Source organism: Eucyclogobius newberryi, unplaced genomic scaffold (assembly GCF_026437365.1).
Source record: "Eucyclogobius newberryi isolate DKJ021-1_F unplaced genomic scaffold, fEucNew1.0.hap1 SCAF_2, whole genome shotgun sequence".
Taxonomy (NCBI): Eukaryota; Metazoa; Chordata; class Actinopteri; order Gobiiformes; family Gobiidae; genus Eucyclogobius; species Eucyclogobius newberryi.
The window spans coordinates 42,395,748-42,537,147 of record NW_027315834.1 but is presented as its reverse complement, the minus strand read 5'-3'; the positions used below and the strand labels follow the sequence as shown (position 1 = coordinate 42,537,147).

At 40.9% G+C, this 141,400-nt stretch overlaps 11 protein-coding genes across 18 annotated transcripts in view; 8 read left to right on the top strand and 3 right to left on the bottom strand.

Annotated features, from left to right (window-relative positions):
- The first annotated feature begins 10,002 nt into the window (after nt 1-10,002).
- On the top strand, nt 10,003-12,188 carry oaz1b (ornithine decarboxylase antizyme 1b). The gene is given in 6 exon segments (XM_072453072.1): nt 10,003-10,204; nt 10,962-11,013; nt 11,015-11,101; nt 11,397-11,569; nt 11,672-11,757; nt 11,851-12,188. Coding segments are annotated over 6 exon segments (654 nt in total). The 5' UTR covers nt 10,003-10,079; the 3' UTR covers nt 11,982-12,188.
- A 1,738-nt stretch (nt 12,189-13,926) lies between these two features.
- LOC140366874 (E3 ubiquitin-protein ligase UHRF2-like) lies at nt 13,927-30,851 on the bottom strand. 2 transcript variants are annotated; one of them, XM_072453070.1, is made up of 16 exons: nt 30,535-30,851; nt 23,356-23,658; nt 22,890-23,152; nt 21,239-21,457; nt 20,523-20,632; nt 20,270-20,456; nt 20,048-20,171; nt 19,185-19,292; nt 19,008-19,112; nt 18,112-18,218; nt 16,929-17,091; nt 16,397-16,534; nt 16,068-16,305; nt 15,837-15,985; nt 15,651-15,749; nt 13,927-15,580 (listed from the first exon to the last, which is right to left on the bottom strand). In XM_072453070.1, the coding sequence occupies exons 1-16, from the start codon at nt 30,685-30,687 to the stop codon at nt 15,434-15,436; spliced, it is 2,613 nt and encodes an 870-aa protein (XP_072309171.1). In that variant the 5' UTR covers nt 30,688-30,851; the 3' UTR covers nt 13,927-15,433. The 2 variants fall into 2 exon arrangements, with proteins under 2 accessions (XP_072309171.1, XP_072309172.1); XM_072453071.1 differs by having other exon boundaries at nt 16,071-16,305.
- A 2,828-nt stretch (nt 30,852-33,679) lies between these two features.
- Nucleotides 33,680-37,135, top strand: LOC140366868 (uncharacterized bromodomain-containing protein 10). 2 transcript variants are annotated; one of them, XR_011928087.1, is made up of 5 exons: nt 33,680-33,772; nt 34,122-34,773; nt 35,019-35,213; nt 35,332-36,981; nt 37,052-37,135. XR_011928087.1 is itself a non-coding variant. In XM_072453061.1 (4 exons), the coding sequence occupies exons 2-4, from the start codon at nt 34,133-34,135 to the stop codon at nt 36,866-36,868; spliced, it is 2,373 nt and encodes a 790-aa protein (XP_072309162.1). In that variant the 5' UTR covers nt 33,680-33,772; nt 34,122-34,132; the 3' UTR covers nt 36,869-37,128. The 2 variants fall into 2 exon arrangements, 1 of the variants encoding a protein (XP_072309162.1); XM_072453061.1 differs by having other exon boundaries at nt 35,332-37,128.
- A 5,918-nt stretch (nt 37,136-43,053) lies between these two features.
- mlana (melan-A) lies at nt 43,054-45,978 on the bottom strand. The gene is made up of 5 exons (XM_072453069.1): nt 45,821-45,978; nt 44,476-44,569; nt 44,301-44,397; nt 44,112-44,216; nt 43,054-43,186 (listed from the first exon to the last, which is right to left on the bottom strand). Exons 2-5 carry the CDS (start codon nt 44,562-44,564, stop codon nt 43,118-43,120), a joined length of 360 nt encoding a protein of 119 aa, XP_072309170.1. The 5' UTR covers nt 44,565-44,569; nt 45,821-45,978; the 3' UTR covers nt 43,054-43,117.
- A 6,205-nt stretch (nt 45,979-52,183) lies between these two features.
- LOC140366866 (nipped-B-like protein B) lies at nt 52,184-67,579 on the top strand. 3 transcript variants are annotated; one of them, XM_072453057.1, is made up of 47 exons: nt 52,184-52,302; nt 53,763-53,906; nt 54,000-54,165; nt 54,239-54,339; nt 54,670-54,778; nt 54,857-55,005; nt 55,149-55,273; nt 55,357-55,447; nt 55,523-56,008; nt 56,082-57,899; nt 57,970-58,077; nt 58,165-58,305; nt 58,391-58,462; nt 58,542-58,631; nt 58,729-58,832; nt 58,907-58,993; nt 59,099-59,330; nt 59,456-59,607; nt 59,725-59,805; nt 59,928-60,028; nt 60,104-60,230; nt 60,299-60,381; nt 60,449-60,581; nt 60,652-60,795; nt 60,881-60,967; nt 61,051-61,262; nt 61,358-61,460; nt 61,863-61,961; nt 62,037-62,183; nt 62,497-62,631; nt 62,726-62,824; nt 62,899-62,952; nt 63,019-63,127; nt 63,208-63,338; nt 63,414-63,554; nt 63,623-63,716; nt 63,800-63,954; nt 64,032-64,122; nt 64,209-64,382; nt 64,739-64,929; nt 65,007-65,114; nt 65,194-65,394; nt 65,467-65,613; nt 65,678-66,042; nt 66,114-66,288; nt 66,417-66,605; nt 66,686-67,579. In XM_072453057.1, exons 2-47 carry the CDS (start codon nt 53,843-53,845, stop codon nt 67,046-67,048), a joined length of 8,334 nt encoding a protein of 2,777 aa, XP_072309158.1. In that variant the 5' UTR covers nt 52,184-52,302; nt 53,763-53,842; the 3' UTR covers nt 67,049-67,579. The 3 variants fall into 3 exon arrangements, with proteins under 3 accessions (XP_072309158.1, XP_072309156.1, XP_072309157.1); XM_072453055.1 differs by having other exon boundaries at nt 54,239-54,369; XM_072453056.1 differs by lacking the exon at nt 52,184-52,302 and adding an exon at nt 52,353-52,503 and having other exon boundaries at nt 54,239-54,369.
- Nucleotides 67,580-67,722: 143 nt separating this feature from the next.
- nup155 (nucleoporin 155) lies at nt 67,723-79,272 on the top strand. Its single transcript, XM_072453053.1, has 35 exons — nt 67,723-67,814; nt 68,019-68,180; nt 68,294-68,431; nt 68,564-68,660; nt 68,761-68,831; nt 68,907-68,999; nt 69,829-70,092; nt 70,173-70,246; nt 70,313-70,404; nt 70,617-70,714; nt 71,035-71,202; nt 71,283-71,383; nt 71,447-71,617; nt 71,696-71,806; nt 71,875-71,969; nt 72,044-72,129; nt 72,205-72,346; nt 72,439-72,505; nt 72,582-72,679; nt 72,794-72,915; nt 72,997-73,130; nt 73,204-73,395; nt 74,294-74,432; nt 74,511-74,646; nt 74,725-74,878; nt 74,959-75,063; nt 75,171-75,325; nt 75,428-75,557; nt 75,626-75,739; nt 77,805-77,925; nt 78,008-78,118; nt 78,236-78,372; nt 78,469-78,575; nt 78,664-78,837; nt 79,169-79,272. Exons 2-34 carry the CDS (start codon nt 68,042-68,044, stop codon nt 78,800-78,802), a joined length of 4,101 nt encoding a protein of 1,366 aa, XP_072309154.1. The 5' UTR covers nt 67,723-67,814; nt 68,019-68,041; the 3' UTR covers nt 78,803-78,837; nt 79,169-79,272.
- A 909-nt stretch (nt 79,273-80,181) lies between these two features.
- Nucleotides 80,182-81,305, bottom strand: ora5 (olfactory receptor class A related 5). The gene has a single exon (XM_072453052.1). It carries the CDS (start codon nt 81,200-81,202, stop codon nt 80,189-80,191), a length of 1,014 nt encoding a protein of 337 aa, XP_072309153.1. The 5' UTR covers nt 81,203-81,305; the 3' UTR covers nt 80,182-80,188.
- Nucleotides 81,306-83,270: 1,965 nt separating this feature from the next.
- Nucleotides 83,271-95,844, top strand: zdhhc8a (zDHHC palmitoyltransferase 8a). The gene is made up of 10 exons (XM_072453051.1): nt 83,271-83,658; nt 88,363-88,484; nt 88,561-88,718; nt 89,592-89,764; nt 89,853-89,955; nt 91,268-91,359; nt 91,429-91,558; nt 91,670-91,787; nt 91,866-91,978; nt 94,203-95,844. Exons 1-10 carry the CDS (start codon nt 83,552-83,554, stop codon nt 95,439-95,441), a joined length of 2,355 nt encoding a protein of 784 aa, XP_072309152.1. The 5' UTR covers nt 83,271-83,551; the 3' UTR covers nt 95,442-95,844.
- Nucleotides 95,845-115,351: 19,507 nt separating this feature from the next.
- Nucleotides 115,352-134,468, top strand: arvcfa (ARVCF delta catenin family member a). 4 transcript variants are annotated; one of them, XM_072453048.1, is made up of 16 exons: nt 115,352-115,625; nt 119,589-119,768; nt 120,994-121,583; nt 123,320-123,798; nt 124,325-124,508; nt 124,579-124,696; nt 125,003-125,162; nt 125,582-125,599; nt 125,739-125,810; nt 126,647-126,774; nt 127,695-127,845; nt 128,411-128,603; nt 129,593-129,704; nt 130,581-130,668; nt 131,618-131,694; nt 133,713-134,468. In XM_072453048.1, the coding sequence occupies exons 1-16, from the start codon at nt 115,605-115,607 to the stop codon at nt 133,803-133,805; spliced, it is 2,664 nt and encodes an 887-aa protein (XP_072309149.1). In that variant the 5' UTR covers nt 115,352-115,604; the 3' UTR covers nt 133,806-134,468. The 4 variants fall into 4 exon arrangements, with proteins under 4 accessions (XP_072309149.1, XP_072309148.1, XP_072309150.1 ...); XM_072453047.1 differs by having other exon boundaries at nt 115,353-115,625; nt 119,583-119,768; XM_072453049.1 differs by lacking the exon at nt 125,582-125,599 and having other exon boundaries at nt 115,353-115,625; nt 119,583-119,768.
- A 716-nt stretch (nt 134,469-135,184) lies between these two features.
- LOC140367517 (bone morphogenetic protein 10-like) lies at nt 135,185-137,017 on the top strand. Its single transcript, XM_072454033.1, has 2 exons — nt 135,185-135,656; nt 135,772-137,017. Exons 1-2 carry the CDS (start codon nt 135,329-135,331, stop codon nt 136,788-136,790), a joined length of 1,347 nt encoding a protein of 448 aa, XP_072310134.1. The 5' UTR covers nt 135,185-135,328; the 3' UTR covers nt 136,791-137,017.
- Nucleotides 137,018-139,066: 2,049 nt separating this feature from the next.
- smad4a (SMAD family member 4a) overlaps nt 139,067-141,400 on the top strand; it is a 5,029-nt gene continuing 2,695 nt past the window's right edge. Inside the window, exons 1-8 of the mRNA XM_072453066.1 lie at nt 139,067-139,220; nt 140,034-140,328; nt 140,419-140,593; nt 140,680-140,709; nt 140,792-140,995; nt 141,081-141,188; nt 141,267-141,317; nt 141,392-141,400. The exon at nt 141,392-141,400 is cut by the window's right edge and continues 175 nt beyond it. Of these exons, the coding sequence (XP_072309167.1) occupies nt 140,089-140,328; nt 140,419-140,593; nt 140,680-140,709; nt 140,792-140,995; nt 141,081-141,188; nt 141,267-141,317; nt 141,392-141,400 (817 nt within the window). The 5' untranslated portion in view covers nt 139,067-139,220; nt 140,034-140,088. The remainder of the gene's footprint in view (nt 139,221-140,033; nt 140,329-140,418; nt 140,594-140,679; nt 140,710-140,791; nt 140,996-141,080; nt 141,189-141,266; nt 141,318-141,391) is intronic.

The window sequence follows — 141,400 nt, the reverse complement described above, 5'->3', positions numbered from 1 at the left end:
CGAAACCACAAGGCCAACCCGGCCTTTTCTCTATCATAAGCCTCACAGCAAATCAGCACATGCTCGACAGTCTCCGGCACCCGACAGTGACCACACAGACCGGTCGGATGTTTGCCTATCCTACTCAGTGACCAATTGAGTCCAGTATGGCCAATCCTCATGCGGGCGAAGGCCCTTTCCTCCCACGCGTTCCTGCCCATAGACCCGCAAGGACCCACACTACCCTGTATGTGATAGAGATGCCGTCCAGTAACACAGTGTCTCCAAAATGTGAGGAGACCTTGCTCAACACCCGGTCTGGAGAGACGGGAGATGGCGGAGGAGAGTGGATCGGGGATGGAAGACGTTCTGGACGGCGTGGAGGAGCAGCCTTTTCTGCCTGCACGTGCCCGGAAACGTAAAAAGTCCCTTAGCTCGTCCGAGGGTTCTGGGAATGAGCAGCAGGATGAGGCTGAAGCTATTGATATCCGGAGTGAGAGCAGAGACTGTAAGGTGATCATAAAGCTTGCACAGGATAGTGCATCCTTTAAGGAGTGGAATTCAGTGGCATTGTCAAAGAGCCTAACTGTAGCTGTGGGAGTGATCAAGAGTGCGAGTGTCCTTAGAGATGGCTCGCTGCTGGTCGTGTGCAAGGACGCGGCTCAGCAATGGAAGGCGATTGGAACTAAACGTCTGGGTGGAAAGGACATTCTTGTGTCTGATGCTGAAAGAAACACGGTCAGAGGAGTTATCGTAGGTGTCCCTACGGCGACGTCTGTGGATGAAGTTAAGGAGAATTTGACTGGAGCTACGGTGGTGGACGCTAGGCGGTTGAAGGTGACCCGGTCTGGGGTAAGATGTGACAGCTTGTCGGTAATGGTAACACTTGAAGGGAGGTGCCTGCCTAGTAAGGTGTTCATTGGGTACATGTGCTATAGCGTCAGGCCATATGTTCCGCCGCCCCTGCGTTGCTTTAAGTGCCAGCGCTTTGGGCATATTGCAGCGGTCTGTAGAGGGAGGCAAAGATGTGGTAAATGTGCAGGAGATCATGAGTATGGGAAGTGTGACGTGGGTGCAAAACTGAAGTGCTGTAACTGTGGGGAAGAACATAGCTCTGCCTACGGGGGATGCAGGTTTAGCAAAAGAGCTGCTGAGGTGCAGAAAATAAAGGTCTCTCAAGGTATATCCTATGCAGATGCAGTCAAGAAAGTTTCAAGTAACGAGTTTAGAGTAAATACAGAGAGAGGAGCCAGCGCTGCTCCCAGCCAGGGCGAAATGAGAAAGGCCAGCGTGGCTACCAAGAAGTGTGAAGGTTTCAAGAGTGGAGGTCCCAAGTGTGCAGGTTCCAGAATTAATGAGAATACCCTGGTTGTGGATAGAGAGGATTTTGTACTCTTTATGGTGGATGTTGTAAACTGTGCTGCTCAGACTCAAAGCAGAACTGAAAGGATCAGGATCATTGCTAAAGCTGCAGGGAGATTCCTTGGAACAAAGGAGCTTGATTGGGCAGATATAGAAAACAGGCTAAAGGCGCTAAATGGGAGTCGGAGTGATGGGGTTCTGCTTGTGGGGAGTCAGAGTGATCAGAGTGACGAGATGGGGGTGGGGGTGGTCTCCTGTCCTCGCCCAGTCTCGTAGACGCACGGCTACCAAGCAGCGACATCAGTGGGCATATTAAAGCCTATAGAATGAAGCCTGAAGAATAAAGCTGTACGGTGGAAGCACCGAACGTCAAAGAAGGAGAGGAAGATGAAGAAGAGTCTCCCTGGAATAAAGCCGGTTGTTGTTGTTGTTGTTGTTGTTGTTGTTGTTGTTTTATGGCGGTTGGCATCCAATTGTTGCATTACCGCCAGACTTTATTCCTCAGACTTTTCATGGACTTTTCATGGGCTTTGTAACACCAAAGCAATGGAAGGAGTACTTTTACGGACTACAACAGAGTCTGAGGACTACGACAAAGTCTGAGGAATAAAGTCTGGCGGTAATGCAACACTTGGATGCCAACCGCCATAAAACAACAACAACAACAACAACAATAAAGTCTGGCGGTAATGCAACACTTGGATGCCAACCGCCATAAAACAACACCAACAACAACAACAACAACAACAACAACAACAACTATTCTAGTCACAAAGACATATCATGACCTCATGGGCTTTGTAACACCAAAGCAATGGAAGGAGTTCTTTTACGGACTACGACAGTCTGAGGACTACGAAAAGTCTGAGGAATAAAGTCTGGCGGTAATGCAACAGTTGGATGCCAACCGCCATAAAACAACAACAACAACATCACTTTGGAATTCCTAGGCCCATGAAGTCAAAGCGCGTTAGGACATCCTCTTGCTCCTCATCCTCGGCTCAGTCTCCAACACCCCCCACCTCTATAAACGTTTACCCAGCCCTGTGCTACATAAGTAAGCAACCACAGCCTGACACAAACCCTGTGACTGGATCGCCAGAACGTTCCGCAGATTGAACTCCCGCCCATTATTTCGAAACCACAAGGCCAACCCGGCCCTTTCTCTATCATAAGCCTCACAGCAAATCAGCACATGCTCGACAGTCTCCGGCACCCGACAATGACCACACAGACCGGTCGGATGTTTGCCTATCCTACTCAGTGACCAATTGAGTCCAGTATGGCCAATCCTCATGCGGGCGAAGGCCCTTTCCTCCCACGCGTTCCTGCCCATAGACCCGCAAGGACCCACACTACCCTGTATGTGATAGAGATGCCGTCCAGTAACACAGTGTCTCCAAAATTCCTGCCAAAGGCCAACCACATGACTCTTGATAACGAGCCATTTCGTTACCATCCACCCCCACATGCGCAGGGACCCAAATGAAGGAAACCCTCACATCCTTCCTGGACAGGGAGAGCATCAGACAGAAGATGCCATTCAACACATCCTGTCTGCAATCCGATTTCCCAGATTTAATGCTTTGCAATGCAGAAAGGCTGTCAGAGGCCACCACAATGCCGCAACACTGCAAAGCAGATTCCGCCCATTCCAATGCCAACCGTATCGCTATGAGTTCCGACGTGAAAACAGAAAGGCGATCTGTCAACCTCTTCTTGACCGCCAGCCCCAGGTCAGGCACAAAATAAGCAGCGCCAGTACGCCCACTCTCAGGATCCCTAGACCCGTCGGTATAAATAAACACATCACCTGAGTGCTTATCGATGAGCGCTTGAACGGCAAACTGCGGTGCCCTCCCAGCGACTCCTCCAAGCCCGCCATGCAAGCCAACATCAACAGGAGCCGGGACAAACTTCCACGGAGCTATAGCAGACAAAGCCACCGACGGGCTCACACGCAGATCACCAACCCCCGCAAGCCGCGCCTTTGCATTTCCTACCAGGCTAAAAACCATACCGCCAGCCTCATTCTGCCCCCCATCAACCCTGAGAAAGTCCCTCACCGGGTGAGAGCTCGTATGACCTTGCACATTCACCCAGTAAGCCAACAGAAGTTCTAGCCTCCGGAGCCGTAACGGCAATTCCCCCAACTCAACCTGCAGCGCCAAGACAGGGGAGGTCCTAAAAGCCCTACAGCAGATGCGCAAGGCCTGGGCTTGCTCCACATCAAGCTTCTTTAAGTTAGTCTCAGCCGCAGACATGTAGGCTATACAGCCATAATCAATAGCCGCCCTCATGACGGCCCGATAAATACCCAGGAGCGACCTTCTGCTGGCCCCCCAGTCCTGGCCGGATAGACAACGAAGCAAGTTATTCACCCTTTTGCATTTACCACTGACCTCATCAATGTGCTGACGCCAACTAAGCCTCTCGTCAAAGGTGACCCCCAAGAACCTCACCTCCCTGACCTGTTCGAGCACCTGCCCATGCAGTCGAAGGGAGACGTCCCTATGCCCATTGAAGAAACAGATCACTTGAGACTTCCGTACGGACAGTTTAAACCCCCACTTCAGGGTCCACTGCTCCACCTGCTGTATTGCCCTTTGCAGTTTCGCCTCGTAAAACCGGAGATTCCTCCCTCTCACCCATAGAGCGCCATCATCAGCATAAAGGCTCCTCCCAACAGACCCATCCACGTCGTCAAAGATGTCCTTAATCATAACATTGAACAAGATAGGGCTACACACACTCCCCTGCGGGATCCCATTCTCTACCTCATAGACCCCAGAGTAAGCAGCGCCCACTCTGGTTTGGATACGCCGGCCAGACAGAAAGCTCCGGACCCAGTTAAACAGATTACCCTTCACACCACACTTCCGCAGCTTAATGAGGAGCCCATCCTTCCAAACCATATCGTACGCCTTCTCCACATCAAAGAGAACCGCAATAACCTTTTCTTTCTGAGCCCTGGCCAGCTGGATATCAGATTCCAAACACAACACGGAATCCATGGTGTTCCTGCCCCTACGGAAACCACTCCAAAGCAATGGAAGGAGTACTTTTACGGACTACGACAGAGTCTGAGGACAAAGCACTGGAAGTCAAGGCACTGGAAGAAGAACTTTTAGGACTACGACAAAGTCTAAGGAATAAAGTCTGGCGGTAATGCAACACTCGGATGTCAACCGCCATAAAACAACAACAACAACAACAACCACTCTGGTGCGCGGGAAGCAAACCCTGACTCTCCAAGAAGTAATCCAACCGCTCGGTAACCATGCGCTCCATCGTTTTCCCGAGCTGCGACGTCAAGGCAATCGGCCTATAACTTGAAGGGTCAGACGCTGGCCTACCCGGCTTCAGAACCGGCACCACCGTAGACTGTTTCCACGCAGATGGAACACAACCTGAATCCCAAACACGGTTGAAAAGACCCAGGACTAGCCCAAGCGTGTCATCAGTCAAATGAGAGAGCATGTCATAGCACACCTCATCTTTACCCGGGGCTGTCTGTTTCGCCTTAGAAAGTGCTCTCCTTAGCTCAAACAAACTAAACGGAAGGTCAAGGTCATCTTGAGTCGAAGGCTGGTGCCCAATCAGCTCAGAATTCTGGGCCAAAGTACTCTCCCTGTAGTGCCTTTCCGCAGGTGAAAGATTGTCAGAGCTGTGCACCGACACAAAGGTGCTGGCCAACAGTTCAGCTTTGTCAACGTCGCTGACTGCTTCAACACCATTCTGTATTAGGACCGGGGTCCCATGACGGCGCTCAACCCCATGCATCCGCTTAATCATCCCCCAAACATCCCCGAGACGCGTTTCTCTCCCAATTTTGGAACAATACCGCCTCCAATAGGCACTTTTGGCTGTTCTTACAGTTTTCCGCACAACAGCGCGGGCCCTCTTGTAGTCAATGAGGGCACCCTCAGTGTGGGTAACCCTTAGCCGGCGAAACGCCGCATTTCTCGCCCTAACAGCATAACCACATGCTTCATTCCACCACGGCACCCGCTTCCTACGTCCATTACCACCACTCTTAGGAATCGTGCCTACCGCTGACTGCGTGATGAGCGAGACAATTGCACTATTGAGATCATCCACCTGAGTCAATCCTCCTTCCTGCAGAACCCTAGAACCATCATCAGCTTTCCTCCGGAAAGCCCCCCAGTTTGCCCTTGCCAACTGCCACCTCTGGATCCTCGTCCCCCTGACCACACAGCTCCCAAAGCCAATCTCGGTGCGGACTAGATAGTGATCGCTACCAAAAGAAAGATTACCAAGAACCTCCCAACTACAAACACCAGCTAACTCCTTGGACACAAGCGTAAGATCTATTGCACTTTCCGTACCGGTCCCCATATCATAGCGGGTCCCACTCCCATCATTCAGACAAACCAACTCCCTTTGATTGATAAAACCCTCTACCACCTGCCCATACCTATCGGTACCACTACCGCCCCACAAAGCGCAATGCATATTAAAATCCCCACACCACACAGCCTTTCCCCGAACATCCTTACCGATACTATGTAAGGACTCTAACGTTAACTCACCACACGGATTATAAAGGTTAACCACAGTAACAGCTTCACCACCCAGCCAGACCCTCACCGCCAGAGCCTCCGGCGCTTTACTCACGCTGACAACAACGTAATTTAGGTAATCTCGGACAAACACAGCCACACCTCCGCCTCTACCCTGCTCCCTATCATTCCTAACACACACATACCCTTGTATCCCAAAACCCCACCTAGGTCGTAACCAAGTCTCCTGCACGCACATAACGTGAGGCTTGTTCAACAAGGTAGAGACAAAATGCTTAAATTCCTGGCCATTAGCACGAAGACTACGCGCATTCCATTGCAAGACAACCACCGCCATTATGAGCCCCCGGAACCTGACGGCGCATCGGGAGCCCCCCCACTCCCACTACCAGAATGGGGCAGGGTGCCTTCCCGCAGCGCATCCTCTATCTCCGTCCACTCGGGACCCCCAGCTCCAAAGTACTTCCCTGCAGCCTTAGCGATGATCCTAGTCTTTTCGGATCTCTTCTTGGTTTGACCAGTACAGTTAATCACTTCCACCATAAAGAGGAAGAAATCTTTCCTCTTCACAACCAGTACATCCTCCGCACCCACAGGGCCTCTGCTCGTGGAAGCCACACTCACAGGAATCCCAGTGGGGACCTCCCCCTGGCCGCGGGCAACGCTGCCCCCTCCCCTGTCGCCTAGGTCACCAGCAGCACTGGCAGCCCGCACTGCATCCACCTTCACCTGACTACCAGACACCTTCTTGACCGCATCCGCGTAGGATATGCCTTGAGAGGCTCTAACTTTTTGCACCTCAGTAGCCCTCTTGCTGAACACGCATCCCCCGTAGGCAGAGCTATGCTCTCCCCCACAGTTACAGCACTTGAAATTATGAGTGCCGCAGGGCTGAGCAAAAATAGTGCACATCATAGTTAGAGGTTCAAAAAGAGATTTACATGTCAGAATCAGAATCAGAATTGTCAATGAACATAACTCACAAACATAAGAACTTTTCTTGGTGATTCGGTGCAACATAAAACAACGAACCATAAATAAGTCAAAAGAGAAAGAATTTAAATCTGCTATGGGATAAAAATAACAATAAGCTATAAGAATGAAAACAAAAATGTGTACACAAATTTACAGTTGAGTTTACATATGTAGTGCAGAAAGTGAACAGTGCAGTGGGTGATTAAATTATGATTCAAGTGTATTTGTGCATGTACATCCTCATTTTATGCAGAACTAGGGAAGGATATTTATCTGAAATAATTGGAAGCTGCGGTAACAACTCACGTGTCCTGTGTCCAGTAAACAGATTAACAACCCCCCAGCTCAGCTACTGTTAGAACTAATTTCCACATCTAAGTGTAAGGCTTTTGAATTATTTTTATCGACAAGAGACAAGGGTTTAATACCGGTAATAAACTTAAAATCACCTAGAGACTTAGATCTGACTATCTTTGCACCTATAACTGACAAAACTGTCCAGATCATTACCTTTCTGAGTTCATCTACATGCTCATCTAAAGCAATTTCTTAAGACCACTCACTCACATAGTTAACATGTCAATTAAATCTGGAACATGGGCCTTGAAAACTGAGGTCATATAGCTTCTCCTAAAGAAGAGCAGTCTTGATGCCGCAATGCTGAGTAATTATCGGCCCATCTCTAATCTGCCTTTTTTGGGCAAAGGTTGGTTATCAACAGCTTATTGACTTCCTCGTAATAAATAACTCATTCAATGTGTGGGGTGCCCCAAGGGTCAGTCCTGGGACCCCTTCTGTTCAACCTCTACATGCTGCCGTTAGGTCACTTAATACGCAGTGAAAATGTGTCCTATCACAATTATGCAGACGACACTCAGATCTATGTTTCACTGTCAGCAGGTGAATATGGACCAGTGGATTCACTCTGTCACCGCATCCAACAGATCAGTGTGTGGATGCAAAACAACCTACTCCAGCTACAAGATTGAAATCATTGTCTTCGGCCCACAGAAACAAAAACATGTTAACAGTCACCTCCAGTCTCACTCTAAACCCTACAAATCAAGTTAGAAATCTGGGAATAATAATGGACTTTAATAGCCACAATAAAAAAATAGTAAAAATCAGCAGCTTTTCACCATCTGAAAAAAACATAGCTAAAATCAAAAGTATAGTGTCTAAATCAGACTTGGAAAGACTTATATCCATGTGTTTGTCTCCAGTAGATTAGACTACTGTAACGGCCTGCTCACTGGCCTCTCCAAACGAGCTGTAAAACAGCTGCAGTACATCCAGAACGCTGCTGCTCGGGTCCTGACTAGAACCAGGAAGTACCATCACATTAGTCCTGTTCTCAGGTCTCTGCACTGGCTTCAGGCTCAGAGAATAAACTTCAAAGCAGCTCTGCTTGTGTACAAGTCTCTCCATGGCCTAGCACCAAAGTAAATCTCTGACATACTTGAACCATCTCCGTCTCTGAGGAGCTCAGGGACCGGCCTCCTGCTGGTGCCCAGAGTCAGGCTCAGGACTAAACATGGAGATTCAGCATTTCAGCCTTGCCTCTGTCAGCAGCAGATACAAATCAAGCATGAGCCACAAGTTACTTCATTAATAGGCCTATGCCAAATTTGTGAATCTTCCATAAAGTTATATAGTCCTTCATCTGAAAATATGGCATCGTGAAATTGGGGTTTTGGTGATGTCATATTCCCGGGTGAGGGACAATAGCAAGTTTTGTCTATTGATGATATTCTCATAAAAAATAAATATTCAAAAAGAAAAATCTTAAAATGTTGATGATCATTTCTATGCTATTAGTGAAAAGACATATAGTCTATTCACTCATAGCCAAAAACAAAAATCAGCATTTCTGATTTCTGTTCATTTCAATAGACATGTTTTAGCTTTTAAGATTTACAGTAGATTCCAAAGACAACCAGTAAGATAATTTGAGTTTTATAATAATTTGAGTATTATGATTTTTATGCAGATAATATGGTGTTTTACAGTTGCTCAGCCTCACTGGAACAGGAGTCTTTACAGTACGCTTTTTCCGTGGTGCAGTCTGGATTAAATTTCTTGAAGTTAGTGCTGAATTCAGATAAAACTAAAGCGATGGTATTTTCTCATGGACGTGCGTCAATAAGTCAACAAGGGGTATCCTCCAAATAAAGACCTCTCAGGAAAATTATAAATATCTTGGTTTCATTTTAGACCAAGATCATATACAAAAATAGTCTCATACATTGAAGGTAAAACTTTGATAATTTTATCGTAACAAAGCCTGTTTTATCCTGGAAGCTAGAAAACGTCTAGTGTCAGCCACTTGTGTGTGACCTCGATGCCAGGGCTGGGTGGTCTTCTTTGGGTGCCAGGAGGTTCACGCAGCCTGTCGGTGCCCCATGTAAGGACTAACTAGGCCTAGGGGAAGAGAGTGATAAATAAATATAAATAAAATTGTGTAATCTCTATATATGTATATATATATATATATATATATATATATATATATATATACACATATATACATATATAAGGAGTAAAGTCTGAGTTACTCAGTATATATATATAACAAAATGAACTAAATGAAACATTTTAAAGACTTTTACTGTTGTTTTTAATGTTACATAAAATAAGCTACCAGCCTGTGAGTTTAAGCTGGTACTTTTCCATCATTGGCTGTAACTTTTTATGCGAAAATAAACCCCGGCATTGTTTAATGTGTGGCAGTTGGTTTACGCAATTTCATACACAGTTGTTTACACCACACAATTGAATCATGTCATTATTTCAGACAATATTTAGATTTTATTGGATATTAGCTTCTGTAATGTAGCAGCTCCTAGCGTCACGCGGTAGCGTCACAATGGTTACAATAGATAAAGCAAGGCATTTCCGCTGTTACTTCGAAATAAAACTATGGCCCGATAAAAAAACATCTTAGTTGCGTTGAATGAATTTCCAAAACGACAACTGGTCATATTCAGAGAGTAAATTAAATGTTAATAGTTTAAAAAAGACAAGTATGTATCATTAAATAAGGGCATTTTATGATTCGTTTACATTTATTTTGAAATTGAATCAGAGTGTGCGCCAAAAGTCTTCTGCGTGTCACTTCTGTCTTTAAAGATGAGTGTGTGTTTTTTTACCCTCGTCGTCACTGCGCAGCTGAGCAAAAGCAGAGACAAGTCCGATCCTGGTGTCTCTACCCGAGGCCGGATGGTAAAATCCAACCTCCAGCGAATCCTAAATAGTCATTGTTTTGCTCGTGAGAAAGAAGGAAAAAAACAGCCCATATCTACCATGGCCGATCTTAGTAATAATATTTGTGACATGATTGGGAAGTAAGTAAACAATTGTCAAGCTAAATGCTAACCGCTAATCTAGTGTGGGGGATGGGAGAGCGTTTCTAGAAACCTCTCGAGCGGAAGTTGTTTACAAGTTGTATTTACTTGTCATTAAAGCCGAGCGATTGGTAGAAATATCTTTTGCAATTTTTCAGGCCAGAATTGCGGTTGCGATTAGATTTGTATCTTAATAATTGGAGTCTGTTCAAAATTTACACAAGACTGAAATATGAACTGTATATCCGTGTATTTCAGAATACAAATGTTTTGTACAGATCAGATCTAAAATGGAGAGTTGTCAGCAGAATAATACGGGAAATCTTATCGGTTGTGACGGAAATAGTGACACTTGAAAATTGCAGCCATAGCACTTTGCTAATTGCGTGCCGTCAAATGGCTATTCGATTCGAAATGCGATTAGTTTAGTTGCTTTGCTCGTCATGTTGTAATTTCAGAAATATAGGTACTGTCATTCGCACTGCTACAATATATGTGCATGACTATTATTGTAGAGTTACGTCTTAATCCACTATCTTATATTTGTAAAGTTTATATCCCCGTAGAAAAGGTTTCAAGGGTTATAATGTTTTTAAAATCAGACTGTAGAGACAAACGACACTATTCTATTTAGTGGATGACAGACGGCTTGATGTTTTAACCTCATACTATACTAAACAGTTGAATATAAAACATTAATGGGTGTATTTGGTGTCCAGCAACGTGATCCTTCTGACGTCTGTTTTCTCGTCTGCAGCCTCTCCCTGCACTGTTGTAGTACCCGTGGCCCGGGGCCTCTGTGGTGCTCCTGATGCCCCTCTCCCACCCCTGAAGATCCCAGGTGGGCGAGGGAATGGCATATGGGATCACTCTCCTTCAACTCAGCCTCTCTACTCAGTAAGTACCTATGATATGATATGATATTCAGACAATATTTTAACAGGCAATAAGGATTTTGTTAATGTTCCTTTTAAATCTCTTGGTTGATCAAGTTTCACACAAACTTAAACCCCAATTTCTATGTTAGGGAGATCACACTAGACGTTATACTTATTTTTTAATACTTTTAATGATTGACGGTGCACTCTATATACAACATTTGATTATTTTTTCCAAATCAAGAATTGCAATACTAAAAAATTGTCGATACAGTTACCAGTTCTAATTGTAAGATTTGTTGCTTTTTTCCAAGGATCGAAGGTTGACTGTCACTGAGGAGCCGGCAAGGAGCGGTCGCCCAAGGATACTCCACTTTCAAAGTCAACCTATTGTTACCAAAACGATACAGTGGAATGCTGTCCTGAGCAGCAGTGCACTCTATGTAGAGATTCCTCTTGACCCTCTTCCTGAAGGCAGTAAGGAGAGGTGAGCTCACTTATATCAGAATATAGTTGGTCAAAAATCACAGGTTTTAACAGCTTGAACTATTGTATTTTTGTTTGTCTAACTACATTTTACTTTGTTTAGTTTTGCGGCTCTCCTGGAGTATGCTGAAGAACATCTGAAAGTCATTAGCGTTTTTGTCTGCTTTTACAAGAATAGAGATGATCGTGGTAAGTGCCGTTTGTCTTTCCATGAGTCTCTAAACGATAAATGCAATTATAAAGATCTGTAACATTTTGTATTGTCTGTTCCTATCCATGCAGCTAAACTTGTGCGTACCTTCAGTTTTCTCGGCTTTGAGATTGTGAAACCAGGCCATGCCCTCGTCCCCCCTCGACCTGATGTCTTTTTCATGGCCTACAACTTTGACAGGGACTCCTCGGATGAAGAGTAACTGACTGGATGTTCAATCCCAGTCACGCGCCTATTAAATTTTTCCGAATCACAACTCGTTTCAGATTACTAAATTTTTTTGTCACTTTGTGGCACTATTTCTCTGTTTGACACTTAATTCCTAGGTTGTGTTTAAGGGGAATCTTCTGTTAAACCATTTATCTTCTGTTTTATTGTAACTTAATCATTAAAGAAACATTGTTGTCAATTTTTGTCAAGGTCAAGATGAATATGAAAATGTGTACACACACATGCGCCTATATAATATTCATGATTTATTTTTTAAAAGATCAAATCGGTTGACAATTATGAATTACTTTCTCATCTTTGGGCTCACATTGCCAACATTTGATAAGGAGAAACGTGATTCTTGAAAGATTTTTTTTCTGACATTTTGTTAATTGTAGCGTCATACAGTCTTAATTTTAAGCCAAGACAATTATAGCTCTTGGCTATTAAATTAACAAAAAAAAATTCAAAATCAGTAAAAGTCTTTGATAATTTTGTACAAAAGGCCCCGTGGCTCCTTTGTTTCCATGCGCTTGCAGTTAGTGGGGCGTCCAGTAGGGGGCGCTCCAGCATGTGCGTTATAGTGTGCGTTCTAACGTCACATGCATTCCTTTCCGCTGTTCAAGGCCAGCTGGAATAAAGTGGTGGTAATGTAACTCTTGGATACCAACCGCCATAAAACACCATAGAAGAAGAAGAAGACTATTTGGATGACGAGTCAGATGGCAGTCTGTGTACCATGGATGTATTATATTGTACCTGTAAGGTTCAATAAAGCTGAACGCGTCCTCTATCTCATCATTTCCACTTATCTGGATGTCCTGGCCTTAAAGTAGAGCTCTGGCCAGCACTCCTGAGCAGTGACAGTTACACACCTGAACCAGCACCTTACAGTCCACACAGTCCGGGTTAGGGAGTTATCTCTCCAACACATTTGGTGAGTGGGTCTCAAAAAAGTGCTTATTTAATATCTGGCACTGTCCAAGAATGGTTGTATTGCATTCTTTATGATATGGATAAAAAAATCATTACAAAAACAAATCATAAAAAAGGAGGGTCTGTCCAGAGTGCCCGCCGCCCCAAGTCACTGGGATAGGCTCTAATCTAAAGAAAAACAATCCATAGGAAATAAATGAATGAAAAATGTAGGTGTCGCCATTTATCTGTCTGCAACAATCAACTTATGGCCCCAAAGAGACAGAAAACAAAATCTAATTTTAACCATACACGTACAATAACGTTCTAAAACTAATTTACTATACATTTAAGGGCTTAAAAGGACATAATTCCCAAGGAAACTATAAATACATACATTTTCATTTTGGTCTGAATAAAATTGTCAACTTCAGTCCCGAACAAAAATGTAAAATGCTTAATACTTTAATAAATTTAGTCATTTTTAATGTTTATTAAAATCAGCCATTTAGTTTTTGTGGGTCCCATCTTATCTCAAGATGTGAAAAATGTTACTGAAACCTGAAAAAGTGAGTAAGTGATTTCTATTTTATTGCAAATACATTGTAAGAATGGCAATTACAAAGCTCCATTAATGAATGGGACAAATGCAGATTCTGATCTGCTATACAAAATGAAAGCAATAAAATGATACAGTATAGGCATTTATATATAGTATTTTTTGTTTGTGTGTGAATTGACTACTGGTCATTCATCTTCCATTTATGAACAGTTAGAAGTGGACAAGGACATTTTCTGTGCACGTTGCCACATAAAAAAATAACATCCTTAAATCCAAAAATTCCACCAAAAACCTACAACAAATATAAAGACATTTTTTGAATGAATGTGTGAAAATCATTAATAACTAAAATGCTGATAATTATTCCACATTTGACATATTTGATGAGGACTGAAGTTGATTTTACTGTAGTGTCTGAAATGATTATGTGTAGGTAAAGAACAATGTTCAGAATCCAAACTTTTACGGGATACAAGTTTTATGAATGACATTGTAAAATTTGAAAGATTAAAATAGGATGTTGATCTCAAAACTTCCCAAAGTGACATTGGCTGTAAATGTGCTGAACATACATAAAACAGCATAAAGACCTAGATAAGATTAAAAATATAGATGACTTTTCAAAAATGTTTGTGCAATTGAAAACACAGCACAGAAGCAAGAGTCACAAGACATCTGTAAATTGTTAGTACGGTAGGTTCACTGTAAGCAGAAGACAGATTACAATTAGTAGCTTGTCAGTCAATACAAAATTAACAAGATTTACCAGCAAAAAATATGCACATCACAGTTGTAATATAGACCAAGGCAACTGATCTAGCATATTTTGAATGAAAAAATTATAATAATGAAAATGACAATGAACAGCCCACCAATAAATTATTCCGTTTGTTTAAAATAATTCAAACAAAAGAGCTCATAGTTTATGATTGTGTAAGCACTTTGGGCAGCTATTGAAAGCGACATGTACGTGTATTAAATATGTTCTAGCCTTAAGAGCCCATCTCAATGCATTTAATGTACCATATTCTTTTGTGTGACGATTAAATTATATATAACCTCTTGGGGTTTTTTTTCCCAAAAAAAATATTATTTTAATACAATTGCACCCAGGAATTTAGGGAAGTGAAATTCTGTTTTCAATTTGAACCATCAAAATAACAAAAAAATTAGCATATTGTTAATCTTTTAGAGCTATGTACAAGTACATATTTTGCCATCTCATCCAATGGCAATAATAGCAAAAAGACGAATTAAGGAATTTTACAAACCTGTAACACTTGGGTAATAACTATAGACGTTTACAAAAGTGTAAACCGTCTATATACAGTCTATTATGCTATGGTACAAAGGAATGAAATGACCATATTTAGGAACGGTTCCTTTTGAGTGCTTTGAAACTAGAGACAACCGAATAACTAAGTGAAGTGGAGCTCCTCAATATTCCCTAAAATAATTGATTGGTAGTATAATCTAAGAGGACAGTTATTAAAAAACAATGTATTAAACATTTATGGTACACTAAATGCATTTAGGTTAGCGCGCATTTAATCTTTTTGGCAGGAAAGGTGCAAAAGTATCCCATTTGTCATTTCAATATAAAAGAGAAGTAATAAAATATTTGTTTTCACTGGTCAGATTTATTGTGGTGCTAGTTTTTGTGCGTTCCTGTTTATGTGCATTTGATGAGCAGAAGTAGAGAGCTTTAAAGTGTCCTTTGTAAATATTCAGGCTGGTGATGTTAATGGTGACTGTCCACATTAACTGAGTCACTCCTCATGAGGTTGTCTGTGTATGAATGATTGTGTACATAAATGACTTATGATTTATGTACAATTGCAGTCCGGTGAGTACTTCATATATAAGCAAAGCATTTTAGGTGAAGTGCTAAGTAACTGATCATATACAAGGGCACAAAGGGGCGCTTATGCAAGTGTTATGTACAGCCAACATTCGGCTTGATGACTTTATCGGCCTTTGCTGTAGCCAGGAAAGAATTGGTCCAAGAGAGTCTGAAGCGTCTGGTTTTGGGACATGTTATAGTCTTTCCCCAAATCATGACGACAAGCAGGACAGGTGTACACCTGCGCTCGAAACGACCGTTGCAGGCAGGCCTAGAATGAAGCACAGAGACATTCAGGTCAACATCAAAAGACTAGTGACAGCAAACAACTTATTACACACCTTACACACGTTGTGTGAGCAGACTGTGGTAATGGGCTGGAAGGCCAATTCTTGACAGCACAAGCACATAAAGGACTGCTCCAATTTACACAGAAATGTCTGTGTAAAAAAGAGACAATTATTTGTGTGTTATTGGACATTGGGATTATTGATTACTGTAATACACCAATTTAGTAGATAACATACTGGTCCCTCTTTGAGATGCTCCATGGCTTCATCCCACAATCGCCTGTTAGCAGTGTCATCCTGAATTAACTGTTTCTGCTGCTCAGACAGTTGAAAAGCCTCTTCCATCTTCACTTGCTTTGAAGGAGGTTCTTCTGATGAAGACAAATCTAATAGAAGATAGGCATAAAAGTCATCAGAGGAAAAAAGACACAGATGGGAATAAATGAGAAAAATCTTGAGTTGTCCAACCACCATCTTCTGCCTCCTGCTCATCTCCATTGCTTTGCAATTCATCATCATCCAAACATGCAATCAGCTGTTCCTCGTCCTCTTCCTCATCATTCTCCTGTTTATCCTTGGAGGCGCGCCGTCTCCTTCCCCGGCCTCTTCCAGAAAAGCGTCTATTACTTTTCCCGCCCTGACCAGGTTTGGCAGTGGCCTCTTTCTTTGTTTTGTTAGCCATAGCTTCCAAGTATCCTGATGGAAACTGTTCAAAAGTACAAAGTAAATCAATGTTTGTATAATGCACAGTATAAAAGAAGGGATAACAATAAATACATAAAATATTTAGATCTAACCTGCACTATAAGGCCTAGTTTCTTGGTTCTCTCAAGACCTTCTGGTGTCCATGGGGCTGGCTCCTGGTCATCACGTCTCAACAGGTACCGCCACACAAGATAACCACACTTTCCAACTTCAGGCCAGTATTTTACCACCTAGTTACAGAAGTCAAAGTATTAGTCCATGTGGTACAGTGTATGCCGTGTTCTCAGATCAGCGGTTATCCCTCAGAATAAAGCAGCTTTGGGTAGGAAGTGCTATTCACAATTCCCTTGTAAAATGTGTTGAATATAGAATATTCTTAACGAAAAGCCTAAATGTTGGTGACAAATCCTCACTATCCAAAGACAGCATTGCATTGAGGCGCTGCTTTTTCTGTGCGTGAGTAAGGAAGTGGGTCTTTGTCATTGACAGAGCACTACTTTCAGATATACAGTGGAAGTTACAGCTGCACTGTGTTTTCCTCAGTTTGGGGTCAGGTTTGGTCTGATGGTCCCTTGATCCCAGTAATATCTGTCACAAACCCTTGTTCAATAGAAAATGACTTACCTTATAAATGCCATCATATCGGTTGCCTTCTTCAGGAGCATACTGACTGATACGTCGACCCTTTGAGCTGCGAATAACTCTCACTGGCTTTCCAGCTCGCCAGTTCTTGGACTCTGCCCCAACTTTGTCATTCAAAGGGGCATCACAGTTTGAAGCCAGAGCCCTATACACAAATAAATTAAGTTTGCACTCCTACTTACTATACACTTCCATACATGCACTTTTTGTTAAAAATTGAATTAGACATTAACAACCACATCAGTTAATTGCACAATATGCTGCCCCTCTCTCATCATCTTTCACAGAGAGTCTCACGCGACAGTCTCAGTCTTAAGGTTAAATGTAACTTCACTCTCGTTCCGGTGGTCTCTCTGCTGTTATAGGGTTACAAAATATCAAACTATATTTTTCTCTACAACATCAAATAGTATAATAATAATAAACTATTTGAGTATCAAGGATGGTTTTATTATTTTACTAAGCACATTAGGAATTGTGTGTCTTGATAAACAATTGTGTAATGACTGATGCAGTAACTATCTTTTCATGTGAATTACTTTTAACGTTTTCTAACAAAATGGATTGATATTGATTCATGGGAACCATAAGAGCATGAATTCAGTCATGATTCAGACAAGAAGGCATCAATCCACCTTCGCCTTGGAACAATTGGGGAAGTCTTTCACATGAAAATGCTCAGCGCCTTAATTAGCGCACGCACGCACGCACGCACGCACATACACACACCTATGTATTAAGTATGTCAAAATTATAATAAAGTGATTATATTTACTATTTTGTAAGTTGTAAGATACAACAATTAACTATTGTGACAACAACTAAACCTCTATCAAATAAACAAACAAACTACATTTTAAAAACGTAAAGCTAAATATAATGTTCCTTTTTATGTCCCTTTAATTGTACTTATCATTCAGAAATACTACATACATACTACTGACTTCTGATGACCTGTCGCAAATCCCATTTAATAAACTTATACAAATGGTCTGTTAATGCTGCACACATTATAAATAGTAAAAATAATTATTAAAACTAAGCTTGTACTGCACATTTTAAATGGTTGGATCAAATACAGACAATATACACGTTTTCTTGGCGCCACCTGGAGTTCAATATATTAAAAATACATTAATATATAATATATATTAAACACACAAACCTGTTCATATGTGTAAGAGTCTGGTCAAAACAATGCTCCCCAATCCGCTTGTTTCCAGACAGGTCCCGCCCGCCGCTGCCTGTGTATGTGAACTCATCTCCCCGGTCCTATGACAAGAGAAGAGTGGGACCTCCATGATTTTACTACAGTACAACAAATGTTTGCATGTTGCATTGTGTAAACAACATTGTAAAGGAAATGGGTGGTCTTAATGGTCCACATTAAATATCATTAATTAAAATAAATGTTTCCACAACAAACTGTAGTTGGTGTTGTCACTTTACCTTCTTAATTTCAGTTTGAAAGGTATAATTTTTCAACATATTGCTTTTGTTTTTCCATGTTCATTTGTTTCGTTAAAGGCGGTATGGACGATTTTTCGGCGATTTGAGAACGCAGGCGGAAATGCACATGCCACTCCCCCATGCGGACTGATACAACACACACATGCGTTTGTTTATTAGCGCAACGGAGCGCATCGCATCTCTCGTCTCCCGTAGATTTCTGTCCACTTCTGCATCAGCTCGAACTGTCTTTCTCCGTCTTCATTTTGCCCCGTACACTGAGGGAACTATATTATGATAGATCCATGCGCTTAGGCACGCGGAAACGTGGGCACGAACCGCACGCGGCTGCAGGTGAGCAGTAGGTGCGTTTTATGATTGATACGTGGCAGGACAAATGATTTATCCACGCCACGAGGAAATATGATAAAAAATTTGCTGAAAAAAATCGTCCATACCACCTTTAATACTCATGACAAGTGTAAACGCTCAATAATTGCAACACTCCTTGAATGTCTCGACATCCCAAATAATAATACATGTGACCATATGTTATATTTGGGGCTATGTTATTTGGGGCTACAGCTGAAGAAGTAAGAATGAAACACTCACCACTTCATCTTCAAAGCCACCAGCCAGTACCAATGAGTAGGCCCCGTCGTGGCTGCGCCCATGAATACCACCAACATGAGGCCTGTGAACACCTGCTTCGCTTACCTGACAAATCATAACATGTTTTAATTTATGTATATTTTTCACAAAGACTTATAGAGCTCAAAATCAACAGACCTGTACTCTGAATTTCCATGTTGTCCCAACAGGGACGCCAGGAACAGGTCCATAGTGAGTTCGCGGAACAATCGTACACTCCTTAGTCCGACCCACACAAGCCATCCCCTTAGATACAAAACAAACAAGATTTGAATATAGCCGGGGTCCCCTGACAGCTTCTTTTACTAAAGAAAATGCCAGAGAGCTGTTAGCGGTCACAAGAGATTTTGTTGATATTATGTGAAACATAAACTATTATCCGTTTAAGTGCACATTTACATTTGGTAATAGGCATGGGCTGGATCAAATTTGAATTTAGTCATATGAACAATTCCTAAATTGGGAGTTGATTGGAAAGGGAAGGAGAACTACACAAGTAAATATGTAGTGAAAAATATTGGTTGCACTAAAATGTAACTAATCACATTTGCAAAATGTGTATCTGGTTATGGATTACATAGTTTTACTGTGTTTAATCTCACACAAGTTGATGTAGAACTTGGTAAATTGATTTTAACAGTCCAAGGAGAATATAATAAGACACTTTTCACTTTAAATACATGAATAATTTACATAATTGTGCAACTACAAAAACTCCAGAAGGATGCACTATTCTGTATCATTTACATGAATTGCTGTCTGACTCCCATAGCAAAGCTTACGCTCTATGTGGCCCAAACACGAGCTGCAGTGTTTTAAAAGAGTAGCTGTTTCATATTGGCATATCCAGAGGACCAGAGGTTGTAATTATTCCACTTATGCCATATGCATATGCCATTGTTCGTCTTTTGCACAATGAAAGCAACGTTACTTTACAACAGAGCACCAAAAGACGACTCCGTCAGGTTTGTATTGCCATAACTTTATGTGATGAATCTCACCTTTCCCCAGTCCCTTTGACTTTCTGTAGTTGCTGAAGGCATCTTGGCCCTCTTCTTGCTGGCCTTCAGCTTTTCCCCTGCTTTTATAACCTCATTTGTGTCATTCTTACAAGTGGGGCAGTACCTAGCACATAAAATACACACAAATCAAGACACGTCTGAAAAGTTAAAAGAACATAAATGCAAAAACAACCCCATTGTTCTCCCTTAATTCTCTCTTACCAGTCCTCGTCATCAGGGATGGTGGACAATGGTGGGTTTAAACAGTAGATATGAAAGGCCATGTTGCACTCATCACACAGTAGCTGCATGTGGGCATCCTGCTTCCCACCACACACGCAGCAGGAGCAGAAGCGACACTCTGCATCAGGATCAGCTTTGCAGTGCTTACACTCGGGTCCACTCTTACCTTAAGTAAGAGTAAAAATATAAAGACACAATATCCAATCAAGCATTGCAGCAGAATTTAACCTACGTTTGAATTGTCCATCTGCAGCTGAAAGTGCACGGGCGCCCGGTTTCTCCATTTGGTAGATTTCATCCAGGAAATGAATCTTGCAGTCCTCAACAACATCTCCCGGACCTCTGACAAACCCCCCAAAAAGAATAGAAGGGGGTGAAACGGTTTATTGAATCAATCAAAATGAAGGTTTATCAAGTAATTAATCTGGGCTTGACTATGAATGTTTGGGCCAGACTGGGTCATTGTCTGCCATATGCCAACGTTAAAGTGGAACTTAACACCTAAACTCCACCCTCAACCACAGTTCAAACAGAACTGCTAAAATGGGTAGTGCCCGAATGACATTGGGGGACAATATAAAAAGAAATCTGAACCTGACGACTAAAGGGGGATTGGGGATGGAAGAAGGGCGGGGTCTGAACATATGAAACTCCAAACTCTGTCCCTGCAGAGGAACAGTAGACAATGATATATAAATGCCATTTACATGGTAGTGTTTGGTCCCACTTTAACACATTGGTAATAGTGCATTTTACTGACCAAATTAGACACATTTTTATTGAACATTTTGATGAATAAATAAAACAAAAAAATCAAGAAAATATAATTCAGTGTGAACTTCATCAATCTTGTGAGAAAATATTAAATATTTAGTTTTTATGCAACATTTAAAATAGATGTTACATATACATATATTTAATTAAACACTGAATTAGGTAGGTCTTCACCCAATAAGGATCTTGACTCTTAGTTCCTTGTTTGTTCGAGATGCTTGGTTGAGAGTCTGAATCTCAGCGTCAAACCAGAAGCCCCTCTCCTCCGGAGTCTCCATGTTGTAGTTGGCCATCACAGTCATGCCTTCTTGAAGCTGATCCCATCGCAGTAAAGTCCGAGCACGAGGTCGCACATTGTATGGCTGCATTTCAACCACACCATTTTCAGGATAGCTTGGAGTAGGAAAAATAAATGTAAAAAGTTTAGTTGTCAATATAATGAGCAAAATATTGTATCCATGTGAAATTGAATATCTATATCTCACAAAATGCTTTATATGTAAAGTGGTTATACAATAATAAATAATGCAGAAGACAATTAAAACAAAGCAACAAGACGTAATATAAAGCCACACCATATTGCGATTTAGTTTTGAGACCAAAATGTCTGCTTAAGGCAATAAGATCACTATTGTTTGATCAGCCTTACAAACAAGTCAATTTCAACAAAGATAATACCAATCCCCAGGGATCACAAACGTTTGTGCCTCTGCTGAGGCAGACTGCTAAACTGAGGCACAACACCATGGAAAAAGATAATAATCATCACAAAGCCTGATCTTTTTTAATGTTGTAGGTACTAAATACCAAATACAATGTGTTTTTACATTGTGTTCTATGGGACAAATCCTCTCTGCAAAGTCCTCAAAGTGAACACAAAAGAAATCTGATACAAAGTTGCGTGGGTGGTCATGAATGTTATGTCAGTTTCAGTTAAATGCTCTCATTGTGGATGGAGACGGAATAGACCAAAGATATGTTTGGTCTATTCCAGAAAAAGTTTCAAATACAAGGATGAATATGATGATATTTGTGAGTTCACAAACTCTTGAGAATTCATCTGGTCGGGCTCGTGCTGTTAGGTTTGAGCCAGGAGCTGTGGCGGACCAATCACAGTGCAGCATTGTGGTTTGGGCGAATGTCAAAGGGATGAACCAAAACAAACACGGCGATGTACATGTACTTTGGCCTATTTTAGAGGATTTAATACCTATGTTGTTTTTGAAAAGCTTGCACCAAGAAGCGCGTTGTGTATTTGTGGACAGGGAAGAAGTATGTGCTTTTCTCTGACTGGATTCAGCAACTTGTTTGATTTCTCGGCTTGTTCTGTTGTTTTGATGCTTTGACCCTTCGGATTCAAATATTCGTCATGCCACTCCACCTTTTCCCAGCGTTTTTAATGAGATTTTTGATATTATGTGTACGTCTCAAATCACGGTGAAACACGAGAGCCAGGTTTCATAAGGATATGAAGATTTAGAAATCTGACCCATTTTGAATTTCACGGATTCAGACACTGGGCCTACCGCAAAACAGCAATGTCCAAATGGTAGCATGCTTGCAGCAATAAACAAAAACATTAGGAAGAAAACAAAAGCTCTAGTGCATATAGAGCTACATCCCAAATTGCAGCATCAGGTTTGCAAAGTTCTAGAGCTCCACTCACCATCAATTATCAAGATGGTCAGGACTGCAAATAGAAATTCAATTCATAAGAGGATGCATCTATATTTTTTATGTCCCTTTTTAGATTTGTCAGGCTAAAATTATAACAGTAATAAGCAGATATGATCACAAACAGTGGATTTGATGGTTAGTCACTTACTCCTCATATTTAATGTGGTAAATGACATCCTGTCTGATCTCTGTGGCTTGTGAGTCCGTCTGTGAGGCAGTGGCTCCATTGCTCTCTGTGTTCAAACCATTGTTATTCCTGTTAGAGTCAGTAGTCTCAGCCTCCAGTTTTCCATTAGTCCTTTTTGAGGGCCGGCCTATCTTTGCTTTGGCAGGAGCAAGTGTCACATTTTCAATACAAGCTTCAAACCAAGCGCCGATGCTTACATCTCTGCAGTCCACCAGTTCATTAATCTAAAAAACAAAATTGAAAGAAAATGTAGTTTTAGCCAAGTGGTCACAATCAAACTTTAATTTCAACTGTCTACTAGAATTCAATATATAAATACTGTATATAATATCATTATATTACTATCAGTTTAGTTTATTTATTGCTTTTTATTATACAACATACAACCAAAAACTTCTTTTCCTCATCGTACAGCCATCGCGCTCACCTTATAACATCCAATCCCTGCGTTAATGAGCATGCAGCGACTAGAAGAGGGTGGCTGTAGGTCCTCTGCCGAATTGGATTTAAATCCATTTTTGGTACTTCCTTGATCACTCGTGTTTGGTTTGTCTTCACTGTAATTGTCCTTACAGGATGTCAGAGCAATGGCACTGGCAGAGGCTGTGATGTCATCCAGAGAGTCCTTGACATCAGGGCTGTCTGCAGAATCAGACTGTGCACGAATAAGGAGCTGGACAATGTCATTTAGACCAACGTTGTAGTCAAACAAAGTCTGACCATCTTCCATCTGTAAGCAAGAGTGAAATGTATTACTGCACGTCAGAGACTTCTTTCTTTATCCATCAATGGAGAGAGCAACGGGTCATAGTGGAGGGCGTCTGCATCAGGAAAACACTCAATGGGAAGAACATTCAACAGGAAATGCAACTACTTTCCTGGCAAACTGCTAGGAACTGCTAAGTACAACTAATTCAAATTTTAGTCTGAAAACACGTTGACATGGTGGCGATAACACAGAAAAGCAAACAGATTGTTCTGTTCATGTTACTATACAGCAGGTGGTGCTAGCGTCACTTGTGGCGCAGTTACTGTTAGCATTGTTGGATAGCAATATATATTTATAACATTTGGGCAGTTGAACAACTTGATTAATCTCTAAGTCTTCACATGTGTATTTGGTACAATATGGACCATAACGACCACCTTTAATCTTTGTTGATGCGCCAATAAAATGTATTATTGCCGTCTGCTACAGAGGTGTTGCGACCTTCCTAAATTGTGATGCTTTCCAGTCGTACTCGGAGGTCATAACTCTGACCTCAGAGATGTTTTCTGTGTTCCAGCGGTCAAAATACTAAAAGAAAACATGAAAAACTATGAGCAATACATTCCAGTTTATGGACAATTACAACTCAAAACAAACGATAAAAACCAAGAAGGTACTCAAATCAACCACAATATGGATCTATCAAGTTAATTTATTAGCCCGGACAATTTTATTGCAAGTCATAAATCAACATGAATGAGAATTTCTGCATTCACCTTTTGTTTAGCTCTGTGTAACGTTAGCAACAGTAGCCTAACAATGCATTTATAACTGCAGTGGCTCAGTGGTGGCGCACCAACAGGTTCACAAACAGACGCTGAACGGTAGAGAAACTAAAGAGAAAATATCACGAGTACCTATCAATATTTTAACTGTCGGATGTTAAACTTTAACCGGACGTAATCCATGTTGGAATGTCCAACTCGGAGTTCTGAAATGTTGCCTGACTTTCCATGTAGGACTTCGAAGATGTGAGGGTGCTCCAGTGTGAATTTACAAGTAGGAACTTCCAACCTCCGAGGACGACTGGTACGCAGCATCGGTGTTCCCTTTGAGGCAGACAAAATCTATACACAAAATTCGAACCAGCAAGGAACACTTTTTACAGCTGAATCATTGATTTCAGAAAATAAAAAAAAAGGTGTCATCACATATTTTTATTTGTAAAATAACTTTCCACCCATGTTGGTTGCCAACCAGGAAGTAAAATTATACACTTCACCAAAATGGTAAAATTATGGAAATTAGGCAAGATTTCTAATAAAATCTCCAATGTAAATATGTTAATGTGATCAGGCTTTTAGATACCCGTATTTTGGACGGGGTATTTTAAAACGTGGACGACCATTTTATCAATAAATCTTAATAAAAAGGGAATATTACAGTGTTCTCGCTGTGGGGTTTTGGCCGGCGGGCCCCCGCCATGCTGAAAAGATAACGCCAAGTATTAAGATGACCATGCGGCTGAAAAAACATCCGCCAGGTTGAAAAACAAAGATCATGTTTTTTATTCAAGTAACATACAACGCTGTCATATAGTTAAGAAACCTGCACTCAATAATGTAGACGATTTCCATTCTGGTCCCAAATGTTTATTTGGCACCTGTTCACCAGATCACCGTCCGAGCGCGGTAGTGTAACTTTTCTGCTCGCACCGCCTACGGCGCTCGATAATATGGAAAGCCAATATGATCACACTCCGCCACTTAGGAGCGGCGTATGGCGTAAATTAAGAGAACGCCAAGTGCCGTCTGGCGTAAATTACGGTGCTCGTTTACGGCGCAAGGCATAACGTCAGACGGCGCACACCGTTAAAAGCGCAGCTTTATTTTGTTAAAGCGTCGGAAAATATGCCACGATACGCCGCCCCTAAGTGGCGGAGTGTGATCATATTGGCTTTCCATTACGATCGCAAGCGCACAATTTTTAAGTACTTTTTATTAGTCCGGAGAATGCCGAAGCTACTCGTTTTTTCGCCTAGTCGGCCCCCGTACAAAATTATTTGGACGTGTGTTTTCAAATCCTATCTAAAAGCCTGAATGTGATTATGTTATGCTTTAGTGAAAAGGTTTATAACCTGGCATACATATGCAGAGGGGTTTTGGCATGGTGGGCCGCCATGCTCAAAATACCGGCAGGTATTAAAGGTTGAATGAACAATTTTTTTCGGCCCAAATCTGAGTCTTATTTCCTCGTGGCGTGGACTGCCGATTAGTCCTGCCACGTGTCAATCATGAAACGCACCTACTGCTCACCTGCAGCCGCGTGCGGCTCGTTCCTACGTTTCCGCGTGTCTAAGCGCATTGATCTATCATAATGTAGTTCCCTCAGTGTACGGGATAAAATGAAGACGGAGAAAGACTGTTCGAGCTGACGCAGAAGAAGACGGAAATCTACGGGAGACGAGAGATGCGATCCGTCGCGCTAATAAACAAACGCCCCTGTGGTTGTATCAGTCCACACGGGGGAGTGCCATGCGCACTTCCGCCTGCGTTCTCAAATTGTCCATTGCGCCTTTAAGATAACCGTGCTCACGGTGCCTTTCGCTCGCACCAGTACGGTCGCCGCAGAGGTGATTTAGATCACGCTCGGCCGTGCGGTCGAGATCACCGTGCGGGCGCGACTGCTCGGCCGTGCGGTTGAGCGCCGCGGCACCCGCATGGCCACACCCCATGGTTCTTTCCATTGTTAAGATACTTATATAACCTGCCTATATTGCTAGTCTAAATTTTTGTGCAGCACGGTTGTCCCACCGCCGTCCTCCAACCTCAGCCCAGCAAGAACACTGATATGTATGACCGTCAACAGATATTTGGTGGCTCAGGGCAAGAAACCTCACATGGGCCCCCCTCTAATAGAAATGGTGTTTAATTCTGGGCCCCTGAGACCTTGGAGCCTGGGGAAATGTACCCTTTTGTCCTCCCCGGTCTACTCCCCTGTAAATATTTTCATATTAATTAGCAAAATTTTAAAAAGCACAAGGTACAAAGTGGTAACTATTAACTATCAACTTCTTCTGAGAAATTACACTTCATTGTGACTGAGTCCACCTGTCACTCACCAGCTGAATGAGGAGTCTGTTTGAGCAGGATGCTGCACTTGAAAAGAGAAGCATCATGATATGACCATAACATAAAACAAGCAGATAGTTACAGGGTTTGGATACCAATTTGATTTTTAGAGTTCTCTTTTCCAGCACTTATCCCTCAAAGAAGCACAAACAAATTACTGACTGAAAAGGGTGAATTAAAATAATTATAATACTTGATACAAAACAATCTAGCTTGGCGAAATAAATTACTGGGTTACTATGACAACCCCCCCTACCCATATACTACCGAAACATCATCAATGCAACCCATCCAGGCTGCAAGATGCCGGCTTTCTCTGTGACGCAACATGAGCCCGCAACCATTTTATGCACATAACACATCTACAGCAGTCTCTCTTACAACTGCTGCCCTCCAACCTTTTGTACTGCCGATCCAAGCATGGCCACCACTCACACTTCTCTAATTTGTTATTTGACAGCGGGAAACAGAGCGGTGGAAGCTGTAACGGCGGTAGAAAATGTGCCGTAAACACAGCCATGGTGTGGAAATTACACTCACCTGTGCAAATGTGACACTTTGTGTGTCTCTGTCTAGTAATATAGGCAGTTATATCAGTAACGTAACAATGATATAAGAATTAGGTGTTGTAAATCGTTAACAAGATGTCAATTCAACAAGTCAGCGACCTGCACTGTGTTTCAGCTTCAGTCCTCATGCTGCGACCTAGATATCACAACTGAATTTGATTATAAATACCTAATGTTGTGGCCCTTGGACTGCTGATTGTTCACCATATAGTTCTGTGCTCTTTATTACACTGTAATTGAAACACTTAACATTGCCAGAAGCATTTTTTTCCCCATGTGGGACAATAAAGGAATATCTTATCTTATTTAGTGATTGTGCTGCATTTCTATGGTGCTATGGCCTTTTGGTCATTTTTGTCTTGATTCTATTTCTTGACAGAGGTTTTTCAAGCAGAATGATGTGATGTTTCTGCTTAAATGCTGGTACAGAGTTGGCATAACATTCTTCTTTTTTATTTTTAAACTAAAAGGTTAAGTACATTTTAGCGTGCAAGTGCCTATATAATGACATGTGAATGATATGTAAATGTGCAAAGTGGACATAAGAGACAAGGCGATTAAAAAGCCAACCAGAACACCTAAAAACTATTTCAAAAGCAGGATGTGATTAAATGAACATGCTTCTCTCACAGAAGCCAAAAGCACATCACGCCAGAGGAAGAAATTAGACGCCATTTTGAAAAGGAATTTGTCTTACTCCTAATCTCCACTCTACGGGTGAACGCACCATTATGTGCAGGGCACCAGTTCCTCAGTTTGTCACATATTTTGTTAAACGCGTTATCACACATGGAAATCCCCCAAACAGTGCCTCTGCGCTCACTCATATGCCAAAGAGATAAAAAGGATACATATAGGAGGAACATCGGAGCCAAGCAACTGCCTCGAGGGTCAAATGGAACACAATTTGACTGCAAGTTTAGAATATAATACTGTGTGAAATCAACCAAAAACAATGGGGTGGGGGAAGGGGGGGTGAGGCGTTATCCCATCCACTCCTATTGGTCAGCTTCTGTCATGCACCGAGTGAGTAGTGAAGATATATACCTGTGCAACCTACCTCCAACACCCTGCCCTGCTATGGGAGGCTCAGCTTGAAACTTGTTTTGAGATCAGCCCTCTGCCTCTCCATTCAGCAGTTCAGCTCGTGCAGCTCCATATTTGCAGTCTAATTTTCTTTCAGGTTCTTATTTCCACCATCACCAGTGTCTAGGCTCCTGGAGGAAGATTCCTATCCTGCTCTGCACCTCCTCCTGGCCTAAGCGCCAAACCTATATCCCATCATTCGTAGTTGTATTTTATTAAATATCTTCCAACGCATATCGTCTTCATTTGAGTCTCTAAAGATTCAAGCGTTCTTTTAAAAGGCAATATAAATACTTGTACATTATGATTAAATTGAACAAGCGGTAGAAAATGGATGGATGGATAAAACCATGGTCTAGGATCTAAATAAATTGTGCAATTATATTGCCCACTCTTTGATTGAAATGTTCCACATTCTTTTGCTGCATGATTTAAAAAAAGCATTACTAGGTTTATTAAAAGGTGGTATGGACGATTTTTTTCAGCATTTTTTTTTTTATCATACTTCCTCGTGGCGTGGATAAATCATTTGTCCTGCCACGTATCAATCATAAAACGCACCTACCGCTCACCTGCAGCCGTGTGCTGTTCGTCCCCACGTTTCCGCGTGCCTAAGCGCATGGATCTATCATAATATAGTTCCCTCAGTGTACGGGGCAAAATGAAGACGGAGAAAGACAGTTCGAGCTGACGCAGAAGTGGACAGAAATCTACGGGAGACGAGCGATGCGATGCGATCCGTCGCGCAAATAAACAAACGCACGTGTGTGTTGTATCAGTCCACACGGGGGAGTGCGCATGCGCACTTCTGCCTGCGTTCTCAAATCATCCATACCGCCTTTAATCATGGAATGACGATAACATTTGGATCAGGTTTTGGTACTTTTTATCTTCTAATCATGTTTCAATCAACTGATTTATTGAGATCACGCTCACTGTATCCTGCTTTATCTGCTAGTACAACTCTATTAGTCAACAAGTCAAATTATTTCTGTTGATTTGAGATTTCATAAATATACATTTTAAGAATTTTTTATTGAACAATGATGCGGTCTTTTAGAATGGGTTCCTAGAATGTGATTCAGTCCAGATAATGACGCTCAAAATTTGATTACCTTATATTATTGTTCTTCACATTCACAATTATTCCGATTAATCCCAGCAGCTCTACCTCCAAGGCAATAGGAGTATGCACTATGCAGCCATCATTTTGGGGTAAAAGGTGCCCAATCATTACACTGTCACAAAGAATTGCTCTCTGTGATGTGGCTAAAATGACTGACCTGTTAATTTTAATTGCTATAGTATGAAAACACATTCATTTAAATATGTTAAATTAACTGATAATTAAGTGCACATGGGTAATGTTATTTTGTGGGTAACACATTTATTAATCCAATTACCTTGCAGTTAATAGCTGCTCTCTTAATGAAATCTGTAATAGTGTAGTTGTACTTTTGCCAGTTGCTTACCCACATGCTTTTCGGCCACAACACGTGTACGTGAAGAATAATATGTGGCTTTCAAATGCACAGATTATAATCTTAACGGTAGTCTGAGCCTATGTAGCACATGTGTTAAGGTGGTAGGCGTAATGGACCAGATATCTTTCCCACTTTCACAATTACAAATGCTCGAGGCACGTGGAGTTCAAATTCAAAAATGGGCCACATAACGTCGTTGTTACAGGCTGAAATATAACCCAGCTAAAGCTACTGTGGAACATATTTTCAGTTAGCAAGAAGGTGGGCCAAAAAACCTTGTAATTTGTCGAATGTGAGGATGAATCGTTACAATGCTGTTGATGTTGTCCTGCACGCATGATGTAAACAAATGTATGACGCAGTAACTTGTTGCACAGCGTGTATGCTATGCTGATGCTTATGAATATAAAACGGTTCTTCAATGATCTATTCAAATGATAGTGCCATTTCTGGAGGACTCCCGGGACTTGCGCAAGAACGATTAGAGAATTCCTTTGAAAACAGGAAGCTCGCATGGGTCAGACTGTGGAACAGCAGACCGCTCGCTCGCACACTCCCTGTGGTCCAAAACTGTCAAAGGAACCAACTGCACAGTTGGCATGAAGAATTAAAAACAGCATATCCTACCTGCTTCCCTCTGTAGAACAGACGCTGTTGGTCGGGGGATACATTGAAGATATCTTGAATTTTTAACCGTAACAACTCAATTTTGGTCAATCGAGATAGATCCTCTACAGTTCGCGTCTCCTTCCCGTCTATTGTACGAACCTGGATCCACATACTTGCGCAACTTTAGCTCAAAAAGTAATATCGGAGCAGTTATAAATTGCACGTAATAGATGGTCTCCAGTGGTGCAGGAAAACACACAAATATTCACAGGTCCATTTCGCTTTCTCTGCAGAGCTGCTTCACGTCTCACATGAGGTCGCGGCGCCAAGCAAGTCTCGCGATACTTCACTTAAAGCCATAATTTGGGCGCTGTAATCATGGCTGTAACTCCATCATCATAATCCATAATTCTGTCTCAATAGCCCACCCGGGCACTGTATTCTGAAAGAAATAACGCGTTAAGACAGTAAATGCATCAACATAAATATTAGAATACTACATTAAGCAGGCCTAAATGTGTGTATCACAGAGACGGATATGGCCTTTTGTTGCGTCGGTGTGGTCCTGGGGAACTAGAGAAAATGCACTCAAACGCGCGCACAAATAGACAAAGCTACTCGGGAACTGGGTCAAAAGCTTCAACACTTGATGTCACTTGCTGTGAAGATGGGACAAAGTCTGCAGATTTGTCAATGTACGTTTATCATTTGAGCTCTTTGACTAAACGTTACATTTAGTGTTGCCATCGTCCATATCATTAGAGCAACTGGACACTGGTGTTTACAGACATAACGTTAGAGTAAAAATAAGGCTAAGGTGTTTTCTCCGGAAAATTGTACTTAGTTCTCCTGTTTTTATTTGACTAATCATTATTTGGTTTGGTGGGATAGTGCCTTTGTTAAATATTCATTATAGTTTACATCCGTGAAGTTGCAGTTTGTGAAGACATTTTAAGGGTTACGGTTTGAGACAATCTACACACAACTGACATTGAGACGTTAAAGGTGGAATGGACGATTTTTTTCAGCAAATTTTGTATCATATTTCCTTGTGGCGTGGATAAATCATTTGTCCTGCCACGTATCAATCATAAAACGCACCTACCGCGCACCTGCAGCCGCGTCAGGTTCGTCCCCACGTTTCCGCGTGCCTAAGCGCATTGATCTATCATAATATAGTTCCCTCAGTGTACGGGGCAAAATGAAGACGGAGAAAGACAGTTCGAGCTGACGCAGAAGTGGACAGAAATCTACGGGAGACGAGAGATGCGATGCGATCCGTTGCGCTAATAAACAAAGGCACGTGTGTGTTGTTTCAGTCCGCATGGGGGAGTGCGCATGCGCACTTCCGCCTGCGTTCTCAAATCGACGAAAAATTGTCCATTGCGCCTTTAAATGATCATTCAACAAAATAAAGGTGTTATGTGGGAATGCTGCGTTCCAGTTGTCCTCGGAGGCTGGATTTTCTGACTTTCACATAGCACTGGAAGACTCTCACATCTCGGAATTCCTACTTGGAAACTCGGGCAACATTTCAGAACCCTGAGTTTATCCGAGTTAGCCAAGCCAACGTGGCAAATATTGATTGTACTGTTGTTTTTCTCTTAAGTTGCTCTCTATTGCCCCCTGCTGTCTGTGAAGCTGCTGTTGAGCCTCTGTAGTTAGAAAAGCTTTTTGTTGTGCTAATGTTGCTAACGTCTACGCGGCACAACAAACATGGTCCTGAAGATGTTACAGGTGAGAAATCTTTTGCTTTGTAACTTTTTTTGGCCCAGCCCACAGTACAACATGCAACTTTCCTCCTCAAGATGGCAGTAGCAACGAGTTAAACAATATGGTTGCCAGGTAACAGTTGTGGAATTACCTCAGTAGATCACTCCACCTATGTCATATTTGCTGCTCACGTAGATATCCATGTGCGGCTCATGATCAAGTTTGCAAAAATGTTCATACCGGAGACAAACAGGCAACATGTTTATTAAATCCCAAATATAATCACGTGATCTACCTTTTAGTGGAATCTGTCATCTGATCTGCCATATGTGCTTTTTAGGTAAAATGTACAGCGGATACTTTTTAATGAACTATATAGAGGAGGTATCTGCACTCTGTACTACTCAATTACATTTTAACTGGACTGAAAAATATAACTTTTTTTAATAGTTTTAGGAGTTATTTTAGCTTGGTTTCGAGTTCAAGTCCCAGTTTGAGCAAACAAAAATATACACATAAAATGTACTAGAAATTAAATTAATTATTTTGAACCAAAGAAAATGGATGGATGGAAACCAGAACAAATCTTTATCAAAATCACTTTAGCTCTTTAACAGTTCTCAAAATCTATATGAAATACATAGGCATACTTTGCAGTACATTTTCACACTGATTGCCTACTTCAATATTTTTGTGCTTTTAAATACAGTAACAAAATTGAGTACTTCTTCTATCACTGGAAAAAGGCTCATATTAGCGTATTCTGTCACAGTCTGACAAAGTTAAATCCTTAATCACTTTCATTCTTTAACAGATTATATCATTTCTGTAGCTCTCTCTCTCCTTCTTCCTCTGAAGATTGTCCTTGTATTGTCCGAAGTGCCATGACGCCATCTTGTGGTGGCTCATTCAAATAAACAGTACAGTTTATGTTGTTGCCTATCTAATTTGTGATTATCTTATTGTCAGTGATGCCCAGTGATTCTTCTAAAGTCTTGACTTTCTTAACTTAACAGAACAGAAACTAAAGGGAAAAACTGCAATGCAAAGAAAGACAAACAGGAGACAGCGAAAAGGTTAGAAAGAAAAGGGGAAAAATAAAGTCACCCATTTCGAGACGTCACGTCTGGAGTGCGCAGGCTTGAAAAGAGGACTCTGAATAATGGCTGTAGGTTTTTACCCTCAGTGTTTAGGAAGCAGTGCTTGGCACTAAATAAAAATAAGTCTTAAATTTGCAACCGTTTATGTAGCTGTATTGAAGCTAAGTGTCTAGTAGACTGTATTGTTAGCCGCTCATTCACTGTGTTCTATTGTATCTTCTCTGGCATCATCCTTGTCGAGATGAGATGTCTGCATACGATTTTGTCTGCTGTATTTGGACTTCTTGCTGCCACATTCTCTCCGCCATGGCGATGGTCGCAGGCCCAGACCACAACATGCATGTCAGACCACACAATGGCAGGCTAAACCCTGGGCTAACCCGACGCTAAGCTAGCGGAAGAGAAGTGGTGTCAGTCTAAACTCCGGGCGACAACAAGGTCTGGTAGGCTACAGTTTTAACAGAAGCTCTTCCTCTCGCCACCAGGAGATAGCTTATATTTGCGTCTTTAAATCTGGTTTACAAGAGCTAAATACAACTTTGCTGCGTTTTGATGGTCTGCAAAAACTAAAACCCAACTTAAAAATAGCAGATATTTAATTTATCCAACAGGTTTTATCTACATCTTTCATTATTGTGGAGTAGCCCGCCCAAACTTGATATTTATACCCATTATATTTGTCATCCTCATAATGGGTACTCAGGATATGAATAGGCATACAGTATGTAGTAAAAACATACTATTGCTTGACACGGGATAATGCAACTGATTGAAACTTTTTTGCTTCTTCAGGTGCCTGAGACATGGAGCAAAAGCCAGTGACAAATGAAATATCATCTGAAATTACACACCAGGCTCGAGGGCAAGCCCTGGATACCTCAAATCCCAAATGGACAACAAGTATATTATTGCCTGAAGAATGCTCTAATGGGAGTTCTGGAGTTGAGACTTTACACTGTCATGAGGACAGTGGAGGTGTTTTTACTGAGGAGGATCACTTTGCCATCAGCAATGATGGCATGTCAGAGTTAAGTGACATCTCACTGCCAGAGGTCTGTATATCGTCAAACACAAAGCTTGTAAAAGAAGAAATGAACTATGAGGTCCAGCAAGCCTATAGAATATTCAGTGAATTCCTCACGGAAAAACACAAAGTCATAACCAGCGCATTCTTGCATCCAATAATAAATGAGGATCAGGAAACCCAATATGGCTTTGGAGGGGTTCGTAGCAGATGTCCGGTTAATGTCAGGCAGTCCATGTGCTTACGCAGGATGGAAGAAAAGTTTGTTCATCAGGAATATGACACCATAACGGAGTTTGTTGCTGACTTCAGGCTAATGTTGGAGAACTGTTATCGCTACCGTGGAGTAGACCATTGGCTGTCGAAACAGGCACAGAAATTGGAAATAATGCTAGAGCAGAAGTTAACGCTTCTTTCCAGGTCAGTGATAATTTATTGTATTATAATATTGTTTACCCACGTACCAAAATTACATTACAAAATCAACATCTTTTGATATCTGTATCTATAAATACAGTCCAACTCCCTTTATCGTTCAGTACAGTGTTGAACGCAAATAAAAATAAAATTATATAATCAAATAATGCTATATTTTTCAGAAAATATGAAACTATGTTTAATGTTCTGATTTATATTGAGGAAATTATACTATATCTAATGCTCAGGAAATTGCGTGAAAAAACAAGTCTCGCCGTGACATCAAAAGGACAGTTTGGTGTCGGAGAGGAACAAGCTTCCCCATCTTCCACCAGGAGAAGATCAACTCGGAGTATAAAAACATTGTCAGTTGGTGGACATGAGTCTATCATGGTACAAACTCTGCGAGCAGAAGCCCAACAAAGGGCCAGGGAAGAGAAAAGGTGCGTAATAATTTCTGCAAATACTGGTGTGTATTATTATGCTCACTAGTATACTGTGTATACTAGTGAGTTTAATCTAGCAAAAGTAGAAAATGTATTTATTTTTCCCTCTTCACAGACAGCGTGAACTTGAGAAGAAAGAGGCAGAAGAAATCTCAGCCAAAGAGATCGATGAGTGGGAGCAGAACTTGTTATCTCAGGCTTCCCCTCACAATGTGGAGACTCTTTGGGAACTGCCAGCGATAGGACACTTCCTCTGTTTGGCTCAGACTGCTCTTAATCTCCCGGAGATAGTCTTTTTTGAGCTAGAGCGGTGTCTCCTGATGCCTCGCTGCAGCATTCTCCTGTCCAAAATTATGTCTTCCTTGCTCTGTCCACCACAGAGGAGGTCTTCGGCGCAACGTTGCCCAGTTTTGCCATACAGACGCTGGGAGTCTGAGCTCAGGCAAATAGTTAAGGGCTGGTATCAATCTGTTGGTTCATCCAATGATCAGTCAGCTCGGGCTGACCTGCTCGGTCTCTGCCACCAGTTTTTTACTGTCCTTGGGGAAAGTAGTCCTTTAGAGGCAAAGGCCTTTCACATGTTGCCCTTTTACCAGCGTGTATGGCTTCTAAAGGGCTTGTGTGACCATGTGTATGAAACACAGAAGAATGTACAAATAGCTGTTCTGGCCCAGCCCATTCATGAATGTAGGGAGTCCATTTTGGGTTATGATAGCAAAGAGAATGCATATATACACTTTCCACACTTTTGTGGCGCAGATCTGAGGATTTACTGTCAAAGTCCTTGTACACCCCCAAACATTCCCTTTCCTTCTGTTTTGGTGAAAAAGATTGAAATATTACACAAAATGGAGAAAGAGAGGCCTACAGACAAAAACACTTGTCAAGTTTACAGGAGTAATTTTAATGAGAAAACGGCTAAAGCTGATATGTACACAAATTGTGAGTTAGGAAGTACTGATGGAGAAGATGTGGACAGATGCCATTCTTGGATAAGAAAACCAAGGGAGGACATTCAAAGATCAGATGATGATGAATGTAGTCATGAATCTAAAGTTGAGCCACATACTTCACCAATTAAAAGACCTAGTAGGAAACATATTTTAATAGAGGAAACATCAGATCAGGAGTTTGATCTTAAATCTAAAAGACTCAAACATGATAGTTTGTGTCCATTACACAGAATTGAAACGATACACAAACGCTGCCTAAGTAATGAGGAGCATTGCTATACAGGAAGATCACCTGCAGGCTCAGTTACTGGGTTCCCATTTGAAAACCTAAGGATTGCAACAGGGAGTGTTGTACCAAGAGAAGACCAAAGACCATATTATCTAAACAAAATCACTCATGTTAAGCTTGAGCAGTGTCAATGCTGCTGCCGCTGCTCAGAACTTGAGGCACAATTGTCCTCTGAACATGCTGACACTTCTTGTGAGGAGAGAATGAATGACAAAATCCTGACTAAGAAAAAAAAGTGGGAAAAAAAGAAGGGAAGAGAACAGATGCCAAACATAAAACTTGGGCTGAAGCGGTCACATCCCGTAGATAAGAGGCTTCCTTGTGCCAAAACTCCCAAGCCTTCAGTGCCAAACCAGCGCACTGCTAGCAAGAGGAAAGTCGCGAAGAGAAAAGTAAAAGAAGGTAAGTAAAGCATTTCAAACAATTCAGTTATAATTATTTCATAGTGAAACATTATTTGTTGACAGGTAATACTCTCACTAAGAAAAAAAAAAAAGAACCACATGCTGGACCATCTTTTAAGGTAAACAATTATCAAATGATAATACAAATATCCACATTTATCTAACACTTTATTTTATGTTTATTTGTAGTTGATATGCACCAACATTGATGATTTGCGAGAGTTAATTAATAAGACGGAGGAAGAGCTTGATGTTCTAGAGAGAAAGAAAATGGTACTTTTTTCTATACAATCATGGCATTATTGCTTAATTTGTTTAAAGAAATAATAATAAAATCACTGATTTTAATATCATATGCAGAGTCAGTTGTATTGGAGAAGAGAAGGAGTCAAAGATCTTCACTGCACATTGGTCAGATTATTGAATGAGCTTACTCCCTGGGAACCTAAACTAATCAAAGCCTATCAAAGAAATAGGTATAAAATAATGTAATTTACAGCCCTATTGCTCAAACGGACATCTAATATCCAATGGTTGTGTCATGATCTGTTATTTAATTTAGGCTACGTTTAAAGAAGGAATTTGAGGACTTCAGAAGTCATCCAGAATTTAGAAACTTTGTACGTGAGAATTCCATTTCATCATCATCAGCGACATCCTCATCATCGGGTGATGAAGAAGGAGAACTGGGGTTTGATCAATGCCGTCAATCAGCACATGAAGATTCAGAGCACATCCTTCCCCGGGTACTTGGAGGTAATTCATTTAAGCTCTTAATGTTAATGAAAATGTGAACTAGTTTGACAATTTACTTCCTGGTTGGACATGGGCATCAAATGTGACATGCTTATAGTTAATTCAAAAACAGTTACATAGCATACTAAACAAGAGCCAAAAAATAGTTATCATTATCAATACTCCTGCATTTTGTTAGATCCATGTTTAAATGAGCTGACGAAAATGGGTTCCTTGCAAGCAAATTGTTCTTGCATTTTGGATGTACTTTTGTATATTGATACAGGGAACACATCCATTAATTTTAATGTAAAAGAGCTGCTTTATCACCTGCTGTTCAACATCTACAAGAGCAGCAAATGGAGACTTTAGGATATTTATTGTGTCAGCTCCAGACACAAAGAGATGAAGTAGTTTAACGGCCCAAATTTGTATAAATATCCAAGAATTCTGATGATGGGTGCAGGCTAAATGCTACTACTCTGCTAGTGCCGCCGGCTGTATTTTATACAGAACAATCCATTTACTATTCTGAGGTTACTCCTTGTTAACAACCTCCCTTATGGCTCAGTTGTACCTTGACTTGAAATGAGTTGTGCTTAAAATGCACACAAATTGCTTGGAAACATCTTTTAATAATCCCATTTAATAAACTTGAGTTTTCCCCCACTCCAGACCACGTCCCCTCCCGTGACTCGTTGTCGACTGTATCTGTAGATGAGAGGGATTTCTTTTTGAAGCAATACATTTCACTCTCTTTTTCGCCATTTCTTGACTCTAAACTTATATGGATATTTACCTCTGGTACTATCCAAAAAGTAATAATGATGATGAAAACCTTCATATGCACTTTAAGGCAATAGTGTACCTTCAGGTTGAAAACCCTCTGTACAGTATATCACCACTGAATCTGGGTACCTTAGCTATAGCAGCTTAGACCAGGGGTGGGCAAACTGCGGCCCGCGATGTGGCCCGTTTGTTTTTATAATCCGGCCTGCCAAACATGGCAAGTAATATTTAAAAAAAGATTTGCCCTTAGGCATCTGTCTGCACTTGTATCCTTAATAAATATGACGTGCCGGGAATTAAATAATAGATTCAAATAGCCTATTATTTGACAGAAAAGTTATATTTTATTTGATATTTAAATTTTTTTTAATACATTTTTTTTCACACCAATGATCGCGGGCCGGCCATCCGGCGCCCGTCGGGACCTGCTCACGCGGGCCCCCGGCGGGTTGCCCGCTACTTGCCTGGATTCAAATATGGCCCTCGGAGGAAAATAATTGCCCACCCCTGGCTTAGACATTCATTCTGCTTTCTGGCAATTGGCTTGAGAACCAAAACACACATTGTACAGGTACTTTATGGTGTGAGGGAGAAATAGTAAGAGCCAATATTTTATTTGAGCATGTTGACCACATATATGTATCGGGATACAAATTATTTTTTATAAGGCATTTTACACATATTATATTTTTTAAATCTCTTTTTGGCCCACCTGAGCCAACATTAAATATTTGAAGATCTCTAGTTGAATTACCATGTTTTTAAGACTGAATGTTTTCACTTTTTTCAGGATCTGTAAAGGATTTGTCCACTGAGCTGTCTGCAGATATTCCTGTTACTCACATAAGTTACAATCTTCAAAAAAGATCCCTGTCTACTACAAGTGTCAATTTGGATCACTCCCTTATAAATACATGTAAATCTGAAGAAAATCATCAAAGCGGGAAATCCGGTAATTCATACTCTGTGCAATCGCAAACCATTCCATTGTTAAAACCCAACTTCCTCCATACTGGAAGTCGACAACCCAAAAGCTACACACCTATCCCAACCCTACTGGCCAAAAGTGTTGGGAACAAAGTGACTCTAATGAAACAGCCAGCTGATCATCTAGAAATCGACAGTATTAATGGAGACGGTAAAGGAACTGTGGTCTCCACTGGCGACATAAATCTGTTAAAGTTGAACAGATCATCCAGTCCTCCACAGAATTTGCCGCAAAAACATGATGCGTTTCATACTGTTCATAAAGAATCGAATCATCTGGTCGGCGGCTCCAACTCTAAACTGAGATGTGAGGAAATAAAACCCCAGCAAGTGTGCACGTCCACCAATGTGACTGGTTTTACCATTCCTGTTCAGCAAGTGCCTCCCTCAAAAAATACTGGCCTGAGGGAGACTAGTTTATGTTCTAGTAATATTCTCCATTCCCTCAGGTCACAACCGAGTGTAATTAATAGCGATGGTCAAACTAGCACACCTCAGTGCACACTTAATAACATCACTTCTGCTCCTTCAAATCTTTCAAAGTCTACAGACTCTAAACAAGAACTTAAGACTGTGTGTATCAGAGAATCACAGTCAATTCTTGTTACAACTAGAGGAGGGAACACCGGGATTGTCCTAGTACAAAGGTCTTCTGATCACACTGGTGGGGCTTCCAAAAGTCCAATCATTACCATTTCACCCCAATTCCAAGCCTTTCTTGTTTCCAAAACTTCCCCTGTTTATTCTTCCAACACTTCTCAGTGTGACAAAATATCAACAGCAACTACTGGCTCAGCAGTCCAATCAGGGGCTGAAACACCCAGCATCAGTCAAGAAGTGAACAAGTATTTAAGTACTACAATGTGTCAAGGACTCACAAGTGGCTATACATCAACATCAAATCCTGGCAAACAGATATCTGCAGTGTCTTGTCCTCTAGCTGTGGTGAAAAATGTCAATCCATCTCTCAATAGCGTTATTACATCCCCAAGTCTGACAGCAGCAGACCTCATCAGCAAGCCTCGTCTCAATCAGACAAAGCAAGATAATGGATCACATATTTCAAAGTTAATTTTAATCAGTCCCTCTTCTCCTCATGATGTCAATGTTTCTTGTACCAAAACGCGTTCTACTTCGGTCAAGCACACTGCAAATTCATCTTTGATTTCTATACAAAGAAACAATACTGTCCAGAAGCAGGCTACAACCACAGGAGCCATACAACAAGTGATGGAAACTTCATCTGCTCCATCCAAACTTAGTATCCACACGAGCTCTGTCAACTCTGTCTCGATTGCCAAGAACAAGGGAGTTTTTGTAACCTCAGGTGTGTATCTTTATTTATTTCCTTTTGATTTGACATTGTACATTTTTGGTATGAAATAATACTAAAGCAAACCTCGGTTCATGGTGTTTTCTTATTTCTAATTCTACAGGAACATCTACAGATCCTATCCAGTTCCCGTGTCTGATTACCACCACCATTCCACAGAACACAGGATCTACTACCACATGCCGTGATACAGAACAAATGGTAACCACTACAACTCAAACTGTCTTCGCAAATTCAAATGTAATCTCAGTTGTTCCTGCTCCTACAACATTGCTTTCGAGCTTGAAGCACCTTGGCATTTCTTCCATAACGAGGAATTCTCAACCAAGAAATGTAACATGTCCTAGCACCAAGTCTTTGTCAGCAGAAAATCTTCAGAAAAAGCATGGGTTTTCAAACATAATGTGGTCCAGCAACTTAGAAGTTCAACCGGCAACATCACAAAGTACCATAAATCCAATATCTACTCTGGGCCTAAAACACATGTCTCTAAATAAAGCATCTATATCAAATGCAAGTGAGCATGTTGACAAAAACTCTTTATTGCCACTACTTTCTTTCACAAGACCTCAAGATGCAGTGCAACGGTCGACTACTACATCATCAGCAACTTCTCCTACAGGCTCAGTCCAACAGCAAGTGGTTATCAACACTTCAACACATCTAGCAGGCGGTACGCGTATTGTCCTAAATAATGCTCACTTTGTAGTCCCACCCCAAGGTTTATGTCCAGGCAGCCATGTTATTGTAATTTCAGGTCATGCACAAAAAGTGCCTATTACAAGTGTTAGAACGGAAGCAACTGTACCATTTCAGGAGGTGAACAAAGACCCCGTTTTCCTGCAGCCCTCAACTAGGCTGCCTGGTGTGCCAGCTATCGGATCTCCTTCTGTAGCATGCTCATCAGCTGTTGGTTGCACAGTACAAGCTACAATTCCCATAAGCTTAGTACCCAGACCAAATGGCCTAAACAACATGCTAGTTAATAAAATTGACTCAGTAGCAAACACTGTAAGACCTAAGGCCTCAGTCGTGTCCACTTCTCCAAATATAGTGCCTCTGGTTTCCACCGTGTTGGGTAATGCATCTACTACCACCGCAGCTTCAGTAGGTCTCGTTTTACCTCGTGAGTCACCACCAATATTGTCGTCTAATGTCTTAATCCAACCTATTAAAGCTGATCCTGCACAACTGCTAAACTTAGCAGCCATTTCGTCCTCACAAGGCTTGATGTCTCCCACTCAGATGTTAAAAGGTCTTTCTGAAAAATCACTAGCTGCAGCAGTACCATCTCAGCATCCCACCATGAGAGTGGCATCCATTTACAGTTCTACATCAACAGCATTACTGCACATGGGACTCGGCAGCGTGTCATTTCAAAAGCAGGAGCATCCAGTCTCAACAACTGCATTGTCAACTCAAAGTGCCCCTCCAGTTATGAGCCCTGGGACGCAGACACTGCCATGTTCTGGGGGGCAGAATCCAGACCACCGTCAAACAGCAGCACATGCAACACTGCAGCTCACTCACTCCCTTACAGAGAAAGTACCACCCATTTTCCTGGCATTGTGACCAATCCTGCAATGGAAAAGCACTTACAACAGACTTCATTCTTGGAGATACAAAACTGTGTAAAGTCAAAGCTACTTCTGAGCCCTGATGGTGCAGTTCTGAGTACAGTTCAGTGCAAGGTCAAGCCCACTTTGCCAGAAACACGAGGTGGACTCTTAATTCCCACTACTGCACTTCAGGCAGAGGATTTGCTCTTACAACCTTCACACGTGAATTTGAAATTTGACAATTAAATGAATTGTGCTGTTGCACCTTATTCTTACCAGGAGTGCCATCTTTAGCTTATTCTGCCTTAGTTTAAACTTTTCTGCTTTGATTTTTTATTGATCAACAAAATACAATGTAAAACAGTTTATTGTCAAAAGTGAACAGTAGAAGACTGAAAACATTGTGTTTTTACTGTGTTTTGTGTAGCTTTTGAAATGGAATGGGCTGCATTTGTTCTAAGGCCACAATTTCAGTACTTTTTTAATCAGCACAAACCACACTACACATAATCGTAGTTCCTTTGTAGATTCCTTTGTAGGACATTTTAATGAATCATTTCCCTCTATCTACTGTTAGACACTCATTTTGTAATGTACTACATTGAAATTAAATGTTTTCTCTAGTTTATTTTATTACATTTATTTAAGGAATATTTGTTACATTTTCATTGGAGAAATGTGGAATGGAAATGTGCATGAAAATAAAACACTGTCACCAAAAGTGGAATAGTTCTTTTCCCTAAGGGAAATTTATGAATAACATAAAATGAAGTCTGTTGAATGAAGGGTAATAGTTTTGACAACTAAAAGATGTAGTCTTTTGAAAACGAATGCCCTTAAGCAAGAAGTCCTTCAAGGGGAGTATGGAGGAGGCAGAGTTCCAGAGGAGATCTTTTCATAAGCAGGAGGAGCATTTGGAACCTAGAGAAAAGTGAGAAACATGTTTGTGTTACTCCACCTAGCTGAATAAAAGTGTAAAATATTGTTTGTAGACAATATGCCTGGGAACTGTACAATAGTCAGTAATCAGATTTAGCCACATAACGTGACAATTGTCAAATACTGGCATGAATGTTTAGTAGAACTGTTTGTTGGAATAGAATTTTACTCCAAAACAAAATCCTCCGAGACTAGTGTTGACACAATACTAAAATGTCAGAATAATGCACATTGACAACACATCTCACATTCAACACAAAATAAACTTAATAGTTTATTTAATATTACCATGTGGTCTTCTAGCAGTGTTTATAAAGGGGCAGATACCTTTCTAATCATATTCAGGAAAATAATATGTGTCTAGACTAAACTTAAAGCCATAACTATAAAACCCTGTGTTATTTAATTTGCCTGGGTGACGAGGGAATTGAATTGACATGTTACAATTATAGAATGTTATCTAAAGAAAGGAATGGGTAAATATTAAGATGATTAAGTGCTGGCCTCCAGCGCTTTGCTCACAGTCACAATAACCTCTTTCTTTTATTACATAATTCTTGACAGTGGGTACATTTACACGTTCAGAAGAAAAAAATGATGATTAGAATAATCAGATAAATTTGTTGTGCGTTTATATGCACAAAAGAAATGTAGACAAAGTATCGGTATGTGAACAACCTGAAATAAATTTGATTACTCCCATCTGTTGACTGTTTACATCACATTTCGGTAATCTTATAACTCCAGAAATCAGATAATGATAATTTTTTTGTTGTGCATGTAAATGTAGCCAGTGTTGTGCTGCCTGAATCCTGCACTGAAAAGCTGCCCACTGAAGTGCATAGTCAATAATACAACAATAATACAATGAATGGAATTTAAATAAAGATATGGAACCAGATCTCACCGCGTTTCTGAAGCTGCCAAAGTCGGTCAGAGCCATCTTGTTTTCTCCTGATGTTCCTGGTTCTGCGTACGCTCTTGTAAAACCTGGTGATCCTGATCCTGTGCTCTGTTGTTAGAAGTTTATTGACAGACATATTTATATAGAGTAAAGCATAAAGTAATACAATTTAAGAAATAAATGTAATCTTACTCTAAGTAGTTTGTAACCACTCCTCTTTTTAAAGTACCAGCATCCCAGAATAAGAAGAGCGGCCAGAATGATCACGAGCAGAGTAATGCATACAGCCCTGCGAAGACAATGTAATAGCACAATAAGAAAATGAGAAATACAGACGCATTCATTAAGATGCTTGAAAGGGACACACTCCTCAGCTCTGACAAATCCTCCCCTGCCACTGGCAAAATAGATGTTGAAATCTCCACGAGGCATCCCGTTGGTTCGGTTACACCTCATCAAGTCTGAGAAATAAAATCCAGATCATTATTCCACTTTTACCATATTCACAATTGAATTAAGTGAAATAGGGTCCAATAAATGTTAAGATAATATAAAGAAGATTAGGCACAGAAGTATTATTTACAGCTGTTATATGGACAGAAAATATTGCAACAGGGATTATTGACATTATGTCACAGTGTTGAATTTGAATTATAAAAAGCTGAATGACACATGTTAGTGACAGCAGCAGAAGGAAAGACCTGTGAAACGTCTCCTTCCCACAGCAAGGGTGGATCAGTCTGTCACTGAAGCTGCTCTCCAGAGCGGACAGAGTGTCCTGCAGGGGGTGAGACTCATGGTCCAGCATAGATGTGTTTAGCCCCTTAGACCCTTCTGTCCCCCAGCTCTAGAGTCCAGAGCTGACTCTGGCTCTTCCTGTTCAGTGCGTCTGTGTTATGAGTCCAGTCCAGTTTGTGGTTCAGATGAACACTCAGGTACTTGTATGAGTCCACTCTCTCAATGTCCCTTCCCTGGATGTGAGGGGGCAGCAGAGTGGTGTCTGCGGAAGTCCACCACAATCTCCATCACCATCTTCCCTGCGTTGATGAGGAGTCCTGCGCCAGTCCTCTATACTCCGCATCGTCCGTGATGACACTGATGATGGCAGAGTGGTCAGAGAACTTCTGCAGGACACAGCTGTCCATGTGGTTTCTGAGGTCTGCAGTGTAGAGGGTGAAGAGAAAGGGTGCGAGGACAGTGCCCTGGGGCACCCCCACACTGCAGGTCCTGGTATCAGACACACAGTCCCGGGCTCTCACAAACTGGGGTCGGTCTGTGAGATTGTCCAGGATCCACTCTGCCAGGTCATACTCCACACCAGCCGTCTCCAGCTTGTCCCTCACAGGCACTTTTGGCCTTTTTTCACCACCACATACAATGTTAAATATTAATCTGGATTAAACCAGGACTAAAGTAGATCCCTATAGGCTAAATCATTACACTCGCTAGGCCTATATAAAACCAATAATAGATTATGATAAGATGACTTTTATATGACAGGCCTAATTCAATTAGTATAATTTGTTTAGAGTAGATCAGATGGTTGCTGGGTTGTCAGGTCAATTGTATACAATAATTATCTGGCACCTGCTGCTGTGTTTAAAAAAACAATATCAAAATCGCCCCCTATAATTTTTAAAGGGCATTCCACACAGTTGTAAAATCCTGCCACACAGAGCTTTAAGATTGAACAAAACTGAAGAACTACTTACCAAGCAGAACAATAATTCAGTTGCAGAGATCCTCTTGCTTTGAACGTTTCTGTAGAAAAGACCAGGTCCGGGGAGCACTGTGGTCCACGCACTGTTCAAATATCTTTCCTCGGTATCTGAAGAATGGGCAAAAACTCCTCATGACCGTCACGGGTTGGGGCTCATGGTTAAACCCATTGAAGCAGCGTAATTAGCGTGAAGCCCCGGGGCCTTGAACCGAGCACCGCAGTCCACTCGTGGGTCTGCGGGAGTCAGCTGCTTCAGTCTTTACATGAAGTGAGACTTAAACATGATGAACAGGCTTTTGGCCCCTCACCTGGTTCTTCAGAGGGCAATAGAGGCTCAAATCAGTTGTGTCAATTCGATTATTTTCCATGGGGAGAAACTGGAGTGAATTGAGACACTTTATTTTACAAAACAATTGAAAATCTGATGATAAAATAAAACACTCTTGGTCTAATATGTTCCTCAACTGTTTGTATTAAAACTATTCTGAGAAATTGGCGCTTTAAATTTTTTTCTTTTTTGGCTCGATTTACCCCTGGAGCGTTTGGTTGAGCGACGCCTTGGGGTAAGTTTGAACACAAATAAGGCTCTTGTGAACTCGGACACCCCAAAGAACAAGTCAAACGGAAGTGCAAATGTTTTTTAAAAATATGTTTTTGGGAATAACATGTACCAAAACTGTTATGTTTAATGAAATAGCTTATCAACATTGGGCAAACAAATTGGCTGTTTTCCAGTTTTCTTTGATTTCCCCATGGACTAATGATGTTGTTTCCTTAAGCTAAACATCCTTCTGCTCATATGCACTTTTCTGTAGCACAGACTAATTCTATTTTTGGGGATTTTTTTTTTGTGTGTGGGTGTTTTTCGTAAATAGTAAAAACAGTGGTTGAGCTATATTTTGAATAAAATAAAAAGTCTTGCAATGGATCAGCTTTGAATCAAATCCTCTTTAAGCTTGCGGGCTAAACCCAGCTTTCTCCTTGGATGGTCAGTCGGGTTGGTTGTCTAATTGCGTTGTAATTGTTTCCACAGTGGACACACAGGGTGGGCTCATCTTGCCTGATAAACCATCTGATTAACTCTCTACTCTCTATGTTTTTGTTTTGGCAAAAGCTCCTCAACAGCATCATGTTGTAGTAATCTGTTGATATAAATGTAGAGGATTCAACATGGATGAATTTCATACCTCATTAATACATTCCAGTTATTGCTCACATTCAGAGAGGTCTAACACATGTATTGATTGGCATGTCATGTATTTTAAAACGTCATGTTTTTTGTTTTTTTTGTCACTATAAGTTTCAAGATTTATTTAATTGTCTGATATCTATAGCGTGACAACCAGTCGAATCTTCTACAAAATAATCAAATATGTTGAGTGAAGGCCTGAAAGGTTGTTTTTCAGTGAGTCCACTAGAGGGAACCCTAGTCTTCTAGTGTGATGTTGTGGCACCAGCTACAGTTGTATGTCTGTGTTTAAGTACTGCCTAGAAAACTACTACTGTGTGGGATTTTATGTTCTGCAATTATTATTATTATTGTCTAAATGTGTGACACCGAACCAACCAAGTCAACAACCAAATCAAGCAAACGGAAAAGGCAAATTAGCAATGCATGAGGGACGAATGATTGAAATAAAACTGTGGTCACTGTATAAATGTGCAGTGTTTGTTTTCACCCATAGCAGAGTGGGCGTGTATCCTCTGTCTACCAAAGTAGTCTGATCTGCATATGTTTCATTCACACACTTGAAATTGTACTGTATATCTGTGACAATGTGTCCATTTGAACAGTGGCTTTAGATGGTTTGACTGCAAGAGAGATTGAAATAATGGGTTCAATAGTTTAGGTTTAATGTAGTCTATTATCTACATCAGCCTAGCAGAAAAATGCAAGCGACGTGGTGGCTTTTAATGATTTCAAATGATCTTCTGGACTGGAAAGTTCTCCTCCAGACCTGAGCTTGATAGTTGTGGGTTTCAGCTTCTTGTTTACAGGTAATATTGGGGGACTTCTGCTCATTCAAAAGATATCATAGTTATTTTCAAATTGTTAATTATTTCTACGGGCTGGTGCTAGATTTTTATCACTACAAAACTATGTTTTCATGTTTTATGTTTAGTTATTTTCTCTCTCTCTCTCTCTTTAATTACACTTTTGTCTTTGCTAGGTTTTTAGATAAAATAATGCTTTAGGTAAAGAACTTTTTATTTTCTTGATAGCCCTCGTGCTGTCTTCGGATCTGGATATCCCCCCTCCCTTCACAACATTAGCTCTCCATAGTCTATGGTTGTGTACTGTTGTAGTCTATGGTTGTGTACTGTTGTAGTCTATGGTTGTGTACTGTTGTGGTCTATGGTTGTGTACTGTTGTAGTCTATGGTTGTGTACTGTTGTAGTCTATGGTTGTGTACTGTTGTAGTCTATGGTTGTGTACTGTTGTAGTCTATGGTTGTGTACTGTTGTAGTCTATGGTTGTGTACTGTTGTAGTCTATAACAGTACACAACTATAGACTACAACACTTGTGTACTCTTGTAGTCTATGGTTGTGTACTGTTGTAGTCTATGGTTGTGTACTGTTGTAGTCTATGGTTGTGTACTGTTGTGGTCTATGGTTGTGTACTGTTGTAGTCTATGGTTGTGTACTGTTGTAGTCTATGGTTGTGTACTGTTGTAGTCTATGGTTGTGTACTGTTGTAGTCTATAACAGTACACAACTATAGACTACAACACTTGTGTACTCTTGTAGTCTATGGTTGTGTACTGTTGTAGTCTATGGTTGTGTACTGTTGTAGTCTATGGTTGTGTACTGTTGTAGTCTATGGTTGTGTACTGTTGTGGTCTATGGTTGTGTACTGTTGTAGTCTATGGTTGTGTACTGTTGTAGTCTATGGTTGTGTACTGTTGTAGTCTATGGTTGTGTACTGTTGTAGTCTATGGTTGTGTACTGTTGTAGTCTATAACAGTACACAACTATAGACTACAACACTTGTGTACTCTTGTAGTCTATGGTTGTGTACTGTTGTAGTCTATGGTTGTGTACTGTTGTAGTCTATGGTTGTGTACTGTTGTGGTCTATGGTTGTGTACTGTTGTAGTCTATGGTTGTGTACTGTTGTAGTCTATGGTTGTGTACTGTTGTAGTCTATGGTTGTGTACTGTTGTAGTCTATGGTTGTGTACTGTTGTAGTCTATGGTTGTGTACTGTTGTAGTCTATAACAGTACACAACTATAGACTACAACACTTGTGTACTCTTGTAGTCTATGGTTGTGTACTGTTGTAGTCTATGGTTGTGTACTGTTGTAGTCTATGGTTGTGTACTGTTGTAGTCTATGGTTGTGTACTGTTGTAGTCTGTGGTTGTGTACTGTTGTAGTGTTGTAGTCTATGGTTGTGTACTGTTGTGGTCTATGGTTGTGTACTGTTGTAGTCTATGGTTGTGTACTGTTGTAGTCTATGGTTGTGTACTGTTGTAGTCTATGGTTGTGTACTGTTGTGGTCTATGGTTGTGTACTGTTGTAGTCTATGGTTGTGTACTGTTGTAGTCTATGGTTGTGTGCTGTTGTAGTCTATGGTTGTGTACTGTTGTAGTCTATGTTTGTGTACTAGTCTATGGTTGTGTACTGTTGTAGTCTATGGTTGTGTACTGTTGTAGTCTATGGTTGTGTACTGTTGTAGTCTATGGTTGTGTACTAGTCTATGGTTGTGTACTGTTGTGGTCTATGGTTGTGTACTGTTGTAGTCTGTGGTTGTGTACTGTTGTAGTCTATGGTTGTGTGTTGTTGTAGTCTATGGTTGTGTACTGTTGTGGTCTATGGTTGTGTTCTGTTGTAGTCTATGGTTGTGTACTGTTGTGGTCTATGGTTGTGTACTGTTGTAGTCTATGTTTGTGCACTGTTGTAGACTATGTTTGTGTTCTAGTCTATGGTTGTGTACTGTTGTAGTCTATGGTTGTGTACTGTTGTAGTCTATGATTGTGTACTGTTGTAGTCTATGGTTGTGTACTGTTGTAGTCTATGTTTGTGTACTAGTCTATGGTTGTGTACTGTTGTAGTCTATGATTGTGTACTGTTGTAGTCTATGGTTGTGTACTGTTGTAGTCTATGGTTGTGTACTGTTGTAGTCTATGGTTGTGTACTGTTGTAGTCTATGGTTGTGTACTGTTGTAGTCTATGTTTGTGTACTAGTCTATGGTTGTGTACTGTTGTAGTCTATGGTTGTGTACTGTTGTAGTCTATGATTGTGTACTGTTGTAGTCTATGGTTGTGTACTGTTGTAGTCTATGTTTGTGTACTAGTCTATGGTTGTGTACTGTTGTAGTCTATGGTTGTGTACTGTTGTAGTCTATGGTTGTCTACTGTTGTAGTCTACTGTTGTAGTCTATGGTTGTGTACTGTTGTAGTCTATGGTTGTGTACTACTCTATGGTTGTGTACTGTTGTAGTCTATGGTTGTGTACTATTGTAGTCTATGGTTGTGTACTGTTGTAGTCTGTGGTTGTGTACTGTTGTAGTCTATGGTTGTGTACTGTTGTAGTCTATGGTTGTGTACTGTTGTAGTCTATGGTTGTGTACTGTTGTAGTCTATGGTTGTGTACTGTTGTAGTCTGTGGTTGTGTACCGTTGTAGTCTATGTTTGTGTACTAGTCTATCGTTGTGTACTGTTATAGTCTATGGTTGTGTACTGTTGTGGTCTATGGTTGTGTACTGTTGTAGTCTATGGTTGTGTACTGTTGTAGTCTATGGTTGTGTACTGTTGTGGTCTATGGTTGTGTACTGTTGTAGTCTGTGGTTGTGTACTGTTGTAGTCTGTGGTTGTGTACTGTTGTAGTCTATGGTTGTGTACTACTCTATGGTTGTGTACTGTTGTAGTCTATGGTTGTGTACTACTCTATGGTTGTGTACTGTTGTAGTCTATGGTTGTGTACTGTTGTAGTCTGTGGTTGTGTACTGTTGTAGTCTATGGTTGTGTACTAGTCTATGGTTGTGTACTAGTCTATCGTTGTGTACTGTTATAGTCTATGGTTGTGTACTGTTGTAGTCTATGGTTGTGTACTGTTGTAGTCTATGGTTGTGTACTGTTGTAGTCTATGGTTGTGTACTGTTGTGGTCTATGGTTGTGTACTGTTGTAGTCTGTGGTTGTGTACTGTTGTAGTCTGTGGTTGTGTACTGTTGTAGTCTATGGTTGTGTACTACTCTATGGTTGTGTACTGTTGTAGTCTATGGTTGTGTACTACTCTATGGTTGTGTACTGTTGTAGTCTATGGTTGTGTACTGTTGTAGTCTATGGTTGTGTACTGTTGTGGTCTATGGTTGTGTACTGTTGTAGTCTATGGTTGTGTACTGTTGTAGTCTATGGTTGTGTACTGTTGTGGTCTATGGTTGTGTACTGTTGTAGTCTATGTTTGTGTACTGTTGTAGTCTATGGTTGTGTACTGTTGTGGTCTATGGTTGTGTACTGTTGTAGTCTGTGGTTGTGTACTATTGTAGTCTATGGTTGTGTACTGTTGTAGTCTGTGGTTGTGTACTGTTGTAGTCTATGGTTGTGTACTGTTGTAGTCTATGGTTGTGTACTGTTGTAGTCTATGGTTGTGTACTGTTGTGGTCTATGGTTGTGTACTGTTGTAGTCTGTGGTTGTGTACTGTTGTAGTCTATGGTTGTGTACTGTTGCAGTCTGTGGTTGTGTACTGTTGCAGTCTATGGTTGTGTACTGTTGTGGTCTATGGTTGTGTACTGTTGTAGTCTGTGGTTGTGTACTGTTGTAGTCTGTGGTTGTGTACTGTTGTAGTCTATGGTTGTGTACTGTTGTAGTCTATGTTTGTGTACTGTTGTAGTCTGTGGTTGTGTACTGTTGTAGTCTGTGGTTGTGTACTGATGTAGTCTATGGTTGTGTACTGTTGTGGTCTATGGTTGTGTACTGTTGTAGTCAATGGTTGTGTACTGTTGTAGTCTGTGGTTGTGTACTGTTGTAGTCTATGGTTGTGTACTGTTGTAGTCTATGGTTGTGTACTGTTGTGGTCTATGGTTGTGTACTGTTGTAGTCTATGGTTGTGTACTGTTGTGGTCTATGGTTGTGTACTGTTGTAGTCTGTGGTTGTGTACTGATGTAGTCTATGGTTGTGTACTGTTGTAGTCTGTGGTTGTGTACTGTTGTAGTCTATGGTTGTGTACTGTTGTAGTCTATGGTTGTGTACTGTTGTGGTCTGTGGTTGTGTACTGTTGTAGTCTGTGGTTGTGTACTGTTGTAGTCTGTGGTTGTGTACTGTTGTAGTCTGTGGTTGTGTACTGTTGTAGTCTATGGTTGTGTACTAGTCTATGGTTGTGTACTAGTCTTATGGTTGTGTACTAGTCTATGGTTGTGTACTGTGGACGGGGGGACGCAGAGGGAGCTCTTCTTTTCCAGCTGCCATCCTACTCCTGCTCCTCCCCCTCTCCTCCTCCAGAGCCACTTCTCTTTCTCATCACATCCCGAGGTAAATAACACACATTCAACAATAACAATCGCTTTTTGTCCCTATCGTTTTCACCGAGACCTTTGCCTGTTTTGTCCCGGACATCACCTCGCACTTGCCGACCAGCCAGAGCTTAGCCCGAGCGATAGTAATCATTTGTGATGGGGTCTTTGCTTTGTACCCCTGCTTTCCTGGCGTCGGGTCGGGGTTACGCTTCCTTAGGCAAGTCCGAGGTGTACTTTGTCAGATATAGATAAGGTTAGCATTGCCGTAGCCGATGTAAACTTATAATACAAGACAGTATATTACACATGTGTTTAGCAGGAGCGGTTCAGTGTGAACGATTGGCTTTGATACAGTTGCAATGATGCTAGCTAGAGCAACTTAAACCGATACCTAGCCAGTTAGCATAGCTTTATCTCCAGTTGTTGCTAGCTGGCTAACAACGAACTGATTGTGGTTTACCTTCACACTACATATTTCGCGACCTGATCGTATCGGTAAACTAGTAATACCTTAGTAATAATGTGCTATGATTGGTGCAATGCCGGGGTAATACATTCATAACCTGTCGAATTATTAATTACAGCAAGAAATACAGGAAAGACATTGATTGGGATGTTGTTGTGCTTTATTTGCCTCTGTTAGGGCTGGTTTCGTTTGTTCAGTCGTGTTATTTTGGTAACAGATCAGCTGTGACCATGGGAGTTTGTCATGAAAAGGCGATCATGATACGTGAAACTGATTTAGCCACCTTTTCAATGTAATGTTGTTGTTAATATGGCAGCAAAGCAGCGTTAGCTTCATAGTCAAGAATAATTGGTGAAGAAGGGCATATTTGAACAGAATAGTATAACAATCATTACCTTTCATAGCCATGGAATTGCATGATTTCTATATATTACAATACATATATATTATATTGCCACTTTTGTCATTATTGGAAAACGTTAATTACTTTGTGCTTTTATTATTATTAGGAAATGTGAATTACTTTGACCCCTACTATTTTCCAGGCCATGTTTTTTCTTTTTGATTTATTTTCTTTTTAGGGATGTAACAATAACCAATGTGGTGTATTGTATAGTCTCACAATAATATTGTGTGCACTCACAATTTAGTAAATTATGCATTGTTTTGTTGCAGCGCAGCTAAAGACACAGAAGGAACTACATAGACCATGATCCTTTGCTCCACTTCAGTGCAGACAACATGAATAAATAACTGTTATTAAGCACAGTTTGTATGGTAATTCATTGGAATATGACAGTAATGATTCACGTCAAAGAGTTGTCAAGGAAAAAGTATAATTTCAATTATTCTATTCTCACAATATTGCAAAAAACAGTGTACATGAAATTAATTATGCCATAAAACTGTACTGTGCAAGTTGCATATTGTTACATCCCTTCTTATAAGCAGACACAACCTTTATATTTTGCTGCTTTAAATATAGCTCATGCAAGTGTTTTGTTTTCTAGGATTTCGGAGATGTGAGGAATAGGAAGAGTGTTATTGAACAGCTTGGCTTTAGACACTGTCTCTTGACCTCATCTTCAGCATGAATGGTGATATGCCTCATGTTCCCATCACTACTCTTGCTGGAATTGCTAGTTTGACAGACTGTAAGTTACAATTAATCAATGTGGCATTTTTTAAATCTAAATAAAAATCATCAACTTGAAATAAAACTTTGTATATATTTTGTCTCCCTTTAGTGCTGAACCAGCTACCGTTGCCTTCTCCACTTCCTGCCACAACTGCTAAAGGTCTTCTGTACAGCAGTAGGATTTCCGAAGAGGTGAACAATTTGCTGGTGTGTCGGGATGAGAATTTGGTGACTCAGCTGGTCCACAGTCTTAACCAGGTCTCTACTGAACACATGTAAGTATTTTTGATGGTATCATATGTATTTGATTTCTTAAGAATATATTGATTAAAGGTATTTTTCTTGTAGTGAATTGAAGGACAATCTGGGCAATGATGAACCAGAAGGGGAAATGCCTTTGCTGCTGCAAACCTTGCTGTCGAGGAACCCCAAAATCTTCAGGGATAAAAGTATGCCTTCCCAGAACGAGGTTTGGGGTGGTAAGGAGGTTCCAAGCATGTTCAGTTGTCTATTACTGACATGAGCACGGGGATGGTTTAAAACAGATACTGATAGCATGTTTTGTGATTTTTAGCAGAGTTGAAAGTGCTTTCCTTGTATCTGTCTGAATGCAATAGATTAATCATCACCTATAAGTACAATTGAATACTTATTACAAGTACTATTGAACAATAATTAACTAAAATGTATAACATTGTTGCTGCATAAAAGGAATAGTGGGTTGACTTACATTGAAATATTTAGCTAAGTAACCTGCTTTATTTTTCGATTCTATGAAGGTGTTAGGCAACCATCTTTGATTCAGCAGTACAAAGTTACTCAGAATCAAGTTCACGGCAGTCCTGCTTCTAACTATCAGCAAACCTCTGTTCCCCCAAGTCCTTCAGGGTAAGACACCTATAATATTTAGGAATGAGATGCACATTTAGAGTTGCTTATGAAGACTTTCTCATTTATCTTTTTCAGATGTTTTACACCACAACAGTCCGGGTCCGGTGCAAGATTCCTTACCAAGCAGAACAGTCCCATATCTAGTCCCTACACCCCACAGAGTCCTGATGACTATTTGCAATATAATCCTCCTAGTTATTCTCAACACCAACAAGCGCAACATGGTGAGTTGCAACTTTTTTATCTAGCACACATCTTAACTTAACTTGGATACTTCTGATAACATTATACTAGTCATGAGTAGTTGTAAATTATACATTGTTGTTTTTGTTTTCTTGTGTTCAATACATTTTTTCTGTTTTCATAGCTGCCGGGATGAGAAGTATCCATGACGACAAGGTCTCTGGACAGCTATCAAATAACTCCAATCACAATGCACGAGTTGGTTCCAATGACAACTACATGAACATGACTCAGAGATTAGGGAATGAGGTAAGTTAGAAAACTTTGCACCTTAATCAGACCTCAGTTGATAAAGAGACTTGTATTAAAAAAAAATGTCTTGTAATCATCAGGAAAATGGCTCCTCAATGAAAGGTGCATCGTTTTCTGTAGGATCTCCAAATTCTTCATGTTCTCCTGCGGGACATGAAGAGACAACAAAACGTAACTTACAACTAAACCGATATTGTAATTGTTGACAACGCTTTCAAGTAGATTTACCTATTTCTATTTCTACAGGGTCAAGGGTCATTATACAGTCACCCAATGATCTACCAGACAAGCATCTAACGTCAGTGGAGTACAAAAAGAAACATAAAGAAAGGAACAAAGAGGAATGTGAACAAATTGACAAAAATGCTTTGTATGACATAGTAAGCTCACCAGTGAAGGACTCTTCTAGGCTAACTTTAAAATTGAGTCGAGTACGATCTTCAGACTCTGACCACTCTGGAGAAATGCCCGCTGTAGAAAATGCCAATCACGTGGATACTAGCGTAGTGAAAGATATGCCATCAAGGACAACCCAAGAGCCTTCACAGAAGTCAGAAGCTGAGGAGCAGACAAACTGTCATCCGCCTGTCCAACACAATGCAAAGGACACTGGTGTTGTTAATTCATCTGTGTGTGATGAAACTGAGACAGATGCACTTTCAGAGTCTGAGAGAGTAGAACATGAGTCATCATTTGAGAAAGAACGCTGGAATAAAGATGTTCAGGATAAAGGTGAAGACATACATTTTCTTTTTTTAAATTGCAGTGTGAACTTTGCTAACTGAATGCAATTATTTCCTTGTAGACAAACCACTGAAGAAACGAAAACAGGACTCTTATCCTCAGAAACCTGGAGTTGGGGGCATTTCGGAAGCGGGTGATGGCCAGAAGGGTAACCGTAGTAGCAAACTGACACTCAGAAAAACGGTTGCTACAAATAATGGTACGAGTCGACCTGCTTTGATGGTCAGTATTGATCTTGAGCAAGCTGGCCTAGGAAAAGTACAGCCTGTGGTGGTCTTGGAACCTCGAGAAGTTTGTGAAGATCACCTAAAACGCCTCAAATCCAAGACAGAAGAAAAGGGAAACAAAGTGGTTGAAAACCAAGCCGTCATAAAACAGCATACAGATAACTCTGGAAAGTCTGATTCTCATAAGAACAATCAGGAAATCCAGAAGGAACCTAAACAGCAAGATGTCACAAATGACAGCAGCACAGAACACAATGAGAAGGAAACACCACGTCCGAAACACAAACAAACTGTAGAATCTACTTTGAAAGAGGAAAGAAACAACAGCAGCCATGCCAAGATCCCTGATAGTCAAAAAATCAGTAACAGCACAAAAAATAATACCACCCCTGAAACGGATAAGGAAAAGAACAGACACAAGGAAAAAGACAAAGACCGAAGTAAAAGTGTGGAAAAAAATAGAGACAGTAATAAGGACAAACTCAGAAGCAGGGAACCGAGCAAGGATAAAAGAGACCAGAATACAAACGATGAGCGGAGTAAAACAAGAGAAGACAAGGAAAAGAGTCTTAACAAGGACAGGGACCGGAACAAGGGTCAACAGCAAGAAAAAGACCAAGATGTCATTAAAGACCGGATTAGAAATCAGGTTAAAGAGGTGAACACAGAAAAGAGCCAGAAAAAAGACCAAGACCCGGATAAAGACGCAAAACAGAAAAGGGTTAAAGAGTCTGACCGGGACAAAAGACAAGAGAAGGTCCAAGACTTGGAAAAAAATAAAAATCGACACAAGGACCAAGAACGAGAAAAAGCCAAAACCCAAGAAAAAATCCAGGATCCTAGTAAAAATGTGCAACACAGTAAGGATAAAGAGAGGACCAAGGAGAAAATCCAAGCAAAGGGCCAAGACCAAGAAAAAGATCAGAAGCACACTAAGGGTAAAGAGCGGATAAAGGACAAAACCCAAGCAAAGGAGCCAGATCATAAAAAAGACCGACATCGAAACAGGGACAGAGACCGAGACACTGAAAAGATTCAGGAAAAAAATAAAGAGCAAGACAAAGACAGGAGGCGCAGTAAGGATAAAGAGAAAGATCAAGAGAAAAATCGAGAAAAAGACAGAGAGCGCGGCAAAGGCTGTGGAGAAAATGAACATGAGAGAGAGGGAGAGAAGAAGCACAGACTGACGCAATATGAAGAAAACCATAATAGACAAACTGGTGACCAGCATCCAAAACTGGACCACCCGAAAACAAAGCAAGATGGAAGTAAAAAATCAACTGACCTCAATAGACGACCAAAGACAGAAAATACCTCTGCTGCTAACAAGGAAGACCGAAAGAGTGGTGGTCAGACAGATAAACAGACTTCAGAAACCAAGGCTAGTGAGTTTCCCTCATACCTCTTGGGTGGCAGTGGAACAAGTTTAAAAAACTTTGTCATTCCAAAACTGAAACGAGATGAAAGTATTAAATGTGTTGATGTGCTGATTGAACCTAAAGTGAGGCTGGAAAGAGTGTCGTTGATTAAGAATCTAGCTAAAGCAGCTAAGCCTGTAATTGTGGTTAAGAGACTCAGTATTGATGAAATAAAACATATCATTAAGGAAAGACGGAATGCCCGTTCATCCAGGGACTGGTCTTCCAAATCAGGTAAAGAATGGTACATAGATGTAACTTAAATTTAAATACCCTTGCTCAACCGCTGCTTTTGTCTTTACAGAAATGTCTTCAAAAAAGCGTAGACACAGTGCACCGGGTAAGAAACCCAAGTATGTGGTGTCTGACTCTGAAAAGTCGGAAGAAGACAGTGAAGACTCTGATGACGAGGGTAAGAATTGTATTTTGTATTATTTATGAAAATTAGTTTGCCTGTAGGTGTAAGTTGTGTTAAATATTGCTTTATTTGTTTTTTCAGTTGTGAGAAAAAAATGTAAGAAAGACTATGACAAGTCCTGGAAATTTGAGGAGAAAAGAGGCCGGTCTTCAAGTGGCCGCAATCGAGGTAGAAGTCAGACAGATTCAGATGAAAGTTCTCCACCTCCAAGCCTGACCGCTGGTAACGCTCGCTGTAGTTTATGCATTCATTTGGTTCCTAGATTTAATTGATCTTTTATTCACAAAATGTATGTTTTTTCATAAAGTTGCAAGAAAATTGAGCAAAAAAGAGAAGCATAAAAATAGAAAGTCAAGTGAGCCCAAGCAAACAGTTGAAGGTAACAAGCATTCCTTTTGTAAAATATACATTTTCTCTCTTTTTTGTAATCAATAATGGGTCTTTTTTGTTTTCAACAGAAATGATGGATTCAACCACATTCAAGAGATTTACAGCCGCACTGGATGGCATACTAGACAACCTCGAAGATGTAGATTTTACTGCCACAGGTAAAGTAAATTAAAACAAATTATATGAATTAATTGACAGCACTATTTAAAAAATAAACAAATTAACAAGAAACATTTTAACACTTTAATGCAGATGATGATGATGATGAAATACCTCAGGAACTCTTGCTTGGACAGCATCAGTTGAGTGAGCTTAGCAGTGACTCTGCTAAGATTAAAACTATGGGTATTTTCAACAAGGTAAGGGAAAGAACAGCTATTTATTTATTTAGTGTCACAGTAAAGGAGATAAATAACCTATCTTGATTTTGCAGATTCCCACTGAAAGACTAGTGAAAGTTTTGAATATTCTAGAGAAGAACATCCAGGACAGTGTCAAACTTTCAACATTAATGCATTACGTAAGTAATATAATATTATTTTTTCTGTGCAGTTGTGTTGTTAGATGTTGTCAGTCATTGTCATTGTTGTCATTGTTGTCAGTGTAATGTTATAATGTATTCTAGGATAATGATTCTATGGATGAAGAGAAACTTTGGCGGGACCTCATCATGGAGCGAGTGACCAGATCTGCTGATGCCTGTCTCACTGCCCTCAACATTATGACATCTCCACACATGCCCAAAGCAGTTTACATCGAGGACGTCATTGAGAGAGTGTTGCAGTACACCAAGTTCCACTTGCTGAATTCTCTTTACCCTCAATATGACCCACTTTATAGAGGGGATCCTCATGGAGGTCAGCATTATCTATAAATTAATACATTTTCCATACCTTGTTGAACATTGTCTTTTAACAGCATTCTGCGATAAATGCGTATGTATGTATATTTTTATTATTTTATTTTCCAATATCTAATGTAGGCGGGGTCTACAGTTCAAAATCCAAAAGAGCAAAGTGTTCCAGCTCTAAACAGAAGGTGGTAGTAAAGCTCTACAATAAAGTTTGTGATGTTGTGAGCAATATGTCAGAGCTCCTTGAGATTCAGCTCCTCACAGACACCACAATTCTTCAGGTAGGACCTCACATTTGGTTTTACCTCAAAAAAACATTTTGATGTTTGATTCTAGTGACTTTGTGTGTGGACAATAAAGGATTATCTCATCTTTATTTTACTTGATATTCTAATCAGGTGTCTACTTTGGGCATTACCCCTTTCTTTGTGGAGAATGTCAGTGAGTTGCAGTTATGTGCCATCACACTTGTGACAGCGGTATGTAATACATTCATTCATTTGATGCATTGCCTCTTCTTGACCTTGTGCCTTTTTGTATTATTTATGATACAGCCACGTCTTTCATTATGCGTTTAATTACAGTAATTCTATATTTTTAGGTCTTTTCACGTTATGAGAAACACAGACAGCTGATTCTTGAAGAGATTTTCACCTCCCTGGCAAGACTGCCTACCAGTAAACGCAGCCTCAGGAATTTTAGGTGATTCATAATTCAAAGGTCAAGTGGTTTTGTTTTCATGTAAACAATTGTTTATGAGACATAATTTACTCCCAGGTTAACCAGTGACTCGGATGGTGAATATGTTTACATCCAAATGGTCTCGGCCCTTGTCCTGCAGCTCATCCAGTGTGTGGTACAATTACCGTCTGAACAAGATGGAGAGGAAGAACACAGAAAGAAGGTACTTTATAAAATATACATTTTCTCTTACCACGTTATTATAATTTTAAAATGTATATGCTTTGATAGGTTGATAAAGATGTCCTAATCACAAACGCTTATGAAACAGCTATGAGGACTGCTCAGAATTTTCTATCAGTTTTTCTTAAAAAGTAAGTGGACTTCTATTGACACATTCTTAAAGTTTACACATTTTTAAAAAGTCTGTATTTTTCCCAGGTGTGGAAGTAAGCAGGGTGAGGAAGACTACAGACCTTTGTTTGAGAACTTTGTCCATGACTTGCTCTCCACTATTAACAGGCCTGAGTGGCCTGCAGCTGAACTGCTGCTCAGCTTACTGGGACGATTGTTGGTCAGTACCATGGTTTTAATGTTTATTCATTAAAAGACAGTGCTAACTCTCCTTGATTCCTTCACTTCAGGTTCACCAGTTTAGTAACAAGCAAACAGAAATGGCACTCAGGGTGGCATCGCTGGATTACCTTGGCACTGTGGCCTCTCGCCTTCGCAAAGATGCCGTCACAAGCAAAATGGATCAAAAAGTCATTGACCGCATCCTGAAGGAGGTAATTTCATATCAATGAATCAATGTGGAGTGTAAAGTTTTACTGTACATTAAATGATATTGACTGATTGGTTGGATTTCTGCAGACACCAGGCAGTGATGAGGTCCAGCAGCTCCAGAAGGCTTTGCTTGACTATATTGATGACAACGTGGAGACAGACACGTCTTTACTGGTACGTTTATGCCATCAAACATGGCTCAGTATGTTCTTAGTGTTTGTCTTAATGACATATTGTATTGTTATCATTTGTTACAGTTTGCAAGGAACTTTTACATTGCTCAGTGGTATAGAGACGTAACAAGTGAGGCAGAAAAGGCTGTGAAATCTCAAAACGAGAGAGATGAGGACTCAAAGTATTATTCCACGGAGGTTGAATCAACGGAGGAAATAATGCACAAAGCAGAGGCCAGGAAGAAGTTTCTCCGTAAAGTTATAAAGACGTCACCATCTTATTTTAATTCTTTAAGGTACGTGGCAAAAAAAACAACCAAAAAAACATGTGTAATATAATTACAATTTAAAATAATAGGTAATAATAGTAAGTGTGTTCTACATTTTTCAGGATGAATTCAGATGTAGTGGACTATGAAGACTGCAATCTCGTCGTCAGATATTTGGCCTCCATGAGGCCTTTTGCACAGAGTTTTGATATATATTTATCACAGGTAATTTAACACACACACACACACTGACAAACAAAGTGTATGAATACACCGGAATCAAAAAATAAATCATATTTTTACATTATATTACAGTTTCAGGTCCTAGGGCTGCAGCAACTATTCAGAACAATAACAATTGTGACTAGTTGACTATTAAAATAACTGTAAATGTATTTTGATAACCTTTATTGTTATCTGGATTGTACAGTCTTTAAAACGCGCACACACACAAATATTAAATATATTAAATTATAATGTCAAAAATATTTTTTTGTAACACTTTTTTTGTAAATATATATATGTCACAATTTTTCCACCTTACTAAAATTAGTTAGTTGCAGCACATGCTTAGTTTGTTACTTTTGAAATGAATTAACCAATTCTCGTCACTTTCCTTTCTGACAGATTTTACGGGTGTTGGGTGAGAGTGCGATAGCCGTCCGAACAAAAGCTATGAAATGTCTCTCTGAAGTAGTAGCTGCCGATCCAAGTATTTTGGGCAGAGTATGTAAACATTTTTTACAGTAATAAGATGGAGATTCTGTGTCCACAGATGTAATGTCCTTGTTTGTGCTGTAGGTGGATATGCAGCGTGGGGTCCACTGTCGCCTTATGGACAACTCCACCAGTGTTCGAGAGGCAGCAGTGGAGTTACTCGGACGCTTTGTGCTCAGTCGCCCAGAACTTATTGAGCAGTACTATGATATGCTTATTGAAAGAATATTGGTAATTATTGCTTTTCTTATTTTGTATAACTATTGGTCCCAAATATTGGACTGAATGTGGCCATAATCTGTGTGTGCCATAAAAAACGCACAGTGATTAATTTGGCCCTAAAAAGTTCACGCTGGGTTCAGAAGGTCAACAGAGGTTAATATACTTGAGCTGCACTGCCACCTGCAGACTGGCTAATGTACTGCAGTAGCAACAACAACAACAACTACAACAATTTTAACTGTGTTTTGACCCCCTACATATTATTTTTATTGTATTTCACAATCTCACTGAAGTATGTTTAACTTTATCTCCTATTGAACAGGATACAGGCATAAGTGTCCGGAAGAGGGTCATCAAAATCCTGAGGGACATTTGCCTTGAACTGCCAGACTTCCACAAGATCACTGAGATGTGTGTCAAGATGATCCGTAGAGTTAATGATGAAGAGGGCATCAAGGTTTTTATTTCATTTTATATTGTTATTAATTTTTGGGATTTCAGATTTTTCTAGCGTACTGTTGGACTAATGCAAACTCAAATGTTTTGAACAGAAACTGGTCAATGAAACGTTTCAGAAAATTTGGTTTACTCCAACACCGGGTCATGATAAAGAAGCAATGACCCGCAAGATTCTCAACATTACAGATGTGGTAAATAGATATAAAGATGCATTCCTTGTTTTTCATTCATGCTTTCCATACTAAATCATAATACTGTATTTCAGGTGTTGGCCTGTAAAGACACTGGCTATGACTGGTTTGAGCAACTTCTTCAAAATGTAAGTTTACTTTATTGTGCTCCGCTTTGTGCCGTAGCTCATGATGTAATGTGTACTTTTATATAGCTATTTAAGACGGAAGAAAATGCGTCCTACAAACCTGCCAAAAAGGCCTGTACTCAGCTGGTGGACAGTCTTGTTGAGCACATCCTGACATATGAGGAGTCTCTCGCAGGTAGATCATTTTTGTGATCATTTTGACAACAGCTTGTGGTTTCTTTGTTAATATGAAGTGTGTGTTGTTGTTGTTTTAAGAGGACAAAGGGGTGAGCTCCGGGCGCCTTGTTGCGTGCATAACGACGCTCTTCTTATTCAGCAAGATTCGACCGCAGTTAATGGTTAAACATTCCATGACAATGCAGCCATACTTGACAACGAAGTGCAATGTAAGTAATCACTGATGCTCTTATACAGTTCTGTGACGACTGTATTATCACTAAACATGATTATTGTTTGTTTAGACTCAGAATGATTTCATGCTCATTTGTAATGTGGCCAAAATCCTGGAGCTTGTGGTGCCTCTGTTGGACAGTCCCAGTGAAGCCTTCCTCACTACGCTTGAAGAAGATTTGATGAAGCTCATCATTAAATATGGCATGACGGTGAGTCTGGTTCAGTTGTCGACTCTCGTTCATCCAGATATTGTGTCTCATTTGTATGTTTGGCTCAGGTTGTCCAACACAGTGTGAGTTGTCTTGGCGCCGTTGTGAACAAAGTCACCCACAACTACAAGTTTGTCTGGGCTTGTTTCAATCGCTTCTATGGTAAGGCTTGTTTTAACAGGGAACTTTTCTTCATTAAGACACAAAAAGAGAAAAAGACACATTCATCTTGTACCTTTCTGAAGGAGCTTTGGCGAAACTGAAAACCCAACACCAGGAGGATCCCACCAGTCCTACTCTGGTTAACAACAAACCCACCCTCCTGCGCTCACTGTTCACTGTCGGGGCTCTCTGTCGACATTTTGACTTCGACCTGGAAGAGTTCAAGGGTGCCACCAAGGTAAAATGCACTGTTCTTTCACTGTTGTCTGCACCTTTCTCTGTATAGTTTCTACAGTTTTGTCTCATTTCATTCAGATTGTAATCAAAGACAAGGTTCTGGAGCTGCTGATGTACTTCACCAATCATCAAGATGAGGAAGTGCAGATTAAGGCACTCATTGGACTAGGTAGAGATTCAAACACAAGGGATGAAGACCATTTAATATGAAAATATCCATCTAAATGAATTACTGTCATGTCTTTTTATTTAAAGGCTTCCAGTTCATCATGTACCCAGAGTTGATGTTTGTGCAAGATGTGAAGGTCTTGTACAACAACGCTCTGTCCGAAGAAAGTGTTTCGGTCAGTTTAAAGATACAGGTGTTAAAGAACCTCCAGTCGTACCTTCAGGAAGAGGACTCTCGGATGCAGGAGGCTGACCGTGAATGTGCGTTTTACAAGTTTTATATCCTAAATCAACTTTAAAGAGCTTTAAACCTCGTTACATCAGTGTTTCCTCATCATTTGTTTTCTCAAAGTGGTATTTTGATTCATGCTTGATGTCTCCACCCCCTATTCCCGCCCACATCCCTGCACTTTGCTATTATAATGAAAAATTAAGACTCCGAGTGACACACAGAGGGTTCTAAAATGTCCCGTAGCCACTTTTCAAAAATAAAAGCCTGTAAATGACTATCTGCTGCTTATTACAGTGAAATGTCACTATGAAGAAACTTGAAGTCAATGGATCTGTTTATATTCCACTTCTCTAACTGTATCGTTCTGATCTTTTGGCATAACTAGGGAAGAAGACAGAGAAACAGGAGGATCTGAAGGAAATGGGGGACGTCTCCTCAGGCATGAGCAGCTCTATAATGCAGATTTACCTAAAGCAAGTGTTGGAGTCCTTCTTCCACACTCAGTCCACTGTGCGCCATTACGGCCTTAATGTGATCACACTAACTCTGGGGCAGGGGCTCATACACCCTGTGCAGGTAATTAAACCATCTCTGATGCCAAATCTTAGTCGTTTTTGTCACTCTTGCTGCTGCTGATTGATACTGTGTTTTAGTGTGTGCCATACTTGATTGCTATGGGAACAGACCCCGAGCCAACCATGAAAAACAAGGCAGACAACCAGTTGGTGGAGATCGACAAGAAATACTCAGGTTTCATCCATGTAAGTGATCTTTCAATTACTAATGGAGCTCCATGCACATATTATTACAATAAAAAACGTCTTGCCCTTTTCCCTCCAGATGAAAGCTGTCGCTGGTTTGAAGATGTCTTATCAAGTGCAACAGGCCATTGTTGAATCAAAAACTGCCGTGGTTCGAGGTTTTCGCCCTGATGACAAAGACGCGGCGCTGTGCTCTCACCTCTACACATTGGTCCGAGGAAACCGACAACACAGACGAGCTTTCCTCATATCGTTGCTCAACCTGTTCGACGACAGCTCTGTGAGTTGACTCTTGTGGAACTATTAATGTGTCCTCTCACAGTTAAAAATGATAAACGTTTGTGTCCTACAGAAAACAGAAGTCAACATGGTGCTGTTTGTAGCAGACAACTTGGCCTGCTTTCCGTACCAGACTCAAGATGAGCCATTGTTTATCATGCACCATATTGATATTACTCTATCTGTGTCTGGAAGCAATCTACTGCAGTCCTTTAAAGAGGTAACACTTTCTTTTGCAATTTAACCTGTCAAATCAGATACTCATGTGTGATTTATTTGGCCAGTCTTTACGAAAAGAGCCAATACCTCGACCAAAAAATACAAAGAAGAAGGAGAAGAAGAAAAAGAAACACAAAAAGAGAAAGTGTAACTCTGAAGATGAAGATGACAGCAGTGAAGAAAGCAGCAGCAGCAGCAGCAGCAGCAGCAGCAGCTCCAGCAGCAGTAGTGAAGAGGAGGTGGTGGTGGTGGTCCGCAAGAAAACCAAGTCTGCGGATTCAGACTCAGATTTGGACGACGAGGATGCAGTTTTGGACCGTCTGCCTGACAATCCCGGGCCTTTGCTGGACTTTGCCAGCGCCTCGCAGGGTGTTCTGCTGTTGCTGATGCTAAAACAGCATTTAAAGAATCTCTATGGCTTCTCTGACAGGTAAAAGATAAGCTTGCATTTATATTTTCAAATGGTAACTTACAGAACTTGCTTATTTTTTATCATTGCAGCAAAATCCAGAAATACTCACCAACGGAGCCGGCCAAAGTCTATGACAAGGCAGTGAACAGAAAGTCCAGGGTGCATTTTAACCCTCGCCAAACACTGGATTTCCTAAAGTCCGACCTAGCTAACACAAATCTCACCCATGAATCCAAGAAAAATATTGTGAAGCAATTCTTAGATGTAAGCATCACAAGAGTTTTGCTTTATTTCAATATGATTTATGGTATTTGTGTAATATTGTATGAATATTAAGTAATGCGCACACACACGTCAATGAAGATGCTGTAACTGATCATCTTATCTTCTAGTTCAAGTTACTGATGGAACATTTGGACCGTGAAGAGGAGGAAGAGGATGGTGAAGCTAATACCAATGCCAAAAATAAAGTAATTACTTCCCTGCTTAAAGGCCCAAAACGACAAAGCAACAACCATCATACTGAAGCAGCTCCAATAGAGACGAGTGATGAAGACAGCGAGGATGAGAGTCCTCCTGCGGTAAGCTTTATTGTTTTGTTTTTATCAATTCATAAACCCATTTTTGATGGAACTGTTAAACAAGACATTTTACTTCACAGAGGAAGCCAAAAAAAGGCGGTGATTCAGCTGAGGATTCAGGTCAGAAGAATGATAGTGTGGAGGCTATGGACATCATTGCCACTTTCTGTCCCAAATACAAAGACAGGCCACAGATTGCCAGGGTTGTTGAGAAAAACAGAACAGGCTACAGTATACACTGGATGACGGGAACTTATTCTGGGTCTTGGTCGGTTGCAAAGAAAAAGTATGGTCGCAAAAAGGTGCCTTGGGTTGACACTGTCAAAGAATCAGACATTATTTACAAGAAAATCAATTTGACAAGTGGACAAAAGCTCTCAAACAAAGTGGTACACGCGCTTCGGGCGCTTTATGCTACCAAGGATGCGTCAAAGAAAAAATGACTCCAACAATGTTAACTATGCTGTAGAGAAAATGTAAGAAGCCGTGGCAGTATGGTAACTTGGAGCTGTTGAAAACAAGACTGATGTAAATGTTAAAGATAAGAGGCATACCATAAGAAGGAAATGTTTAGGAAAACATTGTATGGGGGTTCCTTCGCTGTTGTGCAGCAACTCTGGTTTTGATTTTTACTCCCACTGTATCATAGTTTAAAACCTGTTTATATCTGAACATAATTCTGTAAAAAATAAGTGAATGTTGGAAGTTAGTGTATTCATGCTGTTCTTAATAAAGTGTTTTTGGAGTTAAAACTAGCAGACGATCTTTTATTTACAAGAGTGCAAACTATTGCCATTTTTGTTTTTTGTTTGTTTCTGGATTTATGTCATTGATTTAAAACTAAGCAGTATGTGCCAATATACGGGGGAATTTACTGTTTTTAAATGTATATTTTGATGTTATATAGAAAATGCGGAAACATTTTCCCCTGTATCTTTGAAGTCAATACTGCAATAAACCATCCCTATGCCTTTGTTATGTGTTGATTATTACGTCACTTTCATTTGTGACCGTATGGGGGCAGCACGTGCGAATGTCTAGAGAAATAAAAACAATGAAGAAGAAGCTACCCGGAAGTAGCTCTCCGGCGTTGTTGTGCGTGCGCGTGAGATTGGCGGGCAACTGAATTAAAGTTTTTACTACTTTTTTTCTTTCTGGATCGACGACAGAACTTCCCATAGACATTGTCAGCCAGCCGTCTTTCAGAGGGTATTCTACACAGAAACCATACTATGGATAGAGCTAAAGAGCCTGTTAGCATTTAGTTAGCTTGTGTTTGGACCAGAACTATTCTGCTGCCAAACCACATAGACTGAACCTCAATCCCGCTGTGTAATATGAATACTTATATTATTAATTATTTAAGAAAAAAACGTTGATTGTCTTGACATCTTATTTCATGTGTGAGTGCAGTGATAAATCAATTTATCTGAGCCATGCCGTCCAGTGTTGGAGGCTTGAGCCCCGCGGCCGCCGCAGATGCGCTGGAAAACGCCGCACGACTAATGGACAAACACCTGCAGGAGGACCGCTACTTCCCCGACCTGTGCGAGCTGCTTGGCGTGCCCGCACACAGTATGTAAACACTCTGGGAACTGACCGCGGAGAGCTATTCAGCTACTCGTAACCGTTTACATGTTTATGTATAATGAATGAAAGTTTGAAGTATTTTGTCTCCTCTGTTTCAGACATGGCCTCTCTCTCTGGAGTGTCGGACATGGATTATCCTCTGCAAGGGCAGGGTCTGCTCAGTGTGCCAAACCTGCCTGAGCTCAGTGCTGTTCGCAGGGTCCCTCTTCCCCCGGAACTGGTGGAGCAGTTCAGCCGTATCCTTTTTCTATTTATTCATATTTTAATTATGGCCGCGGCGCGGTCAAATAGCCCAGCAGTTTTAGGAGCCGTCTGTAGACACTCCCTTTGATATCATTTTGAGTTGACTGTTCTTAACTTTTCCAAAGATATGCAGTGTAACTGTATGATGGGGGTTTTTCCTGAAATGTCAAGGGCATGGCTCACTATTGATAATGACATCTTTATGTGGAATTATGAAGATGGGTAAGTGCGTTTTATTATTCACAAACACTGTTCGAAAATTAGTTGGAGAGCCAGATTTCTCTTAACCAATAGCTTAATTCAGTCTTTGACTTTTTTGCAGAGGAGATGTTGCCTATTTTGATGGCCTCATTGAAACCATATTAGCAGTGGGTTTAGTAAAACCTAAACCAGGTGTGTGTACACAGTCAATAATGAAAACACAATATCTGATGCATAATATCATGCTCTTGTTTGCTTTTCTACCAGGAATTCTGCAACCACACATTCATTATTTGTTGGTGTTGGCCACATCTGTGGATGTCGTTATTCTGGGGCTCAGTTTTCCCAAGAGCCAGGGTGGTAAGTAACGATAGTGTTAGCTGGACACAATTCTGGTCCATCATTATGACTGACAAATCTCAAAAAATCTGTCGAGCTATTTTAATCCTCAACTGGGGCTTTTTAAAAGAAAAAAAATCAATTCACTCTCTCGCTATAAAGCCATGTTATTGTGTTGCAGATGTAAAATAGGAATTTATAGAGTGACTTTTATAGACTGTTATAGAGTGATTATTAGTTCTTGTTTAAGTATTATAGAAACCCGTTTTTTCTTCTACTACTTTTTTTTTAAATTTTTTTATGGCGGTTGGTATCCCAAGTGTTACATTACCGCCAGACTTTATTCTTTAGACTTTATTCTTCAGAAGCGCACGAGTTCCAAGCCCACAAATTCTTCCGGGTGAGGGAATGTTGGTGATTGGTGACATCATCGTCGCAGCAACAACAGAATATGGCCATGGATTACGCAGTGGCTTCTTGCATTTTTTTAAAAGTCAGTGGTGGCAGCTCAGAAACAGGACTATATTCAATGATTGCGTCACTGCAGAGCATGCAGACACACTCCACTGTTCAATATTCAGCGCTTTTGTGCATTTACATTTACGTATCTGCAGTACACACTGACACGTGCACGGCATTATGTCATTTTGATATCCTATATAAAACTAAAGGCAATAGTTTGATTTTCAACCCGTTTGAGTGACGGACTGCCTGCAGAATTTTCCTTCACAGCTGAAAAAAACATCTGTTAATTTATCCTCTGCTGTCAATCCCTCGTTCATCTAAGAGTGCATATTAAAGGTTTCAAACTTGTGACTGAACTGTGGCCTGTTTTCTTTTTGATCTATAGGCCTGAATGACAGCATGTCAGGAGGAATGCAGTTGCTTCCAGACCCACTGTTTTCGATCCCCACCGATAACATCTACATCCTCTCCATCACTTCCACTGACTTGGGCCGCATCTTTATGGCAGGAAAAGATGGCTGCCTTTATGAGATTGCCTACCAAGCAGAAGCAGGGTGGCTGACGCAGCGCTGTAGAAAAATAAACCATTCAAAGAGTACACTGTCCTTTCTCGTTCCCTCAGTGCTCCAGTTCTCGTTTTCTGAAGATGGTACAAACATAAACGGCACTTTATTCCTTTTTTGAATTGTAATTGGGGGTTAAATTGTATCTTTGCTTTGTCTCCTACAGATCCTATTGTGCAGATTGCAATTGACAATTCTCGAAATGTCCTCTTCACTCGTTCTGAGAAGGGAGTTTTGCAGGCATGTTTTGCATAGTTTTTTTGATCTAAAATCATACATTTGCTTAACTGCTTCTTATTGTTTCAGGTGTATGACCTTGGTGCTGATGGCCAAGGCATGAGTCGTGTGGCAACAATGTCCCAGAATGCCATTGTGGCAGCAGCTGGTAATATTGCCAGGTATGTTTCTTCTATTTATTAGTTGTGTGTGTGTGGTGTGTAAATCCTGTTCGAGCTACAGTATGGTTTAAGGCAAGATTTGGGTTTATTCAGGTGAATGTTTGGCAATGTTCAGGCAAGGATCTGTTCTTAAGAAATAAATGTTAGTGAATAAAATTATCCTCTTGACATAGCAAGGGAACATAACATAAGTTGTTTGTTTTTGCTCACAGAACAATTGATCGCTCAGTCTTCAAGCCTATTGTTCAGATTTCTGTGATAACCAGATCGGAGTCATCAGACTGCCATCTGCTGGCGGTAACTCATGCAGGTAATTATAAACATTGTTTTCTAGATTTGCCAGGGATGAGTGATATGGCAAAAGGAATTGGTCTGCTATATTTATTTTGTTCACCTCGTATTGATCATTTTAGAGTTTTTGAATCGGTTGAATTCTTATTATAACCAATAGAATATGGCTTTTAGTAGCAGTATAAGTAGAAAGACCTGTCAATTAAATAAAGCCAAAGACTCATCGAGCTCATTCAGGCCAGTCAAAGCATTAAGAGTTGATGCGGCGGAGAGAGTTTGCCATGGTGCTGGGAGAAAACTTTTATACATTTTAAAACATATCTCATTTTGGCTTTGTAGGCGTGCGTCTATACTTCACTACGGCACCGTTTGCCCCTGCACTCCATAAACACCTTCCAGTTCGGCCTAGTTTGCTGTCTCTGGTCCACGTCCGTCTTCCACCAGGCTTTTCGGCTTCTTCAACTCTTCAGAAACCCTTGAAAGTTCACAAGGCTCTCCACAGCAAAGGTAATAACATGGTCGGCGCTTGCAAAAGTCCCTCAATTACCGATATGTCCCTCATACAATCCTTTTTTTATTTTTTGCAGGTGTTTTGCTAATGGCTGCTTCTGAAACCGAAGACAGTGACATTTTATGGTGCATCAACCACGACTCCTTTCCTTTTAAAAAGCCACTTATGGAGACTCAGGTGTGTGATTGATCTTTCTTTATTCTCTACAACTGAACACTAATATTATAATATTTATTGCAGATGATTTCTAATGTAGATGGTCATTCCTGGGCTCTCTGTGCCATAAATGACGAAAGACCGACCAAGATTTCCACTCCTTTAAACAAGGATCAAATCCCCATCACTGATGCCCCTGTGGTTGTTCAGCAGCACAATGTCTCGCCGCAAAAATTCATCCTTCTTTCAGCCAAGGTGAATCCTCCAATGCAAACGATCATTTTCCAATCATCTTAACAGTTTGGCTGATGGCAGGCTTTCTGATTTTTGTAGGGGAGTCACATTTTTCAGAAACTACGTCCTGTGGATCAGCTGCGCCACCTTCTGGTCAGCTGCGTTGGAGGAGAAAGTGAAGAGATTGAGAGATTCTTCAAGCTTCACAGGGTAAAAATTTTGCCATTCCCTGTAACAAATATAATTTGAGACATTAGTTGTAACTAAAACCTTTTCAGGAAGAACAGGCTTGTGCCACGTCCTTGATCTTGTCGTGCTCCACGGCCGCATGTGATCGAGAGGTGTCACAATGGGCAACGAGAGCTTTCTTCAGGTTAGAGCTGTTCCAATCTATTTTTGTGGACCAATATTTTATTTATAAATAACTTAAATTTCAATTGTCATAAGATATGGAGGAGAGTCGCAGATGAGGTTTCCTGCAGCCTTGACCAACGCCAGCACTGTGGGACCACTCATGAGCTCTCCAGCACCAGGTCTCAGTCTCAAAACTCATCTAATATAGACTTTACTTATTTGCAACATTATAAATGTAGAATTTGATATTTCAGGTATTATTCCCCCAGCGTTAGCCACTCCATTCACACCAATGCCATCTGCCACTGCACCAATGACTCCGATGTCTGCTGGACCAGAGGTGATTTTCTCTGGAAAACATAATGGCATCTGCGTCTATTTTGCTCGCATTCTTGGGTTGGTGATAATTGATTCTTAAAATGTTTTTGGCTAACTTATTGCAGAGGTTTAAGTAATTATGTGTTTTTGGTTTGTCCTTATTTTAACAGAAATATATGGGATGGAAGCATTGCTGTTGAGAAAATGATAAGTAAAGGAATCCAGAACGTTGTTATTGTAAGTATAATAGATTACGATTGGTGTTGTAATGGGCCTAGATGTGTTGGATTTGAATAAATTATTGCTTCTTCAGCTGGAAAGCAGTGTTAGCTCCTTTGACCTGGAGGCTGTGCTTCAGGAGCTCTATGGCCTGCGAGAATTTCTAGATAAAAACTCTCAGTTTAATCCATCCTCTCTTGATGCCGTGAGGTAAGAAGAAATGAGATCCATTGTAACTGTTTTGTTGAACTGTGAGACTCTGTAATCCTAATCAGTGAATAATTTTGAATCCAGACTTTAATCAACATCTGTTTTCCTTGTAACTTTTAGCTCCCCAGCCAATTTGCAGCAGAGGCTGCTGGGATTTATGCGACCTGATGGTGCCAACTCTCAGCAGGTTCAGCAAGAACTCCAGAGAAAATATCACAGTGAGTTACTGCTTCACACTCACCTTTTTTTTTTTATGCGCATGGATCTTTAAACATAAGATATGTCCTTTTGTATTATAGCCAAGGCTCAGCTTTATGAGAAGGTGTCGCTGCAGGGCATCCAACAGTTGGTACATCGCTCCTACCAGACATTGGCCCTGTGGAAGCTTCTGTGTGATCATCAGTTTAGCCTCATTATGTCTGAGCTGCCCAAGGTGACTGGCATTTCAGCCCCAGGTCAATCTTTGTCTGGGGTCTTTTATTCACTTTACAATTTCTGACTTCTAGGATATTCAGGAACATATGAAAGGAGTGAGTTTTAAAGATGTCGTGATCCGAGGGAAGGAGCTTCCTGGAGCCCTCATCACAGCCCTCATTAATGTCTACATCAAAGATAATGCCTCTGTGGAGGCTATTAGCACTCACCTGCGGGACATCTGCCCTCTGCTGTACGGCAGCGACGACAGCATATGCTCCAAGGTTCATTACAACATTTTAGCTCTAAATTTTATACTATGCATTTTGATTACTATTGTTATAGAAATGTTCATAATGGTGTAGAATAAGATTCAGTTGAAGTCATCTGGACTCTACTTCCATCCAAGAGTCATTCTCAATCTGCGAATTGAATCTGGGACTCGGATATTAATCCTACTGGGCCCTCCTGTTAAAGGGAGTGATTGGTTTCACTTAAAAATACCCTCTTAGTTTACTACCAGCCCTGTAATGCGCTCACATTCTATTGTAAACTGACTTTCGCTCCCTCCTCCCTGAGTACCTGATGAGCATCAGAATGCCCTGGGCGTCTCCCACTCCAGCGTTTCAAGACACTATTATTCACGACCGGAAGGTTGGACCTTAAACCTCCATGTCTATTTGAGGATGTTTTTTCTTTAACAAAGATTGCCTCTTTAACTCCTTTCAAACCATCTTTTCTCCCTGCTTAGAATCTTCACCTCACTGTCTTCGAAACAGTGATTTGTGGCTTTACAATGAAGATGCACTGCACTCTGTGGTTCTGAATTTGTATGTCTTCTGTGTTTATACAGCTTCTTGTGAAGTGGCTGTAAAGTCTCACCTGTAAGGCTCTTTACAATTTTCTTCACTGCATCGGATAGAATAAACAAAGAGGGTATTTTCAAGTGAAACCAAATCACTTTAACAGGAGGGCCCGCCCAGAGGGCAGGGCTTACTCAGAATAGGATAAATATTAGTTCCCAGACTCGATTCGCAGATTGAGAATGACTCTTAGATGGGAGTCGAAACGTCGAGATAACTACAACTGAATGTTTTTCTATAACTGAACACTCGACCCGACCTGTTCTAAATGGCATTTTCCACAGTGTAGTTCATATTTGTTGCTTGGTCTTTCTCTCAGGCAAATGAGTTGCTCCAGAGTTCAAGGCAGATCCAGAGTAAGGCAGAGAAGGAGAGAACGCTCAGGGAGTCTCTGCGGCTCTACCAGCAGATCAGCCAGCACACAGACTTGTCTTTGGTCTGCTCCCAGTACAGACAAGGTGCCCAAAACCTCTGCTGCCTTTATTTACGACGTTTGCTTTGCAGTCTCTGCTAATTCAGTTTTGTTTTGATGGCAGTTCGTTTCTATGAGGGTGTCCTGGAGTTGTGCCTCACATCTGCAGATCGGAAAGATCCACAAAGACTTGGTCCTCACTTCTACAAAAATGGGGAGCCAGAGGACGACAAAGTGGGCCAACAGGCTTTTCAGGAAAGGTAAATCGTACATGTCAGAGAATGAATGCCAAAGAGAACCATAAAATGGTCATTCCATATAATCTTTTATGTTTTTAGACTTTTATGTTACAAGTGCATCACAGATACCATGCAGGAGCTGGTGAACCAGAGCCAAGCGGCTCCACAGTCTCCAAGTGTTCCCAAGCAACCAGGACCCCCTGTCATGACCTCTGACCCCAACATGCTTAGCAATGAAGAGGCTACTGCTCATGTGAGGAACCAGGGATTTCTTTACTGAGACCGTTTGAACATGTAGCATATGTTAAACAGAATCTACCGGTTCTTTTGTAGTTTGAGCAAATGCTGGGACTGGCACAGAGGTCTCAAGATGAATTGTTCCACATTGCTCTGTACAACTGGCTAATTCAAGCTGACCTCAACGACAAGCTGCTTGAGGTACTTGGGACAGATATTTTATGTATCATTTCCATATTGCCTGAAAATGCTTTTTTTTTTGTTTATTTGTTCCATTGTCTGATACTTTAACTATTGTCTTGGTGTAGGTGAATTCTCCACACCTTGAGGAGCACCTCATGCATATGATCAAGCAGGACCAGGGTAAAGTTCACAACATGGACCTCTTATGGCGCTATTATGAAAAGAACGGCAATTTTGGCAAAGCTGCTCATGTCTTGGCCCGCCTTGCTGACATGCAAAGGTGCAGTACAATGCAACTGGAATGTAGCAACCAATTATATGGTATTCTATATTATATTCAAACCCATTTTTAATGTACCGGTACTATATGTCTTTTATGCAGTACTGAGATCTCTCTGAAACAACGCCTGGAGTACATTGCCCGAGCTATACTTTCTGCCAAGAGCGCGTCCTGCATCTCTGCCCAGGCGGCAGATGGAGAATTTCTTCATGAGCTTGAGGAGAAGATGGAGGTATGTGTGGGTAATGCACATAATGTGCTGATGTTTTCAACCGCTCATAAACAAGGCTTTTCTTGCAGCTTGTGCGTATTCAAGTTCAGATTCAAGATACCCTCATCAGACAGTACTCTCACCATCCTTCTGTGAAATCAGTCATCTCACAGTTGGACTCTGAGCTCATGGATATCACCAAGGTAACAAATAATCATAGATCTGCCAATTAAATCAATTTGCACTTGAAATAATTGAATGTGGTAGCGATAGCAGGAGCTCCCCACTGGTTTTAGAACGTTACTTGTAGCTCATCATTCCCTGCTCTGTTGTGAATGATTAATGCAATGTAAAATGCCAGCACTTCATTAGCTGAGGTGGCCAGAGAAGCCAAAATGTGTACGACTAAAGTTTCTTTAAACTATTAGGTGAGGCAAGTTTATTTGTATAGAACAATTCGTACACAAGGCAATTCAAAGTGCTTCTCACAACAGAAAAAAATATATTAAAATCTAAATTATAAAACTGATAAAGACATGAAGAATAAGAGTGCAAATAAAATAATTTCAGTCATATGGACCGCTAAACAAAATAATATTTAGCCTTGGTTTGAACATTGTCGGAGTAGAGGCCTGTCTCACATCTTCAGAAAGACTGTTAAGCTGCATAAAACTGAAACGTGAATTCCCCATGTTTAGTCCTGACTCTGGCACCAGCAGGAGGCCGGTCCATGTTTAGTCCTGACTCTGGGCACCAGCAGGAGGCCGGTCCATGTTTAGTCCTGACTCTGGCACCAGCAGGAGGCCGGTCCATGTTTAGTCCTGACTCTGGCACCAGCAGGAGGCCGGTCCATGTTTAGTCCTGACTCTGGCACCAGCAGGAGGCCGGTCCATGTTTAGTCCTGACTCTGCCACCAGCAGGAGGCCGGTCCATGTTTAGTCCTGACTCTGGCACCAGCAGGAGGCCGGTCCATGTTTAGTCCTCACTCTGGGCACCAGCAGGAGGCCGGTCCATGTTTAGTCCTGACTCTGGCACCAGCAGGAGGCCGGTCCATGTTTAGTCCTGACTCTGGGCACCAGCAGGAGGCCGGTCCATGTTTAGTCCTGACTCTGGCACCAGCAGGAGGCCGGTCCATGTTTAGTCCTGACTCTGGCACCAGCAGGAGGCCGGTCCATGTTTAGTCCTGACTCTGGCACCAGCAGGAGGCCGGTCCCTGAGGTCCTCAGAGTCCGAGATGGTTCATATGGCACTAACATGTCTGAGATGTACTTTGGTGCTAGGCCATGGAGAGACTTGTACACAAGCAGAGCTGCTTTAAAGTCTCTTCTCTGAGCCACAGGAGCCAGTGCAGAGACCTGAGAACAGGACTAATGTGATGGTACTTCCTGGTTCTAGTCAGGACTAATGTGATGGTACTTCCTGGTTCTAGTCAGGACTAATGTGATGGTACTTCCTGGTTCTAGTCAGGACCCGAGCAGCAGCGTTCTGGATGTACTGCAGCTGTTTTACAGCTCGTTTGGAGAGGCCAGTGAGCAGGCCGTTACAGTAGTCTAATCTACTGGAGACAAACGCATGGATAAATCTCTGCTAAAATCAAAAGTATAGTGTCTAAACCAGACTTGGCAGTGTGTTTTTAGATGGTGAAAAGCTGCTGCTTTGTAGGTTTTAGAGCAAGACTCTGGAGGTGACCGCTAACACATTCTTTGTTTCTGTGGGACAAAGACGATAATTTCAGCTGGATAAAGTTGTTTTGCGTGATCTGTATGATGCAGCGACAAGAGTGAATCCACTGGTCCATATTCACCTGCCGTCAGTGAAACTTGGATCTGGATTAACTGACCTAACGGCAGCATGTTGAGGTTGAACAGAAGGGGTCCCGGAATTAACCCTTGGGGCACCCCACAGATTAGGGGCATGTGGTCTGTCTGAGTTATACATTTGTTTAGTAAGTAATAAGTAGAGGAAGTATTTGTTAGTCAGTCCTCAAGTAGTTTTACTACAGTTTGTATATAAAATTCATGCAAAAATAATAATCGGCAGATTTAGACACCAAAGCAAACAAGGACCATATTACCCAAGTAGAAATAGGAATAATGGTCAAGTCTTTTTGGATTTATTGCCGACTGGTTTAAGCTGTAGGATGTGCAGCCAAAAGCTTGGATCAGTCAACAATCTTAGTGGCTAATTGACTTGTTTGAGCATGTTTGCTTATCTGGGAACACAGATGGATGTTAATAAGAGTTCATATTCTTACATTGCTGTGTGTAGCTCTATGGGGAGTTTGCTGACCACTACAAATTGTCTGAGTGCAAACTGGCCATCATTCACTGCGCGGGACACTCCGACCCCATCCTGGTCCATTCACTGTGGCAAGAAATCATGGAGAAAGGTTGGTAAATTCAACTGTGTTCACTGCACACTGTAACCACAATTATTAACCACATCTGTGACTATGTTGGGTCTCGTTTTAGAACTGTCAGATTCTGTGGTCATGAGCCCGGAAGATAGAATGAGGTCAGTCAGTTTGAAGCTGATCTCACTGGGAAGGATGTATGCTGGAACACCAAGATACTTTCCTTTAGGTGAGAACTTCTTAATGATGCTTTTTTGGGGGGAGGGGGCTTTTAGAGATTCACTATCTTAATAAATGTAAAGTGGCAAAAATGTTTCATCTATTTTCTAAATAACTGTTTTTCCAGAGTTCCTTGTGAAGTTTCTGGAGCAGGAGGTGTGTCGGCTCAACTGGGACGTCGGTTTTGTCACCTCCACAATGCAGGAAATAGGTGTGCAGCTGCCACGTCTTCTAGAAGTGTATGACCAGCTCTTCAAAACACGGGCATGTGACTTTTATTAATCTGTTTTATAGTTTGTTGGTTTTAAAAAGATTGAAGATAGCTGTACTAAATGCTTAACGCCTCTTGCATCTCCGTAGGATCCCTGTTGGCAGAGGCTGAGGAAACCTCTGCATTTGGTGGAGTGTATTCATGTCCTTCTGTGTGGCTATGTGGATGACCCAAGTAAAGTTCCGACTTATGACCGGTGAGAGCTGCTGCTGCTTGGTTCATGCAAAACAAGACGGACTTCTTTTATTATATCTAGACTACATGTTTTTGTCTTTCTTTTCCAGACGCAGGTTTACTAATGTGTGTCTTGACAATATCTGTGGCTACCTCGTGGAGTTACAATCCCTCAGCCCAAACTTGGCCCTCCAACTCATCATCATCAATTTCAAAGCTCTGCAGGCCAAGCTGGAGAAGCTCCACTGAGAGGTGACTCCTGCCCTGGCACAGCCTTTAAAGTGGTAATTTTTGCTAAATAATGCAAACCATGTAAATTTAGTCTTGAACATAATCTTCATTTCATTCATTTATTTATACAGGGAAATCCTATTGAGAGAGGTTCTTTTTCATGGGTACTCTGTTAAAACACAACACAAAATAAACAGGATACCAAAACACAAATAAAACATTTAATAATATTAACCAGTACATAAAAACACATTTATACATGCAACTTGAGATACAATTTTATATAACAAGCATCAGCACTGTGGGTAGTCCTTGACCTGTTCTTTAAAATAATAAAAAGGCATAAAATGATTTATTTTAAAAAGTATCTGTTTTATTCCACAGGGAAGGAGCAAACGAACATGTTGAAAGCCTTGTTTCCCGTCTGTGTTGAGATGGGATTGTAAAATAAAAATGTTTTCCACAATTCACTGGACATTGTTATCAAAGAAATGCACTCTTTGTCAGTGGCTATTTTTGAGATCTTTTTTTTCTCAATGCTGCTTTGTTTGCGATGTATGTTGTATGTATTTTTATGTTCTGAATTCAATAAGTTTTAGAACCCAATCCCTGTCCCTCATAAAACCTTTTTATTAAAAAAATATATACACAAAATGCAATGACCTTTTATTTATGCTTTGAAATATCAAACGTTTTTTAAAACTATTTGCAATGTGTATTCAATAAATGAAATGCTGTGACAACGTCTAGTTATTGACTGTGTTTTCATAATTGCTTTTAATTGAAATCCGTCATTGAGACTTAATTGCTTAAGGCTGTTTTTTCCTAATTGGTTATACACACTAGTTAGCAATTATGTCTAATTTAAATTGTGCTGTGTGGCACACTGCATCTGCAGGAAACTAGAGCTAAATATATAAACAGTAAAATTATTTTTTTATGAAAACCGTTCTAGATTGTTTCATGTAATGAGAGGAAATGACAAATACAAACAGATGCATGATAATGTGACAATTTGGAGGAGTCTGAACAGCTGTTTTAGAGCAATGTCACATGCAAATGACACAAACCTTGTCAACACATTCTTCCAAGCCCAAATCCCAATAACATGTCCAGTGGCTCGCACATGAGCTTAAGGCAAATCCTATAAAGACCTAGAACAATCAGTTATAGTTTATAATAAAAGTACAAACACAATTCTACATTTCATTTCAAGTGTTGGAGCCATAAATTATCATTTTGACCCTGATAATGAGCTATGCTTCTCGCGAGCCTTAATTACTGCTATTCCGTCAAAAACTGCAACAATAAACATCACTTATAATTTAGATTATTGAACAGAGGCCTATACTTTACTTCTCTGCATAACCAAAACCTGGCCTACCACTGCTGTTCGTATGCTTTTTATGGTTTGCACGAGCAGGTGAGTTTTTTCACCCCATGCAAAAAAATGTAGGGGATGATGCACGTGTACGAGGCGGCGATGTAACTGGCCACTTCCAACATGAGGGACGACGTGTGAAAGTTAGTGGTGATGCGCAAGAGCAGGTGAGTCAACCAGCAGACCAAGAAAACACTGGCCACAGCCACCACACTTTTAGCCGCCCTCACTTGGATGTTCGAGCCGGGCTTTACTGAGCTCTGAGGTGGCCTTGGAAGAACCTCTTGCTGTCGGTTTGGAGCACGTGTTTCGGAAGACGGTCTTCTTGCTTGTGTGACAGCATCAGTGTCGTTCCTCTTCACGTCACTCCTGTTTTTACTTTTATTCTCAGAGAGTTCTGCATTGTGGCTTCTGACGCGCCGCTGGTTTTGAAGGAGAGTGATGACAATCTGCACACTGATGGTCACAATCCCAGCCAGTGGAAGAGCGTTTGCCAAGGTCAAATAGATAATTTCATACGTCTGTCCCGCTACGACGTCTGGAAAGTAATCCAGACAGTCGGCCTCGCTCTCGTTGGTTCCTTCCACTTTGACAAAGAAGAAGTGCGGTATGCTGAAGGCGACTGCCACGGTCCAGCTTCCAGCCAGCAGACACGCCACCAAACGCAGACCGTCCATGCGCGCAGGACCTCCGCCCCTTTTGAGCGAACCGACCAACTTCTGGTGCCAAAAAATGCTGATGAAGAAAGTGGAAAAGATGCTGCTGGTTTCAGACAAGTCGGCACTGAAACGGAACACGCCGCAGTAAGTCTCGCCCAGGAACCAGTTGCCCGCAAAGTCGGCCATAGTGTCCGGAAGATCTACCAGATAGTTGGTGATGAGGTTGGAGATGGCCAGGTTGATGAACAGGATCTCGTTGGTGCGCAAAGCAGAGGCATTTATTGGCAGGGAGCGTATCACCAGCCAGTTGTTCCCCACGACCCCAGCAAAGAACATGAGAGCTCTGATGAGGGATTCAATCACTTTCTCCGCATCCATTGCATCCAAACGACGCAGCTGCACTGATGGTTTGAGACATTTATATCCAGCAAGCCCTGACCACTCCTCTTTGTGCGCTTCTTCCGCTGGGACACAGGGCCAAATGTGTTTAATTGTGTTATTTAGGTTTCCCTGTGTCATTGGAAAGCTCCTCCTGGTTGTATTTTTCACCTTCAGACAAGCAGCCAAAGACATGATTTAAGAAAAGATAAGATAAGATAAGATATGCCTTTATTGTCCACACATGGGGAAATTTTGGTGTTACAACGCAGGTAAATACAGGGGGAAAGGACAGATAACTTATAGAAGAACTCTTATAAACAAAAACTCTTATTAACAAAACTCCTGTAAACAGGTCCTCTCATATCTTAATAGGGAATGAAGGGCAGAAAATAAAAATAAAGATAAAATAAGATAATAAAAATAAAAATAGCTGGCATAAGACAAATAATACTAATAATAATGGTAAAGTAAACACTCTTATTTACATCAGTTGTATGCACATGAATGACACTAACTTGCGTGTGAGTATCACAGTAATTGCACATGAAAAACTTGACTAAGAGTGCAATTTATGTTCATGATTTTGCCTGAATCCAAACTCAAATCGTGTGAATGCTTCTTACACTGTGCCAATTGAGCAATATCATATTAACGAGCAGATTTTATCAATGTTTTGTGACAAATTCTTTTTGTTTCTGTGTCACAGTTTTTTTCTAAAGCAGTGGAAGATTCACAAGTTATTGTGTTACTGTTAGTTATTTTCCAAAATGCTATGTACGGTAATTTGGGGCATACAGAGGATTTTCCCTATTATTATTATTATTATTATTATTATTATTATTATTATTATTATTATTATTATTATTCCTCCAGTGTACTTCTAGCCAACCTGTTAATGTGTCATAGAAATCACAATTTCTGATTTGCAGTTTAAATGTTTTCCAAACATCTAGAACTACAAACTTACAAATATGCAGTAACGCAGCAGCTACAAAAGTCATTGGATGTGTCACAATTTCTCTAATAAGAGTAAGTAATCATAGACATAAAGAAAGTATAGCTCTAACCACATTTTTGCACAAAACATCTATGGGTTGATGTATTTGTGTGAGGATTATGTTTAGGAAAATGTTGAAGTTTATGTCATGGTTCTATGGATGTTTTTCCTTAAGTAGAAGAGTATGGCTGTCCTGTTCGCCCTGGGAATAAACAACAGCTTTCAGTGGAGCATAAATGTTTTTAAGCTTGTGCATAGTCTCCTTTAGGGCCGTAACAGGTGGTGGTTATTGATAAGAGAGTTATGGTGGCATCTCTGACCTCTGACGGGGTCGTCTTCTGTCCTGATCACCATTGGGCACAGACTCAGCACACACTCACTTGAGCTGCTCTGTTTTACCTCATCATGAATCAAGAGACTGTTTTAATGACCTTAATTGAATATCGCTTTTCATTGATTAGTAGTTGTATTTCCATAGAGGCTAAAATGTTAACATAATTTTGTCCTATAATTTTCAGAAAACAATGCCTGCAGTTGGACAACTTGTTTTTTCTATTTCTTGTAATTACATTTTACTAGAATGTCCTACACTGATTCCTAATGTTATTATTTATTAGTAATAAATCTATTGTGATCATTTTGAATCTATTGTGATCATTTATCAGAGCTACCTTACATAAAGACAGGGACAGTTATTTGAGGGGTCCGAACTGGGTCCAGTGCCACTGGTTGCCAACTTTGTACAAATTTGCATCTAAAGTCATAACCTCAATGAAACAGACTTGACAAGGCAATTAGGCTATGTGTAAATTCCCTGTGAAAGAAACGAGCAGCCAAATGTGACTTTCTGTGATGATGAGCCCAACCACCACCATCTGGCCCTCTTCTATACAGTACATGTTAATAAAGATGCACTTTTGCCTGGATCTCAATGCGACATTTGTGTTGGTGAAAAAAGTTTGATCTCTGTTTAGTAAATTAACACTCACCAACATTGTAGTAAACACACTGCATGTGAATATAATACACTGTGAATATAATACACTCATGTCTATCGTTTGCGTGTGCGCGACGCTGCAGTTACGCGCTCTGACGCGCAGCTGCGCTAGACGCGTCCTGGCCTGTGTTTGGTCCAGGATGAATGTCCGCTGCCGCTGCCGCTGCTGCTGCTGCTGCGGACACTCACGGCACAGAGAGGCTCACAGCTGCTGGCGTCACCGAGCGACCTTATTTCACAAGTCTTAACATGGTTTTCTTTTGCGCGCTGTTCAAAGAAACATGGCGCAGTCACGGGCGCATCTCTGAGCGGACACTAGTTCTCAGCTGCTGGAGACGCGCATGAGGACAACATGCCAACAACCAGTGGCGCATACTCGCTCAAACCCAGCGCCTTCATCCCGGTGTGCACCGCTGCATGTCTCCTCTTTGGATCCACGTCCCTCTTCTTTGTCTTTACGTAAGTACTCAGCATTCAAATGCAATCCAAATCAGGCTGTTAGAGTAAATAGGCTATGGCTTCTTTTATTGCAAGTTCACCTCAGACATTTACTTTGGCTTTTCTTAACCAGCTCTCCGACGTATTTAATGTATAAATCATCTGCATAATTGTAAATAAGTGAGTGAAGCCCTCGTGCCTGGATGCTGTGGGCAGAGGAGGCTCTGTTTGCCCGGCACAGTGCCCAGGGCCAGGGCACCCTGTGGACACACTTAAGCACAGATAAGGGGATAAGCCCCTTGTAATCAAAATGTATGTAGGCCTACTGTCATTATTTTAGCTGATATACACACCTGTCACATTCAGAAAGTTATTTTACACTGACTTGAGGTTAGTCACTGTATTTATTGTGCTGCTTGAACAGTAAATCCAAGTTTAAAACTTATGCCATGAATGAATGGGCTTCCTAATTCGAGTTAATGCTTCTGTTCACACAAGACTTCTCCTCATCAGCTCGGTGTAGTCTACTGAACTTTGACCTTTAGGCGTATCTGCCCTACTTTCCTGCGTATTGTACAGCCGTGCATGTTTCCACTGGAAAATGACACCAGATTGGGAGTATGGGATTAAAATCCTCTGGCCGGTGTGATGGTGATCCCCATCTGGGAAACACTGGACAAAAACCTGATTCTATGGACCATATTGTGTTACTGACTTGTAACCAGCCACAATTGTTCCATTCTGAATTTATTTCCCATTAAAATCCTCACCGTGTTTGTAGTACAATACATCGATGACATTTAAAATACATTATATTGTATAGAATTATCATTGTAATTAGAGTTTACGGTAGACAATAGTACATTAAAGCATGTTATGTTGTTTGTAGAGTATTATTAATTGTGTCAATCTTTTTACTATATATATATATATTTTTTGAATGAAAATAATACAAATTGAGTTTGAAATTGTAGTATTATGCAAACACTCCTATGTACAGTATTTTCGCTGCTTAGATTTAAAGTCTAGTCTTTAAGGAACGTTTAAAATACTCCATTAGGGAAAAGTGAAAGCAAAATCAATGACTGCTAATGTGATGGGCACAGAGGACATTACTTAATTGGGAGCTCAGTGCGAAACCAGCAGAACCAGGGCAGTGTGCATGATAAATAGGTTAACCATAAAGACATGAATTAGCTTCTTGTGGGACCAGTGGTGGAACTGGGATTGAATGACCTAAAAACTAAAACTCCAGCAAACACAAAGACTTTAACCACAAAATGTATTTGATTTGAACATGAATAAAAGACATAACTTTGTTGTGCAGACTCAGATGAATGAAGTTGTAATTTGGTCTTTCAGTGTTCATTCTGCTGTTGACACATTTGGCCTTTTGTTTCTCTGCCAGTTCCTCCCTTTGTCCTCTGACCTTTATTGTTCCATTTTGAAGAGGGAAGCGCCCAAACATTTTGGTAACCTAAGGCTGAAGAGCTCTGCAGAAATATTGTGCATCGATGAACAAGTCTTATTGTTTTTTTAACCAATTAAACTGTTTTAAATTAAAACAGGATCATTTTAATGAATACTGCATAAAATAAATATAGTTGGCATATGTTTACTTGAACTTTTGAGGGCCCCTTCTTACGTTTGTGACCTTGTATTGTAGTATTCTCTAATCTATACTGAAAAATAGACTCTGATAAACTCCATTTTTGTAAAACCATTGCATTAAAGTATAAAACATTTGCTTGAATATCAAAGCTGGAAGTGTTGCTGTATCGTGTCACCTGACCTGTGTCTGTTCCACTGACACACTGTGAGACGAGCGCTGGAGGCAGACTTCAAAGTATCATAATGTTAGATGTTGTATGTTATTTCAACTCTGCCTGGGCCTTTCATGTGTAACTAACACTTTTTAAAGTTTCTACAGTTTCTATTGACGGTAACTCAAATTCCATTGCACACTATTGCAGATGATCCTATTTAAACCAAAAAAATGAACTAACTTTTTCGTCATGTTATTCATTCATATTTGATTTATTTGCATAATTCTCACAGTGAATTGCTGAAGGTAATTGTAGGGCAATAATTTTGAACTCAGATTAGTTGCAAAGGAAATGAGTTACAAATCGCCCTGAAAATCCCAGTTTACTGCTTATTGTAAGTGATCAGCTGTAATAGTTTAAGCATGTCAGACGTTACCATGTTCAAAAGGAATTTTGACACAAATCCTCAAGGTGGATCATGTTGTCTCCTTAATCTTTTTGTAAAGATCACTGAATTATCTTGAAGTCCATGGGAAAAATCTATTCATGTTTCCATATTTGTTCGCACACAGTGAAAACTCATAACAGGCCAGTCTGTGGTGGGATGTGTTGTCTGGACTCTTTTAGTATCTAATGTGAAGATTCGCTGGGCCCTGGACTGGCAGAAATAGTCTGTAATCCAGAGTTCATAATCCAGGGATTACTGGGTTTGCATCTGGCATGGCATCATCAGGGGGGCCCCTCCCCCATGGCCTAAACCCAGTCAGGTTTAGGGATTGGAGCTCCACACGCAAAAAGAGTGACTCTTAATGGTAATAGTAGTTTTGATTTGGTCAGTTGAGGTTATGGCAGCAGGCTTTGGACATTTTCTAAATTATTTTTTTTTTAATTTCGGTCAGCAATTTCATTGGTGAAGCTTGTTTGAACATAAAGTGAAACATGACCATACTGTTTATGTAGGTTACACATGTGGCTCAATCAAACCCTGTTAATATAATCCAGGAAATCTTTTTCTCTCAGTCAGCACAACCTGATTAAACTGCCCCTCCTGCAACTCTGTGATACTAGAACATTCTTTATTAACTATGGTAGTTTTATACAAACCATACATTTATGCAGAAAGCATAGATCATTTTAAATACAATGGATGGAGAAATTATGAAATAAGGATATTGGAGCTAAAATCCATCTTTTACAAACTTTTCAACTGTATTTATTTCCCTTTTGGAATTATTTCACTTTTGAAGCTAATTTCCCTCCGCTGTCCCAAGGAGGTGACGGCCAAAAGGAAAAAAAAGAAAAAAATCAATGTAAGAATACGAGCCCACATTATTGCACAATCCACTCACTGCACTGTCCACATTCATGCACAAGGGGACGTTTGGTTTTCATTTGAGCTTTAAAAGAACTGAACAGAGGACATTATCTCAGTGTTGGCTAAAGACTGTTCCACAGATTCACACCTCGGGACAGACAACACAGGCAGACCAAAGGTCTGTGAAGTATCACTTATGGTACTTTCTGAACTATATTTACATTTAACACACTCCTTCAACCGCAATGATGAGAGTGTAAACCTTAAAAATCAGACAGAAGGTTTATCATGTTACTGATGTCCAATAAGGTAAGGTAAGGTAACTTTATTTGTACCCAAGGGTAGATTTGGTTGCAGGTAAAAAGAGTGGGCTGCTCACACACACATAGACAACATGAATGACATTGACAGAAAACGGGCAGTAACACAACAGAGACGACTAGTGCTCCAGACATAGAGACATGGATAAAAAGTATACAAACAGTTAATAGTGTCAGAATACAGCGGATAAAATACAGAGTAAAAGCTCATAGATACAAAAAATAATAAATAGATAAATAGGTTAAGAGGGATGTGCAGTCTGGCTATTTAGTATTTTAATAGCTGAGGGAACAAAACTGCCCCTGTATCTCTTCGTTTTGCACAGAGGCATTATGTATCTGCGGCCTGATGGAAGAAGCTGAAATTCAGCATTTAGTGGATGGGATCGGTCTTCTAAGATGGACCCAACGAGCCTCTGTAGCTTTCTAGTGAGGAGGGAGTTTTTGTGTTTTCCAACCATGGCTGTGATTGTGGGTTTTTAACCCTCTTTTGTAAAGATCCTCATGGTTTTAACTGAATGTTGTGGAAGATAGTGGTGGTGATGATAGTGGAGTAGTTACTAGTGGTGCCCGGTGGTGGAGTGGATATGGCCCAGCACATGTATGTCAGGCTCCACGTGCAGCCGTCCGCAGTGTCGTGAGTTTGAATCCTGACTCTGACAATCTACTGCATGTCCTCCCTTCTCTCTCAGGGAGAACCTACGGGCAACAAAAAAGTACTCAGTATTAATTTTTCACGTGTTCTTACACAAAATAAAATGTTCTACTTATTTACTGTTTTGTTAATAATCTTCAATAACTAACTACCGTTATTGTAACTATACCATTTATTACAGAATGAAATGTTGAGCATTTGACTATAAATTCATGTTTTCTACCATCATTCAATCATTATATGTAGCTTTTGGAAACGTAATTAATTCAAACCAAAGATCTTTCAAGACATCAATCTCATGTGACTTCTCACAGCTATTTAATCTATATTTCAGTGCCATTTGACCTTTGATGTTTGATTTCTTATAATTAATTATGCTTTAACAACCTTGCTCAGTGGAGAGGGCTGTCCTGGCCTTACATAAAGTCTGCTGCAGCTCCTGTGCTCCCTGTGGCTAAATCCCCTGTGTGACTAATCTTGAACAGCAAACAATCACTTTTGAGATCTTCCGCCCTTATTGCAATAAATGAGATAATAATATTCCTCTCTAGCTTTGTGTTGGAGTTGATTTGTGTTTACCAAAACCTTTAAGGATTTCTGATGAGGATAACGTTGTCATTTTAAGTCAAAGTACACGCTGAAACATGTTGTGTGTGTGTGTGTGTGTAGATGTCCGTGGCTGGCCGTGACCGTCTCCCCCGCTGTTCCACCATGCTCCGCTGTCGTCTTCCTGTTTGTGCTGGCCAATTTCACCATGGCGACTTTCATGGATGCCGGCGTGCTTCCCATAGGTACAGTATGTGCCCAAACTGTACGTCACAGTGAGTTATACATCTAAGTATTGTCATTTTGTGTGTCACGCTTTAGCTAACGAAGATGAAGACAAGGAGGAGGAGTTTCGTGCGCCGCTGTACAAAAACGTGGATGTGAACGGTGTCCAGGTCCGGATGAAGTGGTGCGGCTCATGTCATTTCTACAGACCGCCGCGGTGTTCCCACTGCAGTGTCTGTGATCACTGTGTGGAGGTCAGTGTCAAAAAGCAGGACACATGCTACTGTGTCTAAAGTCATGTTAAGTCCCTTTCATTCAGATCCACGCTCGTCTCACGGTCGAATCTGCTTCTCTCTAAACCAACAAACTCACACAAATAGCTGTGTATTGTAGTTTAATACAACTTGATTCTGTTTAAACAATGAAAAAAGTGTTGTAAAAAATTAAATCAAATGCTCTTCAAATTGCGTTTAAAAAGTAAACATTTATAACTAGTGTTTTTCCCTGTGTACTTTTTACTTTTACTTAAAGTGCATATGACAGGTGCTCATTTTTAAAATATGAATACTTAGTTTATTGGGATAGTCCCTGGTGTCGCTATTCATCACAGTTTTACATCAGTCAAAATTCCATTTGTGAAGAAAAATGGAAGTAGCGTTGAGCTATGCAACGCAATCCCTCTGTGATGTCATCAATGAGCGACGTTCATCAAAAATGCCGGGACGATTTACACACAGCTGATAGTTTAGTTTAAACAATAATTTAACAAAATAAAGGTGATACATTTTGTTATTATTTGTCAAAATCATGACTATTGTTTAATTTATTTGGATCTTGGCTCTTAAAATATGACAGCTAGGTTTATGTCACATATGCTGCTCATGTCCAACCAGGAAGTAACATTACAAACATCACCAAAATTGTCAGACCGTGGAAAAAAGACAACATTTTTAATAAAATCTTGAATCTGATCATGTTCACTAGGTTTATATGAAATGTCTAGTCCAACATGTCATATGCACGTTAAAGTAAAATTACGGCAGCAGCGCTTGAACTCACTGTACATGAACTCTTTCCACCACTGACTGCGCCTGTGTGAAGGTCGTATACATCTCTATTTTCCTCAGGACTTTGACCATCACTGTCCGTGGGTGAACAACTGCATTGGGAGGAGGAACTACCGTTACTTCTTCTTCTTTCTCTTGTCACTGACGCTTCATATGGTTGCCGTGTTGACCTTTGGCCTCATATACATCCTGAACCACACAGATGAGTTGTGGGAGCTGCACTGCGCCGTCACGTATCCTTTGTGCTCTGTCTATATACATTATTTTTTTGTACTTTTCTCACATTGCGTTACTCTGTATTTTCCTCAGCAGTGGTCACAGTTTGGCGGTGGTCAGTATTTCAGGACTGTTTCTCATTCCTGTCTTGGGACTCTCAGGTTTCCACTTGTACTTGGTGTCCAGGGGCCGCACGACCAATGAACAGGTTCGATTCAAGCCCCTCTTCACGTTCATCTTGTTTTACATTTTGAAATGGACAAATTGCTTTTTATGTACACACTCATCACTTTCTGAGAACCATAGTCTTCCCAATAGCAGGAATTTAAAACCACATAGCAACTAATCATGACTAGTCAACCATAAAAAAAATAATTCTAGTATTTTTTGATCATCCTAATTGTTATCTGGACTGTACAGACATCAAAACACATACAAAAAGACAGTTTTTATAACAAAGACGGGTATTATTAAATTTTTCTCAAAAAAGATTTAACAATTGCAGATTTTTATCAATAATATATACTGGTAGGGTTTGTAAATATTTATCTAGAAGCCTACAATCACCATATTTCAACCTTTATTTGCTTGGTAATAGATAATTATTGTATGATAAGTTGATTGATCAAAAAAATAATCAGTGACTAGCCGACTTCTGAAATAATAGTTGCAGCCCATCCCAACCATGTCATCAGTTAAACTATGATGACATAAAATTAAAATAATGAAAATAAAACATTATGGCATAATTACGACTACAATGATTTGTGGTCATATCTTTGGGACAATTTGTTTTCCGTTTGTCTCAATAAAGACAAATTAAAATGACCCTCAATATTAAATTTGATCAAATTAAGCAATACGGAGTTTTAACAATTGCCATTTAACACAAAATATAGTCAAATGTTTTTCTTCCTCAAGTCTAAACCCCTTGCTCTTACTGACAGAGACAAGGCTGCATCTGAATCTTGATCATAATGTGATCAACCGCACAGCCGTAACTGGAATTGTACTTGACGTTTTCCTCATAGAAGTTTGTGTTCCGTACAAAACATTGAAGAGAATATTTCATCTCATTTGATCATTCCTCTTTCTCTATAATTACATGTTCAAAAATAAAAAAGTATGTCGACACTTGTGACTGTAATGTTATTTAAGAGGGTCTTGTTGAGCAGCACAAATCTAACTAAATCTGTTTTTTTATGGTCAGACTGTGTGAAAACAAAGCTCATATCACAGTCTAATTTGTGTAACAGAGCTTCAGGAAGAGCCAGTTTACTTTACTTTACTTTACACCACCAATAAAGGTTGATTAAGTTCTCAAGTGAAAAACACAGATCAATTGTAATGCGATTTTCAACTTCGACAACACGCTGTACTCAGATAAACCATCGACTGTTGTCGATGACTGTTCCGTTTGTGTTTGCCTGCAGTTTTTATGAGTGTTTATAAAAGTGTGGGCAGTGGATAAATGGATAAAGTGCAGATTCATGATTGCGGTTCATTTATATCTCCCCCAGGTAACGGGCAAGTTTCAGGGCGGAGTAAATCCTTTCACCAGAGGCTGTTGTAAAAATCTGGAGTATTTGGTTTGCAGCCCCATCTCGCCACAGTAAGAATGACAACAAACGTCTGTCTTGTGCCGTGACGTGCCTCTCGCTCACACGACAATCTGTCCTAGATACACCGCAAGAGCGTTTAAGAAACCACCCTGTCCCGTTCAGCCGCCGTTCCTGCGGCCGCAGATCGACCGGCAGTTTCCCGTAAAACCCAAGGACAACGGGACGCAGAGTCGAGATGTGCTGAAAAATGTACGAGGAGGGTTGTCACATTTCCTCAACGCAATTAAGAGTTCTCCCTGCGGCTGTTTTTGTACACGCTGTAATCTCATGTCTCTGCGGCGCTGTTGTGTTTTCCACTAGTGTTCGCCATCGTCAGGAGCGGTCGAGCTGTCGGACCTAAAACAAACAAAGCCTCCACCTCCACTTCCTCCCAAACCGGAGCACGGCCTCCTCAAGAGCCATTTGGCGGCTTTAGACAGTACGGGTTATGTTCTCACGTCAATGTCTAGACGTTCGGCATTAGTGGTAATTTACTCATTTCACTGTCTGTTTTCAGAGATGGGACACCACACAAAATCCATCATCCCCGTGTCCATCCCCACTGTCCCACAGCTGCGCCCAGTTTTGGAGGCCATTTCCAGAGGATCTTCACCCCTTCCCCCGGGACAGGTAATGTAGGACCGTATTTGACTGACTTATAGGTACAGTATGTCGCCTGCGCTCTTAAATATGCTTTACGATCTTACAAACTGTTCCTTTTAATGTGCAAGCGTTTGATAAATAACAGTGAGTGAATAGTGAGTCGTTTAGTTGATTAATTGGTCTTGGTTTTATTAGTGGACAAATTATTTTATTGGGATTGTGGATTTGGGACTTGGGTTAGGGTGGAGTGAGCTAGTTTGTGATTTGTGAGTTTAGTCTGCCGTGTTACAGGTAAAATATGCAATAGCAGTATGAGTATTTGTAATTGCGATGCTTTTTTTTGCTTGTTTCAGTGCAGTTTGGGTCAGGTACAAGGTTTGTTCATAGAAATGCTTGTTAGTTTTGAGAGCTTTTTTGTTGTTGTTGAAGTGTCACTCTTAGCTTGGTTTTGCCTCTGTAAAGTTTAGATTATTTCAAAAGGATCAACCTTAATGGTGCCCCTTAATGTCAGGGGTTCCTAAACTTTTCAGACCGGGACCACCACAGCAAAATGAAAATAATACCGGTTCAAGTGCCAAAAAGTGTCAAATCAGTTGTGGTAGTCGTTTGTGTCACTGTTTTCAAGTATAAAGAAGGTTCTTCTTCTTCTTTGGTGTTTTATGGTGGTTGGTATCCAAGTGTTACATTACCGCCACCTACTGCAGTTGTACGTTTTACTAATCCACGTTCTTGGTGCTTCGCGGTGCTGCTCAAAATCATCTCGTGACCCCCATGAACAACTGCACTATGTAACATCTGGTGTAGGCTCCGCCCCCTGCTTTTCTCCATGGAGACCTTTGTTGCTTCATCTGGAATGTTCCGTCGTATGGTATTAAACTCATCTATCTCCATGGAGACAAGCAGGAGACACAACCGGGCCAAGTTACAGTTCAGGTCTGTGCTTTTGAAGATATTCATGAGCAATAACAAACACCTGCAATGGAATAATTGCAACATACATTTGTGCCATACTGTGGACCATTTCAGGCAAAGTGATCAAATCTCCATGGAAACAAGCTGGTAGTGGAACTCTCAACAGGAAAGTTATATAGTTCTTCTTTAAATATAAAAAAAAATGGATGATATCGCAATTGTTGTTTCAGGGATGTGCAAAATGAGAAAATTGTGTGTATAAATATATATAAAATAAAACTATTTAAAATTACTCCAAAAAGTGTAATGACCCTAAATAACCCTAAACAGATTAAATACTAAAAACAACTGGCCTCAATGTTTATCTGCACTGATCTGTTAAATGTTGTGTTTTCATGAATGTTGGGCTTATAATATACATGTTTAAAGATAAAGATAAAAGAAATGTATCACATGATGTAGTTTGTCCACGTATGTGTGTGGCATCGTAAAAGACCAACATTTGTGCCAGAACCATTTGGAAAATGCGCAAATTTCATTTTTGACACAAATTTGGCACTGACTCAATTTCATTTTATGGTCCATTCACATTTTGTGTAATACTTGGACTGAAAAGACATTTACAGGCATATTCTAGCCCTTTCCTGATGCATTGTTAAAATACTGCCTGGATATTGTCATTGAAACGTCACAAAGGCGCCGGTCCAGCTGGCAGCCCGGTGCAACGCTCCGCTCTTTTTTCCCACTTTTTTGACACTTATTGTGCTTTATCTTTTGTATTTTGTAAATATTTTTTCTACTTTAGTTGTACGATCGGGACACGCGCTGGAATCGCTTTAATTCAACTTCTTTCGACTTTATTCGGCTGGATTATTGAGTGTTTTTTGTCGTGTCGTTGCGATGTGCGCTAGCTCCGAGCTAGCCGCCCCGGCCCCATCGCGCCCCCCGGCCACCGCCGCTGGTGCGCGTTTATACAAAGGAGGAACTCATGAAACTGAGGGGGAAACCATCGTCTTACCCGGAGATCGTCACGTTATCCCGGCGGACATCCTAATTTTCCCCCTCCATCCCTTGTTGGGAAATGGGAGGTTTTGTCTATAGGAGTTTTTGTTTATAAGAGTTCTTCTATTAAGAGTGTTTTTTAAACTTCCTATATTCTGTTATCTGTCCTTTTCCTCTGTATCTACCTGCGTTGTATCAATGAAATTTCCCCATGTGTGGACAATAAAGGAATATCTTATCTTATCTTAAATCGTGCAAAAACATGTCAAAAACGTAATGTGTTTTTGTCAACATAGCCTATGCCTAATTTCAGCTTGTATTTTCCTCTCTCTTGTAGTTGTTGAAGATCTCCGAGCAGCAGACAAACGGCCGAAGTCCCGAGAGGTCCCGAGAAAGCCCAGTGAAAGCCGCACAGCCAGGTCACATGGCACACAGCAGCCTGCACACCAGCGCCCCGCCAGGTTCACTTCCCCTCAGCTCTCTGACTCTCAACTCACGCTCTCTCACTCTCAAACACAACAGTCGCCACAGCGGCAAATCCCAGCTGCCGGGTTTTGACCCCATGGGCTCAAACCCACATCCGGGCCTCATGTCGCCGTCAGGTCTCTACCCCAACCACAGCAGCCTCTCCTACGACAACCTGATGAAATCGCCCGACGCCCAGACGCTGGCTCAACGAGGGAACGCCACCGTGAGCTACCACCCGCACTTCATGACCCTAGCCCCCGACGGGACGCTCGTGCAGAATTTCCCGCCGCCGCACGCCTACAGCCCCGTCTTCATGGGTGTGGCGCGACAGTCTCCGCAGCCCAGAGACCCCTCGCCGTCTCTGCAGGGTCTCAGCTCCCGGGACCCCTCGCCATCGTTCGCGGGTTTCGTCCAGAGAGACTCCTCGCCATTGTTCGCGGGTTTCGTCCAGAGGGACTCCTCGCCCTCGTTTCCCGGTCTCGTGCCGAGGGACCTGGCGACTCAGAGCATCGCCACTCGAGACGTCCCCCCGCCGTCTGCGGCCGCGCGCTACGACAACTTCTCGAAAACGATCATGGCGTCCTTTCACGAGAGGCGGGACATGGAGGAGCGGGACAGGATGTTCCGGCTGCACGGCAGACCTCAGCCTCTCATCGGCGCAGAGATGGGGATTTATGACATCCCGAGTAGAAGAAGTCTCCCACCAGAAAATTTTCGACAAATGCAAGGCTCTCGCGGGCCTACGCCTCCTGCATATGGGTCCAGGGAGTTCCTTATGAGTACTGGTATCTTGGGCTACGGCGTTAGGAACTCTCCACTCTCCAGTTCTTCCACTTCATCGCTGACCCGTGGTGCTAGGACCTCCACGTCGCCTCTTCAGAGCAGCAGCAGCAGTAGCCTGCAAACCAAAGGGAGGACATCGTCTCCTTTGTTTGGACCGACTGAAAGACAGATTCAGGCACTGCCCACCGCCACAGCCACACTTCCCCCCCGCATGCCTTCCCTCTCCTCTGCCCCGTCATATGCTACATATGCCACGACTAAACGCTCCTCGCTCACATATGCCCCTGAGCATAAAGACTCCTCTTCTTCTGTAACCCTCAAATGAAAGGGCTCCATGCTTCTGGTGTGAATGAATCATCTATGCAGCGTTAATCTCAGCCCTCACAGCGTCCTAAGTCTGTGCTGACAAGTGGACATTTGGGGTTTGCATATGTAGCCGGAGAGTGACGGGCGAACGATGAATTGACTAAATAAAAACTTAGCAATATCGATGCACATATGGGCTGAGCTCAAAGGGTTTCTCAGGATGTTTTCCCTGTTACAGAGGGGTCCATGAACTATAATTCAGAAGAGCTATTCACATGAACCGTTTGTATTTGTTTTGTACTTTTGTGACATTGTTATACTTTACATAAACACATTATTTACTTTGTCTTGCTTCTGAAAAACCCTGTTTGACATTTTTTTGGAGTAGTTTATATATATAATAAAATCATTTTGTAATTTTATGTTGTCTTTTATGAATGTTGAGTCACAAAACAATCAATAGCAATTCAAGCAAGGTATTTTATTAATATTTTTATAAATAAATATTTTATACTAAGGGCAATGTATATTTTTATATGGGAGGATCAGACCCCATTTCTTTTTCTATTATTTATAAATGACGCCCTCTAGTGAGTAGATGCAGTAGTTGTTGAGCAGGGTGCTATAGAAGGAAATGCTAGTATAGTTTTGCTCTTCCACATGTATTGTATGTGTGTTTTATTTTTGTTCTAAATCATGAAATTCTTACTAAGTTTGCTTCTGAATAAAAAATAGTTGTCACTGTCCTTCCATTAACTATTCTCATCATTCATCCGCCTATTTTGACATTTAATTTTGTTTTCTATTTTGACCGTGATATTTCTAACAAAAGATGCTTGATTGCCTTAATTAAACCAAGACAAACAATCCCACACTTTTGTCAAGACCATAAATGTCACTGAGGCTTAACATTTTGAAGTGAGTTATTGTTGTATTTCTGCTTTGAGAACAAGGGAACCAGCGGTATAAAAGCTGGATAGGCCAGGATCACATAAATCTAGCCGAGATTTACTGCGTTGTTCAATAGGAGACGGGGCTTGTATAAGCTCACTGGGGTGTAAAATCAAGTTAAAAATGAGACAACAGAAGCTTTGAAGAAAAAAAGAGTCTTGTTTGTGCCACGGAGCAACAAGCTGAATAAACAACACACTTGACTGCTTTACAGAGTGGTATTCCCTGACACCATAACAAAGAATCACATTAGTCTCCTGTTGGCTTTGATGACAACAGCACTCAATTCATCTGAGAGACATTCGAAAGTGTGTTTGACCTAAAACTACAAAGGAACAAGAAAGAGAAGCAGTTTACACACTTATTTACTGTTGAAATGGCTGAGAATCATGCCTTACAAGACCTGGATCTGACACCAGCACAACAAAACGGCACATTTGTAGACTGACAGCTTTTTACCATGTTCCCTCATTATTAGTTCTCATGGAGTTGTATTTTGTGTATTTTTTGTGTATGAGCAATTCTTTTTCATCCTGCATGTGAGACTTGAGTGCTCATTAAATACGTGTTGTCATCTACCATCAACCCATTACGCTCTACTTACCGGTATTTGCGTAATTAAGAAAAAATGAGTCGTTTTAGGTCAGTAATGAGGTTTACAATGTACAAAATGTGAAATGGTGATCTACGTAATTATTTTGTTACAGTTTAATGCTAAATACCTGGAGGGACAGTTGCCACATTACGTCTCTTACATTTGCTGCATTTCACAGTCAATCGTCTGTCCAAAACGACAGTATTTTCCGGACTATAAGTCGCACAAGCCAAAAAATGCATAATAGAGAAGAAAAAAACATATATAAGTTGCACTGGTGTATGAAATGTGTGAAAATAACGAATAATATCACATATAAGTCGCTCCGGAGTATGTGTATAAGTATATAAGTATAAATATAAGTTTACGTCGCACCCCGGCCAAAACTATGAAAAAAGGTGCGACTTATAGTCCGGAAAATACAATAAGGTGAAGTAGTTGATTTCACGACAGATTCAATGTAAATTCAAACCATGCTGCCAACGCATCCACATATTTCCTCTTTTCGAATCAAAAATAAAGTATTAGTTGAGGTTTCATTATCAGCCAAATGTGAAATGTCTGTAACATGATTCACAAAAGTGCGCTATAAACAATACACGCGGTATTTAAATGTTGCATATCTTCAAAAGAGCATCCACAATTCCATCCAAACTTCGACATATTAACCCCCCTCTAAATATGTTTATATTTTTATATTTGTATCTACCTTTGTGATTTCCCCCCCGTTTTTTGTTTTTTTGATAGTTAAAAAACAACCAACCAACCAACCAAACAAACAAACAAACAAACAGGGCAGGTCCAGAGAAAAAAATAAAATAAAATGGATAAATAAGAGAAAAGTTAAGGTCCAGAATAAGAGTGCATCCACATTATTTGCAGAACTTACTTTCTCTGTTCCCCTTGTGTGATATTTGATTATAATAATAATCCTCATCATGTCAAACATCTCATATTCAGGTGTTTTCCTTCTGAATGTTGCCTGTTGCCATGGTTCCAGGATCTCCACATCCTTATTCTCATAGACGTAATAGTGAAATAAGAGCATTTATTTAATTATGGGCGTTTTATACCTTGAAAAGCATGTATCCTTCACTGGGAGCAAGTTTGCCTTTCTCCAAGGAGAACTTAGTCTAGTCTCCATGGAGATGTTGTTACTTAGTATTCTACAGTATTAAATTAAACTGATCTATCTCCAGGGGGAATGTTCCAAAGCATGGTTTTACTTTCTGTCTCCATGGAGAAAGTTATGCTTTCCATTTATCTGTGGAATCTGATACAGTATCCATGGATACTCCCCACAATAAACCATACTTTGTGGTAACCATGGATACCGCCAGCCTTCTGACCAGTTGCTGCGCTGTAATCCAGTGTATCCCAACTAGGGATTCTTGAATTGTTTCAGATTTTAAACGTGAAGTCTCATGGTATTTGAATGTAAAATTAAGTAAATGTTATATCATTGGCCATTTTTGGACATTTAGAAAATAAAAACAAGAAAATATATCAGTACTATGTGTGTATACATCGTTATTAAAGAAGTATATATTTGCCTGGTGCATGCATAAGTGGGTGAGTGTCAGACACTCACCCACTTATGGGGGTTTGGGGGTATTAACCACAAAAAACACTGCTGTACTGAAAAAGTAGGCCTGCAGAAATGGAAGCGACTGGCGTCAATCTTTTTAAGTTTTACTAACAGAAAATAAGCAAAAACATCACATTTCCAGGGTAAAAATGTCAGTTAGTTTTATTATTTCTTACAAAAGAAGGAAAACATAAGATTTCCTAGACTAAAAATATATATTTTAGCTTGACAATTTGTGGATCTGTAATAAACCTGTTTGGTCTATTGGATAATGTTGTGAATTCAACATTTCTGTAAGTATTGGTGCTGTAAAGCCCTTTTCCTTTGATCAAAAATGCCACATGTGATCACAATCTCTATTAAATACACACATGATGTAAAATACAATAGTAAATAGTCTTTAAACCAGGCTCTGCTCATTCACATGCATCTGAATGGTTTTAGACGACTTATGGGCTTCAGTTAATGCAAAACGAACACTTCCTTTGGTGCCTATTGTAGCTCACATCAGCTTATGTCACCGCTAGTTCCTCTCAGTTTTTCCAACACTCACTGAACACCTTGTGAGGCTCCATCAGCTGCACTTGCACATCATCGCTCGCTCTCTCCCCCTTGTGTCGTGCTTTTGGGGGGTCTCTCTGCTTCTTCCTCTGGCCTCATTGATATGCCTGATCATCTGAGGCATCGCTGAACTAGCTGATTGTCATTTTCAGCTGCAGTGCCACTGATGCATGCCATTTCCTCCCGGGGATCCGCCGTCGTGTGATTAAGTGTTCACTGCAGTCACACTTGACAAGGAGGCGCTGGATTAATGATGGTCCGGCTTGTTGCATTCCACTGAGGGAGACGCTTTACAATATTTACATCATTTATAAACTCGCAGTGAAGAGACATGTAACTGGGTATGTTATGTTTGATGTCGAAGCCCTTCAGTGGAGTGCAGAAGCTGTCTTTAATTTTTAATCTTGGCTTTTTCTATTTGTATGTATGTAATTGTTTATTGGGAATATGTAAATATGAATGTTAAAAGCTTGACCTTTCTCTTGTGAAGTCCAAATGCTGACCTTTGTTGGTATTTGCACATGATTATATGCACAGAGTGTGACCTGAAATACCCAGAGAAGGGATTCTTCACTGTTGCTGGTGTGAAATCTGTTTTTTTCTGACTATGTTGTGCCCGTTAGATTAAATTAGCCTCTGTTTCGGGAGACAGAGCAGAGCGGGCGTGATTGAGAATAAATGATTATTTTTATTATTAATGATGATTTCTCCATGATTATTGTTTGAATTTGACTAAAAGCGTTACCTATTTCCCCCCACACTTTTGGTGAAGTTTGGCTACTTCCTTGTTGAACATGAGAAGCCATGGTAACTTTACATCTGTTACCTAGCAACCATACTGTAAACAAGTATCAAAATCCCTATTAATTACACAATAGTTAAGATTTGAATAGTTAAGATTTAAGTATAATACCTGATAACACATCAAAAGAACACATGTTTCCAGGTGCTTAGCATTGAAATATAAGATAGGAAGGTGATTATTTTACCTTTTGTTCATTGTAAAATGCTATATTGATCTAAAACAACTTAGAAACGGGTCCATTGAGTCCTTGTCAAAACAGCAGAAGTGACATAATGACATTTCACCAGCAGCAGATTGTCATTTACATGTTTTTATTTCTGAAAAGTGTCTTTGATATTTAAAAAACCTGCATGTAACACATGTAGTCCTCATTTGTCAAATAATCACAATTAATTTCAGTGATGTGGGCGGAGATAGGAGGTAGGTAAAAACAGGAATATGTATGTATTGCAGGGCGACACATGTTTTCTCAAACATGTGGGAATCAAACAAAATACAACTTTAAGTAAACAAGGAAAAAGGCGTTAGAGGTTAATATCTCATTAATGTTGGCTCTGCACATATTTCCCCTTTAAATGATTGTTTAAACTTTATCCAGCTAGAGGCAAAAACATGAGAAAAGCCCCAGTGAGAGGCTGATGCTGTGTGAGCATTTCCTGATGTTTCTGTCCTGAAGCTGTTCAACGTGCCTTCCTCTGTGGGCGATCCATAAGCTGTTTATTATGTTGATGGAAATCTAAAGTGTGCGTATAATGAGTGTGAAAGTGATATTACTGATATTACTAATGATGCAATGGACGGACGCTTCCTTGGCTCAGTAGTAGTGAGTGACCCTATATCAAAGTCTAAATATTAGCTTGTTGTTATTTGATTGTGTAAAGGCGACTTAGTGAACCGATGCCGTGGTAACTGTCCTCGGGGTCTGGGAGACTCTTATTCTTTCTGAGGCTTCACACCACATTGTATTTCGGAGAAGATTTTAGTATTCTCCCGCCTTTTTCCTTTGACATAACTCGTCTTTTAAAATGCTTTAAGAGTCCTGTCAACGGTTACTCGACTAATTGTAGATGTGTTTTGATCATCGTTATCTGGACTAAACAGACTCTAAAACACACGCGAAAATAACCTTTTATAATAAAGACAGTGATTGCTAAGACTATATTCAGTTTGGTTAATATTCAGTATTTGTTTGGTTGAAAATGTACCGGTATTTAAAAAGTCTCAGTGTTCAAAATAAATAATTGTTTAACTAGTTTGACCAATTGAAAAATGAATCGCTGACCACTAAAATAATCGTTGGTGACAGTTCTACTGTCGACGACACTTGCACAAACTCAGCAAGGAACATGCTGTGTTTCTATGTCAGTTATTTTCCACTCACTTTATTAGATTGAATAAAGACAAAGAAAAGTAGTAGGAGTTTTATAACATTAAACGTTCCCTTATTATCCTAAACTGCACTTATTGACCTTGGAGTGCAAAAAACTTTCCAACTAGCTGATTTACACGTACATTTCTATTATATGAGTTTTACATAAAAGCAGCAAAGACATTAGAATATTTTATTTATTTACTTAAAGAAATATTTGCAAGCAGTTCATGCAACTTACTTTTATGAAGCTAACTCAGCTCATAGAACGGGCTGCGGACATAGAAATAGAATCAAATGCAACACACTAAGGCACCGTTCACACTGCAGGACTAATCAGTTTTTCTTTTGCCCAAATGTGACCTGAATCTGATTTTGTCACGACAGTGTGAACGGCCTCTTTCACAGGTCATTCAGAATCGGATTGGAATCTGAGCTTGTGCAAAGTGACGTCAGTCGGAACACACAGATCATTTATCTGACTTCTACTGCGCTGAAATACGGCACTTTTTTTGTTAATTGGAAAAAGCGAAAATGTAACATATTAGAGCCAGACAAACAGCAGCAAAGCTAGAAAGTGCAACAAAAAAGTAACATTTTGAAATTATTATTATTATTATTTTTAATTGACAGAAAGTGACAAAGATAAAACATCAACTTTTGCCTGTGTTCAAGAGCAAGAAAAGATGACAAATCCCGGTCCCGTCCCGTCCTCTTCTCCACATGCAGGTCGCCGTCAGGGCCTCTTCAAGAATCTGATGTAAATGTAATGGAGCATCAAGACCTGCAGTGTGAACACGGTCATGATATATATGACCCACATGTATGGACACCCTGCGTTTGTCTGATTTCTCACTCACATTCACACATTCCAGCAGTTTCTTACGTTTATTACAAGAAATCATGTATCGCGATGACGTGGGAAAGAAGGCTTTTCAGTAGATGACACAAACTGCAACAATCATCGGGCTTGATTTGAAAATGGACAGACTTTGGACCATTTTTTATTTATTTATTTATTTATTGTATTGCATTGGATGTTTTGTGAAACTTTTGTTTTTTGTTTGGTGTCATTTTCCATGTTCTGTGTTTTATGTGTGTAAATTTAAAATATGAAATTCTGACCAATGCATGTATTTTTGTTTCTTATAGTTAATTCAGCCTTCGGGGTTTAACATTGTAAAAACAGTTTCAAATGTTTTCAAAAGATTGTTTTATAGTGTTCCAAAACTGAATTAAAAATTAAAGTTTTTCCCCCCTTTGACAATAGTTTTCTTCAAGTACTATGTTTGTGAAGTGATAAAATAAAAATAGGAACAAGATGGCAGAGTCTATCTTTTATAAACTACATTATACATCATGTAACCTGGGCCACATGTTTGGTGAGAATGTGGTAGAAGTACTAAAATGAAATGAATGAAAGTGGTAAAATACAAACACATGATATTAATTCTAGATGATTCTGCCGTACCTTTCATCTAACACGACAACGACAAAAGCATGGAGTTTAGGTGCCTACGCTACTGTTAAGTCAGAGTTTGTGACAAAAGCTCAAGTGTAATGTGGTGGTTGAGGACTGGAGGCTCCACTTAGCAGGATGGACTGCATAATGAATGTAGTGTGGGGGTCAGTGCTCCATGCTAATGTCCCACAGTTAAAGGCAGTTCAGTGAGAATGACCGAGGCGGGAGTCCACAGACACTGACAGGAGCGAGGACGACAGGTGCATACAGAGCAGAACAGACACAATCAGACACTTCTCTGCACTCATCCTCACTGTCTTAAAGTCTGCACCGCTCATTGCTCCGAATCGCGTCCCCATATTTATATTTTGTTTCTCTTGCTAAAAGATTGTGCCTCGTTTTCCCTTAGTTTGACGAATTTGGTGAAGTTTATAATTTTACTTCCAGGTTGGACTTGGGCAGTAGATGTGGCATTCCAGGAGTTCCCTGAACACTAAAGGTCAACATTTTACAAAATAGTAATTGCTTGATAAGTATTCTTAAATGAATGTGTTTTTTGTGTGTTCTGACATAGCTGACGTAGAACAATTACCTTTTTGATCATAGCAATGTAAGTTTAATGCACTTGGCGTTTGTAGATCCAGCCATGACGCTTCGCTAGCGTCATGGCTGGATCTACCTTTACCTGTTTGAGCTGTCATATGTCGAGTCAGAACCCTGGCTCCTTCTCTGATGACAGGTGCGTGAAGTGCAGTGTAGTGGTAGTTTTTGAGGCCAGGGTTACGGAGTTAGAAGCGCGGATCCGCTGTTTAGAGGAGCTTAAGTCCAGTTATAGTTCGGTTTTAGCGTGAGGGCTACCGGACCGCGCTGCAGGGCGTAGCATTAGCATTAGCAGTAAGGCCGAGCTCAGCCCCTCAGCGTCTCCCGTGCAGCCGGGACTAGACCAGGAACAGAATAGGGACCAATTTGTGACAGTTCGGAGGGGACAAGGCGCTAAACGCCGAACCTCAGAGCGCCGTGAGCTTCACGTCTATAATAGGTTTTCTCCCCTCAGCGATCACACGCCCGCTGAACACACGAGAGAAACTCTTGTAATCGGGAGTTCTATTGTTAGAGACGTGAAGCTGCCAGCTGCTAGCGTTAGGTGTTACCCGGGGGCCAGAATGGGTGACATCGAAGGAAACCTTAGGATCTTAAAGCAGAGCAGGACCCGTTTCCGGCGAGTCGTGGTTCACGCAGGCGGTAACGACGCCCGTCGGAGACAATCAGAGGTGCTCAAAGTTCAAGTAGCCGCGGTGTGTGACCTAGCGAAGTCGATGTCGGACACTGTAATATTTTCTGGTCCCCTGCCCAATCGGATCAATGCTGAATTGTACAGCCGTCTCTCAGCATTCAACAACTGGTTATCCAGATGGTGCCCTCAAAACAACGTTGTCTTTATTGATAACTGGAGTGCGTTTTGGGGAAAGCCCGGGCTCATACGCAGGGATGGCATCCATCCGACTTCGGAGGGTACATCCCTATTAGTTCGGAATTTGACCGATAGTCTTAGTCGTGTTAAGTGACCATCTAGGGATGAGCCCCGGGCGCAGAGCAGCAGTTTAAGACGCTCCTCTGTCGCTGAACTCTCGCCCGTTCTGTCACATGTGAAGTGTTCAGATTCAAGACAGATAGAGACTGTGTGTGTCCCTCGTGTTCCTCGTACAAATAATGCCAAAAAGTCACATCTCAGAAAAAATATTTCAGGCGTCAGACCAAATAACTTAAGGAAAATAACAATCACAAATGACACAAATACACAAATGAATAAACACGTAAAATGTGGACTGCTAAACATTAGAGCAATTTCCTCCAAATCGCTCTTAGTTAATGAATTAATTAGTGACTATAACATAGATCTTCTAGCTCTAACTGAAACGTGGCTTCAAAAAGACGACTACGTCAGACTAAATGAGTCCACCCCACCCACCCATGTTAACTTTCAGACTGCCAGGAGCACAGGCCGAGGTGGTGGTGTGGCAGTGATCTCACACTCAAGCCTACTCATGAGCCCTAAAACTAACAATGCATTTCACTCATTTGAAAGCCTTATGCTGTCGATCACATGTCCAAATATGAAAAACCAAAAAGGAGTTTTGTTCATAGTTATCTACCGACCCCCTGGTCCCTTCTCAGAGTTTTTAACAGAGTTTTCTGACTTTATATCAAACTTAGTGTTAGCCTGGGATAAAATAGTTATAGTTGGAGACTTTAATATCCACGTGAACATGAGTGATGACGCTCTCAGTAATGCCTTCAGCGCCTTGTTAGACAGCATTGGTTTCACTCAGAATGTAAATAAACCGACTCACACTCACAAGAACACTCTGGATCTTGTCCTAACGTATGGAACAGAGATTAGTGACCTCATTGTCCTCCCTCAAAACCCTATATTGTCAGATCATTTCCTAATTACCTTTCAGTTTATTCTTAAAGATCATCCAGTCCCACAAAATAAAGTTATAATGAAAAGGACAATATCTGAAAAATCTATCTCAAAATTCAAAGAAATAATAGAGCCAATATTCAGTGACATGTCATGTGATCCTGCTGAGAACAGCTTTAGTCCCAGTTTAAGTGATCAATGTGTCGACTTGACCATGAATTCTCTGAAGTCTGCTCTTGACGTTGTCGCGCCGTTAAAACAGAAGGTCATTAGGCCAAAGCGCGCCTCCCCATGGTACAATCAAGAACTGCGTTCACATAAACAAAGAGTTAGAAAGTTAGAGGGATTATTTCGTCGCTCTCACACCGAAGAATCCCTAAAAGCATGGAAAAGTTGCCTGCTGTCCTATAAGCAGGCTCTGCGTAAGGCCCAAACCAGATATTATTCAAATCTAATAGAAGTCAACAAAAGTAACACTAAATTCCTTTTCAGCACTGTAGCTAGGCTAACAAACTGTCACAGTGCAGTAGAGCCCTCAATCCCAGCTACACTTAGCTCTGATGATTTCCTCCTATTTTTTAATAATAAAATAAAAACAATCAGAGATAAATTAGATGAAATTACCCCCGCTATTAGCCCTGAACTAGCCCAAGCTGTAAATCTAACGTCCCATATAAATCCACCTGTAAACCTAGAAAGGTTCACAGCTGTTGATCAAGCAGAGATAACTTCAGCCATTATGTCCTCTAAAAGCTCAACTTGTGTCCTAGACCCCATTCCAAGCAGACTCCTCAAAGACATTCTTCCCCTAATTATAGACCCTATTCTTAATATAATAAATACTTCACTCGAAAGTGGCTATGTTCCACAGTCCTTCAAACATGCAGTCATTAAACCTCTTCTGAAAAAGCCTAATCTAGATCCCGACCTATTGGTAAACTACAGACCTATTTCAAATCTTCCCTTCGTCTCTAAAATCCTTGAAAAAGTTGTAGTAAAACAGCTCTGTCGCCACCTGCAGGACAATAACTTATTTGAAGTTTTCCAGTCAGGGTTCAGAGCCCACCACAGCACTGAAACTGCACTAGTTAAAGTCACAAATGATTTGTTATTAGCCGCTGACGATGGACTGGTCTCAATCCTGGTTCTGTTGGACCTCAGCGCAGCGTTTGACACCATCGACCACAACATTCTACTGCAGAGGTTAGAATGTGATGTAGGTGTCAGAGGAACAGCCCTCAGCTGGTTTAAATCCTATCTATCTGATAGGTTCCAATTTGTTAATGTAAACCAGAGCTCCTCACCAAGCTCTAAAGTAATTTACGGTGTGCCACAGGGTTCGGTACTCGGTCCAATTCTGTTTACTCTTTATATGCTGCCATTAGGTAACATTATCAGAAAGCATGGCATTAACTTCAACTGCTATGCAGACGACACTCAGCTGTATTTATCAATGAAACCTGATCAGAGCGATCAAGTAGACAGACTTAGTACTTGTGTGAAGGAGATAAAAACCTGGATGACACTAAACTACCTGCTTCTTAACCCTGAAAAAACCGAGGTCATTGTGCTTGGCCCTAAGCATCTACGAGACGCTCTATCTGAGCAGATAGTCACACTGGACAATGTCAGTGTAGCCTCCAGTTCTACTGTAAGAAACCTTGGAGTCTTCTTTGACCAGGAGCTCTCATTTAAAGCTCATATAAATCAAGCTTGTAAAACAGCCTATTTCCATTTGCGCAACATCGCCAAAATCAGAAGAATCCTGCCTAAAAGTGATGCCGAAAAACGTATCCATGCATTTGTAACGACTAGATTAGACTACTGTAACTCCCTGCTTGCAGCGTGTCCTAAAAGCTCCATAAAAAGCTTTCAACTGGTTCAAAATGCAGCAGCAAGATTACTAACAGGAACAAAAAGAAGAGAGCACATTCAATTTGAATCAAATTCAAAATTCTACTCTTGACCTACAAAGCCATAAATGACATGGCCCCATCCTACCTCAAAGATGCTATAGAACCATATCATCCAAACAGAGCTCTTCGCTCTCAGAATGCTGGCCTTCTGGTGGTGCCAAGAGTCTCTAAAAGTACTGTAGGAGGTAGAGCGTTTAGCTACCAAGCTCCTGTGTTATGGAATCAGCTCCCGACCCATGTTAAATATGCTGACACAGTCTCTTCATTTAAGTCCAGGCTTAAAACGTTCCTCTTCGAAATCGCTTATGGTCAGAGTAGTTAGGAACAGAAACATAAACCCACAGCTTTAGCTATGCTGCCCTAGGAGTAACTATGCTGGGGGAAGTATGACAGCTTGAGCACTATCCTCTTCTTCTTCTGACTACTTATGCTATCAAACAATATTTATTTTTTGATTCCACTTGCAAACTGTTCACCGCCTTCTTTTCTTTCTCTCACTCCTGAGGACCTGTGGACCCAGATGCCCCTCCCCTGGTGAAGTGGTCCCTGCCCTGTGTGGACGGTCCCTCATCTGCCTGAAGAGTGGCTCCAGTTCGCCTCAGTCGGTCCCTCATCTGCCTGAAGAGTGGCTCCAGTTCGCCTCAGTCGGTCCCTCATCTGCCTGAAGAGTGGGTCCAGCTCGCCTCCGACGGTCCCTCATCTGCCTGAAGAGTGGGTCCAGTTCGCCTCCGACGGTCCCTCATCTGCCTGAAGAGTGGGTCCAGCTCGCCTCCGACGGTCCCTCTTCTGCCTGAAGAGTGGGTCCAGCTCGACTCAGACGGTCCCTCTTCTGCCTGAAGAGTGGGTCCAGCTCGACTCAGACGGTCCCTCTTCTGCCTGAAGAGTGGGTCCAGCTCTAGTCTCCTTGTGTCCGTCTGTGAGAGTCGGATCTCTCCTTCACTGGAACTCCTCCAGGTTTCTACGCTTTTTTCCCAAAGAGGTTTTTTTAGTAGTTTTTCCTGGCCGAGAAGGAGAGTCTAAGGACAGAGGACCCTGGGACATCGTCCCTCGCCACCACAGACATTGTCTGACTTCATCGCCACCACAGACATTGTCTGACTTCATCGCCACCACAGACATTGTCTGACTCCCTCGCCACCACAGACATTGTCTGACTCCATCGCCACCACAGACACTGTTGATTCATTTCTCCCTGTGGCCCTCAGAGGCAACTGTTGTTGTGATTTTGGGCCTTACAAAAATAAATTGATTTGATTTGATTTGATTTGGATGATGCAAAACAATTATGAACATTTACCACAGGCATGCTACTACCCCACCAAATTTAGTCAATAATCAAATTGACGGAGCTAATGTGTTGCAAAAGTTGTATATACATTGTATTTTATTTAGGGTTTGTATGCGTATTGATACTTTAAATTATTCTTGAAGGATAGACCTGCAGAAAATTCCAATGAATCCTGATCCTGTAGCTTATGCCTAATTCATTTGAGAGTAAAAAGTGCTCATCCATCACGTCTGACATCTCCGGCCCAGAGCGGGCACATGGGAGTCTTGTTTATTCAGAGTACAAAGTTTTGTGGAAGGAAACTTGATATTAAATGTGACTCGAAATAGACTTTGTATATGATTGTAGGACTCAGGTTTTTAATAAAAGAAGAAAAGGGTCACAGAAAGCTGAAATAATGTTTCGCTGTCTCTAAAGGCCAGTATTAAAGAATTGTGCAAAATCAGTCCCAGCTCGCAGGACAAATGTAGGTGTGAAGTAAACTATAAGCCAAGTGACTTCAATAGAGTAGGTGTGAGAGTGCAGGTGGCAGCGGTGCATTGTGGGAGCATAGGAAGTGGAGCAGGACACAGGAACAGCTGGGCCAGAGCGGGACAGGCACAAGCCGGGGCTAAAGTGACGTCAACAGAGCGTGGGCACAGTGTGAGTGTGGACACAAAGGCTGGGGAACATAAAGCACAAGGAATGACACTAACCTTTTGGAGCATTATGTAGAGACACGTTTCTCACGCAGAGTATAGTTTAGTGTTGGTTATGGAGAATATAGATTCTGAAAGATGTTGTGATATTTTAATGATGAAAATTGCCTTTCTCCATGACAGAAGCATATTGTATCTAGGGGAAATAATATGTAAAATTGACTTTCAAGAGCTTTTAACCATGATATTAATGTGTTCCCTCATCATTAGATGTATTTTAATTTGTTGATGCAATTTTAAGAATGCATTTTTAGCACAGAGAGGTTTTTCTTGTTGTTAAGAATGTCTGAAAACTGAAATACAACAATATAACATGCAGTATGACCAGATCCTTTCTGATATTTACTTTGCAAATGGATTTTCCAAATGCTGCACTGCAGATGGCTTCTGTGACCCAGCACTATTAAAACACTTACTGCTGGTATTTTAATGGAACTCATATTTTTCAGGAGGAGAGATAAAACAGTGGGTTAGCAACTGGCACTTTTAATCATTTTTGGAACAAATGGAACTGGCTTTAATTGTGCGTGAACAACTGAAATGATCTGACTGTTTCACGGATGTATCACTTAAATTCAGAAAGAACAGATCAAAGATTTCTCAATTATAAAATAGAAGTCTGAAAATCTGAAAAGGTATCTTCATTCTTCTTCTTTGGTGTTTGGTATCTCCATTCTCCTTTCATTTCATTTGAACCTGAAGCATATCAGATTCTATTAACTTTGAAGTACATCAAACAGAACAGAAGCCGTTTTTCACTTGCCAAACTGACGCGGCTGGCCAAAGACTATTGTGGAGAGAATCCTAAAGAGACCATTTAGACCTTGTGAATGCGTTCAGATCAATGATATCGAAGGTTCCTCTCAAACCAGAAGACATGCTAAATAAATATTATATGTTGTGGGATTCAATAATTAGAGGTTGAGTCCACAAAATAAATACTATTCCTGCTGTGTGTTCACAAATGGATCTTATTAGCTTGATAACTGGGAGGAAAAGGAGTTTTGAACATAATTCTGGTCCAGGCAGGAATAAAAGGAAATAAAAGGCATTATTACATAAATTATCCAAATAACTCCAAATATGTTTTGCAAAATCAACTTCAATTAACTTTTAACCTTGGTACAACTCAGAGATGTTGCCTGACCCGCCAGCCCCGCCCACATTCTGTTCGTATGCGTAAAGGTCTGGAATCGGAGTCAGAGCCAATGAAATTGTCGGTCATCCATTTACCGCTCCAATCCCAGGCGGAGGTTTGAACGCGTCACACTGAGATACGGAAGTAGCTTTCCACCAAAACATTCAAGATGGCGGACCCGGCTCGAGACCCGGCTCGTGACCCGGCTCGAGACCCGGCTCGTGACCCGGCTCGAGACCCGGCTCGTGACCCGGCTCGTGACCTGGCTCGTGACCGAGTGTTTACTTCTGCTCTCACTTCGGTTTGAACGATCAGGAAAGTCCGCTCTACTTGCCATGATGAACGTGCGTTAGATGCGGTTATACGAAGGGCGTCATCGCGATTCAGGAGACATTTTCTGCGTTCGGGGACGGATAACGCGGAACACGCCTTGTTGACCTGGGCTACGTAATATCCGGTTAAGCGTGTCACGTTTTTTGCGTCACTTCTGGGTTTATGTGATTGGTTCTGTCTCTGCTCTAAACTCCGCCCTAGAAATTGAACCGCAGCAGTCGAGCCCCAGAGCCATACACAGTTTTGATAAGTAGTTTACCAAACGTGTTGGGAATGGCTGGTCAGGCAATCAGAGATGTATTTCAATTGATTCCTGCCTGTTTGAGTTAATACTGTTTTGTTCTGCAACTGAGGCTTGAGGGCTCAGAAAAATCCTGTTTTCACCTACCCCCTATCCCCACCCACATCCATGCACTTAGTTGCAAATATTTGAAAAATTAAGACTCTGAGTGACACATAGGGTTCTAAAATGTCACGTAGCGGCTTTAGAAAAATAAAATCACGTAAATGACAATTAGCTGTTTGCGACGGTAAAATGCCACAATGAAGAGGCGGAGCTTATTAGTGCTGCCGTTTTGAACAGGAAGTCTATAAGATAAGATAAGGTAATACAACCATTATTTATCCCACAAGGGGAAATTCCAGAGTCGCAATGCATAGTTTAAGAACAGCAGGAGAATAGAAACATGCACAAGAAAACAAGATAAATAACTTTAAACATATATTCAGATTTAATACAATAGAGCAAAAACAACAAAAAGTGGCTATGACCCTGGTTTTGTGCAACGCAGCAAAAGGACACAGTAAGTACCACATAAATATCAGTTAAAGTGACTTAAGTGCATTATCATTTTACACAAAAGGGGCTATGGTTGTGATTATGGCCAGTAGAGGATTTGGTTGGAATAAGTGTCAAGTAAAGTGAATCGGGATTGCACCAGAGATAAATCACATTGGACGTTACTGCACATGACAAGTGGATGACACATGTAAGTGCAGTGTTTATTGTTCTAGCAGCTCATATTAAACCTCTTTAGATCAGTTCTGTGGCTTACAATGAAAAAAGTGTACAATGATAATCTACTTATGTTATAGTTCAATAAAAGCCCAATATGTCTCCTTAAACAAAATATTGGCTATTGGCATGAGGCCATATTATCTGCCCCGGGAGTTCTCACATGTGATTTTGATCGCAGTCTATGTGGCCCCGTCTGCCAATGCTGAATATGCTTGTGAAGCACTGCTCTCCTGCACTTGTAGGCTGCAAAGACAGCACCCACAGGCTTTCTTCCTCGTCTCTGGTGACTTTAACCACGCTTCTCCCTCTTCTGTTCTACCAACATACACCCAGTATGTTACCTGCCCCACCAGAGAGAATAGAACATTGGACTTGTTTTTTGCCAACACCAGAGAGGCTTATTCTTCTTCCCCCCTCCCTCCCCTGGGCAGTTCGGACCACAACCTTGAGGCCTGTATATGAACCCATCGTGCGCAGGCAGCCTGTGGTGTCCCGTGTGGTGAGGATGTGGTCTGCTGAGAGCGAGGAGGCTCTGAGGGACTGCTTCAGCACCACTGTCTGGACTGAGCTTCATGACCCACATGGGGAGGACATCAACACCATCACAGAGTGTATCACGGACTAAATCAACTTCTGTTTTGAGAACATTGTTCCCTCCCGGACGGTGCAGTGTTTTCCAAGCAACAAGCCATGGATTAACCGTGAACTGAAGGCTCTGCTGAAGGAGAAGAAGAGAGCCTTCAGGTCAGGGAAGGAGCTGAGGACTGTGCAGAAAGAGCTGAGGCGGAAGATCAGGCAGGCGGAAGCCAGCTACAAGAGAAGGATGGAGGAGCAGCTGCAGCAGAAGAACATTCAGGGAGTGTGGAGAAGCCTGAAAACCATCTCGGGCTTCATAATCCCCCCTGCCCAGACAGAGGGGGATCTACAGTGGGTGAATGATTTAAATGCTCACTTCTTGAGATTTGATCGGTCACCAGCCCCTCCCCCTGCACAGCTGCATGCTCCCTCTTCCACAGCTGGACAATGCCCTGCATCCTTTCCTCTTCATTTCTCCACTCCGGACCATCAGCTCACCACTTTGCCTGGACTCACCCATCCCCCCAGCACACAGTCCCCCTGCCAACCACTGACTGTCACAGCAGCACAGGTGAGGAGTGAGCTGAAGAGGATTAAAGTGAGGAAGGTAGCAGGACCTGATGGCATCAGCCCCAGGCTCCTTAAGTCCTGCGCAGATGAACTGTGTGGAGTTATGGAGCATGTCTTCAACATGAGCTTGAAGCTGAGGGTGGTACCACAGGTCTGGAAGACCTCCTGTCTGGTACCTGTGCCCAAGACACCGTGCGCCAAAGACCTCAACAGCTTCAGGCCGGTGGCTCTCACGTCCCACCTGATGAAGACACTGGAGCGGCTGGTCCTGGACCACCTCCGCTCCACCGTGAGCCCAGAAATGGACCCGTTGCAGTTCGCATACCGGCCTGGCATCGGAGTGGAGGACGCCGTCATCTCCCTGCTGCTGCACCGCTCTCGCAGCTCTGTGAGGATCCTGTTCTTTGATCTTTCCAGCGTCTTCAACACCATCCAGCCGCTGCTCCTGAGGGACAAGCTGGAGACGGCTGGTGTGGAGTATGACCTGGCAGAGTGGATCCTGGACTACCTCACAGACCGACCCCAGTTTGTGAGAGCACGGGACTGTGTGTCTGACACTCGGACCTGCAGTGTGGGGGCGCCCCAGGGCACTGTCCTCGCGCCCTTTCTCTTCACCCTTTACACTGCAGACTTCAGACATGACACGGACAGCTGTGTCCTGCAGAAGTTCTCTGACGACTCTGCCATGATGACGCGGAGTACAGGGGACTGGCGCAGGACTTTGTGGACTGGTGTCAGCGGAACCACCTCCTCATCAACGCGGGGAAGACCAAGGAGATGGTGGTGGACTTCCGCAGACGCCACTCTACTGCCCCCTCACCAGTGAACATCCAGGGACGGGACATTGAGAGAGTGGACTCATACAAGTACCTGGGTGTTCATCTGAACCACAAACTGGACTGGACTCATAACACAGACGCACTGTACAGGAAGAGCCAGAGTCGGCTCTACCTCCTGAGGAGACTCAGGTCTTTTGGAGTGACAGGGCCACTCCTGAAGACCTTCTACGACTCTGTGGTGGCATCAGCCCTCCTGTACGGTGTGGCCTGCTGGAGCAGCAGCATCACAGAGAGGGAGAGGAAGAGGCTGGACAGAGTCATCAAGAAGTCCAGCTCCGTCCTGGGCTGTGCTCTGGACTCGGTGCAGGAGGTGGGGGACAGAAGGGTCCTGGCTAGATTCACATCTATGCTGGACCATGAGTCTCACCCCCTGCAGGACACTCTGTCTGCTCTGGAGAGCAGCTTCAGTGAGAGACTGATCCACCCTCGCTGTGTGAAGGAAAGGTTTTGCAGGTCTTTCCTTCCTGCTGCTGTCAGACTTTATAACAAACACTGTTAGTCCTGAACACTCGCAATACTGACCTAACCATGTGCAATTCCGTCATATGTGCAATTACTGTGAAATTCATGTGCAATCCATGTGCCGTCGTGACACATATTCATGTGCAATTACTGTCGTGATCACATAAGATAAGATAAGATATTCCTTTATTGTCCCACATGGGGAAATTTCATTGGTGCAACGCAGGTAAATACAGAGGTAGATACAGAAGAACAGATCACTTATAGGAAGTCTGAAAAACACTTTCAGTAGAAGATCTCCTATAAATAAATAAAAACTCCCATAGAAAAATGAATAAATAAATACATAAATACCATTGCATGTGATCCCGACAGTAATTGCACATGAATATGTGTCACGACAGCACATAGATTGCACATGAATTTCACAGTAATTGCACATGAATTGCACATGAATTCCAAAAGCAATTGCACATATGACAGAATTGCACATGGTTAGGTCAGTATTGTGAGTGTTCAGTACTAACAGTTTTTGTTATAAAGTCTGACAGCAGCAGGAAGGAAAGACCTACGGAACCTTTCCTTCACACAGCGAGGGTGGATCAGTCTCTCACTGAAGCTGCTCTCCAGAGCGGAGAGAGTGTCCACTCTGCCAGGTCATACTCCAATGCAATGGTACTTATGTATTTATTTATTTTTATCTTTATTATTTTTCCCCTCCATCCCTTTTGTCTATGGGAGTTATCTGTTCTTTTCTTCTGTATCTACCTCTGTATCTACCTGCGTTGCATCAATGAAATTTCCCCATGTGGGACAATAAAGGAATATCTTATCTTATCTTAAAAAGACTGGGCATTAATGTGTGCGACTAAAGTTTAAGTTTTTTTTTTCCCTTTGCATCTTCACATTCTTCTAGAGAACACAACTACATCCCTGTTTCTTGTCTCTTCTTTGCTCCTGTACCTAGTTCGGGAGACGTTTTGGAATATGTGTGTGCCTGGCAGAGTGAGGGGGATTGCAGCGCTCTGCGCTTACCTCAGCCTGCTCCCCTTCACACGGCACACATGTGTTGATTCAGCACCTCTCTAATAGCGTGCACATTAACTGCAGCACAGATCACAGCAGCGGCGCGGAGGGGAGTGTGCTAATCACAGACCGACCACCGTCCATCCTCCTCCCAGCCTTCCTTCTGGGCATGATGTATGTGTGAAGAAGAGGAAAATGCATAGTCTGTACTGTTTGTATTTGGGGAGGTGATTACAAGAAGTATAGCAAGAAGAGAGAGAGAGAGAGAAGGGGAGAGAGAGAGAGAGAGAGAGAGGGGGGAGAGAGAGAGAGAGAGAGAGAGAGAGGGGGGAGAGAGACAGGAGAGAGAAAGAAGAGAAAGGGGGTGGTGGGAGTGAGAGAGGGGAGAGCAGAGGAGTGAACGTGCATAGGAGCACAGAGGAAGGATGGCTGCACATGTTTGAACTGCCTGTGATGCTCTGAGGGGAAAAACAGAGGAGAAGAAGGAGAGACGGAAGCTTGATCTCAGCGGGAGACAGCGCATTTTGTCCCTCATTTGTTGGGAAGATAAGCAAATTTGGCAATGCCTGCTGAAGTGAAGGAGGTGAGTGTGCTGTGGAATGGCTATATTTGCTTGAACTGTACCCTCCCTCTTTTCCTATCCTGCAGTTTCCCCCCCTTTCTGCGGAGAAGCATATAGACACAGTTTGTTATTCATTGTGGCTGTGTCATGATGAATGAAATGGGCATGAGTCGCCTCCTCTCTCCTCTCTCCCCCTCTCCATCTCTCCCTCTCTCTCTTTCGCTGCTGTTTCGGTGCAGTCTCCTTGTGTGTGAGCTCACAGGGACACGGTGGTGTTAACAGCTTCATCAAGTCGAAGCATGTTTAGTTCACACAGAGTCTATAAAATGTGCAGGTGTGCGTACATGAAAGGGTAAAAGGATGATCTGTGGGTGCTTTGTTAAAGGGGTTGTCCCTCCGGGGGGAGAATGCTGCACACTCTGTCAGTGTATTGCCATGATGTATCAGAGAGACGTTAAATCTGACCATGCAGCATTTAACTATTTGAGGAGCAGAGTGCAAAAGGGAGGCTCCTCAGAAATAACTTTACATATGCACAACAACGTGTTTGCATGGTATGTTTGCATGTGGTGCTTTTCTGTTGCTTTTTGGTCTAAATGAAAAGGCTCAGTTGTTCAGGGGGGATATTGGAATCCATCTGATTTGGTCGTGTCACATACTGCAGTTGCAACGCACATATTTGAACATGAAATCTTATCTTTAAATTTGTCAAGAGTGTATTAAGAGTGTTAAAAGTCAGTCTGCTTCTTGTTTCTGTGTCCTGGACGTGATGAATAGAAACAATTGGAAGGGCAACAACTGGTGTGAAAGTTTTCCAAAATCAATATATAGATTATTACTTAAAGAAGGAAGGTAATGTGCTGTGGTCACGCATAATAAAAACAAATAACAAATGACCACTGACTGCACTGGAACTATTGCAGGGCCAAATCAAACATTGTGAATTAATGTGATACTTGTATTTGCATAACTAATGTTGCAGTGCTTCAAATGTTGAGAGCTGTTCCTAGTGATTGGACCGCCCTGCTCCACAATTGCACAGAAGTTGTTCATCTGTTTTCTTCCAGTTGTCCCTTTTAGCACATCTTGGTTGAGACAGAGTGGGGCGGATGAACAGTGACAAAGTTGTGACTAATGTCTTCTGACATCACTGAGCTGATGTCATGTTTTATTAGCGCGTGGAGGCCCAACTTGCCAACGATCCCAGATTCTCCTGATAAAGACAAAACGCCTGTTTAAGCTTGATCAAGAAGCAGCGAGGGCCTTCAAGGAGATGTTGATTCAGTCACAACACAACACTTGCATGACTCTACATCAACGTTTTTCCCTTCAGCTTGATTTGGCCACGTTTGAGTCATGGCTGCATGAGTAGGGATGCCCTTGAGGATATAAAAGTAATGAAAAATATGCTTTGCTATAATTTAGTACAGTCAAGCCTGTGTGCTCTGGGGCAGGTTTAAACTTAACATGGATGCATTTTCTGCTTTTGCATCTTCTACTTCTGCATTTATTTTTATGTCAACTTAAGAATCCTCACCACCTTGAAGCACACACTGCATGCAATGATGCGATAAGTCTTCTTTTCAAAGACAGAAACACATCTCAGGTAGAAACATCAGAAATCAATACATGAATCAAGAACACAAAAGTCAAGTTGCAGTGACTATTGAGAAACACGTACAATCTTAGAGTAAAACGACTGAATTTAAGTCAAAGTTGCGAATGTCATCTTGACCTATTTGGCTGCATGTGCCCACTTACTGATGGCGCAGTGAGTTATTTAAATGAGCCTTGACTCAGAGCGGATTGGCCTTCCCCGGAGCCCGATTCAAATGGGGTACAGTGCACACATCCTTTAAATCCGCAATCAAGCTGTGCAGAGAGGACAGCATTAGCAACAGTAGACTCTCTTTGTAATAATATTGAACTGCCCACCCAACAATATCCAATCTACCTTCCCCAGAGTTGTTGTCAGTCTGTTTTATGTGACCTCTTTCATCTGCACTGACATGGTTGAAGTCTCAAGCGGGTGGGTTACAAAAAGCAGATTGGCTCAAGGTTCATCTCACTAGTGTGATTTAATGCAGGTATCGGGGCAGTTATTCTTCCTACTGCAGTGATCTATAGTGTGAAAGTACCTTTTTATTTTATTTTTTTAGCTCACTGAAGTTTTAGAACATGGCTTCATTTCAAAGCACAGCTCAGCAGATCACAGCAGAAACTGTGTATTTCAGCAACAAATGTATTGAACTCATTGTCTTGAAACTAAAATTGATTTACAACTTTGGATAAACTATTATGCTGCGTTATAGAATGTATTTATTTATTAAAGAAGTGAAGAAGAAGAAGAAGAAGAAGAAGAAGAAGAAATCATTCATCTGACAATAATAAAGTTTGTATTGTAGAACTTCAATGTACTCCGGATAAGAATGAACCAAAACAAGAGCATGCAAAATGTTTACAGTCAACATAACTTGCCACTTAATCCCAACCCAGAATGCTAAATAATTAATGCATTCTTGTAAATGAAAGCCATTTGCCGAAGAGAAGTTCAAATCCCAGTTCGGCTTGATTAACAACAGCTTGGTTTAACAAAGCAACAGCTACTGCACCATTTACAGCTCAGATAATAATATTCAGAGCAAATTTCCACACCGCGCACTCGAAGGTCACATGTCACATTATGAGACATGATGAGGGCTTTGCATATGAGGGAATTGTATGTGTTTTTAAATATATTTTAACATGATAAATACATGGGGTTTGCAGTGATTTACAGTAAAGAAATTAAATTAAACACCAAATCTTTTGCAAATTAAGCCACCACCAATTTGTGTGGATTATTAAAGATTTCCAGTCATATAATATCTGTTTTGACTGCCAGTTGTAGACCTTTAGACCATTCAGGAGAAAGATACAGAACTCATCACTGTCAATTATATTGTAAAGTAGAATGGCACTTCCTTTTGTTTGTGTATAAGTCTCTAGTTGGCATTTTGATTATTTATCAAGTATATTGCACATCAGTTCAACCCTTTGAGGTCTCAGGACATTTTTATCTTACAATTCAATTGTATTAACACAGAGACAGGAAAAAAGCCTTTCAACAACTTTGCTCCCTCCCTGTGGAACAAAACACAGAGATTTTTAAATCAAATCATGTTATGCCTTTTAATGATTTTAAAGAATTGGTATCCTGTGTTTACTTTATTTATGTGGGTACCCATGAAAAAGAAAACTTTTCTCGTTGGGTTTTCCCTGTATAAATAAATAAAATCAATTAATGACATAATTTAATTCAGAAATGAATTAATTGTTCAACCAATCACTTTTTGATCAATAAAAAATGTATTCCCTGGAAATAGCCTAATAAACACACAATTTCTGATATGTTATCATGTATAGTTTCTTAATTTTCCACAGAGAAAAAAATCTATTGAATACAATTTGCCAAATATACATTTCCTAATGTAAAACTATGGGCTAAAAAGAGGTGCTCTCATGCAGAAGCTGCACTACAGAGAAAAATCAATACATTCAGGCAGATACCTTCATTTGATAAATATCCCACAATTTCCTCTTGTTGTCAATAATAAACCTTGAAGCTATTACAAAATAGAAGAAGATAAACTGTGCTCAACATTAGGCTAATTAAATAGATGCCAAGTGGGGAATCAGTTGACAAATTCTTTAGTTATAAGGTTATAGCCTAAGACATTTTTTCTTTGCACAAATAAAATAAAATGCATTTTTAAAAAGAACAAACATGCACAGCCATTTTAGACACTGTGGCTTTATGAGCCCGCTAGATTATGTGATAATCATGCATTACAGCTGCTGAGAGTCCAGTGTCAAGTGCATCCATTTTCTCATCAGCTTTAATGTGTGGTTTTAGCCTCTAACCGTTGCATAAACAACAACATAATGCATGAGGTAGAGCTGCTATGTTCCACTGATGTAGCTCGTTGTGTTGTGCAGGAGCAGGGTTCTGAGGGTCCCCTAGTGCTGCCCTTGTCCCAGGACATGAAAGAGGGGGTCCCGGACGTCCCAGGTGCTCCAGACAACTGCGATGAACTGGACACACCCACTTCTATCGCCTCTGCTGTGACCTCCACCAACGAGAGCTCCACAGAGACTGACACCCCCCAGCAGACGGACACAGAGGTCAAGTGCTTAGGCAACTTTTCACAAATGTTTACTTTCCCCCCATATATTTACAATGATATTATTTACAGAAAGGCAATGAATTTCGGTGTATTTTGTTTATCTTTTTGGGGTATGTTTTATTATGTGTTTTGTTTAATAATGCTATATCTAATCTTTTGGGTGGTTTGGATGACAACAGGCATTTTAACTAAAGTGCCACCAAGAGATTTCAATTATAGTGCTTTAACGGCTCATTCTAATAGTCGTACATGTCAAGCCCATTTTCTGTTTTTGGCCAGTATTATGCAAAATCCAACAGGAAAAGTGTGGGCTGCCACCTGGGAGATGTTATGAGACACATAGATCAGAAAGTCAATTTCCAGCATCTCACTGCAAACAGTGGCTGGACCTCAGCTTGTTTCATCACAGGCCCATCTAGGCTCATTTTCAACTAGATGAATTCATTTTTCTTTGGCTCCAGATGCAATGTCATAATTTATCGCGGGAATGCAAAAAGCCATGGAAGTGCTGAGATAATGGTGATTGATCATTGAGAAATAAGATAAATAACATTAAGTGGTGGGCTTTATTGTGAAAATTAGAGAGAAACAGACAGCGCTGGTGACCGGAACATGTCAAGTCCCAGCAAATGTAGAACAAACAGTCCCTGCTTTGTCTGTAAATGTGCCAATCTGAAGGCATTTGATGCAGCACACTGTGGACCTTTCAAACAAACGTGATGGTTAAAGGAGACATATTATGCTTTTTTTCCCCCCAAACACTTGGCATTGAATTATCTCAAAAGAAGATAATCATTTTACATTCATTTTTTCATTGTAGAACACAATATTATGTATAGAAACAGGTCCATTGACTTCCTGTTCAAAACTGCAGAACTAATACAAGTGATCATAGTGACATTTCACCGTAACAAGCAGTGGATTGTCTTGAAAAGTGACATTTTAGAACCCTGCAGGTATCCTAAGAGTCCTAACTTTTCAAACAATTGCATCTAAGTATAAGACTGTGGGCGGGGATAGGGGGTGTGTGAAAACATACATTTTATGAGCACCCTGGCCTCATTTGTAGGACAATACAAGATTAGTCAAACTCAAAACACGTTGCGTACGCTAATGAGGAAACATTGCTGTAGTAGATTTTGCATAATATGTTCCGTTTAAAGTTTAGCACAGGCTGTGATTGGACAAAGAAGATACTAATTGTAATGTGTCACTTTTGACAGGAGTCAAAAGCAGTGGATCAAGAGGTTAAACCAGACCAGACTGACAGCCAAGCAGCTCTGAATGAAGCTGTGGAGAGCCTGCTGACGCTGGGCTCGCCTGAACTCACGTCCACACCGGTGGCTCAAGAGAACACTCCTGTCGACACGCTGGCTCCTGAGGCACACTCCACTCTCTCCGAGCCCTTCACACTGACCACAAACACCACCACCACAACTACCGCCCCACAGCCTGAGACCCAGCCAGTGCCCCCCGACACGCAGGGCCGGGTCTACGCTCTCCCAGACGGCTACAGAACCATCGGCGGAGACTTTTGTGCCGGATATGGAAGCTTGTCGAGGGCCACGCTTCACAGATACTGGCCAGCAAAGACCTTCCAGCCAGGGGCCCACTACACGCTGCCTTTTCTCAGGGACAGCTACACTCCGTCCATCCTGGGGAGTCAGACAGAAGAGGAGGGTCAGCGTGAACGTGCAGAGACGCCGTGCGAACTGAAAGACCACCCAACGAGCACTTACGCAACGCTGGGGGGAATACACCAGTTTAGGCCCATCACCACAATGGAGCTTCTCAGAGAACCCTCAAGAACCAGGTAATACCAACACTCACAGTGACAGCCTTTCTTTCACAAAATAAATCGTATTAATTTAGGAAATTAATGAAAACTTATGAATTATGTTTGATCTATATATCTTTGAGCATTTATTGATTCATGTTGCACCATGTTACTGAATTAAAAAAAAAGGCATAGATCAGTGGTTCACAAACGTTTCATACCAAGCACCACCTAAGAAAATTTTTGGCTCTTTGAGTACCCCAGATCTAAGCCCGGTCCATAACAGGATTATTATTGGTCTAAATTGGGACTAAAATAAATATACTAAATTAGGAGTATTCTATGGAACTTTTCCCGTTTGCTGCGCGTTCACACAGAGTAGGAACTAGAGACTGGGACCACACTTTTGGGACTGTTCTGTGGTAGGTACTTTCCAGTCAGACCAGGATGTTGTGGTATCACAAGAACATTTCAATTGGGAAATATGCTTAATTCATGCTTAGACAATAGAAAGTACTCCAAAATACAAATCCTAATTATTGGGCTGTAAATGAAATTCGGAATAATTGTAAGGCATTGTGTTCATTGTTTGTTTGAGCTTTTCGTGCATCACAGTTTTATAGTAGAAAAAGCTTCAGTTGTAGTCATCTGGACTCAGTTTGAAAAAATAGACGTTTCGACTCTCATCCAAGAGTCATTGTCAATAAAAGAATTTAGATCGAGAACTCCGATATTAATACTGTTCTGTGGTAAGTCCAGCCCATTGGGAGGAGCCTTCCTGAAGTAGAAAGAGTTGTTTGTTTCAACAGAAACTCCCCCCTTGTATCTTCTTTTATTAACAATGACTCTTGGATGAGAGTCGAAACGTCTATTTTTTCAAACTGAGTCCAGATGACTGCAACTGAAGCTTTTTCTACTATGGAACACGCCTGGACGAATGAGGGATTACACCGACATCACAGTTTTATATGCAGATTAACAGTGATCAACAGAAGTAAGAAGAATAAATATAATATTAACAAAAATATAATCACATTTTTGTGCGGGTAGTTATTAATTAGGGACAGGGGATAATAGGGACTTCTAACCAAGAACTTACCCTGAAGAGGATAGAATAAGAGGATAGAATAAGAGGATAGAATAAACTCCAAATTAATCAGATGTTAGAACTGCAAAGGGCTCCGTGCACCACCAGGAGCTAATTTACTTCCAGTGGCACTGTACCACAGTTTGAGAAACACTGACATAGATTTCAGACAAAATAGAACAACCAGTTATACCAACCAAGCAAGAATTTACAGTTCAATCTAAAGTTCATGCTCTCCCTTGGATTATTGTCATGATTGAAACAGATTAATGGCCATGTGTCTAATAAAGATACAAACATTTCATTTCCCAATTATTCATTGTCAGATTGTCAGACAAATACACAGTCAAAGGTGAAAGTGAAGGACGGAGCGCTCAGACAAATTCAGAGAGCCTGCTATGGCTGTGGCCATTGTCGGGTGAGTCAGTGTGGACAAAACTGAGACAGATGAACAGCAGTTAAGGAGCCGCTAGAATCAATCAGGAATGACAGCCGGCTGCAAAGTCAATAAATAAGAAGGCTTCACCTGTTACTGGCTGCCAGAAGCTTTCCCTCAGCCCATATAAAGTGACAGAACTGTTTGTACAAGATAGAAGCTAGTCACTTAAGCTGTCGAACTCGCCCATTCTTGCTCTGTTCTCAAACATTTTTCAAAGCGTCATACGTGTTGCCCGTCTCTTTGCAGGACTGGATATGACGAGGCGTTCATGGCTCAGCTGGAGGGCAACTTGAACCCCTTCCTCCAGGCCATGTGCCGGGCTCAGACCTTACAGTTTCCCCACAAACGCAGCAGCATGGTCAGCCTGGACAGCATCCGCAGAGATCCACGATGGAGGGATCCAAACTTGCAGGAGGTCATAGCAATGCTCAACCACCCCATGGACCCGGTCAAGTCCAACGCCGCGGCCTATTTGCAGCATCTGTGTTATGAGAACGACCACATCAAGCAGGAGGTGCGCCAGCTGAACGGTGTGCCGGTTCTTGTGGAGCTTCTGGACCATCCCAAACCCGAAGTGCACCGCAAAGCGTGTGGAGCTCTGCGCAATATTTCTTTTGGCAAAGACCACCAAAACAAAATGGCCATCAAGAATTGTGATGGCATCCAAGCCTTAGTTCGATTGTTAAGGAAGACCAGCAGCGTGGAGGTCAAAGAGTTAGTTACAGGTGAATTATATCTACAGATTCACTAGTTTTTCTACTTTAATTTATTGATCCTCAATATACATAGACAGAGGTTTAACGCCTGAGACTAAATATTACTTTCTCTCTACCATCCACAAGCTCTACGTTTTAATTATGTCCACTTTAGGAAAATAAACAACAACATTTCTGAGTGTAAGGCAGTTGTAAGAGTGATCATTTAATTTACTACTGTAAATGTGCTGCCATATTTCATCCATCCATACAGCTTTAATAATTGTGAGAATCTGTCAGTTTACTCAGAGAGAACACAAGTTTCTAAGAGACTAATCCCTGTCCTCTGACCTCTAATCGCCCACTCACGTAGCGCATTCATACAAAGCAAGGTGGATGAAGTGTCTTGCCTAAGGACACAATGCACTAGAGCCACGTTATTCCCACTCAAGTACAAACAAAGTCTTCTTAGTTTCCAAGGAACGACACGATTGATAAGACGGTACGGCCACAGCGATGTTTATTATATTAATATTATGTGCATTTTTAATTGCAGGAACTCTTTGGAACCTCTCCTCGCATGAACCTCTGAAGATGTCTGTCATTAACCACGGCCTTCAAACTCTGACGGATGAAATCATCATCCCTCACTCCGGCTGGAGGAGAGACTCAAGTGATCCCTCTAAAATGCAGAGTGCTGAGTGGACCACCGTTTTCAAGAACACCTCTGGATGCCTGAGGTAAGGCTGCCTCTCATGGACCAGAGAACAACACATTTAAATGCTAACGCAATAAACTGTCTGGGCACAGGAACGTGAGCTCGGACGGGGCAGAGGCTCGCCAGAGGTTGAGGGACTGCGAGGGGCTGGTGGACGCTCTGCTTCATGCCCTTCAGGCCGCTGTTCTCACCAAGGACACAGACAATAAGGTTCACATTTACAACACTCAAGGCAACGCATGTTACCCTTTAAGGACATGCAGCTTTGAATGAGAACAATAACTTTAATATGGAACACATCATAATCCCTTGAGTGTGTATGAAATATGACATTCTTGAAGGAAATCTAAATGTGTACTGAATAGTATCAATGTAAAATTTTCCATGTAACATTCTCACGCAATTATAGATCCAAGTAAGACATTGAAAAGACAGTTTTTAGCCAATTTGTAGTGTCGCCCTTTATCTGAATAATGTGTAAAGTATAATGTAACATGTTTTGTATTGTGTCTGTAGTCAGTGGAGAACTGTGTGTGCATCCTGAGAAACCTCTCCTATCACGTTCACAAAGAAATCCCTGGAGCCGAGCGTTTCCAGGAGCCACACATGATGAGATCAGTTGGTCACCCAAGGAAGAAGAGCGAGCATGACTGTTTTGGTGGAAAAAGACCCAAAGGTGGGTTTGTGATGACACCAGCACAATCCTAATGTATTCAGTTTGAACTCCTTGCCTTTGAACACGTTATTACAGTGTTACTTTGCCTTAAACTAACTAAGTTTTGTGCAGGGAATAAAACAATGCGTCAGTAGATTTTTGGGCTTGTAGCGGCTGTGGGCGCCACATTCCTCTTGTGCCTCTTGATATTTGAATATTAGGATATAGGATATAATAATACAGATTCAGGAGCAGATTATAGACTGTAGTAAGTGGAAACTCAATGTTTTTTAAATCAAAATCCACGAAATGCAAGTTTTAATTAGATGTTCAGCTAATTAAACAAACAAAGCCCAATGATTAACCCATCAGCACCAGTCTGTGTATTTCACCAATTCTAATCTCTGAAACACTCTTTTCTTTTCTGTCGTATTCATTAGAGGAGTGGTTCAATCAAGGTCAGTGTGCTTGTTGATTCTGAATATTTTAAGAATAATATTGTGTTTCTGCGCCACGTTGAATTCATTGACATTAAACACGTGTGCTGACGGTAATAAAACTGGTGTCTGTGTGCATGTTTGTATCTGTGATGTACAGGTTGGAAAAATGGCTTTATGGACAGAAAATATGGTACATTGGATTTACCTAAACGCCCTGAGCAAATGAAAGGTACATTTCAGAAGAAATGCTTGGACTCTCTACTATTAACAGCCCTTTGTACTAAACACAAGCCTCGCTGAGCTTATGTTCTTTTAATGCATGGCATTGGCATGGTCAGAAGGTTCATTTGAATTTCCTGCATTTAAATGAATTACATTGAAATCTGATGTTAAAGATGAAGTTAGATTATTTACTGATAAGTTTATTATATTGCACACTGCAATGTTATGTTTAGATGTGACCTGTTTGTTTTAATCCTAAACCTTAGTCGTGACTAAATACATGTCACACCGGGCTTGCTCTTAACAAACAACATGAATAAGACAAATAGGCCCAAACCAGACCTCTTGAAGTGATTTTCATCAGTTTCATCATATTGCAATCATAATATCAGATACGCAGTGTACACTAGTTCTAACAACATCAATGTTTTTGCACTCAAATGTCAGGTTAATGACAATGGTCATTGTTGTTGACCTGGAGAACACACGTGTGGCCTCCAGGTCAACAAAGTGCACTATGAGAAAGGCATGGCAATGACGCTTTATAGATGTGAACGCTGTAAATGCACATGCCACTGTCTGCGAAGAAGCAATACTGAGATTATGCCTCCCACGCTCCAGCCACTGAATGCAAATCAGACCAGCCATCCAGGGTCAGCTCATAGCATTTGTCAGCAATCTAATCCCCTTTTTAAGCCACAAAAAGCTATTCTGTGCAATTGTCACAATTCTCCTTCACACATTGATTAACAGAAGCCATATGCTTGTCTCATGACCTAAAAAAATAACCCATATGTGAAACTAAATCAGATGTTGAATTTTGGCCCTGGTGATGTGTTTCAGGCCTGGAGCTGCTGTACCAGCCTGACGTGGTGCGGCTTTACCTGGCTCTGCTCACCTGCAGCCACAACCACAACACTTTAGAGGCAGCGGCAGGAGCGCTGCAGAACCTTGCTGCAGGACAGTGGGCTGTAAGTACAAGGATCTAACCTTGCACTCACACAAGAGACGTTTTCCTCTGAAACTTATTGCAGCCTTCCTTTTTATACCAAGTATATTTCTTAACCAGGAGGCATAAGAATTCTGAAAATGTGTACAAATTCAGAATTCAGAATTGAACTGTAAAAAGACAGAATTTAAATGTAACATTTAAAATGATAATGTAAAAGTGTACATGTGCTATGATGACTTAAACAACTCAAAAGCACAAAGTCATTAACATTGAATGAATTTGGGGAACATTTGCTGTATTTGATGTTTAAAATGTTCTGTAAGTACATGCACATGGGCCAGATTGGTCTTTTTAATACTTTTAAGTTTACACAGATAATATAATTCCTCATTCATCCAGGAGGGGTCCATGGAGTTAGTCATCAATATTTTTACCAGTACAATAAGTACTAAAAAAAGATTTTTGGATGATTAGCTTTAAAATATGTGTTCTTTACCCCAAATTTTTTTTTTTTATTACAGGCTTGACTTTCTTTGAAATAAACTTTTACATACATAGGTTTATACACAGTCAGATGTCAGATGTTTAATTTCAAAGAGGTTGTATCCACTACATTTCAAGAGTTTCAAGTTGCATAAAACGAAGCGCTTATCTCGCACTGGCTCTCTCTGACAGCAGCGTTAATGTACTTTATAATCTTACTGCTTAGATTAAAGAACGTCCTAAAGCTGTGAAATTGAGTTGCACTCCGAAGAGCTCTTAAAACGAGTCATATATATCTAACTCGACTTATCATTTGAATGCATTGTTTTTAGATGTGAAACTGTATGAGTGTGTGTATAAAGACAAGTTTTCTCAGGGGCAAAATCTAACCGATGCTTTTGTAAAAATTGCTGACATCCTTATGTTGCCTTTGCTATTTCCTGCCGGTGCTTGCAGTGGTCCAGCTTTATCCGGGCCACAGTGAGAAAGGAGAAAGGTTTGCCTATTCTGGTGGAGCTGCTGCGTTCAGATGTGGACAAAGTGGTGCGAGCTGTGGCCATTGCTCTCCGAAACCTGGCCATGGACCGGAGAAATAAGGACCTGATTGGTTTGTACAATTCACCTCAAATACATTATCAGATGAGGCAGTTTCCCATGAGATGACAAATCTCATGGGAAATAATAAACTAGTTATGGGAGATATGCATAAACGCATTGTAATTTGATGCACCATTTAAAATGGAGATTATACTTTTAATTTGGCTGCACGTTTTCAAGATAAAAGCAGAAGGAGGCAAGTTATTACATGGTTATTTGCATAAGAAAATATACATTCATCTCAAAGTAGTAACACTTGCTGGACTTTGGGAAAAGGGGAAACATTTCCGCTTGTGTATTATGAGCGGAATATATAATATATTATAAGAGAAATATAAAAAGTAAATCCTATACCACTTACCATATTACTAAATCTTTGCTGACAGAGCATTTGCATTTTCGTGGAGATATTTATTCAGGGATTGATGTTTTAAGACTGACTAAGAAAACCCATTTGACTTGAGAGACTTGAGATGTACACAGCAATAAAGAATCAGTATAACCTTTGATTATAAATTACAATGTTTTGTCTTGAGTGACGTGTTTGCCCTGGCTGACTCACTCCTTTAATGCAGGGAATTACGCTTTAAGGGACCTGGTGGGCAATCTGCCATGTGGACAACAGCATCCAGCGAAGAATCTGGAAGGAGATACAGTTGTGTCTATTCTAAACACCATCCATGAGATCATCACGGACAGCCCTGAGAACGCCCGAGCGCTCATACAAGGACACGCCGTGCAGAGACTGGTGGCCATCTATAAGTCGAGGTACGCTGCTCTGATGTAAACATCCCACTGTGTGGCTGCTTGCGGCTCGTTACATCCCTGGCTTTATTTATGTCTATCTGGGGATGTTCGAAGGCAGACTTTAATCAAGCGGACAGTGCCGGTCAGAGCGCTCTCCTGTTGTTCATCACTGTTTCTAATGGTTTGTGTTCACTCCTTTTAGATGTTACTCTGCGTCGTGTTCTGGGTGTTGGTGCAGCACAAATGACAGGGGCTCAGTCCATTCTCAGGATTGATTGTTTAACAAAAACTGCAGCGAGCTTGAGGGGTCCAAAATGTACACCTCGACATAAAGTGCACAGCTCTCCGTGCACATTAAATTACAGTTCAAATGATAACATATTCATGGGTTTCAGGCATAATGATTCCTCCCTGATTTGAAGGATTTTGCAATAGCACAGCAATAGCTAACTTCAAATAAGAATATAATGTCTTTTAAATGCAAAAAGGTCACAAAACATTCAAATCAGGAACGAATACTTTGCCTGAAACCCATGGATAACAAACATGTAAACGAAACACACATTTTATGGCCTGTATTGTAACTGATGCCCCTGACGTATAAACAAATGCAGATCGTACCTTTTTTACAGATAAAGAAAAAACAAACCGCAGTGAGCTTGAGGGGTCCAACACGTATAGCTTAAACACAGAAATGTAAATGAGTCAAAACAGCCTGAAACGAGCAACAAGAAAATCATTTTGTTCATCATCAAATTGTTCTTTTCTTTCTTTTGGCCGGCAAGCTTTACTAGACAAAACGTTTTTAGCATGACGTGGGGATGAGAGAGAAGGAGGGACACGCAGCATTTACATATAAAGGAAAATATATTAGATAATGATTTACAAAATAATTAATAATTAATATAAAAAGCACATAAATACTGGTACATAATTAAACAATGATACCAAAATAATAGTAAGAATTCAATACAATAATGATCATGATTACTTTTAACATTTGTCCACAGCCAATCAGCGCGAGAGACCAAGGCTGCGTCTCATGTTCTGCAGACAATATGGGCTCACAAGGACCTGAGACACACTCTGACCAAAGCGGGTTGGAACAAAAGTCACTTTAAGGTATTATATTCCCTGTCCATGTACTGTACCTGAAAAGAACAAAAATAGCAAAGTTTAATCTTGTAAATAGTTGTTTTGATGGAACATGACATTGCCTTTGTGCTAAAGTGTGTCAAAGCTGTCAAGCTGTCAGTGGCAGAGGGAAGAAAAGGCCAGAAATATGTACTTTGTCAGGGAATGCGGCTCCATTGTTTTCACATTGTTTATTACCACAATAGATCCTTTACAAATGTCATATTTGCAGCTGCTGTGAAAAAAGCCATATATTCTTTAATAGTTTTAATAATATTGTTTGTTGTCACACAAAGTATAGTATAAGTTTTAAATTGACTATTTCTGATGAAGTATAATTGCATGTGAATATAATTGTTCCATAAGCTACATAAATTCAACAGCCACCACATAACGTATCATTATCAAGATAAATAAGGCAATTGACAATACATGAACTACGTGGTGTCAGTGGGTCAAAAAGGTGATCTACAGGGGCTCTACAAAGATGAGGCCAGTAATATTGATGAACAGAAGCAAGACTTGCTATATTGCTGCCAGACGATGTGGCCGCAGTCATGAAAGGACTCCGTGGCACTCATAGTGTGAAATTAAAAGTCCTTTATTAGCGTGAACTGTGACGCGTGACTAAAGCGACTTCATCAGGGCAAGGATCAAATTACCATCAGGTGGTGGTCCTGGCCCTGATGAAGACACGTTAGTGTGGAAATGAAATGCAAATCCACACATTGTCTGGAAGCAATATAGTCTTGCTTCTGTTCAGCTTTATTAACAGTGTTTAAATAATTGAACCAAAGAACATGAAGCTTATGTCATATTCAACAATTATAATATTCACATTGGCATTTTTTCTGTCACCCAAAGCCACCATCGACTGGAGCGACCAAAAAGCCCAAAGGCGGGAAACAAGGGGGCGACGACATCACTTTACCCCTCATGGACAAAAATCAAGGTCAGCTTAACCTCCATCTGCAGCAAAACACGATCATACCTGGGCCCCGAATGCAATGAGAGACACATCCTCAAGCTCGGACATCAAAAGCACATTTTTAGCACGGGACAAAGACATTAGTTCATTCAGTCCCGGGACGACACTCCACTTCTGAAGCACAGCCTTAAACCAGAGATGTGCCGTCAAGGTTATGAGCGCTGCAGACTTATTTAGCTGAGCGCTCTCTCCTGGAGGCACAAGCGGCTCATGCATCACCAGTCACATCTCATTTGGACGTTATTCTAAAAGGGCTCCCGCTCTACCCCACACACCACATCAAGCTGCTCTTAACGTTGTACTTTAAATGGACTGCCCAAATGGGGATTCTCTCTGGAGGCTCTCTCATGAATAAAGAAGAAAAGTTAAACACTCTTTGAAAAATGAATTCAGTGGGTTGTTTCCAGCTGCACTTTGTTACACGGATATATGAGAAAAGCTTTATTTGAACATCTGAATGGAGATAATCGTACACAGATGTGAGTAGAGCTCAGTTAAGTTTACCTGAATACTTTTACTCCTACTTGAGTAACATTTAGATAGAAGTAACAGTCCTTAATCTTACTTTCACCGTGGGCAAGTACAAGAGCCTTATGTTGACAATATGAAATGATTTGTGTTTCTTGCAACGCTCCTTTAGAAATGATTTTCTTCTCATTTTTGTGTTTAGTTTTTGAAAATTCCAGAACATTTGACACTTTAACATCTCGAGTAATGTTTTTGACTGAGAAATATTAACGCTTTACTTACACTGCTTGTCTGCTCTACACCTCAGATTGCACATAGTAAGTGGTGTTTTTTCCTCAAAACGCACCATGTTTGTCATTTCACGGTTTATGTCTTTTATGCACCCAGAGCTTGGTTGTGGCGCTACACGGTGTGACTGACGTGATTATTTCCCCTCCTCTCGCAGATGTGTATTCCACCTTGGAGCCAAATGACAGAGTCAGCGATGGGAAGGGGTCAGTGGTGGAGCGAGAGGCCATTCAGGTACAATCACTTCCACAGATGACGGCACACGCCTGAATCACACTCACGCTGTTCGTCGGTGCCGGATCTACAGTTCAATGTTCCCATGTTCTGGCAGAAAACGCTCCCGGCTGTTTTTAGTATCTACATCAGTCACTGCGTTCTCGTTGCACAGAGAACTCTGAGTGCACAGCCAAAGTTGACGTCAGACCACGCTTGTTCCAGTTTACATGCAGCTAAAAGAAACAAACTGGTGCGAGCGGCGGCTGAGAGACGTTCAGGGCGTCTAGTAATTCAGCACTTGCACCAAAACTTTGCAGCTATGATTGCTTATCAAACGGAGATGAAATAAATAACCACACTTTTGGTAAACACAGATAAACGACGTGGAGCGTTTTACTTTCTCCGATAGTTTTTTACTTTCATTTTAACGCAGCAGATCAAAACAATCAAGAGATGAACGGATAAATAAATAGATGGACAGATGGATGGATAAATAGATAGATGAATAGATAGATAGATAAATAGATAGATAGATGAATAGATAGGTAGATGGATAGATAAACAGATAGATGGATAAATAGATGAACATGAATTTCTGCGACAAGTTGGCCACTGTCCAGGGTGTACCCCGCCTAAGGCCCGAAGTCACTGGGATAGGCTCCAGTCACCCGCGACCCCGAAAGGGAACAAGCGGTAGAAAATGGATGGATGGATAAATAGATGGATAGATAAATAGATAGGTAGACGGATAGATAGATAAATAGATAGATAAATAGATGGATAGATAAATAGATGGATAGATAAATAGATAGATAAATAGATGGATAGATAAATAGATAGATGGATAAATAGATGGATAGACAGATAAATAGATAGATAAATAGATAGGTAGATGGATGGATAAATAGATAGATGGATAAATAGATGGATAGACAGATAGATAAATAGATGGATAGATAGATAAATAGATAGATAGATAAATAGATAGGTAGATGGATAGATAAATAGATAGATAGATAGATAGATAGATAGATAGATGGATAGATAAATAGATAAATAGACGGATAGATAAATAGATTTGAATCAGGACGTCTCAGTTGTACTTCCCGCTTTACATACCTTTTGAAAATACTGTTTAAATTGGACTCCAGTTTTCCTGGTGTAAACGCAGTGATTGTGAGTGACTAATTGTGTTATTTTAAAGTCGCGCTGTGTAACTTTCCCGGTGCAGGGTTTGCCACCTTCTTGTCTGCATGGAGATGCTATTGCTTTGCCTGGAATATTCCACAGTATGGCATTAAACTTTTCTATCCCCACGGAGAGGAGCAGGGGATGCCACCAAGATCATTTACAGGCCAGCTCTGTGGAGAGGTGATGATGTAATATGGCATTACTCTTGTAGGGATTTTTTTCCTTGTTATTTGTGCAAAAAAAACATTTCAAATTGAATACCAGTACATGCTAGATAGGTTAACTTGTTATGCCATATTTTGGAATTTTCCAGGCAAATACACAAACATCTTCATTAGGATTGGACTGTTGGATTTTAGTCATTAAGTGTATGAATTGGTTGATTTAGTCTTAGTATTAATCAACAAATTATTTTATTGGGAAGATTTTTTGGGATTGCTGCAGATAAGAGAAGCCTATTTGTGAGTTAGTTTGAGATTTGTGAGTGTATTGTGTTTTCAAGCTGCCTTTTAACAGTTAACTGGTATCTTCTGTATGAATATTTGCATTTGTGTGAATATCTGTGTCAGTGTAGTTTGGCTCAGATACAGAGTCTGATCATAGAAATACTTAATAGTTTTGCCCACTTGTAGTCGATTAATCGACGCACAGAGCATGTTTTTAGTCAATGAACAATTTCTATTGTGGACTGCAGCTCTAATCTCCATGGTGACAAGCATGTGGCAAACCGGACCACCAGAAAGGTTACACAGTAACTTAATAATGTTCATTTAAAGATGTTCAAAGTATTCATTATTAGATTCAAACATCAGTGCCTGCAAACTAATTGTACATATGTTATACAGGCGATCAATGAGAGGAAGCACTTCATCCGAGCTGGACGTCCTGCGGTGGGTCTTATGGACAACAAGCCCCCTCCGTTGGACTCGTGGGTCTAGAGACAGAACCATCCTGAACCTTGTAGAGACACTTCATCTGTGAGATACAGTGCCATTTGATCATATTGACAACAGAAATCTCTTTGTTTACCTGGGAATATGTGCCAAACCTTTATTTATTGAGATATAGACTTGAGGATTATGTCATTTAGGAAAAAACAATACAATACAATATAGGCTAAATATCCAATGGATGGTGTTACTCCAAAGAATATACATAAGATCAATTTTACATGTTCATGTTTACATGAAACTGTTAGAAATTAAATTGTTTTTCATTTGTTTTTCTCTTACGATTGAATCTAGAAGAAGATACAAAACTTTATTAGAATTAACACTTACAGAAATCTACAATTAAAACCGATTCAAAGGATTTGATGTTTAGTTTCCTTATGACAAAGCTGCCATTGGACTAGACTACGAATGCTCTTTAAAGGTTTCTTAAAGGCAAAAGTGAATGTAAATCTGTAACAAAGGACTGTTAATAATTTAAAGAAGGCATTTATATTGTAATATTTATTGTAATACCCATGTTATTAATCTGAGGCCACACATGTGTTATAGCTACTACCAGTAAGTGATCCTACATTCAAGAAAACTGCTTTGTAGCGATCCTTTTTGCATTGCTATGTTGAATGAAAATAAACATAAATTATTACTGTATTTTTTCTTGTACTTTTCTTCTCTTTGTTTTATACATAACATGGTGATCCCATCCCAATAATTTCAAACAGTTGGACTAATTCAAATATTTGAGATCAAAACTATGTTAGTAAGTAAAAGTAAAAAGTTGTTGTTGTTGTTGTTGTTGTTTTATGGCGGTTGGCATCCGAGTGTTGCATTACCGCCAGACTTTATTCCTCAGACTTTTCGTAGTCCTCAGACTCTCGTTGTCGTTTTATGGCAGTTGGCCAAAAAGTAAAAAGTGCATGGCTACCATTCACAGCTGAAAATAGAATTATCCACGTTTAAATTCAGATGGCAGATGAAGCTCCACACTGGCCTCTTGTGGAGATGCCAGGTTATCAAAATGACTTAATGAACGACATTACAAAAAGACAAAAACACAATAAATGAATACATAGAGATATAAATACATACATTAATAAAGTGGCATTTATGTGTTCATAAATGTTCATGGATGTAAATTCCAACAATTTTAGTTCTCAAATGACTGTGTAAACCTCCTTAACTACTCCATAACTCCACATGCAACCATTCTGGGACAGTTGTACTTTATATACAGTATATGTGTGGTGTCACGGTTGGTGTTATGTCCCTTGTGTGGAAAGAAAGGGGGGGGGGGGGGGGCTGAGCATGGCCTTAGAGACCTCTCCAAACATGTCAGCGCATCGAACTACCCGGCCCTGCCCTCAGAACCAAACCACAAGATCATGAAGGGCAACGCTGCTTTTACAGTGGACTTCAACCTGTTCCTTGTCATCTCATGATTCAACTGTTGGCAGGTGCCTTCGTCATCGTAACTTCTCATTTAACACAATTTGGATCTTCTGCTTTCACTAATGGCATCTTGGGTTTTCTTTGGGAATTGGTTTGTCAACTCTATCATCTTTTTATTGTTGAATGATTTGAGTTGGAGCAGCCCCCTCCGGCCTCCTGGGAACCACCACAGAGCGTCCCACAAGAGAGATGGTGAAAGAATCCCCACGTTTGTTCCTCAGGATCTACAGAGCCAGTTTCTGTCCACTCTGAACCTGACAGAGCAGAGCAGGGCCCTGGTCCCCGACCTCAAGGAGCCACCTGAATACATGATGGAACTTTATGAAAGATTTTCAAAAGAACGTGCTGAATTACCCTCTGCCAACATGGTGCGCAGTTTCAAGAATAAAGGTATGTGCTTCAGTGTTTAAAAATAAGTTATTGCATGTACTGCTGTTTTTTGTCTATTCTATATCATCTTTGTTTTAAAAAAGGGAAAATACTGAAAGGTCCTTTCTGATTTCAGATTCTTCCCTGTACAGTGACACAGCTGGTGGTGTACGGATATATCCCCTGTTGTTTAACGTCTCTATGCCTCATCATGAGCACATAAGATTAGCAGAACTGCGTTTCTTCATCCAGATCCAACATGGAGCTCACCAGGGCCCTGACTGCTTAGTGACCATTTATCATGTACGTGAATGTGTTGGATGGTCAATAGGAGAGCAACTGGACATGAGAAACAGGGATAAAGAGGAGGTGCTGGACGGAAAAGATTTGGAGGAACTGGTGACAAAGCATGTCAATGCCAGAGATAATGGCTGGGTGTCATTTGACCTGACTCATGCAGTAACACATTGGCAGAAGAGTGGCTGCGCAGACCAAAGACTGGAGGTTCATATCATAAACTTGAGACGCAAAAGAGTAGCAAAAGAAACCCTGCCAGGAATAAGGAGTAACTTAGATAGAAGTACAGAAAAGAAACACAATGCTGCTTTGATCATTTTTTCAGATAATCCGGGTCAAAAAAATGACACAAAAATGAACTCGATGATTGGACATGAGCATAACGATCTGAAAAACATGGATGAGAGTGGAACTTTGTGGGAGCCAGTGTATCACAACACTGATCATCTAAACCAACAAGAATTAGAGAAACAGTCTCTGGAGGAGCTGAGCTCTAACTTTCTCTATGACTTGCCCTCCAGAATCCGCCGCAATGTGAAGAGTGACGCATGTAAAAGGATGCCACTGTTTGTAGATTTCAAAGATATTGGCTGGGACACATGGATCATCCAACCACTGGGTTACGAGGCCTATTCGTGTAAGGGAGAGTGCTACCCACCCCTGACCTCTGAGGTCACGCCCACAAGACACGCAATGGTTCAGACTCTGCTGAGCGTCAAGAGCCCTGACAGAGTGTCGCGTGCATGCTGCGTGCCCACAAAGTTAGAGCCCATCTCCCTACTTTACCATGAAAATGGAGTAATCACTTTTAATCATAAGTATGAAGGCATGGTAGTGGCTGAATGTGGCTGCAGATAGTCTTGAGTGACCATGCAATCAATAAGACTGTGAAAATGATTTAAATGTGTCATCGGTTGCTTGGCCAGAGATATATCTGTTTCAGATGACATCACAACATACTATAGGCCAGTAATGTTTAATACAGAATATAGATAGGGCAGCTAATACATGCTGTTAAAATGCATATTCTACGTGTAATATAGTGAGTTCTTGGGCCTGGTCACTACTGGGAATCATCAGTGAATTCACTTTTTAGATATTTTGCATTAAGTAGAATCATCACAGTATAATTTGAAAATCACCAATATTTGAATGCAACATTCAGTGTTATTTAAGCATGTTTTCAAATGTTAGATATATAAGTTAGTATTTGTATATAGAGATAAGGAATGTTCATATCCTCATTGCTCACCACCTGCAGTTATATAATGAAAAAACAACATTGAACATTCTATGTTCTATATTAGTGCATAACAGTACACAAATGCAGTTCCTGCAAGCTCTTTGTTAAGATTATTTTATTTTTGTTAATATTGAATGGAATTCAAGACATTTTAAAGTTGATATTGCATGGCTTTTGAACTTAATAGAAACATGACATGTTAACAATGATGTCATACCTGCACAATGTCAGAATGATGTGTTTGCGTTCTTATTTGCACTACTATGGATACATGGTGTGGAGAGCCTGTTTTTACGTATTCACCCTCTTACTCTATGCTATTATAAGCTATTAGATACTCTTAAATTATATAATAATTTATCTGTGGTATTTTAGACACTGTCATGTTTAAATGCTATGGTATTTCCCTTGTTTGTACATAACTTTTAATATTTGGGGCTCTTCAGGTCTATTGTCACTTAACATTGCTGTGAAATATATATATTTTTTGTAATAGTGCCAGAATTGTGCTTTGACTTCACACAGAAATTTAACTAACCCAATATCAAAATTGTATAAACATACAAGGCCATCCTTGAGAGGTTTTACTTCTCTTGTTGTTGTTTTATTGTCAGGTAATACAAGCACACTGTGCTTAACAGCTCCGGGCCTCATTTCTGTCCTGCCACATGCCTGGCGGGCCACTCACAGCCGCTCAGTGCCATACTGATAAGAAGGTGTCAGAGTCTGGAGTCTTGTGGACCGTCACTCAGGATGGGACGCCACTCTAAGTGGCAGCATTTGTGAAAAGTGGTGTCAGATTCCTGGTCTCCAACACTAACTGACTCTATTGACTAGACACCATCAAGTTTCCTGATGCCCTCTGAAACACACACTTCCTTTTTCTATCACAGCATGACTCTCCTATCAAGCACCCACAACCAGAGGGGGTCTAAAACTAAGGGCATTTATTTAATATTGTATTTAAGGTCCAGTTTTTGAGGATCTTTACTTTGACTCTGACACTTGAAACATACATTGCATTTCTAAATAGGCTCAAAGTACTTATTATTTTTGTGGAAGAGTTATCTGCATCTTTTGTCCCATTTAAAGCCTTATGCATCCTCTTCAGGTTGTGGGCACAAGGTTACTGATAATTTAATACATTTATACTTTTAATTATACATGGTGGACTGAACATGATAATACTAAAATATGATTTGCATCTTGTCTTTAGAAGTAACTACTTTTGAAGATGCTAAATTACGATTAACAATAGTATTCGCAATATGTAAAATAATTCATTAAATAGCTTGCATAGCTCTACAGCAAATACTTCCGTACTACAATTTAAATAATACTTGAATTCACTACATGCATTTTTATGGAGTGATATTGACCAGGGATCAAGCAATGAGATGAAAAATGGCAAATCAACAAATATCACTGGCTATTAACAATCAAAAGAAACAAATAACAATAAAGTGTTGGCAACTTTGTGAACTGGTTGAGGCAAAGTGTCACCCTAAAATGTGCACTGCACAGCCTACAACACAATGTGGTTATGTTGACTGAATTTATGTATGCATGTATGAGATTTTATCTTTATTAAAATGCAAAATGGGATTATAGCCTACTAATATAAAATCACGACCAAAAATAAAGTATGTGTCCACCCATACCACTATGAGAGGTGGTTTCTCCTGGCATTGGTTAGTAAAACAATGTATAATTGAAATTTAAGTGGTTGTAGTGTAGGCTAACTGCTATAATACTGCTGATTTGAATATAGGTTCTGCATTAATGTTCTTAACTACAACGTTCCCTCCAATTTAGACAAATATATAAATATATATACCATTGTACTTAGATTTACATCCACTCACTGCGCATGCGCATTCGTAGCACAGTGGGTGGGTGGAGGATTCTTTTTTCTTGTTTATTTTCGTGGTTAGCTAACCGCTAACAGCTAACCTTCTGTTACCTACAGCGCCTTGCTGTCAGGCTAACACGTCTTAACCATTTTGCAATTATTATAACGGAGATAACGGAGTACGCCTTATCTGGTATGCCTCTGTGAATGTTATAACTCCACCAATTGACATCTAGTATTTTATTGACTAAACAAAGAAGCAGTTTCGAAGTTTGATTAGCGTCTTGTAGCGTTAGCCTTTAGCATCAGCGTAAGTTAGCCGCAAATCACGGCCACTCACGCTATATTGTAAAAGGATATTGCAAATATATCAATATATATTTGTTCTATCTGTGACTGGGATGCCAGAACAGACTCGACTTCGAAATTAAATCAATGCAAATATGTGTTGAAAGGTGCGCGATGATAATAAAGCTCAACTAGCGTTAGCCACACGAGCTATCATTTATTTACGGCAACACGGCCAAGGCATGTATTTACGCTATTCAAATATGAACGTTATACGAAATTGGTTTCAGGGGAAATGTAAGTGCACGTAGTGTCGTTATTTGGCGGTTATTTGCATGCTGCGTGCAAATGTAATGGCCAAGGTACGAGTCGTAAACACGCTGTGGAGTAGCTTTGTTAAATCCATGGTGCCTTGGGAGGACCACTTTGACCGGATCAGCTGAACTACACTTATTTGAGGAGGAACGGTTAAATTTGTGAGAAATATGCGCGCATGTTATTGCATGCTATACCCTGTTGACCACCAGAATATTAAGTGCTTACATGTATGCCTTTGATGTCGATGCTGTCAAATGTATGCACGCTCCTCGGGATACATGACCCATTGTTGAAAATACAACATCATCTTCATACTATAACAACCTAAAATAAAACACTCTTACTAATGTCATGCACATGAAAAGCCAGTAATAATTAAGTGTTTTACTTTGGTAATTAGGTACGACATCAAAGGATACAGCCATCTCCCTTAAGGGTGAAACCTAAGGAGCAAGATGTCAATCACAAACACTCCTACAAGCAATGACGCCTGCTTGAGCATTGTGCACAGTCTGATGTGCCATCGCCAGGGAGGAGAGAGTGAGAGCTTTGCAAAAAGAGCTATTGAAAGTCTTGTCAAGAAGCTGAAAGAAAAGAAAGATGAGCTGGATTCTCTAATCACAGCCATCACTACAAATGGGGCTCACCCTAGCAAGTGTGTTACAATACAGCGGACCTTGGATGGACGTTTACAGGTATAGGTGTCTCTGGAATTTAATATTGCAATTGTATATTTATTGTGAATGGATAATTTACAAATTTGGTTTCTTCTGTCTATGTTCTAGGTTGCTGGACGTAAAGGTTTTCCACATGTAGTTTATGCTAGACTCTGGCGATGGCCTGATCTTCACAAAAATGAATTAAAACATGTGAAGTACTGCCAGTATGCCTTTGACCTCAAATGTGACAATGTATGTGTCAACCCATACCACTATGAGAGGGTGGTTTCTCCTGGCATTGGTTAGTAAAGCAATGTATTATTTGAAATTTAAGTGGTTGATTTAATGCACAGTTTAATGGGTATAACCTTAAATTGTTTTCTGCAGATTTGTCAGGACTGACCCTGTCCAGTTCAGGTAAAAGCCCCTCCCCTCTTTTTTTAGACCATTTTTAAAACTTTTGAAATATATAGTGTTTGTTGTGAACATATTTTCACAGGTCCACTTCTGGTAAAAGATGAGTATGACTATGACAACCAGCAGTCCCACTCGAGCGCTGAAAGCCACCTGCAGACAATTCAACATCCCCCATCGAGACCTGGACCTCAGGAGACATTCAGCAGCCCTGCCCTTCTGCCGCCTTCAGAAGGCAGCAGCTCAGCTTCAACTTCTGCTTTCTCTACCATCACAGCTGGACCCTCAAGTGAGATGCACTTGCTGCCTATTACAGCATTAGATCAACATATATGTGGATATTATTAATTAGACAAATGTTTTTGCGAGTACAGATCCTACTCCCAACTGGAGCAGAAGCAGTAGCTTCACCCCAGCAGCGCCTCAGCATCAAAATGGTCATCTTCAGCACCATCCACCTATGCCTCACTTGGGCCATTATTGTAAGTTTTTGCTGATTGATATCAACTAACTTAAGTTGTCATTTTGAAAATGTAAAATATACCACTATATTCTTACAGGGTCTGTTACCAACGAAATCTCATTCCAGCCTCCCATCTCCAATCATCCTGGTGTGTATCATCCATTTGTTTTAATTTAGTGACTATATATCAGTCATGATAGTATTGATTTTTGTTTGTTACAGCTCCCGAGT

Bases quoted from the DNA above. Each gene is read 5' to 3' on its own strand.
- LOC140366874 (XM_072453070.1), bottom strand. From the start codon at position 30,687: ATGTGGATCCAGGTTCGTACAATAGACGGGAAGGAGACGCGAACTGTA. The intron at 21,458-22,889 runs GTAAGTGACTAA...TCCTACTCCAAG, and splicing joins TACCACATTAAATATGAGGA to CTATCCTGAAAATGGTGTGG. The intron at 18,219-19,007 runs GTGAGTGTTTCA...CTCTTGTCATAG, and splicing joins GTGGCTTTGAAGATGAAGTG to GACCGGGGAGATGAGTTCAC.
- LOC140366868 (XM_072453061.1), top strand. From the start codon at position 34,133: ATGGAGCAAAAGCCAGTGACAAATGAAATATCATCTGAAATTACACAC. The intron at 34,774-35,018 runs GTCAGTGATAAT...TCTAATGCTCAG, and splicing joins AAGTTAACGCTTCTTTCCAG to GAAATTGCGTGAAAAAACAA. The intron at 35,214-35,331 runs GTGCGTAATAAT...CCCTCTTCACAG, and splicing joins AGGGCCAGGGAAGAGAAAAG to ACAGCGTGAACTTGAGAAGA.
- mlana (XM_072453069.1), bottom strand. From the start codon at position 44,564: ATGAGGTGTAACCGAACCAACGGGATGCCTCGTGGAGATTTCAACATC. The intron at 44,398-44,475 runs GTGTGTCCCTTT...TTGTCTTCGCAG, and splicing joins GGATTTGTCAGAGCTGAGGA to GGCTGTATGCATTACTCTGC. The intron at 43,187-44,111 runs GTGAGATCTGGT...ACTTTTCTCTAG, and splicing joins TTGGCAGCTTCAGAAACGCG to GTTCCAAATGCTCCTCCTGC.
- LOC140366866 (XM_072453055.1), top strand. From the start codon at position 53,843: ATGAATGGTGATATGCCTCATGTTCCCATCACTACTCTTGCTGGAATT. The intron at 58,632-58,728 runs GTAAAGTAAATT...TTAATGCAGATG, and splicing joins TGTAGATTTTACTGCCACAG to ATGATGATGATGAAATACCT. The intron at 65,614-65,677 runs GTAACACTTTCT...TTATTTGGCCAG, and splicing joins TACTGCAGTCCTTTAAAGAG to TCTTTACGAAAAGAGCCAAT.
- nup155 (XM_072453053.1), top strand. From the start codon at position 68,042: ATGCCGTCCAGTGTTGGAGGCTTGAGCCCCGCGGCCGCCGCAGATGCG. The intron at 72,506-72,581 runs GTAAGTATAATA...TTGCTTCTTCAG, and splicing joins GAATCCAGAACGTTGTTATT to CTGGAAAGCAGTGTTAGCTC. The intron at 74,647-74,724 runs GTAAATCGTACA...TTATGTTTTTAG, and splicing joins CAACAGGCTTTTCAGGAAAG to ACTTTTATGTTACAAGTGCA.
- ora5 (XM_072453052.1), bottom strand. From the start codon at position 81,202: ATGGATGCGGAGAAAGTGATTGAATCCCTCATCAGAGCTCTCATGTTC.
- zdhhc8a (XM_072453051.1), top strand. From the start codon at position 83,552: ATGCCAACAACCAGTGGCGCATACTCGCTCAAACCCAGCGCCTTCATC. The intron at 91,360-91,428 runs GTAAGAATGACA...AATCTGTCCTAG, and splicing joins TGCAGCCCCATCTCGCCACA to ATACACCGCAAGAGCGTTTA. The intron at 91,559-91,669 runs GTACGAGGAGGG...GTTTTCCACTAG, and splicing joins GTCGAGATGTGCTGAAAAAT to TGTTCGCCATCGTCAGGAGC.
- arvcfa (XM_072453047.1), top strand. From the start codon at position 115,605: ATGCCTGCTGAAGTGAAGGAG. The intron at 121,584-123,319 runs GTAATACCAACA...GTCTCTTTGCAG, and splicing joins AGAGAACCCTCAAGAACCAG to GACTGGATATGACGAGGCGT. The intron at 125,811-126,646 runs GTACATTTCAGA...GATGTGTTTCAG, and splicing joins ACGCCCTGAGCAAATGAAAG to GCCTGGAGCTGCTGTACCAG.
- LOC140367517 (XM_072454033.1), top strand. From the start codon at position 135,329: ATGGCATCTTGGGTTTTCTTTGGGAATTGGTTTGTCAACTCTATCATC. The intron at 135,657-135,771 runs GTATGTGCTTCA...TTCTGATTTCAG, and splicing joins GCGCAGTTTCAAGAATAAAG to ATTCTTCCCTGTACAGTGAC.